The sequence below is a fragment of the Aquarana catesbeiana genome, linkage group LG04 (genome assembly GCF_042186555.1).
Source record: "Aquarana catesbeiana isolate 2022-GZ linkage group LG04, ASM4218655v1, whole genome shotgun sequence".
NCBI classification, from domain to species: Eukaryota; Metazoa; Chordata; class Amphibia; order Anura; family Ranidae; genus Aquarana; species Aquarana catesbeiana.
This window is the reverse complement of record NC_133327.1, coordinates 677,599,155-677,719,900: the sequence shown is the minus strand read 5'-3', so window position 1 is coordinate 677,719,900 and position 120,746 is coordinate 677,599,155. Positions and strand designations below refer to the sequence as shown.

The following is a 120,746-nucleotide window of genomic DNA, read 5'->3' as shown; positions in this document are numbered from 1 at the left end:
CGCTTGCCTTGACTATTGTAACTCCCTCCTCATTGGCCTGCCTCTCCGCAAGCTATCACCTCTTCAGTCTATCATGAATGCCGCTGCCAGACTCATCCACCTTACCAACCGCTCAGTGTCTGCCAATCCCTCCACTGGCTTCCCATTGCCCAACAAATAAAATTCAAAAACACCAACCATAACATACAAAGCCAATCACAAATCTGCCCCGAGCTACATCACCAATCTTATCTCCAAATATCACCCAAACCGTCCTCTCTGCTCCTCCCAAGACATTCTGTTCTCTAGCTCCCATGCACGTCTCCAGAGCCTCTCCCATCCTCTGGAACTCGCTACCCCATTCTGTCTGGCTATCTCTTACTCTGTCCACTTTTAGGCGATCCCTGAAAACTCCTCTCTTCAGGGAGGCCTATCCTGTCTTCAGCTAACAACTGAATCTTCTACTCCCCCTTCATCAGTTCATCTCTCACAGTCCCTATCTTTTTGTTTCACCAGCCCCTCCCTCTTAGATTGTAAGCTTGCAGGAGCAGGGCCCTCCTAACCCTCTTGTTTTGAATTGTACTGCTGGTGTAGTGTCTCCCTACATTGTAAAGCGCTGTGAAAACTGTTGGAGCTATATAAATTCTGTATAATAATAATTGTGATCTGGTGTTCTCTTCTTCCCCCCCCCCCCCCTCAGACAATTGTGTGGACAGATCTGATAAGCCACCTTCTTGTTCCCCCGGCAGCGCTATGGATTCTGGTCAGGAGCGTGTTGTCGCTCTCATAGACATGTATTGTTTCTATGTCCAGGTGGAGCAGAGGTTGCGGCCGGAGCTAAAGAATAAGCCAGTGGTTGTGGTGCAGTACAAGACCTGGAAAGTGGTGGTCGTGTTCTGTTCTATGGGAGCAGATCACAATGTGTGTGTTTTGTCCGCCAGTAACAGCCCCTTCCTTTGGTTTTCCCGATGGAGCTCTGCCCGCGGCTAAACTTTACGGGGGAGTATTTTGGGTCTTCGTATAATACTGCCAACAGCCTTGTGGTCAGAATCACTGCCATACATGGAGCTTGTCTCCAACAGAAAATCTAACGTGGAAATGAATTGGAATGTCCCACCTCTGAGGATCACACACTGGCCACACCCTCTGTGCAGGGTGTACCACCCACAAGGGGAGGGGCCATTTTGCTTTTGCTAAGAGTCTGTTCTAGAGGTCTACTGTTTCCCCCCAATGAACATTTGAAGAAGCAATTTGTGTGTATATACCCAAGTTGGCACGTGAAGGCGTTGGCTGTAAATGATAAACACACAGTTTTTGTTTTATCCTGCTGTATTTACTACACATTTGTAATGCAAAATATAGCATCCAAGTGAAAGATATAACACCAACACGTCAGAAAAAAATAAAAAATTCAAAAACAGAATCACTGAGTTGGAAAAAGGATCACCCCCTTGTGTCACTGTTTTGTTGAACCACTTTTTGCTTTAAAGTGGTAGTAAAGGCTTTTATTTATACCTACAGATAAGTATACAACAAGGCTTACCTGTAGGTGCAGTAAATATCACCTAAAAGTTACAATGAGTAAATACAGCTGGATAAAACAAAAAATGTCTGTCTTCATTTCAGGCTGAAAAGCAACAAAATGTGATCGTTAACCACTTGACCTCTGGAAGATTTACTCCCTTAATGACCATTCTATTTTTATTTTTTGGCACTGCGTTCTTTAACCTGTTGCCGCCCGCCCACCATCATGGACTTTGAGTGGGTATATCTGAATGATGCCTGTACCTACTGACATTATTCAGATATTGCCGTTTTCAGCGATTCCCTACACCGTAAGAACGATCATAGCAGCTGTTCCGCTGCTTGATCGTTCTTACGGGAGGCGAGAGGGGACGCCCCTCCCGCCACCCTCTGGTGCTTGTACCGACTCACCGTTATGATCGGTGAGGCGGAGAGCGGATCCACCGGCCCCGGATGTTGATCATAGAGATTTCCGGCAGACCAGATGGTCGCCGGAGTCTCTATGATCATCGGAGGCCGGGCGCAATGTTATGAAAAAAAAAAAAAAAAAAAAAAAACGGCGCTGCTTCAGCTGGGAAGCGGTGATCGGTTTTTGTTTTTTTTTTATTTCAGGCTTCACAGCCTAGTGATGAGATGTGGGGTCTTATTGACCCCATATCTCACTATAAAGAGGACTTGTCATGTCATATTCCTATTACAAGGGATGTTTACATTCCTTGTAATAGGAATAAAAGTGATCAAAATGTTTTTTTTCAAAAAAGTGTCAAAATAAAAAAAAGAAAGTATAACAATAAAAAAAAATTTTAAAAGCGCCCCTGTCCCCGTGTGCTCGCATGCAGAAGCGAACGCATACGTAAGTCCCGCCCAGGTATCGACGCGAACGTTGGAGCGAAAGCAATAATTTTGTCCCTAGACCCCCTCTGCAACTCAAAACATGTAACCAGTAAAAAAATTTCAAGCGTTGCCTATGGGGATTTTTAAGTACTGAACTTTGGCGCCATTCCACGAGCGTGTGCAATTTTGAAGCATGACATGTTAGGTATCTATTTACTCGGCGTAATTTCATCTTTCACAATATGCAAAAACATTGGGCTAACTTTACTGTTTTGTTTTTTTTTTTTTTTTAAAGCACAAAACTGTTTTTTTTCCCAAAAAAAAAGCGTTCGAAAAATTGCTGCGCAAATACCGTGCGAGGTAAAAAGTTGCAACAACCGCCATTGTATTCTCTAGGGTCTTTGCTAAAAAACATATATAATATAATGTAATTTTCTAGCAAAAAATGATTTTTACATGTAGGAGAGAAATGTCAGAATTGGCCTGGGTGGCAAGTGGTTAAAGGGGTTGTAAAGTTGTTTTTTTTTTTTTTAAAATAACAAACATGTTATACTTACCTTCACTGTGAAGCTCGTTCTGCACAGAGTGGCCCCGAACCTGGTCTTCTGGGGTCCCTCGGCGGCTGTTTCAGCTCCTCCCCGCAAGCATTTACCACCTTCATGCGAGCTCCCTCGCACGGTGGTGAGTGCTTGCGGGCGCGCTCCCGTGATACAGCTGGCGGCTATAGCCGCTCGCTGTATCACTCGGCCCCGCCCCCCGGCGCGCCGCGTCATCGGATGTGATTGACAGCAGCGCGAGCCAATGGCTGCGCTGCTTTCAATCCATCCACTGCAGCCAATCAGCGACCAGGCTGAGCTGCAATGAAGCTGACGAGGACGAGGAGCGAAGATTCGAGGCGTCAGGTAAGTAAAACGGGGGGGCTGGGGGCGGCGGTACTGTCAAAAGTTTTTTCACCTTAATGCATAGAATGCATTAAGGTGAAAAAATTTTTACCTTTACAACCCCTTTAAACTGAAAATTGAACAGTCATGCAACACTGTACCCAAATTATATTTGTCTTTTTGTTTTTTCCCCCTCCAAAGTTTTTCTTTTGGTGGTATTTGATCACTGCTGCATAATTTTTTTTTTTGCACTATAAACAAAATAAGATGGACAATTTTGAAAAAAATCAATATATTTTTTACTTTAGGCTATAAAACATATCCATTTACAAAATCAAATCTGGTGCAGAAATGCATGTAAATCGCACACCATCCTGCATCTGCAGGATAACTGCTCTGCTATTTAAATTGGTCGTAAACGCCTTTTTTTTTTTTCCCCTACAGGTAAGCTTTCAATAAAGCTTACCCCTAGGTAAAATGAATATCTCCTAAACGTGCACCATTTAGGAGATATTCTAGTAAGCAGCAGCCGGTGACGTCACCGGTGCATGCGCTTTGAAGGAATGGCCAATGCTGTTCCTTAAAGCGGATCTCCACCCAAAAGAGGATACCACGCTTGTTTGCTTCCTTTCCTCCTCTTTCCCCTTTTGAAAGGTGCCGAATATGGCAGCCGAGGGGGGGGGAGCAGGTACCTGTTTTTGACAGGTACCCGTCCCCACTTCTGGGAGACCTCGCCGCATGAATTCCAGCCCCTCCTCTTTTTTCTGCCGCCCGGCCATTCATGCTTGGCAGTAGGGAATCCCTTACAAGGAATGGCGGCGGCAGCAACCCAAGAGCCGATGGAAGAAATAGGATTTTTATAACAGCTTACCTGTAAAATCCTTTTTTTTCAAGTACATCACAGGACACAGAGCCATAGTAGTTACTATGTGGGTTATAGGCCACCTTCAGGTGCTGGACACTGGCACACCCTAAACAGGAAGTTGCCTCCCTATATAACCCCTCTGTTAGAGAAATTAGATGCTTTTTTTATAAACATTTATGCATGCTTGCAAAAGATTGCTTAGAAGCAGAATAGATTCAAGTTACACAGAGTTGTTTCGAGTCCTTGAAATGCATATAAATCAGAGAGATAAGATGGTTCATTTTTAGTTCACGAATTATAAAATAAACTTTTGACAGCAGTTGAACTACAGCCTGATAAGATAACATCATCTTATACAGGTGGTTTAAAAATAATTATGGGGAATATGGGAAAGTTATGCACAGTACATTAAGTTTGACAGGGTCAAACAAAGGTCTGCTTGTGCCCTCATTAAAACTTAAAATACATTGAATAAAAAACACTGATGTGTATGTATATATTAATAATTAGACAATATTGAATAAAGTAGTTGGCTGTGTGTATGTATATGTGCATATATATAAAATATATGTGTGTGTGTATATATATGTATGTATGTGTGTGTGTGTGTGTATATATATGTATGTGTGTGTGTGTGTGTGTGTGTGTAAATGATACAGTACCTTTTTGTAGAACCAATATATGAGTACATACATATAGGATTTTATAGTGAGACATATAACACATAAGGTGGGGTTATTGAAAGTTCATTCTCCCAAAGTCGTAAATCTGTTATCCTTGAAGTTGGTGAAGTCTTATCAGGACGAGGAGGGTTTAATTTAACATGACTGGGTGCCATATTGTCTCTATACAAGTATTTTAATGGGTAAAGCCATAGACAAAAACAGTTATAAATCACTTTCATGAACATATAGGAATTCTGGGAGTAAATAAGTTTGTCTGGTTGTAGAACAGGTGTCAAATTTATGGTTAGTTACATTGATGTAGATCTTAGCAACCAATCATATCTAGGAGAAATGGCTAAGATAAGGCTTGTAAAGGTATATAATTGCAAGTTTTACAATTGTTAGACAGACAAGTCAGATAGGAGCCCATAAGGCTGAACTCTATGTATGCTGCCCTATTGCACGGGTCAGAGATCAGAACCAATGGGCAAATATCTGTCCTTTTTGTTGTAACTTGTCTGCTCGTACGAGTCAAATAAAGAAAACTTCTTAATTTGATCCAGAGTGTGGATCAAACACCCTCCCATACCGGGAGTACCTCTGTTTTGTAGCAAAGCAATACACTTGTATACCAGAAAGAGGGGCGGGACCTCTGTGTCCCGTGATGTACTTCAAAAGAAAAGGATTTTACAGGTAAGCTGTTATAAAAATCCTATTTTCTTTAATAGTACATCACAGGACACAGAGCCATAGTAGTTACTATGTGGGATGTCCCATAGCAATGCCAACTGAGGGGAGGGAGACACAACAGAATTAGGGCAACATGAGACTAGAGGAGTTATACTGTTGCCTGCAGTACACTATGCCCAAAGGCGATATCCTCATGCCTTTTTACATTTACCTGATAGAATCTGGTAAATGTATGGATTGAAGGCCAAGTTGTGGCCTTGCAGATTTGAGCCATGGAGGCTTAGTGATGCACTGCCCACCGAGCACTAACAGCCCTAGAGGAGTGCGTTTTGATTTGAGAAGTTGGAATCTACCTCTTTAAACCATAAGCTTGAACGATTACTTGTTGAATCCATTTAGAAATAGAATGTGGTGCTTTTTCTTCCATAGAACAGGGTTCTGGAAAAAATGAAGGTAAAAAGTTAGGACGAGGACGCAATACTACCTTATCCTCGTGAACCATAATAATATGGCTCTTTACAAAAAAGAGCAGCCAATTCTGATACGCTTCATGCAGCAGATATGGTTACCAGAAAAAATAGTTTCCTTGTCAAAAAGAACCAAGAGAATATGTCGTATTGGCTCAAAAAAAAGGCTTTTTTTGTAATGCCGACAAAACTAAATTCAAGTCCCAAGGGTTCAGGGGTAACCTAACCGGAGATTAAGCCGTGTTACCCCCTGAATAAAGTTACAAACCCATAAACGCGAAGCAAGTGGTCGTTGCAATACTGATAAGGCAGAGACCTGTCCTTAGAAAGTACTCAAGGCAAGCTTTATATTATACTCCATCTGCAGAAAGTCAAGGATTCTACCTATGACCTATTTCCTGGGGTGCCAACTCCTGGTTTCACACCAGGAGACATGCTTCTCCTTGCATTTAACCAAGGTAGATACCACTGGACCTGACAGCCCACGCTTCTTCAGAGTGTGGGCCTCAATAGCCAAACCGTTAAATTTAGCATTTGTAAGGTAAGATGGAATACCGGACCTTTGCAAGAGAAGGCCTGTACGTGGTGGTAGGGTCCGTGGGACCCCTACCACCATTATTATGATCTCTGCATACCAAGATCTTCTGGACCACACCAGGTCCACAAGAATTGCCAACTTCCCTTCCTGCTTGATCCTGCGAAGAAGTTGTGGATGCACGCAGAAAAGGAGGGAATGCATAAATCATTAAAACTGATTCCATGGAAACACCAAGGCACCTGTTCCGCATGCTAGCGGATCCTTTGTTCTTAACATAAAGATGTCGAACTCTCTGTTGAACCTGGATGCAAACAGATCTACGTCTGGGATCCCCCACCTTTGACCTATTGTCAGAAAGATATCGGGGTGAAGGAACCATTCTCCCGAGAACAACTGCTGGTGACTCAAAATAGACCGCCTGCCAAATTTCTATCCCTAGAATGAAAAACTACCGATAGGCAAGGTACATTGTTTTCTGCTCAAGATAGGATATGATTCATCTTTCTCTGGGCCGCACTTCTTGTGCCCCCTTGGCGATTAATATAGGCCACTGCTGTGACATTGTCGGATTAGATCCTGACAGGATTTCTCCTGTCACACTCTGACGATGTCAGAGTGTGACGAAACGTGCGTCGGGCGAGCTGACGTGCTGCATCTACCGTCTGCAGGACGGGTGTTCGTTTTTAGCCGGCCGGCTTCCTATGCCTATTTGTATCTGCTACACTGTAAGTGCTATTTTAATTCTTTTAATAAATCGTAAAACCAGGATTACGCTATGTTGTTCTCCTCTCTTTTCCCGGGGTACCCCTAAATGAGAACAAACCCCCAGTTAGGAGTCTCTATTAATCTTTATGATAAGAGGGATTACCCGTGACTTGGTGGACTAGCGGTATCATCACTCTTTGGTATATGAAGTGGTATGTCGTTTTCTACAAGCCCATCTAAGGAAAGGCCCTGACCGGGTTAAGGTCGCAAGCCCCCTTGTGCTTGCCGTTTGGTAAGCGCGTATTTTATTTCTAGATACCACAGTGGTGCGGTGAAGGAATAATTTTTTATCTACATTTCCTGCTTCAAAGACTGGGGTCTGAGCCCATGTCTTTTCACATTATCTATTTAGACTTTATCCACGGTGTTAGGACTGTTCATCAAACACTTATTGTTTTAGGTTTAAGAACTGTGTTAGTCATTGAAATTGGGTTCTATTAATTTGTCCCATTCAACACTGGCATTATTACTTATTTTTATTCACAGCGCTGCTATTTTTGTTATATTGTTGTATTAGTGTGTGTATCTCACTTAGAGCGGCTGCTTTTGTTATTATCTACCTTTTTTTCACTAAATCAATTTCATCATATTTGGTTATTCAATATTTTATGAAAGGTACCCTTTTGGGTGTACTACAGCGCGGTAGTTCTCTTACTATATTTATATACCAATTACTGTCAGCACAGGCCGAGACACTCAACCTGTCAGAAAAACAATATATGTTTTTTGTTTTTTTTAATAGGAATTCCAACTCTTTATCCGTTGGATCCCTAAGTATTTGAGCATTGTCTGCCAAACTTTTAATCAGAAGATATAGCAGCGTCAATTGCTGGTATCTTCCACCTTTATTAAGTTTTTTCCTCCATAGGATAAAGTGTGAAAAACTTTTTAGGAGGGAAAAAATGCTTATCTGGGTGATCGCACTCAGAATACATAAACTTTCCCAACAATGAATGGACAGGAAAGGCATACACAGCTTTAAGAAGGCTTTAGCAAACCCAAAACAAGAAGTGGACACTCAGTTAAGGGAAGCATAAAAAGTGGAGCGGACCAATTTCAGTTAGGAATTGCACCCACAATGTGAAGCTGATCCTTCCGCATATGACCCCTCAGAAGAGGAGCCTTCAGCCTGTTCACGGTCCCCTGAGAGAAAACATCTTCTCCCGCCCCCAGATCCTCAGTTTGAGGGTCCTTGGGTAATGGAATGGAACCTGTCGCATTTTATCCCAATCTGGTATGCGATTAAAACCACTAACCTTTTTCCCATGCTATCATGGCTGAGGAAAAAGACCTTTTTAGAAACATAGGCAGGGGCTGCAGTGTTGTAAACAGTTGAAAATATTTTATGGCCCCTGAAGGCTCACTCTGACCAGCCACCCCATCTCAGGGGAGGATGCCATTGTAGAGATGAGTTTTAGGCTTTCAGAGCTTGAGGGAGATCCCTTTAGCCCTCTTTTGAGGTGTTTCTACCCCCCCCCCCTTCTAACCATAGCCCGATGCATAAATGCAGAGGTGCTACCAGAATAATTGCATCCACTGCTTTGAGCAATAGTCCAGCCACTGCCGCTGCTATTAACGCTCAGCCTGATGCTAATAGTAAATGTGTCAATAGGAATGCCTGTGTCACCAAACCTTTTACATGCCCCTCTTTACTCTCCTATTCATCCGACAACTCTCAGCAGCAAAAATGAAGTTTTTATAACACACTCCCGTGCTGAACGTTGGAGGATGCCAAACACTGCGCTAAACCTTGCCCCCTCCATCGCATCCCCCTCTTACTTTCAAAAGAGTTTTTTTTTCTCACGCGGGCCTCTGATCCGACGGGATCGGCTTGTGTGTGAGGGATGGCAAGGAGGAGATCCAGACAAGCCGCTGTGCAGGGGCAGTAGGAAAAACGGAGCAGCATGCTAATCTTTTTTTTTTTAGCTTTTCCCTTTCCAGGCAGAGGGGGAGAATTTTGTCCAGGTGGGGGTGTCTGGTGGAGAAACCCCTCCCCCAACTTACCGGAGGTCTCCCTGCTAGCCGGAGGAAAAAAGTCTGCTGCTTCCTGACACAGCATGATCTCTGAGGAAAGCATGAGAAGGTACGTGCCCAATACAGCTCCCAGTGGTGACTCTTAGGCATGACATTTACTTTTTTCATTTTTTTTAAAGGAGACATTTCATAAGAAAATGTAAAAATTCCTTAGAAAAACTCCACTTATCTTTCCCGCCGCAGGGTTTTCTGTGGAAAAACAAATAGACCCAAGCTTCACCCTTCACGGTGGGTTCCGTTAACAAACCTTCAGGAACCGGGGACCCTCGGGGAATCCACACTCCTAGACCCATAATAGCACCCCGCCAGTAAAACTTTATGGCGGAAAATACCAAAGTACTGGATCCTGGGGTCCAGCTCTCTAAAAAGAGAAGCGTTACAGGCAAAACCTCGTTTCTTCGGACATGAGGCCCGGGTACCATTCAATTCGGCCTGAAAAGACACTTTGAATGGATCCAGCTGCATAGCTAGCCCCAGTAAGGATTGCTCCAGTGGAGCTCAGCACAGCACATCTTTACTCATGACCAATACCTTAGACACTGGCGAAAAAACTGAGGTACTCCCGGTATGGGAGGGGTTATATAGGGAGGCAACTTCCTGTTTAGGGTGTGCCAGTGTCCAACACCTGAAGGTGGCCTATAACCCACATAGTAACTATTATGGCTCTGTGTCCTGTGATGTACGATTAAAGAAATGGGCTGAGGTGCGGACATTGTGGGACCGCTGGACAGGTAAGTGTTGTAATATTAAAAGTCAGCAGCTACAGGATTTGTAGCTGCTGGCTTTTCATTTTTGGGGGGGGGGGGCGGCTGGATCTCCGCTTTAAGAGCTTTGGCTGTGGCTCATGTGCCTGGGAGTGATGTAGTCGCGGTTTGCCCATTTCAAGGGGCCGAGGCTCGCAAACACGGAAGGAAGACCAGGTGCAGATAGAAGCCTTTGCAGCGGTGACAGCGAGCCACTTTGTTTCAAGGCTTTGTTTCAAGGTAAGTCTGTCCTTTCTTAGGACACTCTGACAGAATAATTAATGCCGCGTACACACGAGCGGACTTTACAGCAGACTTTGCCCGGCGGACTGGATTTCGTCGGACAATTTGATCGTGTGTGGGCTCCAGCGGACTTTGTTTTCTCAAAAGTTGGACGGACTTAGATTTGAAACATGTTTTAAATCTATCCGTCGAACTCAAGTCCGGTCGAAAAGTCCACTCGTCTGTATGCTAGTTCGATGGACAAAAAGCCACGCTAGGGCAGCTATTGGCTACTGGCTATTAACTTCCTTGTTTTAGTCCGGTCGTACGTCATCGCGTACGAATTCGACGGACTTTGGTGGATTGTGTGTAGGCAAGTCCGTTCATTCCGAAAGTCCGTTGTAAAGTCCGTCAAAGTCTGCCGTAAAGTCCGCTCGTGTGTACGCGGCATAAGACATCAGTCTTTCGAATCTGAGCAGTTGTCTTTAACCACTTGACAACTGGGCACTTAAACCCCCTTTCTAACCAGACCAATTTTCAGCTTTCAGCGCTATCACACTTTGAATGAAAATTACTCAGTCATGCAACACTGTACCCATATGAAATTTTTGTCCTTTTTTCACACAAATAGAGCTTTCTTTTGGTGGCATTTAATCACCGCTGGGTTTTTTATTTTTTGCGCTATAAATGAAAGAAGACCAAAAATTCTGTAAAAAAAAAAAAATACATTTCTTTATTTCTCTTATAAAATTTTGCAAATGAAGAATTTTTCTTCATAAATTTGGGCCAAATTTTATACTGCTACATATCTTTGGTAAAAATAATCTAAATCTGTGTATATTATTTGGTCTGTGTGAAAGTTATAGAGTCCACAAGCTATGGTGCCAATCACTGAAAATTGATCACACCTGAAGTACTGACGGCCTAGCTCATTTCTTGAGACCCTAACAAGACAGGACAGTACAAATACCCCCCAAATGACCCCTTTTTGGAAATTAGACATTCCAAGGTATTTAGAAAGAGGCATGGTGAGTTTTTTTGAAGTTGTAATTTTTTTCCCACAATTCTTTGCAAAATTAAGATTTTTTTTTTCCCCCCCTAGTGTCATATTATCAGGTTATTTCTCACACACAGCATATGGATACCACAAATTACACCCCAAAACACATTCTACTATTCCTTGAGTATGGCGATACCACATGTGTGAGACTTTTACACAGGGTGGCCACACAAAGAGGCCCAAGATGCAGGGAGCACTTTCAGGCGTTTTAGGAGCATAATTTCTTGACTACCTCTTACACTTTTGAAGGTCCTGGAGCACCAGGACAATGGCAATGCCCAAAAAATGACCCCATTTTGGAAAGAAAAAACCCAACATATAATCTATGAGGCATATCGAGTCTTTTGAACCTGTCATTTTTACTTCAAGTTTTTAGAAAATGTTTAAAGAAAATGAAAACGCATTTTTTTTTTTTTTTTTACACAAAGTTGTCCATTTATACAATATTTCTAACACATAGCATGTACATACCAAAAATTACACCCCAAAATACATTCTCCTACACCTCCCGAGTACGGCGATACCACATGTGTTAGACTTTTACACAGCGTGGCCACATAGAGAGCCCAACATGCAGGGAGCAGCATCATAATTTGACTACCTATTTGAGGCACTGTAGTGGCATGGATGTGAACTAATGTGGCATGGATAAGCCGTGGATGGGGATGGCTGAGTATGGGTGGGTATGGCTGAGGATGGATGAGTATAGGTGGCTGAGCATGAATGGATTGATGAGTATTGCCGAGCATGGATGGATGAGTATTGCCGAGCATGGATGGATGAGTATTGCCGAGCATGGATGGATGAGTATTGCCGAGCATGGATGGATGAGTATTGCCGAGCATGGATGGATGAGTATTGCCGAGCATGGATGGATGAGTATTGCCGAGCATGGATGGATGAGTATTGCCGAGCATAGATGGATGAGTATTGCCGAGCATAGATGGATGAGTATTGCTGAGCATAGAAGGATGAGTATTGCTGAGTATGGATGGATGGATGAGTATTGCTGAGGATGGATGGATGAGTATTGCTGAGCATGGATGGATGGATGAGTATTGCTGAGCATGGATGGATGAGTATTTCTGAGCATGGATGAGTACTTCTGAGTATTGCTGAGTATGGATGGATGAGTATTGCTGAGTATGGATGGATGAGTATTGCTGAGTATGGATGGATGAGTATTGCTGAGCATAGATGGATGAGTATTGCTGAACATAGATGGATGAGTAATTGCTGAGCATAGATGGATGAGTATTGCTGAGCATTGCTGAGCATGGATGGATGAATATTTCTGAGCATGGATGAGATGGATGGATGAGTACTTCTGAGCATGGATGGATGAATACTTCTGAGCATGGATGGATGAGCACTTCTGAGCATGGATGAGTATGGATGGGATGGATGGATAAGTACTTCTGAGCATGGATGGGATGGATGCCTGGAATGGGCACAGAGCAGCGCTGTGGGCACTACACATCCAGCCCACAGCGCTGCAGCACTTGATCTCTCCCCTCACACTGTACCAATAGGTATGGGGAGGGGAGAGAGGAAGCGGACGTGACGCCGGTTTGTTTAGAAGTGATCGCTCCATCATTTGAGCGATCACGTGGTCAACGGCCACTGTCGGTGGCCATTTACCGTGATCCATGATGCGCCGGGTCCTCTGGACCCGGCGGTCACGGGTATTCCAGGGTGCGCGCCCCAGGGGGGCGCACGGGAGCGAGATTCTGCCTCCGACTTAGAGAAATGAATACGAAGTTTATTAGCAACAGATCGTCTAGGTACGCCAAACTGTTATGCCCTGTGCCCTTAACCTGGCTAGAGGTGGGGCCAGTACTTTTGTGAACACCCGGGGTGCTGTGGCTAGCCCGAAGTGCAAGGCTACAAACTGAAAGTGCTGCTGTTCTACTTCGAACCGCAGAAACCTTTGGTGAGCCGGAAATATAGGGATATGCATCCCTGATGTCGATAGACGCCAGAAGTTCTCCTTGTAGGATAGAAACTACTGACCTGATCGGCTCCATGGGAAAGGAGCAGATCTTTAGGAACCGATTTAGATTTTTTTAGATCTAGAATGGGTCTGACATCTCCATTCGGTTTTGGTACTGTAAAGAGGTTTGAATAAAACCCCAAACCTTGCTCTTCTGTAGGGATCTGTATGATCACCCCCTGAGCTAGTAATCGGTCTAATGCCTGAAACAGATTGTCTTTTCCCTGGATCTTTGGGAACGTTTGATCTCAGAAAACGAGACGGTGGAAACTCCCAAAATTCTGGTTTTTATACTAGAGACACCGTGGAGATGACCCATTTGTCCTGAATTTCCTCTTGCCAGACTTCTGAGTATTGCAGAAGTCTTCCCCTCACTCTGGCGAGGGGGGCGCCTCTTCATAATGAGGGTTTAGTATTCTGATTTGCAGATTTCCGGCCCCAGGTCTTAGCCCGGGTTCACACCTATGCGAATTAGATGCGGCTTACACCGCATCTAATTCGCAGGACATTTTAAAATACATTCATATGAATGCATCTGGTTCACATATGTGCGTTGCATTCGCACTGTGCATTGCACAAAAAACGTGTGCGTTTTTGGGCATTGCGGTGCGAACTACAAGCCTATTATCTCCTATAGGAACGCATCTGATTCGCAGATGCATTGCGTTCTGAACAAGGAATTTCTACTTCTCCTCACTACACCTCCCCCTCTCCCCCCCTCCTCCCTCCCCATCTCCCTGCTCTCTAATCCTGAGCAAAAACGCAATGAATCCTTTGAACAGGGGATTTTTATCTCACCAGTGAAACCTGAGCTTCAATTCGCACCGCACAAGTGTGAAACAGGGCTTAATCTCTGCCTTGGCTTGACCCTGAGGCTTTCCTCTAGAGTCTGACGGTGGAGGCCCTCGCCACTACCTAGAGGCGGATGCCCCTGGCGCAGGGGAAAGAGAGTTTAAATGAACAACGTTTTTACTTTCTTTTGACTGGCAAAAGAGTACCCTTCCCACTAGAAATGGTTTGGATGTATTTGTCCAAATCCTCCCCAAATAGTCGATCCCCATGAAAAGGGAAACTAGTCAGAAGCTTTTTGCAAGGTGCTTCGGCTGACCAATTTTTTTAACCACAGGGTCCTGTGTATTAGCACAAGCGAAAGGGGACGCCTGGAGAATAGAATCTTTCATGGCGTCTATGGCAAAACATAGCGCCTTTGGTAGTTCGGGCTAAATCGCGGGCCTGTTGTGCAGGGATCTCTTTAAGGGCCTGTCTAAACTGGTCCCTTAGGGACTGACAGATGCCTATTGCAGCGACTGAAAGGGTTAATCCTGTGTCTAGGGTGGTCCTTTAACCTCTCAGACATCAGATCGATGTACTATGTAATTTCAGATATATCCGGAGCCAAGTCCCAAAATACAAACGACATGCATACGACAATTATGTCTTGGGAATTGACTGCATTTGATTTTCATCCTAGCGTCTTTATAGCAAATTACAAGTCACACAGAAGACTTATAATAAGACATGCGTAGTAGATATTAATGCAGTTACAACTGGTCAAGACAAGTAGCCTTTGTTCTTTTGTTCCCAGCAGCTGAAGACAAGGGAGTCTGAGAAACCTTAGATAAGGAAACGTGTGAAATAGTTCATCTGCAAGAACTCATGCTGACATAGACTTTCTAGTCAAAGCTAAAGGGGTATTCAAACTGTACATATATTATTGAAATGGAAACTTGTGAATATTAAGATGGCTGACAGAACAAGATGGATGCCTAACATAACCTTTCAGTGACTGCAGGCTGAGTAACCGCACCTGCCAAAGAAAAAGGATTTTAACAGAAATTCCAATCTTTTATCAGTTGGATCTTTAAGCATTTGTGCATTGTCTACTGGACAAGTTAGACTATTATTCACACTGGAAATCGCAGCGTCAACTGCTGGTACATTCCATCTTTTGGAGAATTTCTCCACCATGGGCTAGAGTGCTGTGAATCTCTTTGGAGGGAGAAAATGCTTATCTGGGTGATGCCATTCAGTATAAATAAGCTTTTCTAATAATGCATGTATAGGAAAACGCATGAAAAGGCTGTGAAGGTTTTAAGGAACCTAAAGAAGAAACAAAACTATCAGCTGACTCTGCTAGAGGTAGTTTGAAAGAAGTATGAACCATCTCTGTAAGAGATTGTATCCGCAATTTCTCAGATTGCAAGGAAGAAAAAAGGCTTATCTACTGTTGTTTCCTCCACAGAGGAGTAATCGGTTTGCCTTTCTTTCTGATCCCCTGAGGGTAACACCTCATCCTGTACCCACTGTTCCCTTAGTAAGGGGTCTGAGGTGGGAGAGGGGGATCTAACACGCTTCCTATCCTTTTGGATAGCGGATGCGATTAAAGATGCTAATCTTCTTTCTAGGCCCTGCAGGGCGGAGGAAAACGCATTTTCAGTCACGTATACAGGGGCTGAAATGTGAGAAGCTCACCCTGGCTTGCCATATCTGGTATCTCAGGCGAGGATGACAGTGTGGAGACACGACTGGAGTTCCCAGCGCTCGGGGGTGGAATTTTTGGTACCTTTGGGGTGTCTTTTTTGGGAGCCATAGTGTTGAGCACAAAAAACAGGCACTAAGCAAATGCACAACTCGCTGAGCAAAATAGTTTTAGCAAAAGACAATGCTAATAAAGTTCAGCTTTAGTTGTTATCAATGTTGTTAGCTGTACTGGAAATGCCTGCATCCCTTACGTGCCCCCAGCGTCTGTCTCTGTCCCCAGCGCCTGCACCGTGTGCCCCTCGTGTACTTATGTCCTGCACACGGCGCTGCGCCTTAGCCATGCCCTCTCTGTCAATGTCCCCCCCTCTGTCTTTAATTAGCCCTTAGTCCGAGCGGACAGCTGACTCACTTCTAGCGCGAGAGGGGAGGCAAGGGAGAGCTGGGCAGCGGGAAGTTTTGAAAAAAAACTTTGTGGGGAAAATAGTATAAACTTTAATAAAAAAGCCACTGCCGCCGTACCCCCCTCGAGGGGGGGGGAATACAAACTTCCGTTGTAGCTCCCTCCCCCAGGGGGGAAATGTTCTGGATGAGGAATCCCCCCTGGCTTGCAGAGACCACACACCTGCTGTTTAGCTGGGACTTCTGAGCTGACTGAGAAGCAACGTACTATGGTATGCATTTACTCCCTCTAGTGGAGATTTTGGGCATGACAACATTTTACTTATGTAAGAAAAAAGCATAGGTGGACTTTCTTTTACAGTTCCTACAGTACTTCCCTTACAGTTACAGTTCTTACCTTTTCTTTGCTGCAGGATACTGCTGTAACAGATCCAAACTTCACCCATCACGGCAGGCTGCATTTAGCAAACCTTCAAGGACCAGGTCCCTAGTATAGGGGGTCCACTGCCTTGGACCTGTATAGCACCCTTCAGGTAAACTTTAGGTAATGTAGCATGACCAAAAAAGTCCAGGGGTACAGCCCTACAAAGAGAGGCGTTACAGACAAAACCTCGTTCTTCCTAAGCAAGGCCCAGGTACCATCCACCTTGGCCTTATGGCACTTTGGATGGATCCTGTCTATGGAGGCTGTTTAAATCCAGCATGGGATCCCTCCAGCTTGGAGCTCTTCAGAGCACATCTTCACTCGTGACCAACACCTTAGACACTGGCGAAAAAACTGAGGTACTCCTGGAAGGAGGAGGGGTTATATAGGGGAGTGAAATTCCTGTATTGGGTATACCAGTGTCCATCACCTGAAGGTGCCTATATACCCATTAAGTTAATACTTAGGCTCTGTGTCCCATGATGTACGATAAAGAAAAAAACTTTTTTCCCAAGAGCGCATAAAAGACGCTTCCCGTTCAATGAAGACCCAGAGGCAAAATTGGACTCCGCATTTTCCCAAGTTTCCAGATCGACTGACATGGCATTCAAAGACATGGGAATATTAAAAGATCCCATGGACAAAAGAATGGATCAACAGCTCAATAAGGATGTCAGCTAGATCCGCGGCCTTAACTAATTCAGCAAGGAGAGCCCTATGGCTGAAGACCTGGCCTGGAGACGCAGAGCTTAAAAGTAAAATGTGTGGAATCACACATTTTGTGTAAATTGTGTGGAATTCTGTCCTGATCTAGACTCAGTTTTAGATAGGACAGCTGATAAAAAGAAATATTTTCCTATTAAAAAGAAAAAGCAGCCAGTTAAGCGGCTTTTTCGACCTCAAAAAACCCAGGAACGGGGCAATAGGCCCCAAGAGAAGAGAAGGAATTGGTCGGCACAAAGGGGAAGGCAGAAGGAATGTCCTTTTCCATCCACCTGCGCCAACCAATAAATTGCAATGACTCATCGTTTCCAGTGGGAGGAAGGCTTCGGAAATCCCTTCCTCACTGGGCAAGCATGACAGAAAACCCATTTATTCTAGACATGCTGGCCCTGGGATACAAAATAGAGCTTTCGGACCTTCTTCCAGAAAGATACTTTGTAACAAACCTGCCAAGGGACATAACAAAGGCCCTAGCCATGAAGAACCTGTTAGGGGATCTGATGCAACAGGGAGTTGCGACTCAGGTATCTCCAGAGGAATGTTATCTGTGTTTTTATTCCCATATTTTCCTGATAAACAAACCGTCTGGAAGCTTTCATCTCATTCTCAACTTAAAACTTTTAAACAGGTCAGTCCGATACAGGAGATTCCGCATGGACTCCCATTTTTTCGGTCAGAAATCTTAGTCAAGGGATGCTCCATGCCATCAATCGACTTAAAAGATGCGTACCTTCATGTGCCTATCGCCTCTCAGTCTCAAAAGTACCTCAGGCTGGTAATAAATATGGGGAAGGAGGTGCTGCATCTACAATTCAAGGCCCTCCCCTTTTGGTCTTTTATCCGCCCCACAAATATTTACAAAAATAATGGCGGAAGCTCTTGCTCCTCTCCGTCTACAAGTAATTGCGGTAATCCCTTATCTGGACAACCTTCTCTTATTTGCCCTTGGGCTGGATTGTGAACCTTCAGAAATCAAATTTCAATCCAGCTCAAAGTTCAGTTTCTAGGTTGGCAAATAGATTCTGTAAAACAAAGGTTTTTTCTTTCAGAAGAAAAGTAAAACAAAGTTATGAGTAGTAGCCAGGCTATAAACAAACCAGGAGATATCAATCAGATTATGTCAGCCCTGGGAACCTTAACCACTTGCCGACCAGCTGCCGCAGTTTTACTGCGGCAGAATGGCACGGCTGCACGAAACGTTATGTTATGTCGCTTCGCCCTGTGGCCACTAGGGGTGCGCGCCTGCTGCTCGCCCCCAGAGCCGATGCAAGTGCCCGGCCGGCGCGATGACCGCCGGGCTCCCGCGATCGCTCGTGACACACCAGGTTCTGTGTGTGTAAACACACAGATCATGGTTCTCTGAGGGGAGAAGAGACTGATCGTGTGTTCAAAGTATGAACAGCGATCTGTCATCTCCACTAGACAGTCCCATCTCCCCCCTTCACTTAGAACACAGCTAACCCCTTGATCGCCACCTAGTGTTTAACCCCTTCCCTGCCAGTGACATTTTTACAGTAATCAGTGCATTTTATAGCACTGATCGCTGTATAAATGCCAATGGTCCCAAATATGTTTCAAAAGTGTCTGATGTGTCTGCCATAATGTCGCAGTCCCGATAAAAAAAAAAAAATTGCAGATTGCCGCCATTACTAGTAAAAAAAAATAAATAAATAAAAATGCTATAAATCTATCCCCTATTTTGTAGACGCTATAACTTTTGCGCAAACCAATCAATATACGCTTATTGCACTTTTTATTACCAAAAATATGTAGAAGAATACATATCAGCCTAATCTGAGAAAAAATTTGCTTTTTTTAAAAAAAAAAATGGGGATATTTATTATAGCAAAAAGTACAAAATATGTTTTTTTTTTTTTTCAAAATTGTCGCTTCTCTTGTTTATAGCGCAAAAAATAAAAGCCGCAGAGATGATCAAATACCACCCAAAGAAAGCTCTATTTGTGGGAAAAAAAAGGACGTCAATTTTGTTTGGGTGCAGCGCCGCACGACCGTGCACTTGTCAGTTAAAGCGACGCAGTGCCGAATCTAGGGCTGCAACTATCAATTAGTTGGCTGATTATTGTTTCGGTTAATAACCTTAAAAAAAAAAGTGGTGTATAATTTAGTTAATACGTAAAGTTTAAAAAAAAAGGCAATTTATTCTTAAATATCTCTATGCAGTGGTAAATATAAATAGCCAACTATATGGTTAGGGAGCAAAATCTCTAATCCACTCTGAGAATAAATGACAGAAGAGAAATACTGTATATACTATTAGAAGAGATATATACTATTAGAGGAGAGATATACTGTATATACAATTAAAGGGTGAATCTGGTAAATATCATTAGACTCAGATCAAATTTTTTTATTTAAAAAAAAAAAAAAACAAATGTCTTCCCTCAAAAAAAAATGTCATTTTAAGAACGTTCGTTCGATTTTCTAATCTTTAGTGGGGTCAAATCGACGTTCATTTTCAACCACAGTGACAGGAAAATTTGGAAATGGAAAACTTCTTGGTCAAAGGAATTTTCAGGCAGTGTATGTGGTTTTCGTTCAGAAATGACATTCATTTTAAAAACAGAATGTTAAAAACAAGTGAAAAATTCCAACAACATTCTTTCATTCAGCAAATGTACAAAGATTTTTCGTCTGAATATCCTCATCTGAAAATTGATCCGTGTGGCCAGCATAAGGCTCGGTACACACCTATGCAGTTTACGTTTGATCTGTTTCTGCAGTGCTTTTGCTGTGCGTTTTGATTTTCGCTAACGTGATTTTGCTGCGATTTGTGTTTTTGAATTTTTTTGGCCAATTTGTTGGGCAGATTAAAAAACACAAATTGCTGCAAAAACACATTGCATGCTTTTCTTCAGCTTCTCCATTGAAGTATATTGAACCAAAAAAGCACCGTTTTGTTAAAAAAAAAAAAAAAGGTCCCTGACCCTTTCCAAATACGCAGCGGCTGAAAAAAGCATAGATGTGAATGTGTCCCATAGGAAACCATGTAAATGAACTGTAGTGCGTTTCTGCAAAAAGCACCAAAAAAAACACATAGATGTGAACCTAAAATTAGCCTTTTATAGTACAAAATAGCAAATAATCACTACTGTAAGAGGTTCATTTTTTTAGTGTAGAACTGTGTACTATAGAGGGCTCATTTTAGTTTTTTTTAACCCCACTGTTACTGGCCGATGAATCGATTATGAAAATAGTAATCGATTAATTTTATAAATCGATTAGTTGCTTCAGCCCTAGCCGAATCACAAAAAATGGCCTGGTCATTCAGCAGCCAAATCTTCCAGGGCTGAAGCGGTTAACTTCGACAAAGCCGGTGTTCTGTCGGATAGTGCCCGCAATCGAGAAGTATGTACTGCGTCGTACAGAACAGCACAACAGCTAATTTTACGATCAGCTGTTGTGACAGCGCCTGCGCACAATAGCCAATGTAAGAAATTTTTTCTGTCAGATTGTGCCTGGCGCTGGCGAGGCGTGTTCATGTCAGCGAGGGGCGAATTTTTACGTCGGGGGGCGGATTTTGAAATGATGAGCAGTGCTGCAAAGATGGGAGTGGATTTTGCAAAGATGGCCACCAGACCACCAGAGTGGGGTTCCCTCCATAGACGCTCATTTAGAGACTGTACAGGAGGGACTTCCAAACAGGAGAGGCTTGAACCTGCTGGGGCGATGCGGTAAGAGGCTTGCGATAACCATCCGTCTTGTCAGGTGAGGATAAAAAAAAAAAAAGAGAATGGTGGGGGTCATCTCTCTTCAACTTTTATAGCTAGACCAATCCTGTCAGGTTGTGGAGGCGGAGTCACAACCCCAGTGTGTGTGCTGCCATGAAGGCGTCAGGAAACACATTTTTTTGCTATTTTTCCTGGACGCTTGCGGCCGGGGCGTGCCCATCTTTTTAAAAATCCGCATCCAACATGTACAAATCCGCCCTTCACTGACATGAGACATCATTGAAAAATCCGCCCCCATCTTTGCAGCACTGCCCATAATTTTACAATCCGCCCCAACATGTACAAATCCGGCCCTCACCGACATGAACACGCCTCGGCAGCACGAGGCACAATCTGACAGAAAAATTTCTTCTCTCGGCTATTGTGCGTAGGCGCTGTTCTGTCGGATAGTGCCCGCTATCGAGAAGTGCATGGGATGTACTACGCATTCGCTATACGGAACAGCACAACAGCTGAGAGTTTACGCTCAGCTGTTGTGTCGGTGAGACGGCGCCTGCGCACAATAGCCGACGGCAGAAATTTTTCTGTCAGATTGTGAGCGAGGTGTGTTCATGTCAGTGAGGGGCGGATTAGTACAAGATGGGGACGGATTGGACAGTGCTGCAAAACACATTTTTCAATCGCGACAAAAAGTGTGAAAGGGGTGTGAAAGGGGCCTTATGGAATCCTGACCCTTGCACTCTGTACATTACTCACTCCTGACTCTTGCACTCCCTGCATTAAGCACTTCTGACCCTCTGTGCGTTACCTAATCCTGGCTCCTTGCATACCTGCCCTTAATTTATCCATTGCTGTATATACTTCAATATGGAGACTTTCAAAGATAACCGCTTGCAGACCAGCCGTCGTCATTATACGGCGGCAGGTCGACTCTCCTGCGCAAATAGCCGTAGCTGTGCATATTCATTGTGAGGGGGTCTCTGTGAATACACCGAGACATCAATCCCTCCTTGGCCATGAGCGTCCGGGCGCTTGGCCGGATGCCCCCCATCGCGAGGGGCGCCCGCGTGGGTAAAGGGTGGCGGGGCCCTTGCAGTACATGGCTTGGCCTGCCGGCAGGCGGGTTCCCCTTCGGGCCCGAGGGGAGGGCCACCCGAAGCGGTCTAGCGCCAGAAATAAAGACCTTCTCTTCATTGGGTCTTTGGGGAGTAGCCTAGGTCTACCAACAGAAATTACCCATCCGTCAAGGATCTCTACTTGCCAAGCCCCTGAAAAACCACAGAAGTCTACCCCCCACCTTGATCGAGCGGGGGCGCCCCATCACAAGGAGGTCTTGGGACTGTGTTTTGTAGGCTTTTGCCCTTAGGCATGGCAAAATATGAAAAGTGGTGCGCTGTATCCCCGCATTCATATAGCACATGCCATGGAACAAGCATCATTGCAAAGCAAGCATGCGTTTATGAAACGTGTTATGCAACATTACGCAACACGTATCTATGCAGACATGCATTCCCATGTGATCATGAGGAATCATGTATATTTAAGTAAACCTGTATTAACATTATGCAACCATGCATCTCTAGGTGATCATGCAACTTTATGCGATCCAGCATCTTTATGCGATCAAGCCTCTCTGCGTGCTGAAGCAGGTTTATGTGATCAAGCATCCCTGTGCGATCAAGCACCCTTGTGCGATCAAACATCTTATGCGACAATATAAAAACCATGTATATCTATACAAACATGCATTTTGTACACCCATGATCATGTATTTTTACGCAAACATGTGAACTGGTAACAAGTTATCTTCAGCAACTATGCATTTCAGCATCTGTGCGTCTTAGCAACTGGGCAATTTTTAGCAACTTGGCATTTCAGCATCTGTGCGTTTTAGCAAGCACCTGCCCAACTGCAGTTAGTCCTATACTTAGACCTGCAGGATAGCAAACACATATGCACTATATTGGAGATACAACTCCCTAAATTGCACCCATGCTCATGTTTTTCAAACATGTACTTTAAAAACATGCAATTTAAGCAATAAATTTGCAAGTACGTATATAATGCTGTTCCTGCCTACAAGCAGATATCATCACTTTTAAAGTGAACTGCTAATCATCCAGGGCTGTATCTACTTACAGATGAACATGCCCCTCGGATAGGCAGAAAATATGCAGCATGTAATCATGACTTGTATGCACCAGTTCCCCCGAGAGAGTACTCACACACTCACGGGCCGCTGTTCTCTCCAAGGTCTATCCGACCTGTCACCACATGGCAATGACCGCCCTTCCTCTTCCTGCCTATATAAGAGCCCTTGCACACTGGGGCGGGGGGCGGCGTCGGCGGTAAAACGCCGCTATTATTAGCGGCGTTTTACCGTCGGTATGCGGCCGCTAGCGGGGCAGTTTTACCCCCCGCTAGCGGCCGAGAAAGGGTTAAATACCACCGCAAAGCGCCTCTGCAGAGGCGCATTGCCGGCGGTATAGCCGCGCCGTCCCATTGATTTCAATGGGCAGGAGCGGTAAAGGAGCGGTATACACACCGCTCCTTCACCGCTCCGAAGATGCTGCTGGCAGGACTTTTTTTACCGTCCTGCCAGCGCATCGCTCCAGTGTGCAAGCCCTCGGGGCTTGCACACTGGGATGACAGCAGCGGCACTTTCGGGGCGGTTTGCAGGCGCTATTATTAGCGCAATAGTGCCTGCAAACCGCCCCAGTGTGCAAGGGCTCTAAAAAATAGGCTAGACTTGAGCGAACCTCCGCCCTCTAGTGGCTGGGGAAAAAACAGCAGCCAGCAAAAGCACATAGCATAAATGAACAGCTCGGAAAACAAAGTCAGATCTTAAAGAAGCCCATAGGAGTTACCCCAGGATCTTCTTAACTTACCATTCCCGCCGCAGGGTACTTACTGGAATACTCACAGTGACCCAATCTTCACCCATCACGGCGGGTTGGAGTCATGCCAGACCTTAAAGGACGGGGTCCCGTTTGTATGCAGGGTCCACTGCCTTGGACCTGTATAGCGCCCCGCCAGAGCAAACCTGTGGTATAGGAATGTGACCAAGGTGCTGGATCCCAGGGCCCAGCTCTCCTAAGAGAAGCGTTACAGGCAAAACCTCGTTCTTCTGTACTGAGGCTCAGGTACCATCCACCTTAGCCCTTGTTTCTGGCTCTTTGAATGGATCTGATTGCATAGCCCCTCCTGATCTTTATCCAAGATCACCTGTGGAGCTCTTCTTAGCACTTCATTAACCGTAACCAACACCTTAGACACTGGTGAAAAAACTGAGGTACTCCCTGTGTGGGAGGGGTTATATAGGAAGGGGGACTTCCTGTCTGTAATTATGCCAGTGTCCATCACCTAAAGGTGGTGTATAACCCATACAGTTATTACTATGGTGCTCTGTGTCCCGTGATGTACGATAAAGAAACTTTTGTTTTGTTTGTGCTGTATGTTACTTCTGACTCCTGCAATGTGTATTATTTAATCTTACTCCTGCGCTCTGTGCATTACTTACTCCTGCATTAAAGTGATTGTAAAGGTTTTTAACATAACAAACATGTCATACTTAACTGCGGCCCCAGATCCTCCTTTTGAGGTCCCCTCCGGTGGCGCTCCTGGCTCCTCCTCATCAAGTACCCCCACGGAGAGCTGTTTTCCATAGGGGCACCCGTGCGGGCGCTCTCCCGAGTCCTGCGGCTGTGCCCATTGACAGACAGCAGGACTCGGCCCCGCCCCCGTGTCACTAGATTTTATTTACAGCAGCGGAAGCCAATGGCTCCTACTGCCATCAATCTATCCAATGAGGACCTGAGACACGGGCTGGAGCTGCTCGTTCTTGTCGCTGTAACGATCAGGTTTAGGTAAGAAAAAGGGGGGCAGCTACACCACAAGAGGTTTTTCACCTTAATGCATAATGGAATAAGGTGAAAAAGCACAAGACTTTACAACTCTTTAGTAATCCTGACCCTTGAATTCTGTGTGATATGCACTTCTGACCTCTGCACTGTTACTTCGTATGTCTGCACCCCTCCCACTATTTTGCAATTTAGTTAACCCACCATTCATTGTGCCTCTCCCTGTTCAGAAGGTATCATCATTCGTGTGTCAGGAGGAGGCCACAGACGTACATACAGTATCTCACAAAAGTGTCTGAGTGGAATCTGTCCTGTTAAACCGCTGTATGGTCTTGGTCACTGTGCTGCAGCTTAGTTTCAGGGTCTTGCGTGAGTGAGAGCGATAACACCAAATTTAACATACCTGCTCCCCATTCACACCTGAGACCTTGTAACACTAAAGAGTCACATGACACCTGGGAGAGAAAATGGCTATTTGGGCCCAATTTGGACATTTTCACTTAAGGGTGTACTCACTTTTGTTGCCAGCGGTTTAGGCATTAATGGCTGTGTTGAGTTATTTTGAGGGGACAGCAAATTTACACTGTTATACAAGCTGTACACTCACTACTTTACATTGTAGCAAAGTGTCATTTCTTCAGTGTTGTCACATGAAAAGATATGATAAAATATTTACAAAAATGTGAGGGGTTTATTTACTTTTGTGAGACACTGTATGCATATTAAGAGGTTTGCTGTCTGGATGTGAAGTGTCAATTTGGCTATCAAGTGGTGCATGTGCGGTGTACAATGAGTTACATCGGTAGACATAGCGATGTTCTCCAAGGTAGAGCGCATTGTGTGCCCTGACGCATGGCTGCACCTGGAGGCTTTTTTGTGTAGGAGGGGGTATGGGTTTCAACATCTTTTGTTACAGCTGGATGGTGGTCCCTCCTGGTTTGGGCACTAAGGGAATTTCCTGCCATCTTTCCATCATAAGGAAAGCTTTTATCATCGGTTTCTTTGTATAAAACACACCTGTTAAGTAGAGGGGGATTTCTTTTGCTTGCTTCTGATGATCTTGTGTCCCTTGTGAATGGCTAATATCTTGGATGGTGGAGGCAGAGCTCCACTTGAGTGTTACCACCTTCATGTCCAGGCAATTTTTTGCTGTTCAACACTGCACTACTACTAACTGGTAATTGAGCAGTCATGCAATGCTGTACACAAATGAAATTTATACAATTTTTTTCCACGCAAAAAGCGTTCTTTTGGTGGTATTTGATTTGATCACCACTGGTATTTTATTTTTTTTGCAATTACAAAAAAAGCCTAAAAAAAAATAAAAGTATATATATATATTTTACTTTCTGCTATAAAACATATCTAATGGGAAAAAAAAAAAAAGTAAAAATCTAATTTCTTCATGAATTTAGACCAAAATGTATTCGGTTACATGTCTTTAGGAAAAAAAATCCCAATAAGAGTAAATTGGTAAAAACGGGCAGAATGTCAGCGGGTATTTTTTGTACCGGCAAATGTCTCCCGACATTCTGCCAGTGTGTATAGGGCTTAACACTGTGTAATGCGTGTTGCTTTTCCCAAGCAATGTGGCGGGAGAATAAAAAAAAAAAAAAAAAAAAAGCCACATTACTGCTGTCTGTAGAGAGCACTGTCTTGTTTACATACACATGGCACTCAGCCAATCGGTGGGTTTCCGGCCTTAAATTATTGTCCAGGACCCCCCCACCCCCGTAAATGCCAAATCACGTACGTGTACGTGATTTGGCACAGTGGGGCCTCTCTGCTGCAGTATAAGTGTGGTGGGCGGTTCTGAAGTGATTATACCAGTCATACCAGATACAGAATACAAAGAAAACGCACACCGTGTACCAAACATCCATTTATTTTCATCCAAATACAAGATGGTGGTTCGGGGCTTCTGCTCATAATTACTTTAAAAAGATAAACTATCCACAAGAAAATACATAGAACGGTCATGATTGGGGATGCCAGAGTGACTCCACGAGAACTAAAAAAATAAAACTTAAGTCTGCCTGCTGCTCAACTGATGCGCCAGGTCAACGGCAAAGGATTATGGAAACCATAATTAGCAATGGTAGGAATTTCACCTTCATCTGAATTTAAAAAAGAAGTTTGGCTGTAAAAAAAATAGCTCTTTCCATTGTAAGATGCTGAACCACAGTGGTTTGGTTGGTAGTCGCAGAGATAGGCCCCTTTCACACACGCGGACCGTTCGTCCGGTTTTTCATCCATCCACAAATGGATGGAAACGGATATCAATGCATCTCTATGGGATAGCGGACGTTAGCGGATAATTATCCGCTAACGTCCGCTCACATCCATCTCCGCTAAGCTCCGTTTTTCATGACTGAAGAAAACCCTATTTTTTCTTCTGTACAAAAAACGGAACGAATGAAAAGCGGATGTTAGCGGACGATCCGTTTACATTCAATCCGCTGAAATCCGTTTTTAACCACAATCTGCCATCTTATAAAATATGAATATATTAAAAAAAAAAATCAACCTATGACCCAGGTAGTGGTCTTTAGGAAGTCACATGCAGCCTAGTGCTATAGGAGGGAGAGAAGAAAAAGACAGAGAGAAGACAAAAAGATTTGAGAAGACAAAAAGATTTGAGAAGACATGGCAAGAGATGTGTCACATGAACGCCTCATCAACCTGGTGCATGCCAGGCCAGCTTTATGGGACAAGAAATGTCTTGAATATGGTGATCGAATCACCAAAAGTAGGATGTGGGAAGGGATCTTTGTGGAGGCCACACCAAACTGGGCGTCACTCAGTGATAAACAGCGTTGGATACGTGGTAAGCAATTTGTGGGATGGGTTGGTATGGTTAACTTGTAGTACACCCATATTTCACTATTAGCATCCTGATACTTGTCCAGCTAAATCCCCTGGCAAATCCCAACACTCCTCTCAAGCATGTAAAGTCATCATATTTTTGCTAAAAAAATTACTTAGAACCCTCAAACATTATATACATTTTAACTTGGAGAAAAAAATGGCGGTCGTTAAAACTTTATATGTCACACGGTATTTGCGCATCAATTTTTCCAAAGCGATTTTTGTGGGAAAAAAAACAAAAAAAAAAACTCTTTCATAAAAAAGAAAAAAAAAACATTGGTATAATGTGACAGATGATAGGGCGAGTTTAAAATTGTGCACATATGTGGTATGGAGCCAAACGTCAGTAATTAAAAATCTCCATAGGTGACGCTTTAAATTTTTTTTCCAGGTTACATGTTTTGAGTTACAGGGGAAGTTTTTATTGGTAGAATTATTACTCTTGCTTTAATGTTCGCGGGGATACCTCAGATGCATGGTTTAAATGTTGTTTATATATGCAGACGTGACCTACATATGCGTTCGCTGCTGTGTGCGAGCATGCGGGGACGGGAGGTTTTTTTTTTTTCGGCTCTGTGACTGACCAGAGTCACGTGACATCACTCCCGCACCTGCGCGTGGGAGCCGTCAGTCATGACACTTGCTAGTGAAGAAATGGCATGGAGGGCCGTTTCTTCACAGCGCATGCAACGATGATATCATCGGCGCAGTCTACAGCAAATATCTCCTAAATAGCGCAGTTTTAGGAGATATTTGCAGTTCCTATAGGCAAGCCTTGTAGGCTTGCCTATAGGTACAAGTGACAAAAAGAGCGGTTTAAAACCACTTTAACATTCCAAGACATGTATTCCACATATGCGTTTCAAATAGTATACCTAATTGTCTTGTTGGAGTTCTATGTTAATTGTGTCTACTGTTCCTACACAGGCCAAAAAATTGTGACGCGGTGGACATCGCAAAGAGACCGGTATAGACGTGAATTTAAGGGTGAGGCTGAGGACAAAAGAAGTGGTGCAGGGGCGTCTAAAAAAAGAAGAAGCCCTTTCTTTGAAATGTTAGACTTCTTGAGAAATGTGATGGAATTAAGACAGTAAGTAAATACCTTTTTTCTCCCCTATATTACATAAATTGGCCAAGTAAACCAAATCATATACTCCTTTGCAACAGTAAAGACACACATGGATCTATGTATTGTAATAAATCTACTGTACTGATCCATCTATCAGCATATCTTTTACAGCACCATCACCAACATTTCAGAGATAGAAGAGAGGAGGGGGATTCAGGCTCAGAGGATACCGAGCAAGAGGAAGAGATGGGAGTTTAACAAACTGAGCAGGGTGCCGAACAACCTGCGTCTTACCAATTGTCGCCAAATCAAGAATCAGCAGCAACAAGAACCACGCAGGAAAGACGTGTGCCTGTAAGAATCCTAAACAAAATGCCCCATTTTAAAATGACAAATGTTCTAACAAATTTCCCACTCCATAGATTCGATCTGTTTGAGCCACCACGTCAATAAGCAGTCGACGACGCCAATCCCAACCCAAACCTGACATGGATGGAGCGATGTTGTCATTCATGGAGGAGATGAAGGCGATGAGAAGGGTTGATGCCAATGATCCATTTGCTGACCCCACCAATAAGGATGCAATCTTTGTTAAAAATCTATACCACCATCTTTGACAAGTACCCACTCAGCGAAAAATGGATGTGAAAATAGCTATCTTCAATTACGCTGGTGTGTGCATAAGGGCAGCAATGTCTGGTGATCAAATGCCGTCACTCATTACTCATCAACAATGTCCCTACCATAGTGCGCCTACTCCACTAAACCCATCCTCACAGCACATGTTTCAGCATCATTACCACCCAATCATTTTCCCCCATCACCAACGTACACCAGTCACCACTGCATAAAATGTATTACCCCCCCATCTCCAGTGGCACTTTCTAGCCAGCCACCCTCCATTTCCTACGAGTCCACCAGTTCCCAGGTCACTTCATATGGTAGTTCCTCCCAATCATCAAATCCCTATTCCAATTCCCCCAGTCCTTATAATCAGGATCTTTAAAGTATCCCCATTCATTAAAGGTTTAAGTTTCCCCGTTCTGGTAGTTGGTCACCATGTTTGCACACATCTCAGGAGGGATTTTGTCCCACTCATCTTTGCAGATCCTCTCCAAGTGATTAAGGTTTCGAGACTGACATTTGGTAACTCGAACCTTAAGCCCCCCCACGTTTTCTAAGGCAGGGATATGCAATTAGCGGATCTCCAGCTGTTGCATAACTACAAGTCCCATCATGCCTCTGGGTGTCATGCTTGTGGCTGTCAGTCTTGCTATGCCTCATGGGACTTGTAGTTCTGCAACAGCTGGAGGTCCGTTAATTGCATATCCCTGTTCTAAGGGATTAAGGTCTGGAGACTGGCTAGGCCACTCCAGGACCTTAATGTGCTTCTTCTGGAGCCACTCCTTTGTTGCTTTGGCCGTGTGGTTTGGGTCATTGTCATGCTAGAATACCCATCCACACCAGTTTAAATGCCCTGGCTGAGGGAAGTTCGCCTGTCCCCTACGTCCCGAAGCATAATGTTTCCACCTCCATGTATAAAGGGACTAACTTAGGGCGGGGGGCTCGTGGAACTCAGCTTAGAGCTCAGGAAACACATTTTCCAGCTTCCTCTGCCTCTCTTATTTGCAAGTCAACCTGTGTCTTAGGGTCACAGGGTGACTCGAGAACCCCAGTAGGAGTCTGTTCTGTGGTTCTCGATCACCCTGTGCCCCCAACAAACACAGGGTGACTTACACATAAGAGGCGCAGTGGAAGCTGGAAAATGGGATTCCAGAGTTCTAAGCTGGGTTCCACGAGCTCCCGAGAACTTCCCTCAGCCAGGGAATGCAACACCACACATTTTCAGAGCACTAGATGTGTTAGTTTGTATACATGTTATTTTTTTCTACAAAAATATGTTTGCACATATTATATTTTTGGGGATATATGTTGTGGTCAATTTTTTTCTGTGACATTAATAAAAAAAATTTGACTGCATGGAAAAGTGAATTTTTTTATTTAACTCTATATAAACCAAATATAACAGATAGAAAAGACGTGATGGTCATTGGGGTAGTGATGATCGATCTTGGCACTGCTTTGATATGTACAACAGCTTTTTTTAATCTATGCCATGAAGAATTAAGGCAGTTCTGAATGCAAAAGGGGGTCAAACATGGTACTAGCAAGGCGTACCTAACAAAGTGGCTGGTGAGTGTTTTTACACATGTTGATACTGTCATGGAAGCTCTCCTTCTGGGGAAATAAAATAGTTTGCATTTCACGCATAGTAATGTCTGAATTGTTGGGTCGCAGTCCAGTATACCGTACAGAGGGCAAATTGATCTCGTCCTCTTCTTCGACAGTAATTCCTTCTTTGTCACGTATAATGTTATGGAGAACACAGCATGCTTGTATAGCTAGTTCAGCATTCTCCAGGCTCAGTTGCATTGTAGTATGGAATATGCGCCACTTGCTTGTCAATAAGGCACCTTGCGCGACTCAGCTGATAGTTTAAAACATTTTTTTTTTTGGGGGGGGGTGCAGTTATATTGTGCCTGCCATAAGGCCTTAGGAGATGCCTAGAAAGTGCAAATGCCTCATCAGCTACAAGCACATGTGGAATATGCCCTGCAGTTCCTGGAAGAGGTTTGTCTGATGGCAAATGGAAGTGGCCCTCAAGTAGTCTTCTCCCCATTTCCGATGCTGTAAACACTCTTGAGTCTGCAGTACGTCCATACGCCTCAATATCTACAGCTACAAATATATAATTACTGTCACAGATTGCCACAAGCACAAGGGAGAAGCATTTCTTATAATTAAAAAAATTAAGAGCCAGATCCATTCGGCATCTGAATTTGGACGTGTTTCCCATCCAGGGCTCCAACACAATTAGGGAATGGTGTCTTTCTCCAAAAACATATTGTGATTTCCTGCCACATGGATTGCAGCATACGAAGCTCCTCCCATATTGCTTGACATGTGTCGCGCACAATTCCTGAAATTGTAGAGATTCCCAACAAAAAGTAGTGGTTTAGGGACTCATAGGATAGTCCAGATGCCAGAAACCTAGGAAGAGTAAGAGTAAAAGAAATGATAAAAGGAATCCTATGCTGGAAATAATCAAGCAGAAAAAAAGGCTAGCTTACCTCCTCTGGAGGCACACAACATCTCATATCCGTGTTCATTCTTTCCAGTCGTGGATGGAACTTTTCTAATAAAAATTTGAACGTTACGGACATTCTGGTGAAATTGAACAATTTTTGAGGAAAACATTGCAAATCTGCATAGTGCAGAGCAAAAAAGCCTTCAGTGGGCCTCTTGAGCAGCATGGGGGATGTGTCCAGTACCTGCGTCTTCTCGCAGAAATCTTTCTGCCGATTTTTCGTCTTCTCAAACACAACAACATGACAAATAATGTCACATGGTCAAAAAATCTGCCCAAATCCATTGGTCTGAAGCATGTAAACTACAGAAAGTTAACAGGAAGCAAAATGGAATAAAAGGTGAAACCACAAAGCAGCATGGGAAGCACAATGCATGCTGGGGAAAAGCAAAGAATCATGGGAAAATTCATGGAAAACTGATGAAAAGGGGATGAAAAGGGGATGAAAAGGGGATGAAAAAGGATGACAACGGATGACCAAACGGATGAACAAACGCGTGACAACGGATGAACAAACGCGTGACAACGGATGAACAAACGCGTGACAACGGATGAACAAACGCTTGACAACGGATGAACAAACGGATGACAACGGATGAACAAACGGATGACAACGCATGAACAAACGGATGACAATCAGAGATGAACGGAAATAAAAACAGATTTGACTGACGTCCGTTTTCATCAGTCTATGGATGGATGAAAAAACGGACGAACGGTCCACACGTGTGAAAGGGGCCATATTGTTTTATTTTTATCACTCCTCGTTTCTAAAAAAAACAAGATGCTGCTGCTGGCATCACAGTCTCAGCTCCGACGGATTCTCCTACATCGGTCTATCATCGCCGGAGTCTCAGATGAGGGAACTGACTAGCGCCGGGCAATGGGCGCTGGCAGGGAATGTCTATATAGTTCATTATACATCAGACCCCCATAGGGGGAGAAGAGATGACGAAGCTGCAGGCAGGTCGGAGACCAGCGTGCTCTTCTCTGTAGTGACCCCGTGTCCATAGACGCAGGAATGTGGTCGGAAGAATCCCTCCAGCAGGTCCAGGGAACCCGAGAGCCAGAGATCACTGTTGAAATAGTGCCGGAAGAGCTTCTGGACAGCCTTCGAGAATGGAATCTTCCAAGTCCGGGCTAGGTTTCTTCTGGAATAAGGAGGGAAGGTTCCGGATGTGAATGTCTTTCCGAAATTGCTCGCCAAGAGGTTTCTAAAATGAGAAGAGGAATGCTACTATTACACAAGGAGACGGGAACCGTGGGGGTTGAGATAGCCATTCACCAATCAGAAACACAATGGGTGGAGATATCAATTAACAGAAGTTTATGAACGTAGAATTACAGCCTAAAATTAATTAGTCTTAAAAATGTTTCATCCCAACACCTATGCTAGCCTGTGGCAGCTGCAGGGGAGAGGAGAGGGCGCCAACAACAGATAGACATGGAAACCTATGGATGATTACACTGCTCCTGGAATTATTAGCCATTATTGGGCGCTCTGTTCTCTCCCCTGCAGCTTTCACAGGGGATCATGTGACCGCACTGGAGATGGCTGAAAATAGTATATACATCACAGCACCCAGCCTCAGATTTATGAAAGAACACATGCCCAGTATCCCTCTAGACGTGTGCAATAGACATCTGCAATTCGTTTAGTTCCGAAATCGTTTAATGAATTTAGACAAATTCGTTAATTCGAAAATCCAAAAACCCGAAAATCTAAAATAACTAATAACTTATTACTAAATATTAAATTAGCGGTACTGGAATTTCCTTTCAAACTTGGCTGTTAGTGAACGCAACGAATACGAATTTATCCAAAGTTACGAATTATCCGTAATAACAAATGCCGCATCTATACAAATGGAATGGAACAAAATAATAATAATAATAAAAACGTATTTATGATTATTTTGTTACGTTCCATTTGTTTAGATACAGCATTCGTTTTTACGGATAACTCGTATCTAAATGAATGGAACGTAACAAATAATGGTGATAAAAAGGTATTATTTATTATTATTTTGTTCCGTTCCATTTGTTTAGATGCAGCATTTGTTATTTTGGATAATTCGTAACTTCAGATAAATTCGTATTTGTTACGTTTACTAACAGCTAAATTTGAAAGGAAATTCCAATACAATATTTAAGAGTTAGTAATAGTTTAAGTTATTATTTCGAATTTTTGGATTTTCGAATTTCCGAAAAAAACGAATGAAACGAAGACGAACAAATTTTTCGGCAGTGCACATATCTAGTGTGCAACCCTGCTAGCCACTGGGTCCTGCAGACTTTAGCTGTGCATTATATATGCACATAATGCTAAAGAACAACAGTACAGTGACTGGCACAGTGTTAGTTCACTTTTACATTTCTTTCTGTAAAGCTTCCCTTTAAAGTTCCACCCATTTTTTGAACCTGCAAGTATCCCCATCCACAATGCTATTGTAAATTTCTTTGTTTATTTCTTGCAGCCCTTCTGGTCCGGCTGCCTAGGCGATTCCCAATGACTGCTGGAATATCAGAGCCAGCTATCCCAGGAGTCCATGGGAATCACCTATTCCTGTAATCAGCGCCGCACAGTAACATTACTGCGCAGGCGCAAGGTCAAGAGGTGCATGCTGGGTAGCCAGCTGCACCAAAATCCTGGAAATCAAAGACTAGCGAGGGTGTAAAATGTTAGTTCACCTTTACATTTTTTCTGTATAGGTGATCTAACCTTTTAAGCTTATGCAAAAGGGTATCCCATATTCCCACCCCAGAACCTTCCTGATCTCTGCTTACCCCTATGCACCCAGAGATGAGCCGGCGGAATTGATCCTTCCTCATCTTCTTTGAAACTTTCTGTCCTGGGGACAGAAGTTCAGTATCAAACTGCTGCAAGGAGTCCAGTTGAACCTCTGGGACTTGTTCCATCACCAGCCGCAGCTCTGGGAACAGTGGACGCTAGTAAATAAAAAGAAAGTCTGCGTAAGTAATTACATATCACATCTAATAATTATATCTATACAGTAGAACCTTGAAATACGAGCATAATTCGTTCAAGAAGCATGCTTGTAATCCAAAGGACTTGTATATCAAAGTGTGTTTCCCCATAGGAATCAATGGAAACTCAGATAATTCGTTCCAGTGTCACTGCTAGTGTATGCAGTACCGTATGTGGCCAGAGGGGGGGGTTGCCAGAGACGCTCCGATTCTCTTGGGAACCGAGTGTCTCTGAGCTTCTCTGATGCTCCCACACCTCTGGCCACATGTGGTACTGCACACCCCAGGGGCTTGAATCCTGCTCGTCTTGCGAGACAACACTCGCAAATCGAGTCATTATTTAAACCTCGTTACTTGCAATCCGAGGTTTTACTGTATATATTTATAACACCTGTCTCCATGATTATAATTTATAGTTCCAATATTATGCTAGCATAGTACACGACTTCCTGGATGGTTCCTGGCAGTCGGAGGCGGAGACACTGATTCTTACCAGAGCTTCATACACCTGTAACGCCAGGTTCACCAGGGAGTGATTACAGGCTTCGTGCTGACCGTGTATCTGAAGACCGTGCAGAATATTTGTAAAGAAATAAAGAGCAGCTTCTGAGGGCAGAGAACCGGAAATCACCTACAGGAGACAGTGATCAATGTCAGCAACACATACTGTACTATGCAGCTCAGAGGAGCAAGAAGATGGATATAGAGAAGAGTAAGAAAAGCACACAAAAGAGGAAGAAGAAAAAGATGATAGATGGAGACTGCAATATCTTTATAATGAGTATAAATAGAAAGGAGGAACCCCAGAGTCAGACTAAAGACTCGGTCGTACACACTATAAGACAATCGGGCGAACATTTTCGTCCAAAGAATTTTCGTACGATTTTCGTATAGTGTGTATACAACTTTCGACAGCCGATTCCGAACCTTCACACGACAATTCCTGAAGGGACAAACGCCCAAATTTTTCTCATATGGTAACAGAATGAACGATCTTCATTTAATGTGTACCGTTTTCATACAAGAAAAATCAGAAAAGAAAGACTGCGCATGATCAGAAACAATTAGCAAAAAAAGCCTCTGTCGTGCGAGAATATTCGTAAGAATTTTCTTTCATCAGTTTCCGATTTGCTGTGAAACATCGAGAAAAAACAAGCACACGTTCACCCGATTTTCTGATAGTGTGTACCCCACTTAAGGACCCCAGACGAAGTCCTGTGTGATGAAACGCATCGGGAGGACTCCACTGCCGCCATTTTTAACACATACAAGCGCGCTTGATTACTTCTTAAATGTAAGTGTCTTTCTTTTTTTAATAAACTTATGTATCTTACGGAATTACACTATATGGCCCCTTTTTTCATCTTATGTGAGACATGTTTGAGGACGTTTTGTATGGAGAAGATACCCCGGTGAACTACCCCTAGGATCTTTCCTCCAGAGTGACATTAGGATCCCCTTCCCATTGCCAGTGGGCAGTTTTTAAGCCTGTTTGACTCATCCAGCGTATGCTGTTTTGGGTCCCAACCTTCGGGTAAGCCTCCATTCACACGGGTGGTGGTATTTACACATGTGTGGTTTTTTCACAATATATCCCTGAGAAGGCCTCCTGGACTGCTTCCAGCTTTATTGGATCTTCATCATCTATACCATTGCCATTGGGCAGTAAACGTTGTGTTGACCTATGTAGCATACGCTATTCTTAGGTCCAATATCCATGGTACGCCTTCATTACATAGGGGACTATCTGAGCACTATTATAATTATAGTCACGTGGTGATTTCATTTATTTCACAAAAGGATGGACTCTGATTCATCGGTAAATGGACATTTATAAGAATTTTATATGTTGATTTTCACATCCGTTCAACTCACTTTGATAACATTTTTTATATTTTTTATTATTTTTCTTAGCGCTGCACCTATTTTTCTACTCCATGGTTTACAGCAAAAAGTCTATTTGCAGTGTCAGCGGCTTATATGTTTGAGTTAGCGCAAAGTTATTTTGTTTTCTTTGTACCCCACTTAAGGGACCGTTAAAATTGGTTGTTGGGGGAGGTGCTGAGCCACATTTTCGCCCCCCCACCCCAGTGTAAGCAAAGAAAAAAAAAAAAAAACAGCTAGGGTGTACCCATGCCGCAGAGATGATGCTGTTTTGTGGACATGGCAGGAATTATAACCCTTGTCACATTTGGTAGGTACCACAGTCTGCTGAATACCACCCAGGCAAGTAAATGGAGCTGCATTGCAACCCCCCCACCCCCATAATTGAGTGCAATGCATGTGGTTGTAACACGGCGGTGCGGCATTTACAAGGTTGAAACAAGCGGTGAGGGTAAGTGGCAATCCTTGCAGCAAATAAAAAAAACAAGCCCTTAAAGTGATTGTTAACGCAGCCAATGAGGAGAGGAGAGAAAGGGGGCGGGCCACGGCTCCTTGTATAAATGGACATAGGGAGCTGTTGCTCGGCTTGGGTGCCCTCATAGCAAGCTGCTTGCTGTGGGGGACACTTAACAGAAGGGATGGGCCAGGAGAGCCGAAGAGGGACCTGAGAAGAGGAGGATCGGGGCTGCTCTGTGCAAAGCCAACTGCACAGTGCAGTGAAGTACAACACGTTTGTTATTTATAACATCACTTCAAAGAGCGTGTCGGAGTCCAGTAAATAAGCCACAACTTGGGAACAAGTCTCAAGGATCCTGGGGGCTCTCCATACCTGTTTTAGCAGGGGCCAGCACAGCTGATTAGCTGCTTTGCGACAGGCCGGTGTGTCCATCCAAACAAGTGGGCTGAAGGCACTGACCAGTAAAGGGGAGGACACCTCCTAAAAAACAAATTTCAACACAATTTATGAATGACATTTTGCTCCATTTCCTAGACCCAACCTTACATTTATGTATACACTTGAAGATTCATTCCTACTCTCCTGCAAACTTGAACAATCTCCTCAATATTCACTATTACCATCACCACCACCCAAAGCAAACCTTCTCTTCCAATCTCATCCAATCAGAGCACCCTCTGACAGCACCACACATCCAATCATCATCCAGTGACCGTGTACACCGATGTATGCTGGCCTGTTGTCACGCGCCATCTTTGTCCTATTAGACTGTTACAGATTCAGCTCGGGGTACCCAGAAATTAAACTGCCGTCTGCCCACCTGGATCAGCACTCACCTCACTTGACATAAGAAACATCCCAAGTTCGGTCAACTTCAGAGACCCCGGTAATGGTACTTCCAGGCTCATCATCTCCTCATCAGCTAGAGAGCCTAAAATAAAATATAAAAATTAAATAAATTTTTAGAAGAGCACCTAACAATGGGGTGAAAAAACAACCTCAGGTCATTGCTATAGTTTGCCCCAACCCCCGCTCAGGGCCACTTTTGTTGGATAGTTTGGTTGGCATGTGAAATAAGGAGGAGGAATTCTTATACTAAATTATATTAAAATTTATATATTGCGATTTACATCTACTTAAACCTACAATGGTATCATCTGTTTTTTAAACAAACATGTTTTGCACAGAGCAGCCTCGATCCTCCTCTTCTCTGGTCCCACGCCGGCACTCCTGGCTCCTCCCCTCCTGCCAGGTGCCCCCAGAGCAAGTTGCACTTAAGCAGGTGAGCTCCCGAGCCGCAGCTCGGCCCCACCCCCTCCTGATTGGCTCACTGGCTGTGCCAATGGCTCCGGCTGCTACCAAATGCCAATCAGGAGTGCAAGTCCCCGGAGAGGCAAGGCTGCCGGATCGCATTCAGGGGCCCCCGGTAGTGCCACCCCCCCATATTTCCCTGGTTTTCCTGTCCTTCCTACCTGTGAGTCCAGGAAATATGGGTCATAAAACCTTGCACGATTGTGGCAAAAACTCCAGCTGACAAAGAAGAAGGTCCGAAACACACAGAAGACAGGATATACTCCAAGATCACACAAGACCCACACCGGGGTAGGCTGCCAGCCCAACCTCGGGGCAGGCTGCCAGCCTGTGCCAGAAAGATTGAAAATGAGGAGGCAAAGGATAATGAAAAAAAAAAGGCATGCTAGTAGTGGAAGAAGTTATTCCGGGCTGGCCTACAGTTTTTTTTTCATTTGCTAGGAAAAAAAACAAAAGGTTTTAGACTGTCCCTTAATGGAACACAGAAAGAAAATGGTTTTGCGTCAATTTTATATTTTACTTTACTCTCATTTTAGGTTTTATACAAGTCTTTGTTTTAGAAAAAAAAAAAAAAAAAAACATTTAATATACGACGAGACTCCCGAAGCACTATGGGTTAGCTCACTGTTTCTCAACTTCAGTTCTCAAGGCGCCCCAACAGGTCATGTTTTAAGGCCATTATTTTGCACAGGTGATTTGATCAGTTTCACTGCCTTATTAATTACCACAGTTTTTTCATCTGAGGGGAAACCCTGAAAACATGATCTGTTGCGGCCCCTTGAGGACTGGAGTTGAGAAACACTGGATTAGCTAACGCAGCAACACTGCAGACACAAATTGCTATGAGGCTCCATTTGTCTGATTAAAATGTTGGACTCAATTAGCCTACTATCAGCACAGCTCAAACAGAATCATGCTAATGGCACGAGGAGGTCTAAACATCATCTGCTGGCTAGATAAAACACTACAAACACTAATTTTGTAATCCTGACCATAATAATGAAAGAACATATGTTTACAGTCACTATACAAGCGCTTCAGAAATAAATTGTGGTATTAATTCTGTGTTCTTACCCTCTGCTTCAGCCTGATTCACACCACGCAGTCCGTCCACCTCTGCTTTGTTGTTTGTGCTTTGCTCACTGGTCTTCTTGGCCACGCAGCAAGAAGCTGGAATCATACAGAAAACAGGGGAAGAGGAACTTGTTAATAAACAGTGTCCTACAGAGAACACTGGAGGAAAGACACTTTAACCACTTCCCCCGTGGGCGTGCAGCGTGGTGATCGGCAGCGCTGTGTGTCGCTCTGACACACCGCATCTCCGATCGCGGTAAAGAGCCTATGACATACTCTTAACCACATGATCAGCTGTGACCAATCACAGCGGTAACCAGGAAGTACCAATAAACGGCTTTCCTCGGTTCGCGCTGACAGGAAGAACCGGTCGGCGGCTCTCCTGATTGGGGGGGGGGGGGGTGTCTGTGCTGATAATCAGCACAGACCCCATCAGAGGTGCCCACCAAAATGCCAATCTGTGCCCATCAGTAACGACTGTCAGTGTCACCCATAAGTGCTGCATATGAATGTCTCCTCATCAATGCCCATGAGTACCCATCCGTGCAGGAGAAAACACATTTTTATTTTAATTTCGGTCTTTTTTGGTTTAACAAAAAATAAAAAACCCCACAAATCTCTATTTGTGGGAAGAAAATGATAAAAATTTAGTTTGGGTACAGTGTTGCATGACCGCCCAATTGGCATTCAAACTGTGACAGCGCTGAAAACTTGCCTGGCACGAAGTGGTGTCATACACACATGGAAAGAGAGAGATTTTAACAACTTTACTAGTTCTAATTCGGTTATAGGCAAGTATCTAAGAACTTACCAAGCAGATTCACCATCTCTCTTGTCAGCAGCCGTGCCAGCTCAATTTCCAGCATCTCTGATGATTCCGTGTTCACTTCTCCATAATCTTCTCTACTGCTCAAAGACAAACCATTACCCCCTCAGCTAAATATGATAACCGTTTCAGACAACATGCCCACTGCAACAGTTCACCTCGGCCTAAGCCAAGAATCTAGCACTAGCCCTGCAGAGGACTCCAGAGTCCAAATATCAGCTTCTACAGTTAGAGAAGTGAGCTGTAATACTGAGCTCCATAGGTCCTCCGTCCATTCTTCTCCATCCATTCATATCTCCCCTGCATCCGTTAGTCTCCATCTCTCTCCTTCATCCGTTAGTCTCCATCTCTCTCCTTCGTCTCCATCTCTCTCCTTCGTGCGTTCGTCTCCATCTCTCTCCTTCGTGCGTTAGTCTCCATCTCTCTCCTTCGTGCGTTAGTCTCCATCTCTCTCCTTCGTGCGTTAGTCTCCATCTCTCTCCTTCGTGCGTTAGTCTCCATCTCTCTCCTTCGTGCGTTAGTCTCCATCTCTCTCCTTCGTGCGTTAGTCTCCATCTCTCTCCTTCGTGCGTTAGTCTCCATCTCTCTCCTTCGTGCGTTAGTCTCCATCTCTCTCCTTCGTGCGTTAGTCTCCATCTCTCTCCTTCGTGCGTTAGTCTCCATCTCTCTCCTTCGTGCGTTAGTCTCCATCTCTCTCCTTCGTGCGTTAGTCTCCATCTCTCTCCTTCGTGCGTTAGTCTCCATCTCTCTCCTTCGTGCGTTAGTCTCCATCTCTCTCCTTCGTGCGTTAGTCTCCATCTCTCTCCTTCGTGCGTTAGTCTCCATCTCTCTCCTTCGTGCGTTAGTCTCCATCTCTCTCCTTCGTGCGTTAGTCTCCATCTCTCTCCTTCGTGCGTTAGTCTCCATCTCTCTCCTTCGTGCGTTAGTCTCCATCTCTCTCCTTCGTGCGTTAGTCTCCATCTCTCTCCTTCGTGCGTTAGTCTCCATCTCTCTCCTTCGTGCGTTAGTCTCCATCTCTCTCCTTCGTGCGTTAGTCTCCATCTCTCTCCTTCGTGCGTTAGTCTCCATCTCTCTCCTTCGTGCGTTAGTCTCCATCTCTCTCCTTCGTGCGTTAGTCTCCATCTCTCTCCTTCGTGCGTTAGTCTCCATCTCTCTCCTTCGTGCGTTAGTCTCCATCTCTCTCCTTCGTGCGTTAGTCTCCATCTCTCTCCTCCAGCCATTCGTCTCCATCTCCCTCCTCAAGCCATTCGTCTCCATCTCCCTCCTCCAGCCATTCGTCTCCATCTCCCTCCTCCAGCCATTCGTCTCCATCTCCCTCCTCCAGCCATTCGTCTCCATCTCCCTCCTCCAGCCCATTTTTCTATTCCAACCTTTCCTTCTTTTCAACCCTCACCTCAGTCTGCCTGTCCATCTTTTGCCTCCTTCCATCCTTTCTTTCCATCCATCCATTATATTCCATAGCCTGCCTTTCTCCATCACCAGTCCTTCAACAATCTTCATCCCTCCACACTTGTTCTCTCTATCCAGCCATCTTGCTCCACACATCCTTCTGTCCCTCTCACCGATACATTGATCTCTTCCTAGCATCCACCCCCCCTATCTTCCTCTCCCTCCATCATCCATCCATCTCCTACACTGTTCCATTAATCCTCCTCCCCCTGACCCATTCCCCTTCTATGTGTACTTACCTTGTCAACCATTTCTGTGACAATCTCTGGAAGAGACAAAGGAGACGATCATGAAAAACTAGCACACGTTTTTTTGGTCAATAAATTTACATTTTTTCAAGTTTACAAGCGATATTTTATATGAACTACATGTGGAAAAACATTTTTCAAAAATATTTATTAAAGAATCTAAGTCACTGTTTGCAAAGCATGCCGGACTTTCCTAGCTTCACAATGAGAGCCCAAGATGCCTGCGTAAGCTGCAAATCTCTGCAGTATTCATTGCTACTACAGTCACGCCAGAAGTTATCCGGGTCCTGTGCCGAGCGGCTGCCCTTCTACATATTAACCACAGTGGGTCGCTCTTTTGGCACCGCTTCTCTCTGTCCAATCAGGGAAGGTCTTGTATTCACTGAAAAAAAAAAGGTCTTGTATTCACTGAAAAAAAAAACCACAAGGCTTTCTCTGAATGGTGGCAGTGCTGAACAAGTTATATAATTGAAAAGTGTCCTTCGCCCTGGTGGATAATAAAAAGTGAAGTCGCCAAATGGTTATGTGTGTAGGTGATAATAGGTAAACAAGTGATAATATTGCAGCAAAATGGGGGTGTTCACACCAACACTTAGTAACATCAATAATTGAATTAATTTCGCACAATATTAGAAATAGAAAACGTGTGAGTAAATATATGTAGTGCGTATTATAATATAAGTGTGGGACACTGGTAGTAGTAACTGCTGCTATTAATGCTAGAATCACTGATCTCTGTTTTGCATTTTGATGATCGCTACTATTTACCAATATAGTGATGGTATTCAAATAATTGCAATTAAATACTAAAATAATATAAATACCACCCTGTAACCAACGTGAACAAATAACGTGCATAAAAAATTAGCGTGATGAATAACAATTCCTTGTGCATAAAAAACAATTAAATCTTCTAAAATAAATAATCAAAATGTGCAATCAATCATAAATAATGTCATAGAAAAGTACACATAAAAATAGTGATCATAAAAATATGTGATAATAGTCTATTTTGGTGCTATAATAAAGTGCAGGTGTTCAGATAAAAAAAAGTGCTTTAAAGGAGGTAGGTGGGTGCTGGCATATAAATAGTCTGTAAGTAATTCTTCTATTTAGTCTTGATAAATAAGATGTCATGAATGTGTATCCTTCTGCTGCTGGTGTCTCCTAGTGTGGTCTCACAGAACCCTCACCTTCAGTTAGTAGTAATAAGGCATTCAGTAGTATGTCTTTAAGGTGTGGGAGTGGTCTCTGGCAGCCTTTTCTTTCTTTGTTATTTTTTCTCCAACATTCCCTCTATGTAGCTCAACTCTGGTATACTCAGTATTGGGGGAGATAAATAAAGAGGGAGGGGGGAGAAAAGAGGCTCCACTAGTGCATTAAAGTTTTTAAAACCAAAGGGGGAATGTTTATTTAGGTAATGCTCTTACATTTCTACTGGTAAAAACAGGCAGAGTAAATGAAAAAACGGTCTGGCGTTCTCAGCGCCCTCTCACTTGTGCTTCAGATAGTGTGTACCGCTCCAGCCAATCCCTACGCGTTACGACACCGTCACGTGTCTTCATCTGGGGACTTATTATTGCTGAACAAGTGACCCCCCCATAGTTACTATGCAGGAGGGTGGCTGCTTGACACAGGACCCCAGAAAACCGATGCCATCACTGTAGTAGCTGTGACTACTCCAGCAATTTGCAGCTTACCTAGGCATCTGTTCAGAAATTCTTCAGTGGTGTTGACATGCTGAAGAGGTCACAGTGACAGGAAAGAAACCAAGGGAGTTTTCTTACCAGGTTCATGAAGGTCAGCAGTGGACCCATGATGGGACATAGAAGGCTCTCGTACCTCTCTGGAGGACAGGACAGGACAAACGGCCTCACAAACATACGTACAGATAAGGACATTAAGGAAAGATACAGTAGGTGACCGCGATACTGTGTCAATCTCGCCGCATTTCTCGGCGAAATTTGACACCTACGAGCCCCGTCGCGGGAGCCAGTGCCGAGATGGCTCACTCATCGGGAAAGGAAAACTTTTTTCCTTTCGCGATGAGTGACAGGCAGTGCTGACAGCTGTCTGGTATGAATCCTGAGGGGGGGAACGCCGCTCCAAATTTTAAATAAAAAAACGGCGTGGGTTCCCCCCCCCAGGGGCATACCAGGCCCTTAGGTCTGGTGTGGATTGTAAGGGGACCCCCCCACGCTGAAAAATCGGCGTGGGGAGTCGCCCCCAAAATCCATACCAGACCCTTATCTGAGCACACATCCCGGCCGGCCAGGAAAGCGCCCCCCCCCCCGAGTCGTACCAGGCCGCATGCCCTCAACATGGGGGGTGAGTGCCTTGGGGGAGGGGGGCGCCCTGCGGCCCCCCCACCCCAAAGCACCTTGTCCCTATGTTGATGAGGACAAGGGCCTCTTCCCGACAACCCTGGTCATTGGTTGTCGGGGTCTGCGGGAGGGGGCTTATTGGAATCCGGGAGCCCCCCTTTAAAAAGGGGGCCCCCAGATCCCGGCCCCCCACCCTATGTGAATGAGTATGGGGTACATGGTACCCCTACCAATTCACCTAGGGGAAAAAAAGTGTCAATAAAAAAAAAAAAAAAAAAACACAGTACACAGATTTTAAGAATAATTAGGCAGGGCGCAGGGACTCTGGCGTCATAAGGGGGCGTAACCCCAGAGTCCCTGCGCATGCTGGGACCATGACGTCACAAGGAGGTGGGGTCACCGCCTATATAAATGGCTCCGCAGCTCGCACACAGCATTCCAGCCGGAGAGAGCGTTGTGTCAACATCGGAAGAGAAGAAGCGGCAAGACAGCGGCAGCAGACCGGCCCCTCACTGGCAAAAGAGGCCGAACACCGGGAGTAGAGGCTGAACACCAGGAGAAGTCAGAAAAAGACCCCCCGAAGTCGGAAGAAGACCCCGGAGCTGCCTAATAAATTATTCTTAAAATCTGTGTACTGTGTTTTGGTTTTTTTTTACATTTTTTTCCCTAGGTGAATGGGTAGGGGTACCATGTACCCCATACTCATTCACATAGGGTTGGGGGCCGGGATCTGGGGGCCCCCTTATTAAAGGGGGGCTCCCGGATTCCGATAAGCCCCCCGCCCGCAGACCCCGACAACCAACGGCCAGGATTGTTGGGAAGAGGCCCTTGTCCTCATCAACATGAGGACAAGGTGCTTTGGGGTGACAAACAGCACTAATACTAATGCTTCTAAGTCATTCAGAGGCTACTCTCCCCACGCTGGCATTTTTTGTTGTGCCATCGCCCCCCCTCCTCTATAGACCTCCTCTTTCCCTCTGTGCTACCTATATTCACCCGTCTAAAAACCTCCTCCCCCTCTGTCTTCTACATCACCCCTCTTTATCATCTATATCACCCCTCTAAAAAACATTTAACCCCTCTTGTACCATCTATATTACCCCTCTATAATATTGAATCCCCTGGCGCTGCTGACATCACATCTAAGATGGAGGCACCCAGCGGAAGCTCAGGGCTTTTGGATGTCTATGCAAGGAAGGCTTTTACTGGTAAATAACATGCATACAATATGCTAAAATGCACATTATAATCTTATGGGAAGAGTGTTGTTGAAGTGAATGGTCTGGTGACAGTCTTAACACTTGACCTCTAGGCCTTTTTCTGACACTTTTGTTTTTTTTGGTGGGTTTCGCCATTTTATAAGACCACAAATCCCGCCCCTGTCCTTAAAAGCATTCAAAAACACCAAGATTGTTATTTTTTTAATGTTTTAGATTTTTTTAAATGGCGCCGTTTACATTTAGGTAAACTGGAAGTGATATGTCATCGCTTCCGGGTTACTATAGCGGAGAGCTGATCCCAGCTTTGTTTGGCTGTCTGGCCATCTGGTGGACTCGCCAAGCTGGCCGCTTGGGTCTCCCGATGGGACGGGAGAGCCCCAGCAAGCTGTGAAAGGCAGCGGGGGGCGCGGTGGGGGGGTTGGGTGACAAAATCCCCCCTCGCTGCTTGTAAAAGCAGTCCAGCAGCTAGTTAGCTGCTAGGATTGCTTTTACAAGAGAGCCAACCACCACCTCTAAAAATTTTTTACTGGGGTGATGACGGTACCAGGGTTATGGACCTTGCTTTGTGCACTGGTCCTAATCATTTGGTGGAGGGGGGGATTAGTTCCAGTGAAGGGAACTCTTAAGGCGTCAGCATACCAAGACATTTTGGACAATTTCATGCTCCCAACTTTGTGGGAACAGTTTGGGAATGGACCCTTCCTGTTCCAACATGACTGTGCACCAGTGCACAAAGCAAGATCCACAAAGACATGGATGAGCGAGTTTGGGGTGTAGGAACTTGACTGGTCTGCACAGAGTCCTGACCTCAACCCAATAGCACACCTCTGGGATGAATTAGAGCAGACATTGCGAACCAGGCTTTCTCAACCAACATCAGTGCCTGACCTCACAAATGCGCTTCCTACAATATAAGTGCTAATGCTTACATCCCTCCCCCATGCATCAGGACCAAATGCCATCCCCCATTCTCCCCAGCATTGAAGGATATGCAGCATGGCTCGCAGACGGTAGTCGGGAACATTGCTGAGATTGCAGAAGGCCGAATTAAGTAGGCGAGTGGCCAGGTCTGGAATAGAATAAAAGTCCTGCAACACGGCTGGTCCAAGCTTTCCCAAAATCTGCCAACTAGAATGAGAGATTAATGAGAACTCCGACATTAGGAACAGAACATGTAGCTGGGGTAGAGCAGTACTCACCAGCTGTCATACATGGAGCGGAAGAAGCTCTGCATATTCTCCTCTGCGCTTCGATACACGGGGACATCGTACGTGTCCACGACAGGCTGTATCAACCCTACAAGTGAAATACAACATCACGGAGTGGAAAGGCACAAATAAATCTATGCATATAACCATTATAGGCTCAAAACTTACCCAAGATGCACTTCTTCTCCGTCTCCATCATGTCCAAACACTTGCTATAGGATTCACCCATCTTCTGGACAACCTCTGGCAGGTACATATTGTTGAATGTCCTGAGGAGTAGAAGGGTCAGGGAATGAGGCTGGTCAGAGGTGAGGGACACTTTGGGTTGGGTAAAAATTTATACGAGGGAGGCACATGAGTAATAGACATTTAACCACTTACCGACCGGGCCATAGCCGAACTACGGCTACAGCGCAGTCGGATAATTAAAGGAGGGCCATACTATAACGTCCTCCCAGAATCGTGCTCCTGCGCGAATGTCCATTACCAGTAAAGGGCCAATGACAGCGACAAGTCAGGGCATGCCCGGTTCAGATCTTCCCCTCTCTGTACCGATCGCTACAGTGTGCGAGGAGAGGGGGGATTGAGTGCAGCAGCGCTGTGGGCTTGATCTGAAGTGCCCACAGTGCTGATCTGTGCCAATTCCTGCCTCATCCATCCTCATTCATGCTCGTCCATCCCCATCCATGGCTCATTTATGCCTCATTCTTGCTCATCTGTGCCACATCCGTGATCATCCGTGCCACATCCATGCCACTACAGTGCCTCACAAAAGTGTAATAGGTACTCAAATTAGATTTGAAATTTATGCCCTTAGAACACCCGATGGTGCTCCCTGCATGTTGGGCCTCTGTATGTGGCCAGGCTGTGTAAATGTCTCACACATGTGGTATCGCCATACTTGCGAGGAGTAGCAGAATGTATTTTGGGGTGTAATTTTTGCTATGTGTTAGAAAAATCGTATAAAATTAAAACTTTGTGGAAAAAAAAAAAAAAAAAAGCGTTTTCATTACACATTTTCCAAAAACTTGTAGAAAAAAAAAAAATGACTTGTCAAAAGAGACTCATTATGCCTCATAGATTATACATTGGGGTGTTTACTTTCCAAAATGGGGTCATTTTTGGGTCGTTTCCATTGTCATGGTGCGCCGGGGCCTTCAAAAGTGCAAGAGGTAGTCAAGAAATTAAATGTGTATTTTATGGGCGTGGCCTGAAGCTGCATGGTGTAAGGAGTGCAGAGTGAGAGCTCCGGCTGCCCATTCTCCTTAAAATTCATCCTATGGGGCTAAATCATCCTACTTTTTGGTACACAGCACCCGCTCTGCCTAGAGAACCCCCGGGACTCATGTCGCCACCGGAACGCGCGCTGGGAGCTCTGGCAAAGCTCGATCCATACCGTAATGACAGGCGAGACACAGCGGAGGAAGATGGCGCCGCGCCTGCCTCAGGGGAAGAAGGACCACCCTCCGGAGACACTGCCCGCATCCTCGATGCTGTATCCCTTTGCCAGACAACTCTCACGTCCAAAATAGGAGAAGGTTAAAGTGGACATTTCTCTCATCCGTCAGGACATCCATAAACTGAGGGAGAGGGTGAACAAAACGGAGTGTGGAAGATGACATTCTGCCACTACAGATCACCACCGAACGACTCCAGTACCGACTCAATGTTGTCCTCAGCAAACAGTACTACATGGAAAACAGACTCCATCGATGTAACCGCAGATTCGTGGGGCTACCGGAAAAGTCGGAGGGCTCGGACCCCCCACGTTCCTGGAAAACCTTCTCGTTACCAACTTTGGCAGGGAGGCCTTCTCCTCCACGTCCGTATTGGAACGCGTGCATCGGTTTGCTGTACAACCTCCGCCACCCAGAGCCCCCCGCGCACCTTCATTGTGAAGCTGCTAAACTACCAGGACACCATTCTCCGCCTCACCCGCGAAAAGGGCAACATTCCCTTCGGCAACATGCACATCGCAGTATACCCGGACTTCTCCGCGGAGGTCCAGAAAAAAAGGGCACAGTTTTCCAAAGCTAAGCGACAACTGCGCAACCAACACCTGGCTTATGCCATGTGGTTTCCAGAGCGTCTCCATGTGATCCGAGACGGTAAAGCACACTTGGACCCCTCCGCGTTCATTCCATGGTTGAAGAGGCGGGACGCAGCCGCCCCTGCGCCATCCTAATGCTCCAGTCACATCCAATCGCAGATATGCCCTGCCGCCCTGGACTCCTGAGCCACTCAATCCTATCACCCCCCTCTGAACCGTAAGTAGGCCTTGGCCTGTCCCACCGCAACATTTTTCTTCCCCCTTTTTATTTCTCCTTCCTTCCTCTTCTCCCTCAAATTTTTTTTCCTGGACATACTCAGGGCACACTGAGTAGTGCCACCGAATTAACCGAACTCCCCTCTCCCGCTCAGGCACTGGGCGGACGTGCCGCCATCTCCACTGTAGCTTCCCTGACACGCACTGTCCCCTGAACGTACCCATGCAGCCACTCTCGAACAATGTACCTGCACCCCCTTTGCATCTATATGCTATCCCGAATGTGAGCGCGCATCTGGACCCCTGTTCCTCAATCATCCTCATGCATTCCCCCATCAACAGAGATGCAACTCACTGCTACACCAAGTTTTGTTTCCCTGGCCAGCAGCAGCCCCCACAGCCGTGGAGGGCTGCCACGAGTTTGAAAAGCCGCGCTGGTTCAGAATAGGCGATGTTACTAACTTTTTAATTTTACTGCTTAATTGTATTATTTGACATATCATTTACTGCTACACAAGTCTGATTGTCTGCTGCCAGATTCCCCGGATTGCTTCCTCACCATTATGGTGTCCTGCTGGCTTGTCACGGCATTTGCGCCGCCCCATATGACTCACCCGCAGGACACCCCCTGTTGATCCAACTATACTCCTATTTAGTACCACCACGACTATGGCGTCCCTTAAGCTAGTGACATGGAACATGCGGGGTCTGAGAGCCAAGCCCAAGCGATTGGCTGTCCTCTCCCACCTCAAATCAATGCGTGCAGATGTCTCTGTTTTAGTAGAAACCCACATCACTGGCCAAATGCAAATGGAACTCAAGACACCCTGGGTGGGGGTGGGTTTATCAGGCCCCCTACACCAATGCCTCCAGAGGTGTGGCCATTCTCATAGCCAAGTGGACTCAATTCCAACTCCATAACCTACAGTCGGATCGACAGGGCCGGTTCCTCTTCCTCCGCGCCACCTTCGGTGGACTTGAGATTCTGCTCTTAGCAGTCTACATCCCCCCACCGTTCCAGTTCACTGTTCTGAGGGAGGGCGTGACATTTATGACCCAGCACCCTACAGTGCCTGCCATATGGTTAGGGGACTTTAACATGGTTATTAACCTCCTCCTCGATAGGCTCCACTCGCCCACATCATCAACCCAACCCACCTCCACTAGATTTGGCAGGTTCCTCCTTGAATTCGCCATGACAGATACCTGGAGACACAGGTACGCCAACACCACTCCTGCTTCACTCCCTCGCAAACTGCAATGTCCCGCATAGACATGATTATGCTTTCTCCCACCCTGATCCCGGACCTCCTTGATGTGCGGTTCGGTGTCCGAATCCTTTCCGAACACTCGCCATACTGGGCTACATACACCTGCCCTCCACTCCCCCGACCCGCATTTGGAGGTTGAACCCATTTTGGCTCACTGACCTCACGGATCTGGAAAGTATCCAGCGAGAATTGATCAATTATTTTCAATCCAACACGGGGTCAACTTCGGTGGGGATGGTGTGGGAGGCATTTAAACTGCATGCCCCTATGACACTCACCACACGCATAAACAGACACAAGTCCTCCACCAAGCTTATCCTACAACAAGCTGAGGAAAAACTAAGCTCCCTTGAGCAAGTCTTCCTGGCAGACCCATCGGCCTCCAACTCAGCCCAGCTACGCTTACACTCTAGATTAACAGATCACCTACATTTTGAAAAAGCTAAACGGGGCATTTTTTTCGTAAACAAAAAATCTTCGAGCAAGGGGAACGGGTCTGTAAACTCTTGGCATACATGGCTCACTTGGATCATAGCCCCCAGTGGTGGTAAAGCTCCGCTCGGAGACTGGGGACATACTCACGGACCCTGCACAGGTGGCCCACGAGTTTAGACGATTCTACTCAGACCTATACACCTCAAAGGCTGACCGCCCCCACACTGACCTACAACTACTCCTGCAGAACATTGATTTCCCTTCACTCACTGACTCCCAAATAGAAATCCTTGAGGCACCTATTACTGAGGAATGCAAAGCGGAGGCAATAGCAAACCTAACAACATCCAAAGCCCCGGATCTGAGGGCCTCCCCCTGGAATTCTACTCCCAATTCCAAGAAGTCCTCCTCCCCAAGCTACAAACACTCTACTCACATATATATGAGACTGACACACTCCCACACACCATGGGTGAAGCCCTCATAGTCCTCATCCCGAAACCGGGAAAAGACCCCCTTTACCCTGAATCGTACAGCCCTATCTCTCTCTTGCAATTAGATGTTAAAATACTAGCCAAGATACTTGCCCTAAGACCAACAAAGTGATACTCAGCCTCATACATGCCGACCAAACCGCAGTCATACCAAACAAAAACACTGCATTTAACCTTTGGAGGCTCTTTATTAATCCACAGGCCACCCATGACAACGTTGGATCCCGGGTGGTGGTCAGCCTGGATGCTGCCAAGGCGTTCGATTCAGTCGAATGGAGCTACCTGTGGGAATGCCTTTGCAGATTTGGCTTAGGCCCCAGATTCATCAAATGGCTCCAGCTCCTATACCAGGCTCCCACCGCCCGGATCCAAGTCAACGGCAAGATATCAGACCCCTTCCCTTTGTCCCGAGGCACCCGTCAGGGATGTCCCATATCCCCCTTGCTATACGCACTGGCTGTCGAACCCCTGGCCATTGCCATTAGGGCACACCCTGACATCAAGGGACTCCGCATGGGGCGAGTGATCGAGGTCCTCAGTCTCTATGCGGATATGCTTCTATACTTAGAGGACGCTGGCCCCTCACTAACAGCGGCTATACAGTTAATTCAACAATTTGGCACCTTCTCGGGACTACAGATTAACTGGTCCAAATCCCAAATTCTCTCCATGGATGTCACGGGCCCACAGCCACCCAGGCGGCCCTCCCGCTAATAAGGACAAACCAATTTAAATACCTTGGCGTACAGTGCTCACGGTCCCTTAAAGTCTACATGCATCTCAATTTAGAACCCTTGTACGATCTCCTCAAAAGTAAGACCCAAGTCTGGGCCAGGCTTCCCCTCATGGGTCGCATTAACCTGGTTAAGATGAGCCTCCTCCCCAAGTTGCTTTACCTATTCTGGCATGCCCCCCTTTACATCCCAGCCCACGTCTTTAGATCTCTGGAATCCATACTCAATACGTTCGTATGGGGCTCCTCTAGACACAAGTTGTCATAAAAGACACTAAAACGCCCTGTTCATCTTGGTGGCACGGCCCTCCCTGACCTTACACTATATTACATAGCCTCCCAGCTGTCACACTTTTTTTTACTTCAAACACCAAGATAGACTTCGCTACTCCAACATGGTGTGTACGTCTGTCGCCTGAGTGGTGGCCCACCCTTTTCAGATACTTTTCTGTAACCATCGGGGTCTCCCCCGCCTTGGGGACAGGCGATGCATGCTGTCTCATCTAGAGGTCGACCGATATGGGTTTTTCTCTGGCCGATGCCGATATTTAGAAATCGCGGCAGCCGATATACGATACCGATTTCTTTGGGCCGATCTGTTAGGCCGATTTTTTTTTCCTTCATCTCATAAAATCTAAGGGCCCTTTCACACTGTGGCACAAGGAGGGGTTTGGTGCTGGGTTGGTCTAAGGAGTAGGATGAACCTACATCCCAGGTTAAACTAGCTAAATGGAAATTGATCCTCTTGCGGGACTTTAAAGGGAACACCTACTCATGGGTCATAAAGAATATGGAGGATATAGAGATTGTATGATAAAGTGTTTATTAATAGTATAGATCTTTAAATGGATCTGTGGTACAAGGGGTAAATATGCAGCGTACGTGATACATACAAAAAGATAGCAATACAAAGTGCAAACAATTCACAATCATAGAACTCCAATACACATAGAACACATATGCGGGGAGTACCCGACGCGTTTCGAGATATACTCTTCCTCAGGGGTATCAGATTGGAATCAGCAAGCAAAGGGTATGTCTATAAATTAAGAAAACAGTTATAAACCAATTGTAAAGTTATTGTAATCAAAATATATAAACATAAAGAAGGTATTGGTTGGAGTACAAGTATACAATATATATGGAGAAAAACAGTAAATTACTGACCATAAAGTATTGCTTGGAGGGCATGTGTCTGATGCTGCATTCATATAAAAAAGGAGGGAAGATAAGGGGGTCTAAAAGGGACGTAACACCACTGAACGTAAAGGTGTGTCCTGGTCCTGGTCCACAGCCCGCAAGGCTTGTGTGCTTACCACGGCGCGGCCGCCAGGAAAGGATTCCCCAACAGAGGGCGTCAAAAAAGGCCACCAGTGGTAGGAATGATCCTGGGAAGCTCCAGTCTGTAGGGAGCAAGAGATGAAAAGAGACGGTTGGGAAATGGAGGGGCAAGGAGGTGTACATAGATATTATTGATATTACAAGGAGACCCCAGGGGCATGGCAACCCAGTGAAAGGTAGTGACAATAAAAAGTACCTGGGTCAGCCCGTCAGTAGTATATTGGCGGGAGGCTGGGAGAGGTGTAAACAGTTGTACGTCTAGGCCTGGGTCAGCGTGGGGATCAGCGTGCTGTTGACCGAGGACGCCGTGGGATTGTGGAGGATTGAGAGCCCGTTCATATGGCGAGGACGTGCCCGTGATTGGTCGTGGGCGCGGACAATAGGTGGGAAGGTAGACGCCCCCCGAGCCTGGGGCGCACGCGCCGGCCCCATTAGACACCGCCACCCGGACTGCGCATGAGCCGCCAAGTGCGGTGACGTATATCCCCCGGCGTGATGACGTGCGCCGCACGGGGCGGGACCGAGACCTGCGCCAAAGGCCTGCGGCGCGGGAGTCGGGAGAGGCCGGATCGGGTTGCGATCCAGCATTTCCTGCTTACAAGAACGCCACCCGCAGCAACATAGCTGCGTCAGGTGGCCCCCCGCGCCGAGTGGGGAAAGAGATCCGGCGGCACGCGCCGGAGTGGGACGGCCCCGCGGCGTGGAGAGGAGGGACAGGACAGACCAAGCAGTGGGTGGGATGTCAGGAGCTACAAACAGGAATGCACACAGGGGAAGAAGAAACAGAGGGAACAATTGGCCAGGAAATAGAAAGGAGAGATGTAAAAGAAAAGAAAGAAAAAAAAGTAAAGATAAAGTAAAAATAAATAAATAAATGGAGAAATGTAGGTAGGAAAGGGTGAGGATGGTAGATAATAGAGAGCCAATAAATACATAAAATACAATATATACTAGAATACAATATACAGTATATCCTTGTGGCTATAAGTCCGAGGGGCAGGGACATGTGCTATATACAAAATATACAATATACAACTGTGTACAAAAGGGATAAGTGCACAATGAGTGAGTGTGATTGTGGTAAAAAAAAAAAAAAAATATATGTATATATATATATCTATATATATATATATATAGATATAGATATATCTATATATATATATATATATATATATATATATATATATATATATATATATATATATATAAGGAATGTATACCAAAAAATTTTTTAGGGGGGGATCTCATCGGTTTCCCATTCAGAGCCCCCTGATGAAAAGCCCTCCAAGAATGGTCTGAAGGATATGCATGTATTTAACCCTGGGGGTTGGGTGGCTCTGAGTCTGAAGATCCACCTCTGTTCTAATTGCAAAAGTGTTTTGTTCATATCGCCTCCCCGTATACCGGTGTGTACACGATCAAGGATGATGAACCAGAATTTAGGGCAAATGCCCTCGTGTATGTTTGTGACGTGGCAACCCAAAGGTAGGTTGGGATTGAAGGTTTGCATGGCTGTGATGTGTCTGTAAGCCCTACGCCAGAATTCTTGAATGGTTTTCCCTATGTAGAAACATGTGCATTCACATGTGAGCAGATAAACTACCCCACATGTTTTGCAATTGGCATAGTGTCTGGGTTTGAAAATTTCGCTCTTGGGCAGGGTGATGTGTTTGGAAGTGTCAAGAAACCTGCAATAGCTGCATCCGCCACAAGTGAAGGTACCTTTGTTTTTGCATGGGTCGTGTTTACCCCTGCCTTTGAACTCACTACAAACCAGTTGGTCTCGAAGAGAACCAGCTCGCCTGTAAGTAAATACCGGTGTTGGGGGTACGAAGGGGCCAATGGACGGATCCATGGTGAGCATGTGCCAATACTTGGATATGACTTTCTTGATGGCCATGTGTTGGTTGGAGAACCTTGTGATGATGGAGATAGGTTGGGATTTGGGATTTTTGGTTGAGGGATTATATAATATGTCATTGCGTGTTCTGGCACAAACCCTCCTATACGCTTTTTTGAGGCAGGAATTGGAATAACCTCTGGCGCATAATCGTGATTTTGGCTTCTTTGATGAAAGTTGTGTCATCGGTGCAGTTTCTTCTGGTGCGGAGGTACTGACTATATGGAATGGAAGCAATGAGTGGCTGAGGGTGAAAACTGCTGGCATGAAGTATGGAGTTACCTGCAGAGGTTTTTCTGAAAAGGCTGGTGCTTAGGGAGCCCTCACTATCCTTGTGGATGGTGACATCAAGGAATGTGATTGACTTATGGTCCCAGGTCATGGTGAATGATAGGTTAAAGTCATTGTTGTTGAGTGACTGAAGGAATGCAGGTAGTAGAGATGTGGACCCGTTCCACACTAGGAGAACATCGTCAATGTAGCGGCACCACATGATGACATTCTCCATGTACAGGGCGAAGTGCACAGATTCCTGTACCATGTGCTCCCACTCCCCCAGGTACAGGTTGGCGTACGACGGGGCACATGAGGTCCCCATCGCAACGCCCTGCACCTGGAGGTAGTGGGAGCCATTGAATGTGAAAAAATTGTGAGTGAGAGTGAATTCGAGTGCTGCTAGTAAGAACTCGTTAATCTTGTGGTTGTACTGGCTGTTGAGTGAGAGAATATGTCGTATGCAGGAAAGGCCTTTGTTATGTGGTATAGAACTGTAGAGGGCCTACACATCCACTGCCACGAGTACTGACTCGGGAGGGACGCAGAGGCCATCAATGTTTTGTAGGAGATGTGGAGTGTCCCGAATGTAGCTGGGGAGTTTTAGGACATGGGGGCGTAGGTATCCATCTATGAATTGGCTGAGTCGTTCAGTGAGGGAGCCGTTGCCCGAAATGATGGGTCTCCCGGGTGGGCATGTGAGACTTTTATGTACCTTAGGTAGAGCATAAAATGTGGGGGTACGTGGGTGTGGGGTGCGTAAGAAGTCCCATTCAGCTTTGTTGATAACGCCTTCACTGTTTTGATAGCCGGTATCTTGCAATACCAGTCATGGTTGTCAAGTATTTGAGTGCACATGTTGATGTACAGCTCGTTGTCCATGACCACGATGTTCCCTCCTTTGTCGGAGGGTTTAATGGTTATTGTGGGGTGGTCCTTGAGTAAGCGGAGGGCCTCACGCTCGGGTCTCATCAAGTTGTCCTTTCTAGAGTCTGGGGATTTGATTCTGCATATATCCCTGGTGGCGAGTTTGACAAAAGCGGCAACATTAGAGTTGGTATTGAGGCTGGGAAATTTGTCAGATTTGTTTTTAAGTGCACATGGTGGGGGAGGAGGGAGGTCCGATTGATCAAAGCGGCCAAGCAACTGTTCCAAATCAATACGGTCAATTAAATCTGGTGTGTCGTTCTCCTCAAGGAGTTCAACAAGGGTGTCAAGAGCTTTGAGTTCATGTTGCTCAAAGTTGGGTTTACTGGGTGTCTCTTTAGTGTACATTTGTTTAAGTATTAACTTTCTGGCGAAAAGTTGAATGTCTTTGATAACCTCAAATTGGTCTAAGTCCTGGTTGGGACAAAAGCTCAAACCTTTGGCTAGAACTTTTGTCTGTATGTCTGATAGAGGGTAAGATGACAAGTTAATGACATTGAGGTTGTCTGTGGTGGAGTCAGTGGTACGGGGGGATTCAGTCCTTACCTGATCCATGAGTCATAGTGGTTCAAAGTTCGGAGGAAGTCCACCGCTGCGATTATCAGGGTGGACTTGTAGTGGCGGTGCCTTGGTACCTAAAGATACAATCCTGGGAAACAGATTGGAGCTTCCCAGGATCATTCCTACCACTGGTGGCCTTTTTTGACGCCCTCTGTTGGGGAATCCTTTCCTGGCGGCCGCGCTGTGGTGGGCACACAAGCCTTGCGGGCTGTGGACCAGGACCAGGACACACCTTTACGTTCAGTGGTGTTACGTCCCTTTTAGACCCCCTTATCTTCCCTCCTTTTTTATATGGATGCAGCATCAGACACATGCCCTCCAAGCAATACTTTATGGTCAGTAATTTACCGGTTTTCTCCATATATATTGTATACTTGTACTCCAGCCAATACCTTCTTTATGTTTATATATTTTGATTACAATACCTTTACAACTGGTTTATAACTGTTTTCTTTGCTTGCTGATTCCAATCTGATACCCCTGAGGAAGAGTATATCTCGAAACGCGTCAGGTACTCCCCGCATATGTGTTCCATGTGTATTGGAGTTCTATGATTGTGAATTGTTTGCACTTTGTATTGCTATCTTTTTGTATGTATCACGTACGCTGCATATTTACCCCTTGTACCACAGATCCATTTAAAGATCTATACTATTAATAAACACTTTATCATACAATCTCTATATCCTCCATACTCTTTATGACCCATGAGTAGGAGTTCCCTTTAAAGTCCCGCAAGAGGATCAATTTCCATTTAGCTAGTTTCACACTGGGGCGGTGCAGGCGCTGGTGGTAAAATGGCGCTATTTTTAGTCGGTATTCGGCCGCTAGCAGGGGATGTTTTACCCCCCTTGCTAGCGGCCGAGAAAGTGTTAAAACCACCGCAAAGCGCCATGCCGGCGGTATTGCCGTGCTGCCCCATTCATTTCAATGGGCAGGAGTGGTGTAGGAACGGTATACACACTGCTCCTTCACTGCTCCAAAGATGCTGCTAGCAGGACCTTTTTTAGCGTCCTGCCAGCGCACCGCTCCAATGTGAAAGCCCTCGGGGCTTTCACACTGGAGACACATCAGTGGCTCTTTCAGGGCGCTTTGCAAATGCTATTTTTAGCGCTGTAGCGCCTGCAAAGCGCCCCAGTGTGAAAGGGGTATTCAGTTAGACCCCTTTCACACTGGGGCATTTTTCAGGTGCTTTTGGGCTAAAAATAGCGCCTGTAAAGTGCCTGCAAAACGGCACCCCTGCAGTCTCAGTGTGAAAGCCCAAATGCTTTCACACTGAGGCGATGCGCTGGCAGGATTTTAGAAAAAAAAAAGTCCTGCAAGCAGCATCTTTGGAGCGGTGTATACCGCTCCTCCACCACTCCTGCCCATTGAAATGAATGGGCAACGCTGCTGAAGCACCTGCAAAGCGCCTGCAAAGCGCTTCGGCAGCAGCGCTATACAGGCACATTTAACCCCTTCATCGGCCGCTAGCGGGGTCATACGCGTCCCGCTAGCAGCCGAATAGCGACGGTAAAGCGCCGCTAAAACTAGCAGCGTTTTACTGTCAACGCCTGCCCGCTCCAGTGTGAAAGCAGGCTTAAGTAATAAGTGATACAGAAAAGGTCTTACATTTAAACATTTATTAAACAAAATAAATACACAAAAAACAGGTAACCAAAACTTCTGGATGAAAAAAAAAAATGGGCTAGCTTTACGGTTTTATTTTTTTTATAATTCATTAGTGCATTTTTTCCAAAAAAATTGAAACTGAAAGACCGCTGCGCAAATGCCGTGTGACATAAAATATTGCAACAACTGCTATTTTATTCCCTAGGGTCTCTGCTTAAAAAATATGTATGTTTGGGGGTTCTAAGTGATTTTCTAGCAGAAAATACAGGATTTTTACTTGTAAGCATTAAGTGTCAGAAAAGATTTAGTCTTTAAATGGTTTAAACTGAGAACTCCTACACATGGAGTTCAGTCCATTGATAAGTATAAACATTGTATCTCTTTTTGGTTCTTTTCTCAGACTTGGCAGGCTGCCCAGAGAGGAGAAACAAGTTGCTCCATGGAAGACTTCAGGCAACTTGAATTGACTTCCAATAGGCCATTTTCACACTGAGGCGTTTTACAGGCTCTATTGCGCTAAAAATAGCACCTGCAAACTGCCGCTGCTTTGTCTACATTGTGAAACCCCCCGAAGGCTTTCACATTGGAGCGGTGCACTGGCAGGACGGTAAAAAAGTCCTGCTAGCAGCATCTTTGGAGCGGTGAAGGAGTGGTGTGTATACTGCTCCTGCCCATTGAAATCAATGGGACACCACGGCAATACCGCCGGCAAAGCGCCTCTGCAGAGGCCCTTTGCGGTGGTTTTTAACCCTTTCTCGGCCACTAGCAGGTGGTAAAACCGCCCCGCTAGCGGCCGAATACCGACAGTAAAGTGCGCTAACAATAGCGGCGTTTTACCGCCGGCGCTTCCCCAGTGTGAAAGGGGCCTTACAGAAGTCATTTGCAAGTCGCGCTGAAGTTTTAAATCGGCCTTTTTTTATCAGCACAATCGGCCAATGCACTTTAATTAAAAAATGCAAAATATCGGCCGATATATCGGTGGACCTCTAGTCTCATCACTGTAAAATATGGCAACTGGCGATGAATAATACTGAAGGCCCCCCTACGACGAGGAATGGGGGGAAATACTAGAGTTCTGTAAAAAAGTGTCCCCTAAATTATCAGACAGGCTTACACACCTCTACATCCTTCACAGGTCATATATTACCCCCTCACGCCTCTCAAAATACAAACCGGGCATTGGCTCAGCTTGTCCTAGGCGTGGCGACTCTGACACTTTTACCACCTGATATGGTCCTGCCCTCCCCTTCAGCAATACTGGACACAAATCGTAAAATTCCTTCATGATCGCATGGGCTCCCCCCTGTCACTCTGCCCACGCCAATGTTTACTCAGCCTCCTCTCCATTCCAGAGGAAGAGAAATACTTCACCACCTTTCTACAAGAAACCCTTTTCACGGCCCGTATGCAGATAGCCCAACTCTGGCTCAGAGCCACCTCCCCTACTATCCAGCAATGGAAAAGGGCAGTAAACATCACCGTTCCATATAAAAAGGTTCTATACCTCCACCGTGGTTGCCCAGGCAAATACAATAAAATCTGGGACAGATGGGCAGATGACTCCGCCACCTGTGAAGATTAGGAGGAGCTTCCTTTCCCTGCACTGGGCTTGGACCATACTAATTTGTCCCCAACCTTTCATTCCCCTCGGACAGTTGGATACACTGACTATACTAAACTACGCCGACTCCGTTCCCCGCCATCTCTGCACGGTGAGTTGTCACGCACAACTTCTACTTGTTGTAAACTTGAATTGCTATGGTTATAAGCAAATGACAATGACTGGGGTTATCTCAGCTGTAGATGTGATTTATCAGACATCTTAATCCTCTGTCAGGTACCTGTTGCACCCTATATAATGTATGTAAACTCCATATTGAATATTATGCTCAATAAACTTTATTTCTGAATTTAAAAAAAATTGTATTTTATGTTCCTAGAACACCTGATTGTGCGCTCCCTGCATGTTGGACCTCTGTATGTGGTCAGGCTGTGTCTCACACATGTAATATCGCCACACTCAGGAGGAGAAGCAGAATGTATTTTGGGGTGTAATTTATGGTATGCATATGCTGTGTGTGAGAAATAACCTGACAATTTTGTGAAAAAAAAAAAAACAATCTTCATTTTGCAAAGAAACGTGGGGGAAAAAAAATTACAACTACAAAAAAACTCACCATGCCTCTTACTAAATACCTTGGAATGTTTACTTTCCAAAAAGGGGTCATTTTGGGGGGGATATTTGTCCTGGCTTGTGTCTCAAGAAATGAGATTAGTACATCAGGTGTGATTTTGTGAATTTTCTATGATCGGCACCATAGCTTGTAGACTAACTTTCACGACCAAATAATATACAGTAGTACCTTGGATTATGAGAATAATTTGTTCCAGAAGCATGCTTGTAATCCAAAGCACTCATTCACCAAAGGTAGTTTCCTCATAGGAATCAATGGAAACTCAGATAATTCGTTCGTGTCACTGCTAGTGTATGCAGTACCGCATGTGGCCAGAGGTGAGGGGCGCCGGAGACACTCGGAAACGCTCAAAAAACACTTGGGAACTGAGAGTTTCCGAGGGTCTCCCGCGTCCGAGTCTGAGTCACTGGCGTCCCCCCGCATCTCTGGCCACATGCGGTGCTGCACACCCCAGAGGCTTAAATCCTGCTCGTCTTGCGAGATAACAACTTGAGTCAACTTGAACGAGATCGCAAATTGAGTCAGGATTTAAATAAAATTTTTTTTAAAAAAACAGCTTGTATTGCGAAACGCTCGTAAACCGCGTTACTTGCAATCCAAAGTATTACTGTACACTGATTTGTATTATTTTTACCAAAGATATGTAGCAGTGGAACTTTTGGCCAAAATTTATGAAGAAAAATTACTAATTTGCTAAATTTTATAACAAACAAAAAAATGCATTTTTCATTAGAAAATTTTTGGTCTTTCTTCATTTATAATGCAAAAAATAAAAAAGCCAGCAGTGATTAAATACCACCGAAAGAAAGCTCTATTTGTGTGGAAAAAATGGACAAACATTTCATATGGGTACAGTGTTGCATGACTGAGTAAATGTCATTCAAAATGTAAGCACCAAAAGCTGAAAATTGGTCTGGTTAGGAAGGGGGTTTGAGTGCCCAGTGGGCAAGTGGTTAAAGGACCTGTTAACCCAATTAAGGCTTCTTTTTGTACTCTCTGTTGCACCCTCTTTGTAAGCAAACTTCATTTTGCCTTTTAAGTCAGGACCCTGGTTCTCACATTCATTGCTAAAGCACTTGGTGAGACAGTTTTGGCTATAGTTTGTCATTAAAATGTGCAAACTCCAGGTTGCCATCCTTATCCCCACTTCATTACCATAGAACAAGCATGCTAGGAGGACGTCTCTGGCTGTGTATACAGCATGGAAGAATGGGAGCAGACTCTTACCGCACCAAGGAGAAGATGCTGTCCAGAAGTTTGAGCACTTGCTCGCTGCAGGGGTTGCGGTAAATGGGGTTTCCATCCGAAGTGAAACCAACAACAAATCCGCCAGCTTTTGCTGCCTCTAGGTCACTGGGCCATCGGGCTCTTCGCAGCACCCCTTTCACCGTATACAAGCACAAATTCAGCTGTCAACACAAAATACGCACACAGATAGCAGATGTGAGATTAGCACCGGTGGACACACACACACACACACACACACACACACACACACACACACATTATCAAGTTTATGAGTGCTGAGTCATCATAAGCCCATCATTCTGAGCAGGAATCAGAGAGATGTCAGTGCAGAGGTGGATAACAAGGATGGAGGGGACAAGGGCATGGTGCACAGAATCCAGAGGTGGAAAGGGAGGGCGGCGCCTACCATGGATTGAGGAAATATACTGCAAAGGAAAAGCTGATTTTTATACTTGTATGCAATTCAAAAGCATGTATTAGAGTCATTTTTGGGGACAAGATAATACTCCATGCCAAGGTGGGCACCAATACAGGGTCCAAAGGTTGAAGCTGTAAGTGCAGGAAGACCCGGGCGGGGCGGAAGATTGGGCAGTGCTGCAGTCCTATATGCCGTATCTGTGATGCTGGGGCCTGTATACGCTTGTCCTGGGATTCTGGGGCCTGTATACGCTTGTCCTGGGATTCTGGGGCCTGTATACGCTTGTCCTGGGATTCTGGGGCCTGTATACGCTTGTCCTGGGATTCTGGGGCCTGTATACGCTTGTCCTGGGATTCTGGGGCCTGTATACGCTTGTCCTGGGATTCTGGGGCCTGTATACTCTGTCCTGGGATTCTGGGGCCTGTATACTCTGTCCTGGGATTCTGGGGCCGTATACTCTGTCCTGGGATTCTGGGGTCGTATACTCCTGACACTATGGGTGGAAGCAAGTGGAATACAGGGGAGGGAGTGGGTGGATTCTATAAGGGATGGGGTCTAGTGCGCGACCCCCCCAGCCTAAAACTTCACCAGCCGCCCCTGCTGTGCAGTATAATGAAGATGAGCTGCAACTAGTTTGGGGTGCTTTTTGTGGACAAAAAAAAAAAAAATATATATATCTATTTTGAAAAGGGTCCCCCACCTGTTTATTACATATGCTAGTATGCGCCACATACTAGAACATTATGACACACTTACCTGCACAACAACCCTCCAGTGCAGCACTGTCATCGCTCCCCCGGCACGTCCATCTTCACCCGGTCGCAAACAACCATTTGAATGGGTGGCCCTGCAATGACATCAGTCCTGCACTCTGCATTAAACAGCATACTGTGTGCCCTGAATGCAGGGTGTCACTGCGCATGCGTGGCTGACGTCATCGGCTATTGCTTATGTGAATATCTTAGAAACATGCACGTTTAGGAGATATTCATTGTACCTACAGGTAAGCGTGACTGTAAGCCTACCTGAAGGTACAAGTTCTAAAAGAGTTTACTACCGCTTGGAGAGGTTTTCGGCCAATAGCAAGCAGACAGCAGGCACTCACCTGAGAGGGAGCAAAAGTGGGCAGTAGGCGCTAACCTGCCAGAAGGTACTCATCTGGGACATAGCGGACACTAGCCTGGAAGCAGGTCATAGTGGGCATCAACCTGCCAGCATGTCAGTGGAAATTAACCTGATAGTGGGTCATAGTAGTCCGTGGGTATCAACCTGGCAGCATGTCACAATAGACACTGGGCATTAACCTGATAGTGGGTCATAGTAATGAGTGGGCATCAACCTGGAAGCATGTCACAAAGGACACTGGGCATTAACATGGCAACGGGTCATAGCAAACAGAGGGCACTCACCTGAGAGCGGTTGGCCTGGCAAGGACTCTCCCCTTCTTCCAGTCCTTTCAGGATTTCAGCTCCCACATAAGAAATGAATTCATCTGGGGAGGAGATGGCTCTGTGAGGACAGAATTTTAAATAATTAGGATCTTCCACCAGATATTATAAAGAACATTGTTTTTGTACACAGAATTCTCTCACCTTTGCATTTCCTGGGATGACCAGACAGAGGTGGCCAGACTCAGCAGCTGCGCCAAAAAGTCTTGCTGCTTCTCGTAGCTGTTGAAGTGGTTGCTGATCATCACCTGGGCTTCCAGCATGTAATATTTCTCCATCTGAGGGACATGCTCATCCCTCATTAGGAGCATGGCCTGTGAGCTCAGGAGGTTAAAGTGAGGCTGAAGGATGACAATACAGGAAGTTAGCAGAAAATGTCTTGAGCCCATGGCGTGCCACATCCAGAAATGGGCCACTAGGGGTTCCATCATATGATAAACCATGATACATCCCCATGCCACCCCTCTCCACATAGCCACAGACTTATCAGAGCTAGCCTGCTAAATGGGTTCTTGTCACGTGCCAATACAGGTACATGGCTTACAAAGCAGCGCCAATCACCCCCATATCCAGTTCACATGAACCACACCAACTTACCAGAACCAGTTCTGGAGTATCGTGGCAAATCTTGATAATGGAAGTGCAGGCATGGTGGTGGAATCGGAAGCACTGTACTGAGCGGGTTTGGGGGTCCTAGGGGGCAAGGAGAGTTAAATGGACTACATGAGGAGATTACAGAGACAAGATTACTTCAATGTAATGGGATTGACCCTTATAATCAAACATTTGATATTTTCTATATTGCCCTCTTGCAGCCCTCAAGCCCCCGAAATGCTTCTGTTAAAAATAACTTAAAGTGGTTGTAAGCCTCAGACATGAAATATGAACAAAGCATATCCTTCTATAGCCATTGGTTGGCGCTGCTGTCAATCACAGACAGTAAGCCAATGAGAAGATGGGGCGGGGCCAAGTCGAGGCTCTGTATCTGAATGGACATGCAGAGCGAGCCTCCTGGGGTTCCCCCCCACAGCAAGCTGTTGGCCGGCGGGAGACCCGAGAGGAGGAGTACCTAGGATGCTCTGTGCAAAATCAATACACAGAGCAGGTAAGTATAACAAAAACTTGCCTTTAATGTCGCTTTAACCCTGCCAGGATTCACCAAAGCTTCTGAGATTATGCCAAACCAGGACTAATAAATAACAAATGAAAACTGAATTTTTTTTTAAAAACGTCACCTTGGACCTAGAACGTAATCCACGCGCCGGGCTAGGGAGTGTGCCACCCACCCCCCCCCCCCACCCCCGACAGTTCCTTACCCTTGGCTTCATCAACCCCGCACGGCCTGCCTCAGTCTCTCCACGTGGACCAACCGCCATCTTGACGGGACACTCTCGGAGCGGCTCCACTGATCCCGCAGGTGAGTCCCTCTCCAACCCCCTCCCCTACGAAGGGCCCTGCTCTGGACTCCCTCTCCCGGTGGGGCACTCCGCCGACGTTCCCCCCCACCACCCCCCTTCCCAATCTGGTCTCGCACAATCACTGCCGCGGTTGTGGCCTACCTTTCCTCCTCTCCAGGTCCTATCTGCTGCCCCGGGCTCTCCAAAGCCCCAGAGACCACCCAGTGACACCAGCTCTGCAGGCCTCACAGCAGACCACCCGCCGCCTTCACCTTCCCTTGGTGCCTCACAGGCACCCCACCTGCTCCCAGCACAGCTTACCCAAGAGCAGAGGGACTGGTTTGAACCTCGGACCTCTCCCTCACAGGTTAAGGCCCATCATCAGCCTCTACCCCAAATACCATTCATCCTCACCGCTGATGAAATGGTCTCCTGGCGAGAACAACTCCACCCTCTACCCACCAAGGAAGATTTTAAGCTCCTAATCTCAGAGGTTAAAGAGGCCTGCCGCAGTGAGCGCAAAACGCTGCAAGCAGACTTTCACCACCTGGCTACTCAGGTGGAGGACCTGGAAGAAGACCTCCAAACTACTAAGCTTGCCATCCACCGTGTTCAGTCTCAGACAGACGATCGCTTTATGCTCCGTGACATGCAACGCCATCTAGAGGACCTCGACAATCGCAACCGCCGCAACAATATCAGGGTTCGGGGCCTCCAGGAATCCAATGGCCCGGAGGATCTGAGAATGATCCTCCAGACGATTTTCAACAACCTACTGGGAGCCCCAGCCTCTACGCATATGGAAATGGATAGGGCCCACAGAGCCTTGAAGCCCAAAGATCAAGCATCCAAACCCAGAGATGTCATCTGCAGAGTGCACACGTTCACTTTAAAAGAGGACATCATGCGCAAAGCACGGGTGATTAAACAGATTATTGTCGATGGCACGCCAGTTCAACAATTTCCTGACCTATCCTGGATTACCCTCCAAAAGCGCAGACTGCTTCAACCGCTCCTCCACTCTCTGCAGGACAGCAACATCACCTACCGTTGGGGCTTCCCCTTTAGCCTGACGGCCACATAATGGAAAGACAGCAACCCTTCAGGTTCCCGAGGATATCCACTTCTTTTGTGAGACATTGAACATATCCATCCCAGACCTACTAGGTTGGGACATCATCCCCCCACCCCCTCCTCCTCTTCCAACCACAGGCTGGCAGAGGGTCCCTCTAAAGAAGAGGGGGCGGACCTCTGATTCCCCATGCAAGAATCCCAAGCACCAACCAGCCTGAGGAACTATCATGGCTGACGATGCCCTTTTAGCTTTTAACAGCCAACAGACCGAACTGTGGGAGAACGCTTTGCCCTTTACATTTGAACTAAAGTTGAAATTTCAGTTGCAGTTCTTAATGGTCAACATGTTTTCCCCTCCATGTTGTGGTTCTTCTCCCGCGGGGGCGAGACCTCGCCTCCCCCCCCCCCCGCGAGCGGCTGTTTTCTGGGGTTCCTGCCGCGGCCTGGCCCAGGTGATCACCCCCTGGTTGTCCACGCCGGACACGGGATCGCCCCCCTAGACTGTGGCATTTAGCCCACAAAGTTACAACTTATATATGTCCGTTTTGCACTTGACTAGTATTGTCCCCCAACCAGTTAACCTCTAACCAGTTTTTCTTTTTAGCAGGTCCTAGAGTTTAAATAGCAGTTGGCACTTGGTGTCTGACACTAACCCCCCTTAGTTTGTATTGTGATTTGACGTTCCTTATTTGATGTTTTTTTACCCCTAGACGCCCTTTCTGGACGATGGGGATAATACGGAACAGTTGGCCTTGAATTTTTTGTTCTAAGATATATGCGTTTTATTTCTCCTCGTTTCTCTTCTCTTTTCCCTTCCCTCCATGGCTCGTCATTCCTGGGTCCTTGACTCCACACACACGTGATGAATTTCACCTGTGGCACCGAGAACTACCTCTCCAGGCTCCTGGGCTAGATAAGTATGATGCGCCTCAACACATACCTACACAATATTACCCATTCACACCACGGCCCTCTCATGATACAGATTTACACACATAATGTTAATGACCTTAACTCAAATTTCAGACGACAGCTGGCATTGAGGAGCTTCAGAGATTCAGGGGCAGAGGTAATATTTGTCCAAGAAACACACTTTGACAGAAGAGGCTCCCTGGTGTTAGCGTCTAGATTCTTCCCCACAGGGTACTTAGCATCTGGCATTAAAAAGAAAGCAGGGGTAGCTATTTTGATCAAAAAGGGGCTCCCCAGTCACACCCATATCCTCCTACTCGGACCCCCTCAGGGGCGGTTCCTGATCCTCAGAGGCAAATGGCAACAATCTGACGTGACCTTTTGTAACATCTATGCCCCGAATGCGAAACAGATATCCTTTGTAACCAAGGTGTACAACCATCTATTCTGCACTAACCACACCTTCTTAGTTGTGGGAGGGGACTTCAACCTCCCATTCTCCCTGGTATGGGACAGGACCTCACAATACGAAAACCACCCCTTCCCGCCTCTCTAGACAATCCCAACAGTCTCGTCAGGTGACCCGCAAATTTGCCTTGTTTGATGCATGGCGGGTAGCCCACCCGACCGTCAATATTCCCATTACTCTCACCCATTCCGCACGCATGCGCGCCTAGACTATTTCTGTATAAAGGCTCCCGCCCTGCAGGAGCTTGCTACAATAGACGTCTTACCTATGTCATGGTCGGACCACGCCCCGATACTTCTAAAGCTTAGACTAGATACCTCTAAGGTTAAACGATGCCACTGGCGACTTAATGACTTTCTCCTGACAGACGACACAGCCAGGATGAACTTAGAAACTGCCCTAAAACTGTACTTTATTGAAAATAGTGCCCCAGAGATTTCCACGGGAATCCTCTGGGAGGCACATAAGACGGTAATACGCGGACACTGTATAGCCATCTCGACTGCTTGGAAAAAAAGAATACTAAACAAATGAGACAGCAGACTGTACACAGACTCCGAGATCTAGAATCGAGACTTGCATCTTCATCTTCCATCCGTCTCCTCAGAGAAATCATACGCCTACAGGTGGTCCTTAAGAGCACAGATATAGGTAGGGTCGAAAAAGCCCTTCAAAAATTACGCCAGCTTTATTACAATAAGGGCAACAAAGCCCATACTCTTCTGGCCCGCAAACTCCGGGAGCAGACCCACATATCAGCCCCTCAGGCCCTACGGGGACCCTCCATTACCACCCTTATTGTATAGCCCAATTACTCCGCGACTACTTCTCGGACCTCTACAACAACCCCTCCATACCGCACATCCCAACCCCAGGCAGCGTTACAGACCATGTTCGAACCTACCTGACGAAAAGCGGACTAGCCACCCTTCCAGCGGAAACCGTCAGGGCCTGGGGCCTTACCTTTTGGTGGGGGTTTCAGAGTCTCAGAAATCTCCTCCTCGGTTATCGGGGAGTTGAGGCACTGTAACGTTTCCGTTACACAGATACCCAGCAGAAGAGGGATCGGTCTGTAGAGGATAATCATTTTCCCAATAGAATTAATATCGGTCAATATATTTTTCCAAAAGTCCTCCACTTCAGAGCATGACCAGACCACATGGAAAAAGTCAGCATTATCAGAGCCGCATCTAGCGCATCTTGCCGACCTATCAGGGTAGATTCTAGCTAATCGTAGTGGAGAGTAGTATGCACGATGGATAAACTTCAATTGCATGAATCTATCTCTAGCCGAGATTGTAAGGGGTAAAAATTGCTTTATTCCCTCTTCCCAGTCCTCATCCGTCAGTTCTGGGACATCCCTCCGCCAGAACTCGCATAGCTGGGAGACTCTGGAGGTGTCAAGGGACGCAAATATATTGTAGAGTGTGGACGTTTTCCCTGTATCTGGGGATTTAAGCGAAACCTCCACTGATGACCCCTCCAGAGTCAGCGGGCCAGGGAATTGGGACCTCAAGGCATGGCGCACCTGAAGGAACCTAAAAAACATGGAGTTTGGTAGCTCCCTATCTCTTTTCAAGGCATCAAAGGTAATTAATTGTCCCTGAGATACTATATTGCCAAGGGTCGGGACCCCATATCTAGCTCACGCGATCGGATCGGGGATGGAGCGAAAATGAGGCAAACGAGGGTTGCCCCACAGGGGGGTTGCTGGGGACCAATCTCTGGCCACCATGAGCTGTTTTTGAACTGTATCCCATACCTTAAGGGTCCTTCTCATGGGGATTGGACCTAGGGCCTCTATACACCAGATTCCCCAGCTCCGCATATGAACCAATCAGTGCTGCCTCTGTAGTACAAGCGGGATTGGTCGGGTCCTCTGAGAACCACCATTTCACCGTTACTAAGACCGCCGCCCAGTAATATTTCAGGAAGCAGGGCAAGGCAAGTCCCCCCAATACCCCCGGTAGTTGCAAAGTTGATCTAGCTATTCTAGGGGCCTTCCCCTTCCAAATAAATGAGGTAATGATACTATCCAGGTGTTTTAAAGAAAGTTATCGGTATTGAGACCGGGGTTTGTCGGAACAAATAAGTAAATTTGGGTAGCACCGACATTTTAAATTAAATTAACTTGACCAACTGCCGTTAGGGGTAAAGACTTCCAGGTGGTGCATCTTTGGGATAGATGACTGACCACTGGGTTTAGGTTGAGTTTTATAAAATTTTTTAAATCACGATGGATTTCTACCCCCAAATATTTAAACTGGGGAACCCTACGGAGCTGGCCGTCCAGCTGCAAGGGGACGGATCTAGAGTGAAGAGGGAATAGGACCGACTTTCCCCAGTTTATACAAATGCCAGAGAATTTTCCGAGATAAAGACCGGACCGAACCCGAATCTGTGGAGGACCTCCCAAAGATAGCCCCACTCCACAGAGTCGCAGGCCTTCTCTGCATCCAGAGAGGCCACAATTTCGTCCTCATCATCCTCCCTCCCCGAGGCCAGGACCGCATACAGCCTGCGGATGTTTATATCCGCGCCCTTACCTGGCATAAAACCTGACTGATCTTCATGAATAAGGGTGAGTATTACTTCGTTTAGGCGCTTGGCGAGAATTTTGGTCAGTATTTTCGCATCCAAATTAAGCAGGGATATGGGTCGATATGAGGGGCACAATTGGGGATCCTTCCCTGCTTTAGGTATAACCACTATAATGGCTTGTGCGATGGACAGTGGGAGCTCCCCATTCTACAAGGTATCCGCAAGCATTGCATGCATCCTACTAGCTACCTCCCCCATATACTGTTTGTAGAATTCGGGAGGGAGACCATCCACACCTGGGGTCTTTCCCGTCTGCATGGAGCTCACTGCTCACTGAACCTCTTCCAGAGTTATTGGGGCCTCCAGGGCCTCCCTCGCCACGGGTTTAAGGACTGGGAACGTTACCCTGTCTAGAAAGTTTGAGAGCTCTTCAGGGGAGTATTGTGTTCTAGAGGAGTATAAAGTCGAGTAGTAGTCAGCAAAGCAAGCATTAATATTTACTGGGTCAGATACTAGAGTCCCATCACTTTTTTGGATGCGGGCTATGGTGGAGATCGGAGACTGCTCCTTGGCCAGCCAGGCGAGAAGCTTGCCCTTTTTATCCCCTTGCTCTAATATTCTCTGTGTTTGCGCTAGTTGGCGTTTATTCGCTTTGGCCACTCTAAGCAACATTACCTCCCTATAGGCTACCCTCATGTCTTGTGCTATAATAGGGTTAGAAGAGTAAATCGAGCCTCCAGGTCTCGCGCCCTAGCTTCCGCGTCCTCCAATAACAACTTATCATTTCTTTGTTCCTTGGCTATGGATGACATATAACAACCTCTGATGTAAGCTTTAAAGGTGTCCCATACAGTCCCTGGCGTGGAAGAGCCGGCATTAGATAACCAAAACTGCTTAATCTCCTTGACCATCTCAATTTCTATAGTAGGATGTTCAATCCAAAATCTAGACAGTCGCCATATTCTATCCGCTTGTGGGGTGATAGTTTGCAGCATTTACAGCAGCGGGGAATGGTCAGATATTCCCTTCGGAAGCATCTCAATACCTAAGATTTTGGGGAGCATGGGTAAACTGGCATACAGAAGGTCAATACGGGACAGTGTATTATAGGAGGAAGAATGGCAGGTGTACATGCGGTCGGATGGATGTTTCCAACGCCAAACATCCTCCAATCCCAGGGCCTGAGACCAACCAGATAGCGCCGAGTCAGTGGCAAGGTCTGGGGACAACTTATCTAGAGAAGGATTCGGGGGGATGTTAAAATCCCCCGTGATAATCACATTATCCGTGGGGAACTGAGCAATCAAAGTAATTATTTTCTGTAAAAGGGATATATTAGCTGGAGGTGGCAGATACACACCCACCAGAACCATGGTTATCGTGTCTATGACAGCGTGTATCAGTACATACCTGCCATCTGGGTCTATAAGAATATCAAGGAGTTCAAAGTTGAGCGACCTGTGGATCCATATGCTGAACCCTGGCATATCTAGTGTGCGTGGCATGATGATGATGTCCCACCCACGGCCTCTTCAGACCTAATATTCTACCTCCCACTAAATGTGTCTCCTGGAGAATGCAGATATGAGGCGTATATTTTTTAAGGTAATCGAAAACTAGAGAGCGCTTGATTTTGTGATTGAGCCCTCTGACGTTCCATGACAAGATTCTTATCGGGGCCATATCACAGAAGAGCTGATAAAATCAACGAAGAAGCATATACCACTAGGCCCCAAGTGTGACCGACCCCTACTCAACCCTCCACCCACCATAGGGCTCGCAAGGAACCCGCAGGAAAGGAGTAGATTGGGAGACCTCAGTATAACCCAGTCTATTGTTAGTGTAAAACCGTCTGCATTGAGATACATTCCAGTATGTAAGTGAAAAGAAAAAAAAACCCACCACCGTAACCGGACAGCACAAACCAAAAAAAAACAAAAAACAGAATTTCCCTCCCATCCCACACCCCATTAACTGAACTTTGAGGTGTTTGAGTACCCAAAACAAACATAAATCAACTCAAACATAGGAGAATCTCCTAGGGGGGCAGTGTGTATCAATTAACAAGCCTAGGACCTGATCTCCCTACTGGAGTTCAGGGGCTCCGCTGCACACACTACCTGCAGGCCATTGCTAATATAAAAATTATTATTTGAAAATAGGGGGGGACAGAACCACCCCTCAGCCATTAAAAGCTACTTACACTTAGATTGCTCTAAGGGTTCAAACTTAGTTACACAGCAACTATCTTAACCTGTAGGAATGAAACAGGGTTAGTCAGCAGATATTAAACTTTTATATTTATAATCAAGACCAAAGCAAGAGAGAAGGCATTCCACTCTCATCTTCTTCCCCCGGTCATCAGCTCTATAGGCGGAGCACAGTTCCAAGAAGGTTATTAGTGGCACTTATAGTCCCGGTTCACTGACAGCAGGGGTGTGAAAAAGGGTAAACTTCAGCCCGCAACAACCCACCATCCTTCACCTCCCTCCCACCTCAGGAGTATGAGTCAATATCCAGGGAAGTCATGGGGGGGAGATTGTAACCTCGGAGAGTTAGGCATCGCAGGGCGACCAAAAGACAGTGTGTCTTCCCCAATCCCTGATCACAGACCTACTCAGCAGAATAGTGTGCCAAATGCCACAATTATATCTATCAGTTTAGGAATATCACAACAAAAATCTTGTCACCAGGAATTTACAGTAAGCCGCCATCACTAGTTATTCGGTTGCAGAGAATGAGCGGGTTGTAAAGATAGAGAACTGTGTTTTTTACCGCCAGACAGTACGAGTGAAGTAAAGGGGGTATTTGTGCTGTTCTCCACTGGAGAAATCAATGGTTGCGTGGCAAGGACTCAAGCCACCTGGACGCATCCTCCGGGGAAATAAAGAATTTTGTAGTCTCACCGTCCACCACTCTAAGCCGCGCAGGGAATAGCATGTTGTATTTGAGCCCCCTGGTGCGCATTTGGGTCTTGACTTGGTCGAATGTCCTGCGTTGCCTCTGCGTTTCAACCGAGTAGTCAGGGAACAGCATGATCTTTGTATTTTCGGATCTCAGTTCCCCCACTTTTCTGGCTTCTTTGAGGATTAAGTCCCGATCTCTAAAGTTGAGCATGCGGAAAATAAAGGTACGTGGCGGTGCTCCAGGCGGGCCTCGAACCGATGGCATTCTGTGGGCGCGTTCCACCGCAAAGTGGGTAGAGAACTGTGCCTGAGGAAGGAGGGTGCGCAGTAGTTGCTCTGTGTAGGCCTCCGGATCTTGTCCCCCTGGAAGACCCACCAGGCGCAGGTTGTTTCTACGATTTCTATTCTCCTGGTCCTCAGCACGGGATTCCAGCATTTTCATTTTGACTTGCAGTATACGAAGAGAGGCACCGTGCTCCCGAATCGTATCTACAGTGTCCCCCACTCTACGTTCAGCTTCTGTCAGCCTATCTCTGTATTTGTCCATGTCTCGTCTTATAAGGCCCATTTCAGATTGCATCTGTTCTATTTTTGTAGTAAGGGTAGTCTGGCAGCCTGTGATTGCCTGCATTAGTGCTTGGAATTGGTCCGTTCCTAGCTGAGACGACTCTGCACATGGTTCTGTATGCTTCGTCTGGGACGCCATATTGGAACGCGTCACTGCACGTGTGTCTCGGGTCGGCAATGATGGTGTTTGGGGGGGCTGCAGTTTCCTCTGTGCACCGGAGTATCTTCCTCGCATACCCGGACTCAGTCCCAGCTTATCAGCTAGGGCAGTGTATTAATATGTCCCAGGGGACCGGATAGTGATGGCTATGAAGCGTGGAGCGCCTGTCTCTCACTACCTCAGGACGTTCCACGTGTGCACCGCCGTCAGCGGCGTTTATAATGCCAGTCACCGTTATCTCTGTACCGCAGGGTGGCTCACGTAGTTAGCTGGTCACAACTGCAGTATGGCAGGGCAGGCAGGTTGTCATATAAGGCCCTCAAAGGCAGATTCTGGAGCCCGTCTCGCAGAGGGGTTTGTAAAGCTTGGAGCGGCTGTCCCTTGCTGTCTATCAGGGCGCTCCACGTGAATAGTCAGGAGCGGCTCCCGCAGGGCCAGGTGCCACCAAATCTGTGCACCAGGGTGTCTTACGCACGTGTCCGGTCCCAGGCTTAATACAGCAAGACAGGCAGGGTGACTGTAGAGCCCTTAGAAGCGGGGGATGGAGCCTGTGAGATGTGGAGCTCCCGTCCCCCACAGGAGGCTGTGAAGTGTGGAGCGCCTGTCCCCCACTGCTCACCGGGACGCTCCATGTGGACACAGCCGGCAGCGGTTACAGAGTCCGATGTCGCTTCCCTCAGAAGAATCTGTGATGTGTGGAGCGCCTGTCCCGCACCGCTCACCAGAACGTTCCACTCGGATACAGCCAGTGGCGGTTACAGAGTCTGACGCCGCTCTCGGAGCCGCCATCCCCCAGAGGATACTGTGATGCTTGGAGAGCCTGTCCCTCACCACTCACCGGGATGCTCCACGCGGACACAGCCGGCGGCGGCCACAGAATCCGATGCCGCTCTCTCTGTGTCACAAAGTTTCAGTAATGTGGCCGAGCACTGTCGGAGTATCGTGAGCCAGGAAGGGTGACTGTAGGTCCCTTAAACATGAATACTTGGGCATGTCAGGTGCGGAGCTCCCTTCCCTCACGTCCTACTAGATCGCCATCTTGACCACGCCCCCCCATGACTTCGTACTTGGTGGCAATCACAGAGGTCAGGCGTTTCTTGTAGATGGCCACCAGGTTTGCAGACATCTCAGGAGGGATTTTGTCCCCCTCCTCTTTGCAGATCTTCTCCAAGTCATTAAAGGGGTTGTAAAGGTTCACGTTGTTTCACCTTAATGCATCCTATGCATTAAGGAGAAAAAACATCCGACAATGCCGCCCCCCTCCCGTTTTACTTACCTGACCCCTCGAAAGTCCTGCGCTCGCTCCCGACATCCTCTTCGCCGCTCAGCCTGGCCGTTGATTGGCTAGAGTGGATGGATTGAAAGCAGCGCAGCCATTGGCTCGCTCTGCTGTCAATCACATCCAATGATGCGGCCCGCCAAGGGGCGGGCCTGATGATACAGTCGGCGGCTGTTTCATGGGAGCGCGCCCGCAAGAACTAAACACCATGCGAGAGAGCTTGCATGAAGGTGTTTAGTTCTTGCGGGGAGGAGCGGAGACAGCCACCGAGGGACCCCAGAACAACAGGTTCAGGGCCACACTGTGCAAAACGAGCTGCACATTGGAAGTATAACATGTTTTTTTTTTTTTTTAAATAACAAATACCTTTGCAACCCCTTTAAGGTTTTGATGCTGATGTTTGGTAACGCGAACCTTCAGCTCCCTCCACATATTTTCTATGGGATTAAGGTCTGGAGGCTGGCTAGTCCACTCCAGGACCTTAATGTGCTTCTTGAGCTACTCCTTTGTTGCCTTGGCCGTGTGTTTTGGATCATTGTCATGCTGGAATACCCATCCACAACCCATTTTCAATGCCCTGGCTGAGAGAAGGAGGTCCTCACCCAAGATTTGATGATACATGGTCCCGTCCATCTTCCCTTTGATGCGGTGAAGTTGTCCTGTCCCCTTAGCAGAAAAATACTCCCAAAGCATAATGTTTCCACCTCCATGTTTGACGGTGGGGATGGTGTTCTTGGGATCATAGGCAGCATTCCTCCTCCTCCAAACACTCAGAGTTGAGGCCAAAAAGCTTGATTTGGGTCTCATCTGACCACAACATTTTCACCCAGTTCTCCTCTGAATTATTCAGATGTTCACTAGCAAACTTCAGTCCGGCCTGTACATGTGATTTCTTGAGCAGGGGGACTTTGCGGGCGCTGAATGATTTCAGTGCTTCGTGGCGTAGTGTGCTACCAATTGTTTTCTTGGTGACTATGGTCCCAGCTGCCTTGAGCTCATCGGACAAGATTCTCCCATGTAGTTCTGGGCTTATTAATCACCATTCTCATGATCATTGAAACTCCACAAGTGAGATCTTGCATGGAACCCCAGACCGAGGGAGATTGACAGATATTTTGTGTTTCTTCCATTTGCGACTAATTGCAACAACTGTCATTCTCTCACCAAGCTGATTGACGATGGTCTTGTAGACCCATTCCAGCCTTGTGTAGGTCTACAATTTAGTCCCTGACATCCTTGGACCGCTCTTTAGTCTTGGCCATGGTGGAAAGATTGGAATCTGATTGATTGATTGTTTCTGTGGCCAGGTGTCTTTTATACAGGTAACAAGCTGAGAAAAAAAGCACTCCCTTTATAAGAGAGTACTCCTAATCTCAGCTCGTTACCTCTATAGAAGACACCCGGGAGCCAGAAATCTTGCTAACCGATAGGAGATAAAATACTTGTTTCACTTATTAAAATGCAAATCAATTTATAACTTTTTTGAAATGCGTTTTTCTGGATATTTTTTTTGTTGTTCTGTCTCTCGCTGTTAAAATAAACCTACCATTAAAATTATAGACTGATCATTTCTTTGTCAGCGGGCAAACATACAAAATCAGCAGGGGATCAAATACTATCTACGTTACCTTGTGGGAATATTTACCAGTCATAGTCAGTCTGAATAATAACAAATCTCTATGCAGTTTTTAATGAGCTGAAATGTCCACAATGACCCAGGTAGCCTGAAACCACGAGAGATTTGCCTAGGGTTTCAGTCTCTCAACCACTTCGCGCCCGCGCTATAGCCGAAAGACAGCTTACAGAGCGGCGCTCAATTGCCGGGAGGACGTCCCTGGACATCGTCCCGTTTACATTCCCTCTGCACGCCGCCGCGGGCATGCGGCAGGGGAAATCTGTGTTGGCCGTGTCCCTCGGACACAGTCAATCACAGATCGTGCTAAATTGCCAATCACAGCTGCCATTTAGCACTCGGAGTGTCCAATGAGAGATGATCTCATATGTAAACATATGAGATCATCTCATCGTCGGCTCTCCCTCCTCACACAGAGACAGCGTGTGAGGAGGGAGAGCTTCCGCGCTGCAGTGGTGAGTGAAAAAAAAATCACTTACACTAACACAACACAGTGCCATCTGTCCCCAGTGCCACCTATCAGTGCCATCTGTCCCCATCGCCACCTGTGTCCATCACCACCTATCAGTGTCACCTGCCCCCGCTGCCACCTGTCAGTGTCACGTGCCACCTGTCATCAGTGCCACGTATCAGTGCCACCTGTCATCAGTGCCACGTATCAGTGCCATCTGTCATCAGCGCCACATCAGTGTCACATGCCATCAGTGCCACGTATCAGTGCCATCTGTCATCAGTGTAACGTGTCATTGTCCTGGTGCTCCAGGGCCTTCAAAAGCGTAATAGGTAGTCAACAAGTTAGATGTGTAATTTATGCTCCTAGAACACCTGATTGTTCTCCTAGCATGTTGGGCCTCTCTATGTGGCCAGGCTATAAAAAAGTCCCACACATGTGGTATCGTAATACTCAGGAGTAGCAGAATGTATTTTGGGGTGTCATTTGTGGTATATACATGCCATGTGAGAGAAATAACCTATTACAATGACCATTTTGTAGGGGAAAAAAAAAGAAACTTAATTTTGCAAAGAATTGTGGGAAAAAAATGACATCAAAAACCTCACCATGCATCTTACTAAATACCTTGGTATGTCTACTTTCAAAAAAGGGGTCATTTGGGGGTATTTGTACTTTCCTGGCTTGTTAGGGTCGCAAGAAATTAGATAGGCCGTCAGTACATCAGGTGTGATCAATTTTTTATGATTTGCACCACAGCTTGTGGACTCTATAACTTTCACAAAGACCAAATAATATCCACTAATTTAGGTTTTTTTTACCAAAGATATGTAGCAGTATAAATTGTGGCCAAAATTTATGAAGAAAAATTAATAATTTGCAAAATTTTGTCAAAGAAACAAAGAAAAATTAGTTTTTTTTCAAAATTTTCGGTCTTTTTTCATTTATAGCGCAAGAAAAAAAAAACCCCAGAGGTGATCAAATACAACCAAAAGAAAGCTCTATTTGTATGAAACAAAGGACAAAAAACTCATTTGGGTACAGTATTACATGACCGAGTAATTATTATTCAAAGTGTGAGAGCGCTGAAAGCTGAAAATTGGTCTGGTCAGGAGGGGATTTAAGTGCCAAGTTGTCAAGTGGTTAAGGGAGTAGCAGTATTTTTATAGCAAATAATAATAATAATAATATCTGGCAATGCAGACAGGATCCTAATGTTTCTCGTGAAGTTTGAATTTTAATAAGAGATCCATAAATCTGACCCATAAAAAAAAAATATGACCTGTTCATTTCTATCTGCAGACTGTATATAACATCAGAGCACAATATAAATCAGAATTTTAAAATGATTATTACCTTATTATTCGGCTGAAAGGTGACGGCAGAGAAAAGCTGTGAACATGAGAGAGGACAGGGTTAATCACAAGAATTTTAAAAAGAAATCCTTCCATTGATGAAGTTTAATCTGCTTATATGGGTGTGTATTATGAATACAGAGGATGCGGGTGAATGATATTACTTTGTAGCACAGAAGCAAAGTGCCATATAAACTTCCAGCTAGTCTGACTCTAGAGAGCTCCACCTTCTGCCTGCACCTGGGAAATATGAAATGCACACACATTTTAAAAGAAACCTGACATAAGAAAAACAGATTGCGAAAATGCAATTTGCCTGGCTGTCATATTAATACAACAGCTTCAATCACTTGAGTCTGAAAAAGGAATACAGATAAAGAGTTAGAACTTTATCCCAGCTTATATTTGCTGCACTCTGGTTCCAGGACTATGCAGCCAGGCAAACAGCATTGTGAAAATTAGCCAGGGCCTGGGGGGGGGGGAGATGAATCGCAGTTCAGAAAAGGTGGGGAGAGTCATATGACAAGAATGCACTCACCTTGGTCAGAATGCTAGGCATGAGACTGTTCATATAGCGCACGAAGGGGAAGAGTGCGGAGAGGTTGGTGAGGAGGCAGGTCAGGATCAGAAGGTCCTTGGTCTCATAGCTGAGCACAATTTGGAGAAGCTCCACACCCTGAGTGACAAGCAGATCCTGGGAGAAAAGAGGGAACAGAGGATAGAAAACCAAAAGAAAGTCAGAGCTTCAGCTTTTTCTGCTATTTACCTCCCCAGCCTCAGGGTCAGATTTCCTGGTGCACCCAATCCTAAGGGTCAGAATCACTGGTGCACCCAATCCCGAAGGGCCGGCATTGCCCGCTCACCCAATCCCAAAGGGCCGGCATTGCCCGCGCACCCAAGCCCAAAGGGGCAGCATTGCCCGCGCACCCAAGCCCAAAGGGGCAGCATTGCCCGCGCACCCAAGCCCGAAGGGGCAGCATTGCCCGCGCACCCAAGCCCGAAGGGGCAGCATTGCCCGCGCACCCAAGCCCGAAGGGGCAGCATTGCCCGCGCACCCAAACCCGAAGGGGCAGCATTGCCCGCGCACCCAAACCCGAAGGGGCAGCATTGCCCGCGCACCCAAGCCCGAAGGGGCAGCATTGCCCGCGCACCCAAGCCTGAAGGGGCAGCATTGCCCGCGCACCCAAGCCCGAAGGGGCAGCATTGCCCGCGCACCCAAGCCCGAAGGGGCAGCATTGCCCGCGCACCCAAGCCCGAAGGGGCAGCATTGCCCGCGCACCCAAGCCCGAAGGGGCAGCATTGCCCGCGCACCCAAGCCCGAAGGGGCAGCATTGCCCGCGCACCCAAGCCTGAGGGCCAGCATTGCCGCGCACCCAAGCCTGAGGGCCAGCATTGCCCGAGCAACCCAAGCCTGAGGTCCAGCAACAGAGGTTCTCCATGTACCCAAGATGAAGGGCTGGGTCACTGAGTTATGTCTATAAATGATGGAGAACCTGATGGCAGTCCATGGATTTTTTTTTTATGAAATAATAAAAACGTTCTTTAAAAAAAAAAAAGATAAATAATTGTGTCAGGCTTTAAATACTGTAAAATCAATACACACTCCTGTATCAGCGCAGTGCTCTGCAGAAAGCAATGGCTGCTATCCAGTAGTGCATTTAGGTTTTGTGCTGCCCTAGGCCTGACTAAACTCGTGACCCCCTAATTTAAATATGACCCACCTCTTCCTGTCAAGGCCACACCCCTTGCTGTTTAAGACCTGCCCTGAAATTTTCGAGTGGGGACACTAGTTCTGAGGGCCTGGGGGGGGGGGCAATGGATTTCCTTGATTTGCATAGATTTCCTCTCACTTCCTGCTTGGCTATGGGGCAGGAAGAAAAGGCAAATCTCTGCAATGGGACAGGGATGGTAAAAAATAAACTGGCAGGTGTTATAACCCTCCCTTATTATATTCAAAATGAAAATAAAAAAAATTAAAAAAAGTGTTGCCTATAATTCTACTTTAAGCACAAAATTTCTGATAATTTTATGGAGAGGACTAAGAAGATATAACCATGCCAATGGTGCAGCAGAAAACATATAGCACAGTGAGGAAGGTTTGTGGTCTAGGATGAGAGGACAGTCAAAATTAAAAGCGGTGCCCCCCCAACAGTCCCCCCCAAACAATTGGTGGAGAATGCAAGCCGCCCGCATATCAAAAGCAGTGTGGTCGCTTTATGGGGGCGCTAGACTAATTTGCCTCTCAGCCCAGTCCGCCCCATAAGACTGGTGCTACACTAACAGTGTAGCGCAAGCCGGCGAGGACTCTTTTCGTGCTGCCCCCCTGCAAAGTGCTGCCCTAGGCCTGGGCCTTGTCGGCCTAGGCCAGGATACAGTGTTTCCGCTACCGCACACAAAAGGCTTTTTTGAGCTCCAATTTTCTGGAGGTGGGCTAAGGAGAGACTCAGAAGTTGACTAGGGGGCATTAGAGTCTGCTACTCTCTGCAGAGCCTTGCATTGAGGCTAAAATATTTTGTTATCAGGCTGGCATGACGGTTTCGGAGTCTGTCTGCAGCCAGAAGGGCCACATGACGACAAAACTGCAATTACAGCTGTCTACAAGCATGTTCCACCTTCATCAACAGTTCTTTGGGGCGGCCAGCATACAGCTGGATCCATCACAGACCAATGCACATATTCGCCAGCACACCATGGATCATCAAATGTCGTCCGAAGCTTTTATTGCAGAAAGATCACATCACAAAAGGACCAAGTGCAATGTTTTGGAGCCGCACAGGACCCCTTTCATCAGGCATGTGATGAGGAATGTATATGCTGGCGAATGTGATGATTCCAGCTTCCGGCTGGTAGTTGCTGCAGCACCCCGCGCAACCGTGGAGCCCGTTTCCAGGAACGTGTGCGATGGGAATATTGACAATACAGTTGGATCCGACACTTCCAGAAGTGTCCGATTCCAACTAACTTCGCTGCACTCCTAAGGAAGAAATTTACAAAAAGCAACGCGTAATCTCACCTCTTTCCGGAGCACTCGTACAACCTGGTTGAAGACACACTCGCAGAAAAACGTCATGGCTTCCCACTGAGTGTATGAGGGTGACAAGAGGGTGCACAGTCCTTCTCCAGCCTTGGCTGCAATACAAAAACACAAATTTCACCATCCACAGCTAGGGAGATGTAAGGGATCACAGAGTACATTGGATCCACACATGGCTCACACAGAGTGACCAGCAACAAACACACCACACACCTCTGGTGTTTACTACTTACAGCTATTTGGTCCTGGGTCCAGCGGAGCGGAGAGCTGGAACTGAAGCCATTCGGCAGCCATGTTAAAGCTGGCGTGAGGATTCAAACGACACGCCAATGTGATCACATTCTCCACTTTCGATTTAAAACCTGAGTCACAAAACAGGGAAAACTACAGCTAAATCCAACAAGGAGACAAGAAACTTTATTAACTATGGAAATCCCCCCCCAACAACATCCCACTATCCCCAACCCACTCACTATTCCCCCCTCTACTAACTGGAGCAAGCAGAAAGAACAATTTGCCCCACCCTTCCTCTACGGGGCAGAATGGATACCCACTATCCCCCCCCCTCCCTCTACATTCCAGAGAAACAAAATCCCACTATTCCCAGTCCTTCACCCTCTCTCTCTCTCCTAGTAATGGGGGGAGGCCATCTCTATTGACAGGAGCAGAAAGGACACCCCGACTATCCTCTCTCCACTGGCGGGAGCAGAAAGGACACCCCACTAACTCAAAACAGAGTGGTAATATATTTCACTCACTTTTGAAGAAATTTTTAAAGTCCTCGTCACTACCAAAGTCGAGTCGGGAATATTCACAGCTGGGACTGTCACTCTTGGAAGGGAATCCCACCTGGAAAAGAGTGGAAATTGGGGGCTGTTCGAAAACACACAAAAAAGGAGGTTCCTCCTAACCTCCACAACTGAAACACACGGGAGGAACTGCTGAAAAACCAAAATGTGTATTGAGGACAATAGAATTCTATAATCTGACTTTGGGTTCTCCTGTGATCCCAAGTCAGATTATAGCAGGCTATTGCATGGCTGAGAGCAGGCGACAGCTGCGCCCATCTGTCCCCATTTCCAAACCCAGCACTCCAGTGATCTTGTGAGGAGCAGAGATGAGTGGTGACTGACGGTCACTGCTCTCCGCTTTGAGCGGACTGATTGCTGAGCGATCGGCAGTCATGTGACACAGCTTTCTGCCCGTACCTTCATGAAGGGCAGGCAGTTACGGGCAGGCAGTTACGGAAGTCCAGGAAGATCAACAGCACCCTCGCAGTTCACTAAAAACTACAAGCTGCTGCAATGGCCGACGGCACTTGCAGTCTAATGACGTGGACGCGTGGGTGGAGCCTTGCACGGCTGCACTGCATTTGAATTGCGACAATGGGTGCAGGGAGAGGATCCCCCACCCGCTGTCATAATGGGGGATTGGGTCGGGGTGATGGCAGGTGCTTTAGTAACATGTTACACCCTGAATATGGGGTGTAATACGTAACATGTTACTAAAGGTGAACATATCTATCAATTTACCACTTGCCGACCAGCCGCCGCAGTTGCTCTGCGGCAGGTTGGCTCGGCTGCACGAATCGTCGTCATTGTACGTCGGGCGCGTACACGGCGATCTGTGGGCACGCGCCCATTCGCTAGCGGGGGAGCCAACCAGCGGGTCCGGCGGACTCTATGTCAGCTGGCCACCCGCGATCGCTCCAGAGACAGGCAGAACGGGGATCTGCCAGTGTAAACAAACAGATCCCTGTTCTGTCAGTGGAGTAGAATGAGATTGTCTGTTCTAAGTGATTATGAACAACGTTCTCTCTCCTCCTCAAGTCAGCCCAGCCCCCATACAGTTAGAAACACCTCCCAGGGAATACATTTAACCCCTTGATCACCACTAGTGTTAACCCCTTCCCTGCCCGTGTAATTTATACAGTAATCAGTGGCTATTGCTATTTTTTTCTCTGTTCCCTGTATAAATGGGAAAAAAAAAAAAAAATGCCACAAGTCTATCCCCTATTTTGTAGACGCAATAACTTTTGCGCAAATCAATATACGCTAATTGGGATTTTTTTACCAAAAATATGTAGAAGAATACATTGGCCTAAACTGATGAAGAAATTTGTTTTTTTACATTTTTTTTTGGATAAAATAGCAAAAAGTAAAATGTTTTTTTTTCCCAAAATCGTTGCTTTTTTTGTTTATAGCGCAAAAATAAAAACCACAGAGGTTATCAAATACCACCAAAAGAAAGCTCTATTTGTGAGAAAAAAAGGACGTCAATTTCGTTTGGGTACAACATCGCACGACCGTGCAATTGTCAGTTAAAGCGACGCAGTGCCGTATAGCAAAAAATGGCCTGGTCAGGAAAGGGGTAAATCCCTCCAGGGCTGAAGTGGTTAAAGATTAGGCTCCCCTCATACAAAAGAATAAAAAAAAAAAAAATCACCAGTGACATACATATGCAACTATAGCAAACAGAATATTGGCATTAAAAAAGGGACTCCAGAGATAAAGCGATAATTCTCCCGCTCCAGGCCAGACCTGGAGTATGCTGTCCAGTTCTGGACACCAGTCCTCAGGAAGGATGTACTGGAAATGGAGCGAGTACAAAGAAGGGCAACAAAGCTAATAAAGGGTCTGGAGGATATTAGTTATGAGGAAAGGTTGTGAGCACTGAACTTATTCTCTCTGGAGAAGAGACGCTTGAGAGGGGATATGATTTAAAATTACAAATACTGTACTGGTGACCCCACAATAGGGATAAAACTTTTTTGCGGAAGGGAGTTTAACAAGACACAGGGCCACTCGTTAAGATTAGAAGAAAAGAGGTTTAACCTTAAACTACGTAGAGGGTTCTTTACTGTAAGAGCGGCAAGCATGTGGAACTCCCCTTCCACAGGCGGTGGTCTCAGCAGGGGGGCATCGATAGTTTAACCACTTCAATACAGGGCACTTATACACCTTCCTGCCCAGACCAATTTTCAGCGCTGCCGCACTTGACAATTACGTGGTCATGCTACACTGTACCCAAACTAAATTTCTATCATTTTGTTCCCACAAATAGAGCTTTCTTTTTGTAGTATTTGATCACCTCTGGGATTTTTATGTTCTGCTAAACAAATATAAAAAGACCGAAAATTTTGAAAAAAAAAAATTTTTTATTTGTTTGTTACAAAACTTTGTAAATACCGTATTTAATCGGCGTATAACACGCACTTTTTTCCCCTTGAAATCAGGGGAAAATCGTGGGTGCGTGTTATATGCCGATCCCCGCTGTCTGTGAGGGCAAGAGGAGTGCCGTCGACATTGACCGAGCCGAGTGTACTGTGTACTCGGCTAGGTTCGGCTCCACTCGCATTCACGCCCAGTCCCGCCATTGGACCGACATTGTGTCCATCATAGGAGCTGGGCCAAGGGGCGGGACGGGGGCGTGACGGGGGCGTGACGGGGGCGTGACTGCGAGCAGAGCCGAGTAGCCGAGTGCACTCGGTCGGTCTATGTCGGAAGCGCCCTCAGAGACAGCGGGGACAAGCCGAGAGGAGCCGAATATCTCGGCGGCGATAAATTTAAAAACCAAACATGCTGCAATTTTGGGGAAGGCTGCAGATGGACACTGGGGAAGGCTGCATTGATGGGCATTTAAAATGTAAGTTTATTTCCTTAAACTTCCCTCCTAAACTTGGACTGCGTTTTATACGCCAGAGCGTGTTATACTCCGATAAATACGGTAAGTAAGTTTTCTCCTTCACTGATGAGCACTGATAAGGCGGCATTGATGGGCACCAATGAGGTGGCACTGATGATGGGGCACTGATAAGGCGGCACGGATGGGCACCAATGAGGTGGCACTGATGATGGGGCACTGATGAGGCGGCACGGATGGGCACCAATGAGGTGGCACTGATGATGGGGCACTAATGAGGCGGCACTGATAAGGCGGCACGGATGGGCACTCATAGGCGGCACGGATGTACTGTTATGTATGGTACTGATGGATGCCAATCAGTGACAAACAATAATGCCTGCCAATCAGTGATGCACATTGTGGGCACTGATTAGCATCCACCGTGGGCACCGATTGGCATCCATTGTGGGCACTGACTGGCATCCATTGTGGTCTAGGGTGGCATACCTTGTGGCGACATCCCTGGTGGTCCTAGTGGCGTCCCTGGAGGACCAGTGTGGGCATCCTCGGGGGCCGCTCGGCTCTCCTCTACTCGCGTCTGACAGACACGAGTGAGGAAAAGCCGATCATTGACTCTTCCTGTTTACATTGTGATCAGCCGTGATTGGACACAGCTGATCACGTGGTAAAGAGTCTCTGTCAGAAACTCTTTACCGAGATCGTAGTTGCGGTGTGTCACACCGCAACAACGATCGCCACGGCGCACAACGGCTTAATATCCTGAGGACATCATATGACGCCCAGTCAGGGTATTGAAACCACTTTGCCGCTGTCATTTAGCTATATGGCGGGCGGCAAGTGGTAAAAAAACTATTAGATAAGCACCTGAACGAACGCAACATACAGGGATATACAATGGAATACTGACATATAATCACACACATAGTAGAGCTGCACAATTAATCGTTAAAAAATCGTGATCTCGATTCACCTCCCCTGACGATCTCTCCTGCTGAGTTTGACGATTCTTTCATATAAACAAGTGGAGAGATTATCTGCTCACTCAGCTGTCAAAAGAAAACATCCAGGCATTCTGCCAAGTTTAGAACTTGAAACATTGTATCTAACTTCCTTCTTAGATCAAAGGGATAAACTTCTCTGTGTAAACAAATAACCTGGGCAATCTGCCAAGCTTTAAACAACCTGTAAATGCAGGAAGTTTAACCACTTAAAGTCTAAATCTTTTTCTGACACTTCTTTCTGAAGTTAAAATCAATATTTTTTGCTAAAAAAAATTACTTGGAACCCCCAAACATTAGAGATAAAATATATATATATATATATATATATATATATATATATATATATATATTCTAATATTTTATAATATGGAATAAAATGGCAATTGCTGCAATATTTTATGTCGCACTGTATTTGCCCAGCGGTCTTTCAAATGCAATTTTTTGGGAAAAAATACACTTCAATAAATAAAAAAAAAGAAACTAAAGTTAGCGCAATTTTTTTTTGTTTTAATGTGAAAGATGATGTTACGCCGCGAGAATCGTGAGAGAATCGTGATCTATCCTCTAAGCAAAAAAATCGTGATTCTCATTTTAGCCAGAATCGTGCAGCTCTAACACATAGGTTGGACTTGATGGACCTCACCCACTATGCAACTATACAGATTTTATAGGAAGAAAATTCCTGTCCAGAGCTCACCCTGACTACATTGCTCATAGAAACTCGCAGGAATTCTGGGACTATGGCCTGGAGAGCGTGGTCCTTCGATAATATATCGTGTCTGAAGAGACAAACCCACGTCGTCATGGTGATAGATTTCAGAAACTAAAAAAAATAAACAATTAAATAAAAAATGACCACCAAAGCCTTTCCAAATTGTGCGCAGTTGAGAGACATTTGGCTAGAGAGCGGCTATTGCTCACCTGGCTGGGATGTGAAGTGAAATCCAGTAAAAATTTCAGGTATTTGTCGAAAGTCATCGGTATCTCGATCTTATTCTCAGGAGACTGGGAGGAAAGAAGAGGAGGTGGAGGATTAGGAGGATCTGGGTTCAATAAGTGAAAAGCCACAAAGATAAATATGCAATTCTAACCGGCATCAGGGCGCACAGCAGAGAGCCCAGTGCGGACACCACTTGACAAAGCCTCTTCAGGAAAACGTAGCGCTTCTCCTGTAAGCCTTCCCCGTGGGCCTTCCTGGCGAGGAGACAGGGAAGGAAACATGTCAGAACAGGAAGGGGTGTGGCCTATATATGCATTTTGGGGGACAATTGGGATTGAGACTTTGGATTTACTTTATTCTGCTTATATTTTGCCTTAAAGTGGTTGTATACCCCAATTTGTCATTTTTACCTACAGGTAAGCCTATAATAAGGCTTACCTGTAGGTAAAATAAATATTTACTAAACCTGTACGGTTTAGGAGATATTCCCTTTGCATAGAGCCGCTGATGTCAGCGGCGCACACACTCTGAATGCCCGGCAGACGCTGCCGGACCTTGGCGGGAGTGACGTCATCGTGGCTCCAGCCACTCACAAACCCAGAAGAAACGCAGAGGGCAAGATGTCAGCTCCCTCGGCGTGGACCAGGCTGTGATACGGGGGCTTCAATCTAAGGTAAGCATTTCATAATAGAGGGCCTGCGGCTGACAAATCTGACACTAAGTGACACTTTTTGGAGACCAGTGCAAAAAAAAAAAAAAAAAAAAAAAAAAAGCACTGTCACTGTTTAAATGACACTGGCAGGGAAGGGGTTAACATCAGGGCCAAACAAAGGGTTAAATGTGTCCCTAGGGAGTGCTTTCTAACTGTGGGGGGGGGGGTGCTTTGGCTAAAGGAAAACAGAGATCTGTGTTTCTGCTTAGCAGAAACATAGATCTCCATTTTCCTCTCTTGCAGAACAAAGGTCTGCCTCTCTACGAACGATCGTCGGGTTCCCGGCGGACATTGGGGTGGATTTACTAAAACTGGAGACAGCAAAATTTGGTGCAGCTCTGTATGGTAGCCAATCAGCTTCTAACTTCAGCTTGTTTAATGAAGTGCTGACAAAACAACCTGGATGCTGATTGGTTTCTAGGCAGGGCTGCACCAGATATTGCACTCTTCAGTTTTAGTAAACCAACCCCCATTGTGTCCGCCGGACCCGCTGATTGGATTGGAGCGGGAGTCAATCACAGCAGGAGTGGGGGGGCTCCAGGGGCACGCGCTCCCAAGAGTCGAAGATGATCACGTACAGCAGGGGTCGGGAACCTTTTTGGCTGAGAGAGCCATGAACGCCACATATTTTAAAATGTAATCCCGTGAGAGCCATACAATATGTTTAAAACTAAATACAAGTAAATGTGTGCATTTTATGCCTTATATACATGGTATGGTCATAAAAACTGTTTGGGGACCTGGGTCCTGCCCCAGGGGACATGTATCAATGCAAAAAGAAGTTTTAAAAACGGATGTTTTTTCAGGGGCAGTGATTATAATAATGCTTAAAGTGAGACAATAAAAGTGTAATATTCCTTTAACCGCTTGCCGACCGCCTCAGGCAGATATACTGCGGCAGAAGGGCTCGTATAGGCAAAACCACGTACCTGTACGTTGCCCTTTAAGAGGCGGTCAGCGGGCGCCCGTGGCAAGCTCCGTGAGTTGGGTCGCGGGTCCCGCGGACTCGATCGCCACGGGGATACCCGCGATCGCCTCACGGGGAGGAAGAACGGGGAGATGCTGATGTAAACAGCATATTCCCGTTCTGCCTAGTGACAGTGTCACTTGATCTCTGCTCCCTGTAATCGGAGCAGAGATCAGTGACGTGTAATATGTAGCCACACACCCCCCCCCCCCCCCCCCCACAGATAGAAACACGCCCCTAGGACACACTTAATCCCTACACTGCCACCTAGTGGTTAACCCCTTCACTGCCAGTGTCATTTACACAGGAATCAGTGCATTTTTATAGCACTGATTGCTGTATAAATGACAATGGTCCCAAAAATGTGTCAAAAATGTCCGATGTGTCCGCCATAATGTCGCAGTCACAATAAAAATCACTGATCGCCGCCATGTAAAAAAAAAAAAAAATTTTATTAATAAAAATGCCATAAAACTGTCCCCTATTTTGTAAACGCTATAACTTTTGCGCAAACCGATAATCGCTTATTGCGATTTTGTTTACCAAAAATATGTAGAAGAATTATCGGCCTTGTTTTTTTTAATATATATTTTTGGGGGATATTTATTATAGCAAAAAGTAAAAAATAAGGTGTTTTTTTCAAAATTGTCGCTCTATTTTTGTTTATAGCGCAAAAAATAAAAACCGCAGAGGCGATCAAATACCACCAAAAGAAAGCTCTATTTGTGGGGGAAAAAAAAAAAAACGTCAATTTTGTTTGGGAGCCATGTCGCATGACCGCGCAATTGTCAGTTAAAGTGACGCAGTGCCGAATCACAAAAAGTGCTCTGGTCAGGAAGGGGGTAAATTCTTCCGGGGCTGAAGTGAATACATTTCGTACCGGGGGGGTGTCTATAGTATGCTTGTAAAGTGGCGCATGTTTCCCGTGTTTAGAACAGTCTGACAGCAAAATTACATTTCTAAAGGAACAAAAGTCATGTAAAACTACTATCGCTAGCGCCGGCTATAATGAATTGTCGGTCTGGCAATACACATAAAAGTTCATTGATAAAAACAGCATGGAAAAAAAAAAAAAAAAAAAAAAAAAAAAAAAAAAAAAGGCCCTTCAGGTCTGGTATGGATTTTAAGGGGAACCCCGCACCAAAAAAAAAAAAAAAAAAAGGGGTTAGGTTTCCCCTAAAAATCCATACCAGACCCTTATCCGAGCACGCAACCTGGCAGGCCGCAGGAAAAGAGGGGGGGGGGACGAGAAAGTGACCCCCCCCCCCGAACCGTACCAGGCCACATGCCCTCAACATTGGGAGGGTGCTTTGGGGTAGCCCCCCAAAGCAAACTTGTCCCCATGTTGATGGGGAGAAGGGCCTCATCCCCACAACCCTTGCCTGATGGTTGTGGGGGTCTGCGGGCGGGGGGGCTTATCGGAATCTGGAAGCCCCCTTTAACAAGGGGACCCCCCAGATCTCACCCCCCCCGTGTGAATTGGTAATGGGGTACCCCTACCATTTCACAAAAAAAAAGTGTCAAAAAGGTTAAAAAACACAAGAGACGGTTTTTGACAAGTCCTTTATTTCTTCTTCTTCTAGTCTTCCTTCGGTGTTCTTCTTCATCATCTTCTTCCTCCGCTCTTCTCGTTCCGCATCTTCCTCCGGCTTCTTCTCCGCTCCATCCGCACGATCCGCCTCAGTGGGAGTCTTTCGCTGTGTGACACTTCTTTTATAAACGGAGTTTACGTAACTGGGTGACCCCGCCCCCCCTCTGACAACACGGGGAAAGCCACAGGGAAGTCCCTGTGCGTCAGAGGAGGGCGGGGTCACCGGGTGGCCCTGTCCCTCCTTATATAAGAAGTGTCAGAAGAACTGAAGCATCACACAGCGGAAGACTCCCACTGAGGCGGATTGTGCAGAGAAGAAGCCGGAGGAAGATGCGGGACGAGAAGAGCGGAGGAAAAAGAAGGAGAAGAAGAAGATTGAGGAAGAAAAAGAACACCGAAGGAAGACCAGAAGAAAGAAGAAGAGATTTTTAAAAGGACTTGTCAAAAACCGTCTCTTATGTTTAACCTTTTTTAACACTTTTTTTTGTGAAATGGTAGGGGGTACATTTCACACAGAGTTGGAGCCCGGACCTGGGGGTCCCCTTGTTAAAGGGGGTTTCCAGATTCCGATAAGCCCCTCGCTCGCAGACCCCCACAACCACCGGGCAAGGGTTGTGGGGATGAGGCCCTTCTCCCCATCAACATGGGGACAAGGTGCTTTGGGGGGCTACCCCAAAGCACCCTCCCAAAGTTGATGGCATGTGGCCTGGTACGGTTCAGGAGGGGGTTGCGCTCTCTTGTCCCCCCCCCCCCTCTTTTTCTGCGGCATGCCAGGTTGCGTGCTCGGATAACGGTCTGGTATGCATTTTGAGGGGGACCCCCGCACCATTTTTTTTTTTTCTTGAATTATGGCGCGGGGTTCCCCTGTGGGGAAATTCCATGCCGTCTTTATCAATGAACTTTTATGTGTATTGTCGGACTGACAATTCATTATAGCTGGCGCTAGGGATAGTAGTTTTACATGACTTTTTTTCCTTTATAAATGTCATTTTGCTGTCAGATTGTTCTAAACACGGGAAATATCCGCCCCTTTACAGGCATACTATATAGACACCCCCCAGGTACGAAATTTAAAGGCATATTACACTTTTATTGTTTCACTTTAAGCATTATTAAAATCACTGCCCCCGAAAAAACGTCCGTTTTTAAAACTTTTTTGCATTGATACATGTCCCCTGGGGCAGGACCCAGGTCCCCAAACACTTTTTATGACAATAAGTTGCATATAAGCCTTTAAAATGAGCACTTTTGATTATGCATGTTCGTGTCCCATAGACTAACGGTGTTAGCTGTGAACTGAACCAGGGGGTGTTGGACCCATCCCTAAAGAGCTTTAGGAAATTAATGGATTGAAATACATGAGAATGTTTTATATTTTTAACATTAACTTTTTTTATTTGTCTGATTTGTCTGCGAGCCAGATGCAGCCATCAAAAAGAGCCACAGGTTCCCGACCCCTGACGTACAGGTACGTGATTTTGCGCTTAAGGGCTGCCCTGCCGCAGTACATGTATGTGGAGCATTCCTTAAGTGGTTAAATACCTAATTTTAGTGCTGGTTCACACTGATGCAGTAAAGGAAACTCCATGTAAAAATACACCGCATTCCTGTTTAAATCACATGCGATTCATTGCAGTGTGATCTGAGCCCATTCATTTTGTATGATGTAGTAGCGTAGTGTGTGTAGTAGTAGCGCAGAGTGTGTGTGTGGTAGTAGTAGCGTGGTGTGTGTGTTTGTGTGTGTGTAGTAGTAGTAGCATAGTGTGTGCGTGCGCGCGTGTGTAGTAGTGTAGTGTACAGTAGTAGTAGCGATTGAGTTGATACTCACTGGCCAGCGGTCATGATACAGTGTATGGGACTGTCTGCAAACAGGTCGAGAAGAGGTGCTCGGTCCTCCAAGTTGCCCTGTGTAAAGAACAATCACTCATTTTACTGTACAATTCTCTATTCACAATAAATCAAAGCCAGGAGCTCCAACACAGGACAGTCACTGGAAATCTGGTAGACCATTTTCTAACTTTTACCTTTTCCCTGCATGAAGTATAATACCCGGCACCCCTCAGACTCTTTTCATGATGTATGATGGAATATCTGCACTTACTGTAAAGGGATAGGTCGTATAGAGTCCATAGCGGGCATGGAACATCCTCTTACCTTCCTGCTCACAGCGATGAGCAGACACTCTGCTGCCTCCACCTGCAGATCCTCCTCAGCCAGCAGCAGGCACAACATCTGCAGAAACTTACAGTCCAGTGCAGTAAGATAACTGAATGACATCCAATCAATGTATCCTGCCAGCGTGTTCAGAGTCGCCAACGCCACCCGACATAGTCCCTGGCACTGAAACAACATTGGACACATAAGAACAGCAATGGGGGAGGGCAGCAATACAGAAAAAAAACAAAAAAAAAAAAAAGAAGGGGCAGGGCGATGAAAGGAGAGGGGGACAAGGGGCAAAGCAATGAAAAGAGGGGAAGGCAAGGCGCGAGCGAGAGAGAGAGAGCGAGAGAGCGAGAGAGCGGCGATGAAAAGAGAGGGGGCGCGAGGCGATGAAAAGAGGGGGGCGCAAGGCTAAGAAAAAAAAGGGGGGTGCAAGGTGATGAAAAGGGGGGGGGAGCAAGGCGATGAAAAGGGGGGGGGGGGGAGAGCAAGGCGATGAAAAGAGGGGGGAGAGCAAGGCGATGAAAAGAGGGGGGAGAGCAAGGCGATGAAAAGAGGGGGGAGAGCAAGGCGATGAAAAGAGGGGGGAGAGCAAGGCGATGAAAAGAGGGGGGAGAGCAAGGCGATGAAAGGAGAGGGGGACAACAGGCAGGGCGATGAAAGGAGAGGGGGACAAGGGGCAGGGCGATGAAAGGAGAGGGGGACAAGGGGCAGGGCAATGAAAGGAGAGGGGGACAAGGGGCAAAGCAATAAAAGCAGAGGGGAAAAAAAGGGAGGTGGGGAGGAAGGCGAGGGGGCAGTGAAGAAATGGGGCCGGTGATAGAAGGAATGTAGGAGGGCAGGTGATAGAATAGAGAGGGGCCACAGGATGGAATGGAAGGGAGAAAAGGTACAGTAAACATCTGCATTAAGTGAATTGGCTTGGATGGGCACACAGGTGATGGTATCCTTTGCAGGCTGTCCTCACCTTGTCCTTCTGTGTGGGGTCTCTTTTCTGCAAAAAACACACAGAACATGAGAGATGAGGAAGAAATCTCACATTTTTATCTGAAATGTTTAGTTTTCAGGTAAATCCTTCAATATAAAAATATGATATGTAAATTTCTAGCAAACATACCAGCTTCCGATAGTGGTGCACGCTGTTTGCCAGGATTCCCACCATGAAGGTGAAGAGCTTGTCCATGTTTTGTGTCATAGTAGTCTGGATGTCCCTCCGCCGCTGGGTCGGAAGAGTCTGAAAGGTCACCACGTCTTCTGCCAGTCGCAAGAGGATGAACATGACAAGCTCTTTTTGCACTTCCTGCAGAAATAAGACGGGGGTGTCACACACAAAGGCCCATGTTTTCCAACCCCAGTCTTCCAATGGACAGAACTATGAGCACGTTAGGTATACAGAAGAGACTGAAGACACATGTAGGCTCTTTACCCCATTCTTGGTGAGAGTGTCCAGCTCGTTCAGCATGTTCGGCCAGTGCTGAGGCCATTCCCACTTTATGATCTCCACCACAATCCTGGCCAACACACCCTTGATGTGGCCTTCTTCTTCCAGGATGGGGCGAATGCCCTGCAGATGATATAAAGTGTCAAGCTCAGACTGAAACTGCTTTACTTGATACAAGTAAGGACTCTGTGCAGGCCAGTCAAGTTCCTCCACCCCAAACTCGCTCATCCATGTCTTTATGTGCAGTCATGTTCGAACAGGAAGGGGCCATTCCCAAACTGTTCCCACAAAGTTGCGAGCATGAAATTGTCCAAAATGTCTTGGTATGCTGACCCCTTAAGAGTTCCCTTCACTGGAACTAAGGGGCCAAGCCCAACCCCTGAAAAACAACCCCCACATCATAATCCCCCCTCCACCAAGTGATTTGAACCAGTGCACAAAGCAAGGTCCATAAAGACATGGATAAGTGCGTATTGGGGTGGAGGAACTTGACCGTCCTGCACAGAGTCCTGACCTCAACCTGATAGAACACCGTTGGGAAGAATTAAAGCGGAGACTGCAAGCCAGGCCTTCTCGTCCAACATCAGTGCCTGACCTCACAAATGCTCTTCTGGAAGAATGGTAAAACATTCCCATAGACACACTCCTAAACCTTGTGGACAGCCTTTCCCAGAAGAGTTGAAGCTGTTAAAGCTGCAAAGGGTGGGCCAACTCAATATTGAATATATAAAACCTTGTGAGCTGCTATGCAAATTCAGAAAAGCTCCCTGTACTACCCACAACTTCCTAAACATGTGAATGAACAAGATATATCTAAATAAGTGCAGCGCTGAATAAAACATAAGTATATACAAATAGGATATGAAGTGCACAATTATAAAATTAAAGTGCAATATGCAAAAATTCTCCACAAAGTGTTCTTATATGAATCAAGCAATAGGATTTGAAATAAAGATTGGAGACTGGAGTTCACGGGCAGCAATAAGGAGGCACTATATTAAAAGTTGATCAATGTGATCTGAGCTCATGGGCAGTGTATAAGGAGGAGGAATATTAGGAGCATTCCAGAGGATTGATTATTCTCAAAGCCTACAAGGTGAGGGCACAACCGGTGGAGGGAGCACAAGGATTTTGAGTGTATGTATGTATGTATGTATATATGTATATATGTATATATATATATATATATATATATATATATATATATATATATATATATATATATATATATATATATATATATATACATATATACACATACATACACACGTGTGTGTATACACACACACACACACGGATGAGTGTGGATTGACTTTTTTCATTTTATTGTTTCCATTATTCACAAAATGGACTGGCACTTTGTCTTCACTACCGTTTGATTCATACAAGGACACTGTGGGGAAAATTGTGCACATTGCACTTTATTTCAAATCATATTGTATGACTCATAAGGACAATTTGTGGAGAATATTTGCATATTGCACTTTAATTTATAATTGTTTATACCAGGGGTAGGCAACCTTTTGAGCACAGTGTGCCGAAAAATGTTTTCAAAGAAATTGAGCGTGCTGATTTTCACACTCTCAATCACGAAAAGGATTTTTATAAAGTAAACCCTGTAAACTACTTTAGTAGTAGTGAGAAATTAACATCCTGCACTCTCATGCCTCAGATCAGTCCCAGTTCATGCACCTTCACACCTCAGATCACTGTCCCCCGGCAAATCTGCCCCACCACTGTAACCCCCCGGCACATCTGCCCCACCACTGTACCACCTTGCTCTACTGCCCCACCACTGTAACCCCCGGCAAATCTGCCCCACCACTGTACCACCTTGCTCTACTGTCCCACCACTGTAACCCCCGGCACATCTGCCCCACCACTGTAACCCCCGGCACATCTGCCCCACCACTGTAACCCCTGGCACATCTGCCCCACCACTGTAACCCCCGGCACATCTGCCCCATCACTGTAACCCCCGGCACATCTGCCCCACCACTGTAGCACCTTGCTCTACTGTCCCACCACTGTAACCCCCGGCTCATCTGCCCCACCACTGTGTTGTGAGTGTGGTATGGAACCTTAATCAAGATCTCAGTGTTTATTTTTCAGTGCCTCCGACCTTACGGCAATTTTATGAACAGAATGTCAGTGCATACCACAATCCTTTCCTGAGTTCTTTAATTTATGGGGTTTTCTTACCAAAGTATAAAATATCTCCCAACAAAATTATTAAGTAAATAATTTGACTTTATTAATCAACAAGTATATTCATACAAATTTCATACAGAAACTAGATTTTCTGGTGATTGATACTTCACACATACACTATTAAAAACACCAAAATAGCAGTGAAACAAAAACGAATATAATTACTCAGAGGAGTCCAAACTGGTCTGTTGGAAAAATATGTGCGGTAATTTACGCTTTATATTCAAGAACGCAATAGCCCTTGTCGCTCAGGGAAACAGTCCTTCGAATTTCTCCGGCCGGAAGGAATCCAAAGTATGTCTCACAAAGTCAACAGAACTATATTGCTAATTTGAAATATTTATTAAACCAACACAGCTTCAGAAATTATATGGAGCAATAAAAAAAAAAAAAAAACTCTCCCTGGGATCACAGAATTTTAAATTAATAGAAATATATTTGCCTGAATTCCCTAAAACACGGTTATAATAATGCACCTCTAGACAGTCAAAAAATGTCAATACCTAACCTATAAAATATAATCCCTACGATTATGAGAGAGAAGATGAAATAGAATTTGTATGATCTGCATCTTACCAATCAGCTGAAAAGGGAGAGATATCCGCCAATACCTAAGCACATCGAGTGGTTCCAGTCACAAGGTCCAGCAAGATGGGGAGTGGTCAAATATCAGCAGACTTGATATCTAGGAGTGCATCTGGTGTATGGGTCTGTGATCCTTTCCTTGGGGCCCCCCACAACCTTTATACCATTTTGGGACAATAAGCTCATAAAATTATCATGAGCTCAGCCCAGAAGGTTTGGCTCACTCTCCATTGTTTGGGGAATTTTAATGATTTGCCAGGTACCATTAGGTAATATTATCTTCAGCCACCGGGTGTGTCTGAGGACAAAAATGTGTTCTACCGGTTTGTTAACCACTTAAGGACCAGCCTCGTTTTGGATTTTAGGTGTTTACATGTTTAAAACAGTTTTTTTTTGCTAGAAAATTACTTCGAACCCCCAAACATTATATATTGTTTTTTTTCTAACACCCTAGAGAATAAAATGGCAGTCATTGCAATACTTTTTTTCACACCGTATTTGCGCAGAGGTCTTACAAGCACGCTTTTTTTGGAAAAAAAATTCACTTTTTTGAATAAAAAAAAAAAAAAAACAAACAAGACAACAGTAAAGTTAGCCCAATTTTTTTTATATTGTGAAAGATAATGTTACGCAGAGTAAATTGATACCCAACATGTCAAGCTTCAAAATTGCGCCCGCTCGTGGAATAGCGTCAAACTTTTACCCTCAAAAATCTCCATAGGTGACATTTAAAAAATTCTACAGGCTGCATGTTTTGCATTACAGAGGTGGTCTAGGGCTAGAATTATTGCTCTCGCTCTTCCGATTGCAGCGATACCCCCCACATGTGTGATTTGACCACCGTTTTCATATGAGGGCACTACTCACGTATGCATTCGCTTCTGCGTGCGAGCTTGACGGGGCGTTTAAAAAAAATCTTTTTTTTTCTTATTTAATTTTATATGATTTTTTTATTTTTACACTGTTAAAAAAAAAAAAAAAAATGTGTCACTTTTATTCCTATTACAAGGAATGTAAACATCCCTTGTAATAGAAAAATGCATGACAGGTCCTCTTAAATATAAGATATGGGGTCAAAAAGACCTCAGATCTCATATTTAAGCTAAAATGCAATAAAAAAAAAAAAAAAAAAGTCATTTAAATAAATGACATTGAAAAAAATATGCCTTTTAAGACGTATGGGCGGAAGTGACGTTTTGAGACGAGACGAGTGGAGTGGAGACGAGTGGGCGCAATCTTCCCCTCACTCATCTCCAGGCACAGCTAGGGGATAGACGCGATCGCCTCTGCCCCTACCGACGGCTCCGGTAAGCGGCGGAGGGCACCGGATCGCGGCGGGAGCCCCTCTTCCGCCACCGATAAAAGTGATCTTGCGGCGAATCCGCCGCAGAGACCACTTTTATCTAGTAGCCGACAGCTGCACGAAAACGGGGATACCGGGGTGATGGCAGCTAGCTGCTGCCATAACAACGATATCCGCCGGCAAAGTTAGGACGTACATCGGCATGCGGCGGTCGGCAAGTGGTTAAAAGAAAAATATATTTTCTTTTATACAGGGTATTATCTATATATGGGGCTATGAACATATGTATAAAATTGTTTATGAAAGCCCAGCAATTAGTATAAAATATAATCATTTAGTAAGAATTTGGTTAATATACACACAATGGATACTTATATATAGAGACGCATAACTTTTGTTAATCTTATGAAAACGTATATGTAATTTTATGCAGATGCAATTACGGTTTCTATGTTTTTACAACCATGCCATTATCTAAAATACAGTTCTTCCTCCTATATTAAAATATAAGATTCTTACTTTTAATATTGCATGTATTTATAGTGCAACATGTATACAGGTTATTAGTGTTTTCTTAAAACGTTTCATGCCATCGCTCGGAGCACCCGGAGAACCGGGATCTGTGTGTGTAAACACAGTTTCCGGTTCTCTGAGGGGAGAACAGACAGATTGTCTGTTCATACAGAGTATGAAAAGCGATCTGTCATGTCCCCTGCACAGTCCCATCCCCCCTTCAGTTAGAACACACAAGAGGACACACTTAACCCCTTCACTGCCCCCTAGTGGTTAACCCCTTCACTGCCAGTGACATTTTTCCAGTAATCAATGCAATTTTATAGCACTGATCGCTGTAAAAATGACAATGGTCCCAAAAATGTGTCAAAATTGTCCGACGTGTCCGCCATAATGTCGCAGTACCCATAAAAATCTCAGATCGCCGCCATTACTATTAAAAAAGAAAAAAAAAATTAATAATAAAAAAGCCATAAAACTATCCCCTATTTGTAGATGCTATAACTTTTGCACAAACCAATCAATATACGCTTTAGGGCTGCAACTAACGATTATTTTCATAATCGATTAGTTGGCCGATTATTGTTTCGATTAATCGATTAATCGGTTAATAACCTTAAAAAAAAGTGTGGTGTATAATTTAGTTAATATGTAAAGTTTAAAAAAAGGTAATTTATTCCTAAATATCTTTATACGCAGGGGTAAATATAAATAACCAACTATATGGTTAGGGAGTAAAATCTTTAATCCTCTCTGAGAATAACAGACAGAAGAGATATACTCTATATACTATTAGAGGTTGAATCTGGTAAATATCATCAGACTCAGATCAAATTTTATTATACTAATATATACTAAATATACTATTTTCATAATCGATTAATTTCATAATTGATTAGTTGTCGATTAATCGATTAGTTGTTTCGGCCCTAATACGCTTATTGCGAAAAAATAAAAAAAATTGTAGAAGAATACATATTGGCCTAAACTGAGGAAAAAAATATTTTTTTTTAGATATTTTTGGGGGATATTTATTGTAGCAAAAAGTAAAAAAATAGTTTGTTTTTCAAAATTGTCGCTTTTTTTTGTTTATAGCGCAAAGAATAAAAACCGCAGAGGTGATCAAATACCACCAAAAGAAAGCTCTATTTGTGGGAAAAAAGGACGTCAATTTTGTTCGGGAGCAACGTCGCACGACCGCGCAATTGTCAGTTAAAGCGACGCAGTGCCGAATCGCAAAAAGTGCTCTGGTCTTTGGGCAGCCAAATGGTTCGGGGCTGAAGTGGTTAATTGTGTTGGAAGGGGAAGTGTTCTTTGGGAGTGCAGATTCAGATTTTCACAGTTTAAATCAAAATATGAATTTTGTATCATGTGTATCCGTCATGACAACTGTAACCCCCTGTCAATCTGTCCCACCACCGTAACCCCCTGCTCTACTGCCCCACCACCGTAACTCCCTGCTCTACTGCCCCACCACCGTAACCCCCTGCTCTACTGCCCCACCACCGTAACCCCCTGCTCTACTGCCCCGCCACCGTAACCCCCTGCTCTACTGCCCCGCCACCGTAACCCCCCGCTCTACTGCCCCGCCACCGTAACCCCCCGCTCTACTGCCCCGCCACCGTAACCCCCCGCTCTACTGCCCCGCCACCGTAACCCCCCGCTCTACTGCCCCGCCACCGTAACCCCCCGCTCTACTGCCCCGCCACCGTAACCCCCCGCTCTACTGCCCCGCCACCATAACCCCCCGCTCTACTGCCCCGCCACCATAACCCCCCGCTCTACTGCCCCGCCACCGTAACCCCCTGGCTCTACTGCCCCGCCACCGTAACCCCCTGGCTCTACTGCCCCACCACTGTAACCCCCTGCTCTACTGCCCCACCACTGTAACCCCCTGCTCTACTGCCCCACCACTGTAACCCCCTGCTCTACTGCCCCACCACTGTAACCCCCTTCTCTACTGCCCCACCACTGTAACCCCCTGCTCTACTGCCCCACCACTGTAACCCCCTGCTCTACTGCCCCACCACTGTAACCCCCTGCTCTACTGCCCCACCACTGTAACCCCCTGCTCTACTGCCCCACCACTGTAACCCCTGCTCTACTGCCCCACCACTGTAACCCCCTGCTCTACTGCCCCACCACTGTAACCCCCTGCTCTACTGCCCCACCACTGTAACCCCCTGCTCTACTGCCCCACCACTGCTACCCCCTGCTCTACTGCCCCACCACTGTTACCCCCTGCTCTACTGCCCCACCACTGTTACCCCCTGCTCTACTGCCCCAACAATGTTCCCCCCTTTCTCATCTGCCCCACCACTGTACCTCCCTGCACATCTGCTCCACCGCCGTACCCTCATGCTCTTCTGTCTCACCGCTGAACCATCTTCTCATCTGTCCCAACACTGAACTCATCTGCTCATCTGCCCCACCACTGTACCTCCTGCACATCTGTCCCACCTCTGTCCCCACTGCTCTTCTGCCCCACTACTGTAACCTAGAGCTGCACAATTAATCGTTAAAAAATCGTGATCTCGATTCAACCCCCCTGACAATCTCTGTTGCAAAGTTTGCTGATTCTTTCATATAACAAGGACAAGATTATCTGCTCACTCAGCTGTCAAAAGAAAACATCCAGGCAGTCTGCCAAGTTTTTAAAAAGAAACATTGTATAACTCTTCCTTCTTAGATCAAAGGGATAAACTTCTGTTTAAAGAAAAAAAAAAAATCCAGGCAGTCTGCCAAGTTTTTAAACAAGTGTAAATGCAGGAAGTTTAACCACTTAAAAGTCTAAAATCTTTTTCTGACTCTTGTTTCTCAAGTTAAAATCAATATTTTTTTTGCTAGAAAATTACTTGGAACCCCCAAACATGATATATATTTTAGCAGAGATCCTAGGGAATAAAATGTCAATTGCTGCAATATTTTATGTCACACTGTATTTGCCCAGTGGTCTTTCAAACGCAATTTTTTGGGGAAAAATACACTTCAATGAATAAAAAAAAACAGTAAAGTTAGCCCAATTTTTTTTTTGTAACCCACTGTAACCCGCTTTCTCATCTGCCCCACCAATGTACCTCCTGCACATCTGTCTCACCTCTGTACCCCCTGCCCTCCTACCCCACCACTGTAAGCCCCTGCTTATCTGTCCCACCAATACACCTCCTTTCACATCTGCCCCACTGCTCGACCCCCCCCCTTCTTTTCTGTGCCACCACTGAACCCCCTTTTCATCTGGCCCAACACTGAACCCCTCTTGCTCATCTGCCCCATCACTATACCCCCCTGCTCTTCTCTCCCACTGGCCAATGCTGAACTCCCTTCTCATCTCTTCCACCACTGTACCTCCCTGCACATCTGCCCCACCGCTGTACACTCCTGCTCTTCTGTCCCACCTCTGAACATCCCTCCTGCTCATTTTCCCCACCACTGTACCCTCCTACTCATCTGCTCCACCGTTGTACCCTCTTCTCATCTATTATATGCAGAGCAGTGAAAGGAAGCAGAGATGAGACACATCTACCTGCCCTGCACACTCATCTTGCTGATCCACCTCTCACATCCAGTCCATGTGCTTGTATGTGATGTATGTGATGTCACATACCAGCATATGGAATGGATGCACAATGAAGAGCTCAGGTCAGGGGCATTTTCTGAAAGCAGTGGGCCCCCACAGCTGAGAAAAAGTGCAGCGCTCTGCAAAAGTTGGGTTTAGTATTCATTGAACTGAATACTGGCTGTGGCTTAAAGGGACACAGAGTGACGGTGTTCAGTAGTAAGTGACGCAATGGTTCAGGAATAATTTCAACAAAGTTCCCAGAAGCTCAACAGTAATTCCACAAACTGTCACCTGAATGTAGTTCTCTCAAATCACAGTGAAATCCCTTCTATCAGAGATTGGTAGTGGCAACCGAGCGAGTCATCTTCCTGCAGATGGTGGGAGGGGCTAGCAGGACTGTGATTGGCTTTAGCAACGGCCAATGACAGTCCTCCTCCTGGAAACAGGGACCCCCCCCCCCCAGCAGAACTGCACTCAATCTCATCCCCATCACAAAATCTGACGATTGCAGCTACAACAAAGTTAGAGAACCAAACAATGTTTCCCATCTTTTACAATGTGTGGGGGGCACAGTGCCTCCCCCTCAGTGCAGGTGGGGTGTGGGGAATTCTGAAATTGAAATGCATTAGCGTCTCCCTGACACTTCCCTGCGCTGCTCTGCTGATGCAGGAGGGAGTCGAGTGCCGGCAAAAGAGGCTCCGCGTGCCGGGGGTTGCCTACCCCTGGTTTATACCATTGCACTTTATATCCTAATTGGATATTCTTATGTTTTATTCAGCGCTGCACTTATATTGATATATCAACTCAATAGTGAACCCTACGGACTAAGACGCCATTACATTTTGTGTGCGTGTAAGACACCCCAAATGCCTGCTATATGGGCGGGGAGAACCTGGTGGGTAATTGTGGTAAGGGCCTGGTAGTCATACAACCAAGTCCATAATATGACAACAAACATATATGAGAACCTAAAATGCTTCACAATGAGGGCTGTATGGGGTCCACACTTCTCTAGTCACTGGCTGTATGTGGCAGTAAACAGTGGAGAAGACTTACACCAGCGATGAGGTCAATCACACTGTCCCTCAGACACACCTTCTCCTCTTGCTCCATGGCATTCCAGCGGAACCTGCAATGAAGGAAGACACACAGTCATGGAGATTTCTGTGCTCCCTGGGTAGGAGAAGAATATAAGAAGGTCATATAACAGGATACACCATTATAAATTTACCATACACAGCAGGAGGAGTGAAAATAGAACAAAGCTTCAAACTAAAATGCATGTACCCTCTAATGATGCATTTATCTTATTTGCTTCCTTTTGGTCTATGAAATATCCCATTAGAACCATTTTGTTTTATCAGTTTGAAAAAGTAAAAAATAAATACCTGTTGAGCCCGCCGGTCATTTTTTTGGCAGCGATTGTCGCGTGACAAATCGCAACGCGCGACACTGTCACCCAAAAGAAGCCCATGTTCCCTTTTAAAGCGACGATTTACCGTACGATAATCACGGCAAATTTGTGACGCGATTAGGATGCCATTAAAAAGTAATGGCATTGCAAACGCATCCCGCGTTTTACAGCGATTTGGAATCGCGCCAATTCCGCCAGCAATCAGGTGTGAATGGCGCTTTAAGCTCACCCCTTTGATCTGCAGAAAACAAATGAAACAGAGTAGATACAGAAGATACTCAATTTCCCATCTGAACTCTGCATCCCTCTGATCAATGTTCATAAACAGGTTACTTTGTATCTTTCTATAACTGTCTGATTGTTTATAAACAATGTTACTTTGTATCTCTCTCCCTTTGAACAATGTTCAGAAATGTTACTTTATATCTCTCTATTGCCTGTCTGTTCAGAGGGAGATAGATACAAAAGTAACATGGTTTATAAAACATTGTTCAAAGGGAGAGCGAGATACAAAGCAACATTGTTTATAAACCTTGAATAATGTTTATAAACAATATTATTTTGTATCTCTCGATTTCTAGCCTGAACAAGGTTTATAAAAAAGGTTCCTTGTATCTCTCTATTGCCCGTCTGATCAATCTTAATAAACAATGTTATTTTGTATCTCTCTATCACTTGTCTGAACAATGTTTATAAACAATGTTACTTTGTAGCTCTCGATTTCCAGTCTGAACAATGTTTTTATTCTCTTTGCCAGCACCTGCTGCTACAGATACCGTATCTACACAGCAACTGCAATGGAAGACATAGAAGCAGGACAAATAGACTGGATGTGCTGTGTACTTTGAAGGAAGTTTTTGGGCACATGTAGCATGTCGAGTGTCCTCAACTGGTTAAAGGACTCTCCTTTTTTATTAGGCCTCATTACCCACGGCATGTGCATACGGCACGTCTCCCCGGACACAGCACTTTTCCATTTAGGAAAGAAGCGACGTACTAGCTTGCAGTTTTAAACGCCAATGCAGCAGCCATCAGCATTTACCCGAGCACAGCCAGTCGCTCATATCGGTGGCTGCATGCAGCACCCCGGGCACCAGAAAACATTGAGGGGGGATTTTACACCTCAGCACACAGGAGCTGCTAAGCTCTTGTGCACGAGTCCCTGTTTTCGAGTCCCTGTTTTCGAGTCCCTGTTTTCGAGTCCTGCTTTAAGGTTTTCAATCACTCAGTAAAGAAAATGTATTTTATACACATCAGAAATGTAACACCAACGACATGGTGACTGTACGGACAGCAACCAATCTATCCCTTTTCTGTTCTAACAAAAAAAAATAGGATTTTTATTACAGCTTACCTGTAAAAATCCTTTTCTTGGAGTACATCATGGGACACAGAGCGTAAGTAATTACTTATTGGGTTATGGGCCACCTTCAGGTGTTAACACTGGTATACCCAATCAAGGAAGTTCACTCCCGATATAACCCCTCCTCCTTCCAGGAGCACATCAGTTTTTGTAGCAAAGCAATATACCTTAAATCCCAAAAGAGGGGAGGGACCTCTGTGTCCCATGATGTACTCCAAGAAAAGGATTTCATTTTACAGGTAAGCTGTAATAAAAATCCTACTTTCCTTATCATACATCATGGGACACAGAGCCTAAGTAATTACTTAATGGAACGTCCCATAGCAATGCTACTTGAGGGGAGGGAGAGACAACCCGCAGGGTACCCCCAGACTTGAGGACCTATACTGCTGGCTGCAGCGCACTGCGCCCGAAGGCGAGATCCTCATGCCTCCTTACATCCACCTGATAAAATCTTGTGAATGTATGTACTGAAGATAAAGTTGCGGCCTTACAGATCTGAGCCATGGAGGCCTGGTGACACACTGCCCAAGAAGCACTGACCGCCCTGGTAGAGTGCGCCTTAACTTGAAAAAGGGGGAATCTTACCCCTTAAATTATAAGTCTGAATTTAGTCTACAGGCTTGGAAATATCAGTTTGTAAATGGATAGAAAACTGGCTAAAAGACAGAATTCAGAGAGTAGTGGTTAATGATTCTTACTCTGAATGGTCTAAGGTTATCAGTGGTGTACCCTAAGGTTCAGTGCTGGGACCCTTACTCTTTAATATCTTTATAAATGATATTAGGTCTGGGATTAAAAGTACCATTTCTGTCTTTGCAGATGACCCTATGCTATGCAGTGGAATAACATCCTTACAGGATGTCTCCAATTTACAAGCCGACCTCAATGCTCTGTCTAATTGGGCGTCTATGTGGCAGATGAGGTTTAATGTTGAGAAATGTAAAGTTATGCACTTGGGGGCTGAGAATATGCATGCATCATACATACTAGGGGGAGTACAACTGGGGGAATCCATAGTGGAGAAGGATCTGGGGGTTTTGGTAGATCATAAGCTCAATAATAACATGCATTGCCAAGCTGCGGTTTGCAAAGCGAGCAAAGTCCTTTCTTGTATTAAGAGAGGTATGGACTCCAGAGAGAGAGAGACATCATTTTGCCCCAGTTCAAATCATTAGTAAGACCTCATCTGGAATATGCAGTTTAGTTTTGGGCACCAGTTCTCAAAAAGGATATCGGGGAACTGGAGAAAGTGCAGAGAAGGGCAACCAAACTGATAAGAGGCATGGGGGAGCTCAGCTATGAGGAAAGATTAGAGGAACTGAATTTGTTCACTCTTGAGAAGAGGAGAATAAGGGGGATATGATCAACATGTTCAAATATATAAGGGGTCCATATAGTGAACTTGGTGTTGAGTTATTCACTTTACGGTCAACACAGAGGACAAGGGGGCACTCTTTACGACTGGAGGAAAAGAGATTTCATCTCCAAATACGGAAAGGTTTCTTCACAGTAAGAGCTGTGAAAATGTGGAATAGACTCCCTCCAGAGGTGGTTCTGGCCAGCTCAGTAGATTGCTTTAAGAAAGGCCTGGATACTTTCCTAAATGTACATAATATAACTGGGTACTGACATTTATAGGTAAAGTTGATCCAGGGAAAATCCGATTGCCTCTCTGGGATCAGGAAGGAATTTTTTCCCCTGCTGTAGCAAATTGGAGCATGCTCTGCTGGGGTTTTTTGCCTTCCTCTGGATCAACTGTGGGTATAGTATTGGGTATATTGGATTGTACGATTTTTTTTTTTTTTTTTTTTATGGTTGAACTGGATGGACTTGTGTCTTTTTTCAACCTGACTAACTATGTAATTATAACTTGCCGAATCCACTTAGTGACAGTGGATTTCGATGCGGCCTGTCCTTTCTTAGTTGTTTATATGTATCATTTATGTTTGATGTAATAATTTTATTTGGTGTATTTTGTGTCATGTTTTTGTACTTTGTAATAAAAATATTTTTTTTACCAATTATGTATTTTTTTTGGTAATGCCTCCAAAATCCCACCCCAGGGGAACCAATTGTTCTTTTTTCCATATTATGGGATGTGGCATACCTTCCTTGTTTACTACCTCTGGTCAGAGCCCCTCTGTTTTTCTTTAGTATGGTAGTAGATACCAATCCCCGCTTTTTCTGACGAGTAGTAGTAAATTATAAACATAACTTTTTTTGGGCCGTTTTGCCCGTGTACTTTGTAGACACTAACATTGATTGTGTTTTGCTGTATCAGTTTTTCTTGTCTATTCATATACCTTTTTTGTGTATTGTTTCATTACAAATTTGTAGATCATGGCTAATTACATGGGGAGTAATTGGGACAACCTTATGTCTGGCTATCTGGATGAGTATGGTAAGAATGAACATATTGAATCTGAAATTAAAGGACTGTTTTTGAAACTCACCAAATTCCTTGAGAAAAAATCGTCCCTGTACTGGCACATCAGGTCCTTTCGGGACTATATTAATGACAACATGAACCCATTGGGACTCAGGGTCCAGATCTTCCCTAATTTGGAGGGCTTGGACACTGAGTTCAAAAACGCCTGGGAAAAAATTCTACGCACCTGTTCCAAGGACATGATGGAACTCCTTATCACTGAATATCAGAAACGATCGAATGCGCTGGATGGCGAAATTCAGACCATTTGTTTAAAACTTCAACCACTTCAAACCCATAAGACATACATAGACAGGGAGACCAAACTTAAAAAACATCTTGAGGACTTTAACAAAGATATCCTTATTAAAAAAGAAACCAAATTTAGCAGGGACCGTGGTGCCTTTGAGGAAAACAGGGCCTATAGGTGGAACCAACCACAGTCCAAAAATATCAATAGATTTAGGAATCGAAGAGACCACTACTCTGCCATTTCCAATTCCTCTTCAAGCGTCTCCTCTGTTTCCTCACAGGTTTCTTCCAAAACCAAAAAGGGAACACGTCCCAATCAAAGTGAAAATAGATCTCAGGGAACAAGGACCCAAAATGTGAACACAATAGATGGTTCACAAAATATACCTTTGGGGGCAGGTAGATCATTAGGAGGGACTAGCGGTTGTCCCACCGCTGCCCCCCCTATACCTTCGGTGAATAATACGAGTTCACCCCCGGTTACTAGATCTAGAACCACTCATCAGGGAGGTGACAGACAGGACATTGTCCCTTTAGCGGAGACACTTTTAAACAAACTCACAAACAGAACTTAGATGGGGTTGGAGAGGTGGGTTTGTCGGACGGTGCGGATCGGCCCCTCGGGGCTCTCAGCATCGTCAACCTCTCCTCCCATATCCTTACAGAAGGGGAAAAATGTATACTCCAGAAGGGACTGGGGTTTTGCCCTAATGAGAACATGGACAGGTTCGAGGTTGTTAAGGATCTCGAATTGTTCGCACGTAAATTAATGTTAAAAAACATGTATCAGAAGCCCCAGGGGTCTATAGATCTTACACCCCAGGAAAATCAGGCTATTGACCAGCTGGTATCGCTCTTGGAGGAAAGCGACACAACTGATCTTATTGATCGTATTGATTTGCCCTCTGTGCTTTCCCTTCCTCTGTCTAACAGGGAGGGGCCGGCTCGGGAGTCGGTCCAGGGGTCCAAACTCAAAAAGAAATCGGTCCAATTTCCACCCCCTAGCTCTAATCCAAACATCTCTACGTTTCTTAAACTGGTGTACAAAGATATTGAGAGGCTGCGTATTCGCACTCCCAGAGAGACGAATACCAACTTGGCTGACAGACAGGCACTAAAGGAACTTGGTGACAATAAATCTATAGTCATCAAGCCCTCGGATAAGGGGGGGAACATTGTCCTGATGGACAATGCTCAATACATTTCAATGTGCCATAAAATTCTTATGAATAAGAATTGGTACAAAAAAATCTCCAGAGATTTGATCAACAGGTTCCACCAGGAATATTATTCCCTGGTGGACACTGCATATAATAATAAAGTTATTAACAAGACTGTGTGGGATTATATTAGAGTTAAATTCCCAATTGTACCAACCTTCTACTCATTACCAAAAATTCATAAAGACAGCCAGAACCCTACAGGGAGACCCATTGTCTCGGATAGAGGGTCCATCAGCGAACACGCGAGTCGTTTGATTGATGAACATCTCAAACCCCATGTTACCAGCTTACGATCATATGTAAAAGACACCATACATTTCCTCAAAATCATAGAAAATCTCACCATACCAGACAATGCATATCTAGTGACGACTGACGTAGAGGCCCTGTACAGCTCTATTCCCCATGCTGGTGGACTTAGGGCTGTCAAGAAGGCCATCTTTCAGAGACAGGATGGAGACTGGGCCTATAATGACTTCATTTTACAACTGCTGGAATATATTTTGTACCATAATGTTTTTTCTTTTGATGGTTCCCATTTCCTCCAGGTACAGGGGGTGGCGATGGGGACTTGTTGTGCCCCGTCCTACGCCAACCTGTACCTGGGGGAATGGGAAACCACCTTTCTCAGTGATGAAAACTTGTCAATATATACAAACCACTTCCTGTTGTGGTTCAGATACATCGACAACATTTTCACCATCTGGGATGGCCCCATAGAGCTCTTGCAATCATGCCTCGTGTGCATGAATAAAAACTGCTTCAATCCTAATTTTACCATGGCTTTAAGTCGCAGTGAGATCGCATTTTTGGATGTTATGGTTCATAGGAATCGGGATGGTGGACTCAGCAGTGGCCTCTTTCGGAAGGCCACTGCTGGGAACACCATCCTACATGCCTCGAGTTTTCACCCATCTAGTCTTATTAAGTCAATACCATACAGCCAATACTTGAGGGTGCACAGAAATTGCACCGATGAAGCGACTTTTAAAGATGAAGCAAATAATTTGCGTGCGAGACTTCTTGAGAGAGGTTACTCACGTACCTCCCTCAAAAAAGCCTATAAACGGGCCATTACACATACGTGGCAGACTCTTATCTACTCGCAAAAAAACAAGACCCAGGATAATTCCTTGCGCATCATCACAAAGTATTATAACCAACATACTGAAGTCAAGAGAATTGTGTCCAAGTATTGGCACATTCTCACCATGGACCCCAATTTACAGAGACTCCTCCCCAAAAGTCCCCTCTTTACCTTTAGGAGGGCCACCTCTCTATCCTCCAGATTGGTGAGAAGTGAATTTAGGGATGAAAAATTTGCTCAGCACTGCAAGTACAGGGGCACTTTCATGTGTGGGGCCTGTGGATACTGCAGATTTATGTACACCACTAAAAATCCTACTTTACCCAATGGCAGTATCTTCAGGCCCAAACACTTTGCGAACTGCAAGACTAAGGGGGTGGTCTACATGCTCTGGTGTGATTGTGGATGTTTCTATGTCGGGAAAACCAAATTGGAATTCTGGCATAGGGCATACCGCCACATCAGGAGCATGCAGACATGTGACCCCGATCTACCACTGGGGAGACATACGGCCCTGGTCCATCAGGGAGAGTTTCCAAGAATCAAGTTTTTGATCTTGGACCGGGTCCACCCAGGTTGGAGGGGGGGAGATTGGAATAAGGATCTCCTCCAACTTGAATTGAGGTGGATCTATAACTTACGGGCGACCAGGCCCCCTGGACTGAACGACATTACATGTTTCAAGCCCTTCCTGGAGGGTTTTGACTCCGGGGGCATGGAAAGATAGACTTTTATCTCGATACTTGTTTGGATGCACGCCCCAGGCCCTACCACACTGTATGCAGGTTATCTGACTTTGGCCCCTGCTCTGCCCTACTATATGCCTTTACAACTTGTAGGCCCGTTATTGCCTACGTCTTACGTCAAAAATGGATACCATTATGGGGCCCATTATGTTATGTTAGGGGCTAATTCGCATATCCATGCCCTCGGACTGGTAAGACACTGGGTGGTCCCCTGTCTTCAAATCCCTGCCCCAGTCGGGAGAGGCAATTATGTTTTATCCCTTTCATGTTTGTTTTGCGGTTCAATGCTTTTGCTATCTATTTTTTTCCCCATGTTACAGCTCTGCTGTGGTCTCTCACGGCTTAGGTGCACTGGCAGACATCCAATTTATTTATGTGACCTTATACTGTACAACATTTGTGCTTTTATTTTGTTTTTCACCTGGTTGGCATGACTTTTTTGGTGCCTTCCTTTTGCTGTCACTGTGCGCGGTCCTGGCACGGCAAGGCTGTCCCTTCTGGGACACATCAGGGGAACGGTTTCCGTTCCTCTCCTCCCGATCTGGATCAAGCGTCAGCTGAGTCCAGCTCTGGCTTCCCGTGCCGGTGGGAGTGGACGGCAGCGCGCGCCTCCGGAACGCAGCACCGTGACGATGCGCTCCAGTCTGACTGGCGCGCATGCGCGGCATGGGGTTGGGGCCGGCGTCTATGGGGGGGCGTGGCGCGGCCCACTCCCAGGGGGTCCATGATTGGACCTAGATGACAGGATGCCTGTTTAGAGGCTGACTGATTGGCAGTCGGGGGAGAATAGGAGGAGGCAGCCTAGGGAGGATATGATGCGCACAGCTGATTGTTGTTACAATCAGCTGTGAGCGCTTCTAGTGGAGATAAATACTCTAGCTCATCCACTCGGATCTTGTGATCGGAGGTGGATGATGCACTCATGCTGCGCTCTTGGCTGCCAAAGTAAGTTACCTTGACTTACTGGGGGCACTTTGGACTCTTACTCTGTAGACTATTTAAATATGTGGTGTGGTTTACATTTACCACAATTTGCTCATATATATCTCTTATGAGTTCCACCCCCTTTTTCTTTTCTAATACTAGGTCTCCGTTTTAGTGTCAGCCTGGCAGCCAGCATGATGCTTTGTGAGCTCTCCTCCTCCCCCCTACGTTATATCTTGTAGGTGTCTTTTTTGGCTCCAGCTTCCAGGTATGTTTTCCGGTCATCAGTTCCCACATATATGTATGTTTTTTTGTACCATCTCTGGGACCCGTTTTTCTTTAGATCCCACTATATGGGGGTGTTTACCTCCATTAAATTGCCATCTCTCATGATACTGTATGTTTGGTCTTAGGTCCGAAGATCCTTTTGGACCCCAGGCCACGCACAGGCGCTGCGCCTATACTTGGACGCAGCGTTTTTTCAGCACCTAGGGGGACGGTATTCTGTATATGAACCCTCTACAGTACTCTACCTACTCACAATTGGATCTTTGGGATATGCACACGGCCTGGGATACCACAGCAGAGCTGACTGTTTGTTTTGAATGTCTTTACAACATTTGCATTGGGTAAGTGAGTGTATTCTTACACATGGGTTGTGGGGGGTATACCATTTCATATATGTATGCGACGCTAACCATTTTGTGCTTTTTGCCTTTGCAATATTAAATAGATGATAATTCTCACTTGTCAAACCTTGACGAAGGACTTTCCGAAACGCGTCGGTTTAGTAAGACCTACCTCATCCTATATTATTGGTCTGTTTTTGTTGCCTTGTGTGATATTTGTTGTCACATACATGCTATTCTTGATGCAATTGTTTATATGTATCATTTATGTTTGATATAACAATTTTATTTGGTGTATTTTGTGTCATGTTTTTGTACTTTGTAATAAAAATATTTTTTTTACCAATTATGTATTTTTTTTGGTAATGCCTCCAAAATCCCACCCCAGGGGAACCAATTGTTCTTTTTTCCATATTATGGGATGTGGCATACCTTCCTTGTTTACTACCTCTGGTCAGAGCCCCTCTGTTTTTCTTAGGACCCTCTGGCAGAATAAATAAGACATCAGTCTTCCAAATCTGAGCAGTTGCCTTTAAATAGATTTTCACTGCTCTCACCACATCAAGACAATGTAGTGACTTTTCTTCCCTGGAACATGGTTTTGGAAAAAACGATGGCAGGACAATATCTTTCTGGTGAAAACCTGAAACCACTTTTGGCAAAAAGCCCGGACGAGGGCACAACACCACTCTGTCTTCATGAATAATCAAATATGGCTCTTAACAAGAAAGAGCAGCCAATTCCGAAACCCTCCTTGCTGAGGATATAGCAACCAAAAATACCAACTTCCTTGTCAGAAAGACTAAGGGAATATGTTGAATCGGTTCAAATTGGTGTTTGTGTAACACTGACAAAATAAGTTCAAGTCCCAAGGGCTTAAATGTGAATTAACTGCCAGGCGATTAATTAGCGCTTATTTTTCTGCCCATCCTGAAAAAAGAGAGTATTTAGGCATCCGGAGGCTGCTCTTTGGGAGGGGGCAATGTCAGGGACCTGTCAGCACCAGACAGGGTTATATGCGTGCGCGCATGTGCACCCCTGCTCGAGCTGAGCAACAACGTCCGTCCACTGGTGTGCATCAGCGTGTCACTCGGGCACGCGACGGGTGCGTGTGCGGCGGGCGCACGTGCGTGCGCGTTAGTGCTGTTTGGCGCCACTGAACGCATAAAGGACTCTCAGCTGCACTGGTGCGGTGCTATTTCGTCTTCAGCTTCTGTGATCTGTTACCTGCATCTGATTGTTGATCTGCTATACCGACCTGGCTCTGTCCGACTTCCCTGCTCTCTCCAATCCGACCCGGCTTGCCTGACTCTGCTACAACTTCTGCCTGTTTTACTGACCCTGATTTTGCCTGCTGTGTTCTCCTGCCTGATTACCTGCCGACCCGGGACTGTCTGACCCTGCCTGTGCCTGCTGCTTTGCTCCGTGTGCTGCTGCACTCCCAGCTCCTCGCATACAGCTCCAGTGACCGCTGCTCCTGTACTCATCAGCTCTTCAGTCTGCAGCCTACCGCTGACCACCATCACCTGCAGTCCAGCCATCCCTGGAAGGATCTCTACTCTGTTATCAGCACCAGCAGCTCCAACTTCAACAGGCACTCCTACCCACTGTGCTCATGAGACCACTGTCCCCATTCCAGTGGCTCCTGAACCAGCGTTGTAAGAGAAGTCTCCTCCTACAAGTCAGGCTCTACTACCAGGTACCTACCAAGGGGTTATAGAGGAGAGTGAACTTCCTTGATTGGGTATACCAGTTTCAACACCTGAAGGTGGCCCATAACCTATTAAGTAATTACTTAGGCTCTGTGTCCCATGATGTGCGATAAAGAAAAACCACCAGCCAAAACTTAAGAGGAAGGAACCTTTTAGGAAGATTAGATGCGGGGTTTCCTGAGTGAGTAGGAGTCGCCCAGCCATGATTGACAAAATTAGCAGCATTGCTGCAAACCACAGACTCATTGCTGTCTATTATACCGGCTGCTGACACCCGCTCTGCAACACTCCGCCACTCATGCAGAACCCGAGGTGAACGCAGAGCAGGTGCACAACCCAAATCCTCAACAGCATACACCGCGCACCTTCTGTACACAGACCGTACACCACACCATGAATGCAGAATACTGGATGTCCCCACAATACTGACCCAAACCCAATGCAGGAGATGTTTCTTACTTGACTACGTGCTCCAAAACCTGCAAACCAAAGTGCCTGATGACGGGTGGCTGAGTCTTCTCTGCCAGATGCAGACCGCAGGGCACACACATGGGGCAAGTTTCTTTGAAGTCCTCACAGAACTGTATAGAGAAATACAAAATTTCAGGATGAGATTTCTACCCCGATTCATTTCCTGCTGCTCTACACCATCAACTGAACCTCTGTGCATAATACTGCAGACTCCGCCCTCTGCGGCCTTAACTTGTAACCCTAGAATCCCCTTCTTTATATACGATGACCCCAGTATACCCCCCTCCACATTCTGCATCCCCATTATCCCCCCTCCTCCACGTTCTGTACTCCCTGAATCCGCCTCTCCTCCACACTCCCAATATCCCTCCCCCCTCCTCCACACACTGCACTCCCAATATCCCTCCCCCCCCTTCACACTCTGTACTCCCCAGCATCCCCCCCCTCCTCCTCCGCACTCCCAGTATCCCCCCTCCTCCACATTCTCTACTCCCAGTATCCACCCCTCCTCAAGAGTCTGCACTCCCAGTATCTCCCCCCCCTTCCACACTCCCAGTAGCCCCCCTTCCTCCACACACTGTACTCCCTAAATTATCTTACCCTCCCTCCACACTACGTACTCCCAGTACCCCCCTCCACACTCCCAGTATCCCCCTCCTCCTATACACACTGCACTCCCAGTATCCCCCCCTCTCCTCCACACACTGCACTCCCAGTATCCCCCCCTCTCCTCCACACACTGCACTCCCAGTATCCCCCCCTCTCCTCCACACACTGCACTCCCAGTATCCCCCCTCCTCCACACTCTCTACTCCCAGTATCCCCCCCCCCCACTCCACACACTCTACTCCCAGAATCCCCCCTCCCCCCACTCTCTAATCCCAGTATCCCCCCTCCTCCACACTCTCCTCCCAGTATCCCCCCCCTCCACACTCTCTACTCCCAGTATCCCCCCCTCCTCCACACTCTCTACTCCCAGTATCCTCCCCCCCTCCACACTCTCTACTCCCAGTATCCCCCCCTCCTCCACACTCTCTACTCCCAGTATCCCCCCCTCCTCCACACTCTCTACTCCCAGTATCCTCCCCTCCTCCACACTCTCTACTCCCAGTATCCTCCCCTCCTCCACACTCTTTACTCCCAGTATCCCCCCCCCTCCTCCACACTCTCTACTCCCAGTATCCCCTCCTCCACACTCTCTACTCCCAGTATCCCCCCCTCCACACTCTCTACTCCCAGTATCCCCCCCTCCACACTCTCTACTCCCAGTATCCCCTCCTCCACACTCTCTACTCCCAGTATCCCCTCCTCCACACTCTCTACTCCCAGTATCCCCCCCTCCACACTCTCTACTCCCAGTATCCCCCCCTCCACACTCTCTAATCCCAGTATCCCCCCCTCCTCCACACTCTCTACTCCCAGTATCCCCCCCTCCACACTCTCTAATCCCAGTATCCCCCCCTCCTCCACACTCTCTACTCCCAGTATCCCCCCCCTCCTTTCCTCACCCTCAGGGCCTCCAGTCGGTGTCCCTGGGTGGAGCCGGGCTCCATGATGATGGTGACAGCCCTCACTAGCTGTTCGCACAAACCCTGCACCTGTTCCTCCATCTTCGGGTGGGGGGGGGGGGATCTCTTCACCGACTATCCAACGAGAAGAGCGATTAGCCGCGCATGCGCTGAACACCGGCATGGAATAACCCGAGCATGCGCACTGCGGCACCGGACCCTCTGCGCCTGCGCACTGAGAAGCTACAGTCGGAGGAGATTACGCATGCGCTGACTCCTCCTGCCCGTCAACATGCTCAGCACAGTCTCCGCCCATGGGTGTGGCGTCATCGTTCTGGCAGGGCACTGAGGGCAGTGGCGGGAAGGTGAGGAGATGTGGGAGTTCACCTACCTGAGGAGAGGGTGCACTTACCTACCTTGTATGTGAGGTGAGAGACTCCACATACCTACCTAACCCCCTCTTCTTGGTAAGGTAACAACTGCCTACCGAACTGCTAACCACTTACCTGATCCTCCTTCCACCTGAGAGGAGGTGTGAGAGTGTCAACCAACCTACCTTCATTATATCCCTTCAGGCCACCAGAGGACCTACTGACCATCTACTTACCTGACCTCCCTTACATCTGAGGAGAGGTGACAGAATGCTCACCTACCTACCAACTTACTACCTACCTGACCTCCCTTTTATCAATTTAATGAGAGGTGAGAGAGCACCTTCCAACCGTCTACCTACCTGACCTCCATCAGTAGTGACAGAGTGTCCACCTACCTACCAAACCCCTCATATTCATGAGGGAACGCCTATCTTCTACTCGGCTTACTACCTACCTGAAGAGCGGTCAGACACCACCTTCTGACCAACTACCTACCTACTTGTCCCCTTTACATTTGGCAAGAGAGTACCTACCTGACCACCCTTCCTTGCATCTGAGGTGAGAAAGTGCCCACTTACCGATCAATTACATATCTACTTACCGTCTTTTCACCTATCTACCGGCCAACTAGTACCTGATCGCACCCTCCATCCATGTGGGGAGATGTCAAAGCACCTACCTACCTGACCTCCTTTGCATCTGAGGTGAGAGAGTGCCCACCTACCGATCAACTAACTACATACTGTATCTACTTACCGTCTTTTCACTTATCTACCGGCCAACTAACTACCTGATTGCCACTCCATCTATGTGGGGAGGTATGAGAGAGCACCTACCGACGTACCTGACCTCCCTTACATCTGGGGTGAGAAAGTGTCCACACACTGTACCTACCTGACCCCCTCTTTTTGATGAGAGACCGCCTATCTCCCGACCTGCTAACTTCTTACCTGGTCCCCCTTCCATCTGAGGGGAGGTGAGCGTTCACCTACCTACTTACCCAATTTCTGACTTAGCAGCGGTCAGAGGGCCCACTAACCAACTAACTTAACTATCTACCTGACCTCCCCTCAATCCATCTGAGGAGAGGTGATTGAGTGAGTGCCCACCTACTGATTAACTACATACGTACTTACCCCCTTTCCATGTGAGGGGAAGTGAGAGAATACCTACCTACCTGACCTCCCTTACATCTGAGGAGGAGAGGTCAGAGAGCACATACCAACCATCAGCCTACCTGATCTTTACATCTGAGGAGATGTGAGAGTGTCCACATAAGTACCTAACCCCCCTCTTCTTGATGAGGGAGCACCTTTCTACTGACAAGCTTGCTACCTACATGATCCCCATTCCATCAGAGTAGAGGTGAGCCTAACTACCTACCTACTTTCCATTTGAGGCCAGTCGAGAGAGTGCTCATCTACCGAACCAACTAACTTACTACCTACCATCTTGCCACCTTTCCATCAGAGGAGAGTAAGAGCGTTCACCTACCCCTATCCTACTTTCATCTGAGGCGAGATGAGAGAGCGCCAAACCACTTATTAACCAACCAACCAACTAACTAACTTACTTCCCACCTGTTATCCCTTCAAACCATCAGAGGAGAGCTGAGGTGACCTACCAACCATCTACCTACCTGACCTCCCTTACATCGGAGGAGAGACGACCGAATGCTCGCCTACCTACTAACGTACTACCTACCTGATCTCCCTTTCTTTCCATTTAATGAGAGGTGAGAGAGCACCTTCCAACCATCTACCTACCTGACTGCCCTTCACCAGAGGTGACAGAATGTCCACCTACCTACCAAACCCCTCTTATTCGTGGGAGAACTCCTATCTTACAATCTTCTTACTACCTAACTGATCCCCCCCTTCCACCTGAGGAGCAGTCGGAAACCAACTACCTACCTACTCCCTTTACATTTGAAGAGAGGTGAGAGACTGCCCACCTACCAACCAATTTCCTATCTACCTGACCTCCCTTCCTTGCATCTGAGAGGTGAGAGAGTGCCCACCTACTGATCAACTACATACAGCAGGTAAAATAAGTATTGAACACGTCACCATTTTTCTAGGTAAATCTATTTCTAAAGGTGCTGTTGACATGAAATTTTCCCCACATATTGGTAACAACCCATGCAATCCATCCATACAAAGAAACCAAAACAAATACGTCCAGAAATGGAGTTAGGTGTAATAAAATGGAATAGGAAAAAGTACTGAACACATGAAGAAAGGGAGGTGCAAAAGGGCACGCCAAGACACCAGCTGAAATCTATCAGTAATTAGAAAGCAATCCTGCCCCTTGTCAGTGCAAATATCAGCTGGTTCAGGTTCAACTGATGGCCTATAAAAAGGTGTCTCATTACCAAGGTGTCACACAAGAAACATCTCATGATGAGTAAAAGCAAAAAGTAAGAGCTCTCTCAAGACCTTTGCAACCTCATTGTTGCAAAACATACCGATGGCATTGGTTACAGAAGGATTTCCAAACTTCTGACTGTTCCAGTGAGCACTGTTGGGGCCATAATCCGAAAGTGGAAAGTTGATCATGAAATGTTTAATATAAATTATGTATGCACATTATTTAATGAGAAAGAGCTGCACTATTTAGAAAACAATATAGTCTGGTCAGATGAGACCGAAATTGAACTCTTTGGATGCCATAATACACACCATGTTTGGTGGTCACATGGCACATCACCCCAAAAACACCCCCATACCAGTGGTGGCTGGGAAAGTTTTAGGATGGGGTGGGGTGCCAGACCCCACCCTTTCTTTTTGACCCCTCCCACTTGGTGAAAATGGGTGTGGTTTCAGTGAAATAGTGGGCGTGGCTTAAATGGTGTGGCTCTAAGGGGGTGGGGTTAGCGTCAGGGAGGGACAGCAGGCCCAGATCCTACACAACAATAGAAATATGTGTATTCTCCAAGATACTCCAAACACCTGGTGTTAGCACTTGAATCATCCCAGCACCATGGTTATGGTGTCAGGATGGCTGAAGCGTATTATTACATTGTAATATAAAATGAAACCATTCAACTTACCATAATGCAGAATCAGTGGGAGCCCTGAGCTTGTCACCTGCCACCAGATGCCATCAGGTGTCCCCAGCAGAGTCCGTCTTTACATCACGTGCCCCCAGCAGAGCCCCTCCTTACATCCGTGTCCCCGGCAGCGGAGCCCTTCCTTACATCCGTGTCCCCGGCAGGGGAGCCCCTCCTTACATCCGTGTCCCCGGCAGGGGAGCCCCTCCTTACATCCGTGTCCCCGGCAGCGGAGCCCCTCCTTACATCCGTGTCCCCGGCAGCGGAGCCCCTCCTTACATCCGTGCCCCGGCAGCGGAGCCCCTCCTTACATCCGTGGCCCCGGCAACGGAGCCCCTCCTTACATCCGTGTCCCCGGCAGCGGAGCCCCTCCTTACATCCGTGTCCCCGGCAGCGGAGCCCCTCCTTACATCCGTGTCCCCGGCAGCGGAGCCCCTCCTTATATCTGTGTCCCCGGCAGCAGAGCAGAGTCCTCCTCACATCTGTGTCCCCAGCAGCACAGCCCTCCTACATGCCGCGTCTGTCTCTCCCCTTCAGCGGCAGCTAGTTCCTGGCTTTCTCCGTGTGTTCAGTGGAGAGGGGAGGGGCCTCCACTGAACACAAGGGGATTAGTCCTCAAGGTGGCCATCTTTGTAGCCCGCTGGAAGTGAAACACTACGAGCACCGGGCGGATGCTGTTCGACGCAATGGATTGCGCCACAAAGCAGCTCCAAACCCCATCAATGAAGCGCCTCATCTGCAATCTCGTGATTCCCATAGTGCATTGTGTCTGGCGCCCGAACACAGTGCACTTAAGGACTTTTTTTTTTTTTTCCCTACCAACAGTGAGGTTTGGAGGTGGGAACATCATGGTGTGGGCGGGGCTGTTTTGTAGCATACGGTAGTGGCAAACTTCATATCATTGAAGGAAGGATGAATGGAAAAATGTACCAAGACATTCTTGGTAAAAATCTGCTGCCATCTACCAGGATGATCGATATGAAACGAGGGAGGATATTTCAGCAAGACAATGATCCCAAACAAAAAGCCAAGGAAACTCAAAGAAATGGAATAAAGCTGCTAGAATGGCCTAGCCAATCGCCTGACTTGAATCCAATAGAAAATCTATGGAAAGAATTAAAGA

At 46.0% G+C, this 120,746-nt stretch overlaps 2 protein-coding genes across 2 annotated transcripts; both read right to left on the bottom strand.

Annotated features, from left to right (window-relative positions):
* Positions 1–30,749: 30,749 nt before the first annotated feature.
* LOC141141027 (exportin-5-like) lies at positions 30,750–116,396 on the bottom strand. Its single transcript, XM_073628687.1, is given in 33 exon segments — positions 30,750–33,135; positions 34,709–34,870; positions 35,403–35,540; positions 37,623–37,730; positions 38,087–38,181; positions 39,636–39,731; positions 40,447–40,541; positions 42,150–42,175; positions 43,946–44,044; positions 46,695–46,830; positions 46,902–46,998; positions 47,079–47,179; positions 62,145–62,326; positions 63,993–64,092; positions 64,176–64,372; positions 64,629–64,724; positions 78,777–78,812; positions 79,314–79,469; positions 81,789–81,904; positions 82,043–82,171; positions 82,568–82,658; positions 87,153–87,278; positions 87,377–87,460; positions 87,547–87,649; positions 92,494–92,570; positions 92,820–93,005; positions 93,793–93,819; positions 93,943–94,125; positions 94,252–94,389; positions 103,494–103,566; positions 114,678–114,799; positions 116,198–116,314; positions 116,316–116,396. Coding segments are annotated over 33 exon segments (3,699 nt in total). The 5' UTR covers positions 116,382–116,396; the 3' UTR covers positions 30,750–32,994.
* On the bottom strand, positions 40,505–42,150 carry LOC141141032 (uncharacterized). Its single transcript, XM_073628691.1, has one exon. It carries the CDS (start codon positions 41,815–41,817, stop codon positions 40,798–40,800), a length of 1,020 nt encoding a protein of 339 aa, XP_073484792.1. The 5' UTR covers positions 41,818–42,150; the 3' UTR covers positions 40,505–40,797.
* Positions 116,397–120,746: the final 4,350 nt, after the last annotated feature.

What these genes read in the sequence shown, in the direction of transcription:
- LOC141141032 (XM_073628691.1), bottom strand. Translation starts at nt 41,817, where the DNA reads ATGGGCTGGAGGAGGGAGATGGAGACGAATGGCTGGAGGAGGGAGATG.